This window comes from Malus sylvestris, chromosome 13, assembly GCF_916048215.2.
Source record: "Malus sylvestris chromosome 13, drMalSylv7.2, whole genome shotgun sequence".
NCBI classification, from domain to species: Eukaryota; Viridiplantae; Streptophyta; class Magnoliopsida; order Rosales; family Rosaceae; genus Malus; species Malus sylvestris.
This window is the reverse complement of record NC_062272.1, coordinates 21,103,431-21,245,085: the sequence shown is the minus strand read 5'-3', so window position 1 is coordinate 21,245,085 and position 141,655 is coordinate 21,103,431. Positions and strand designations below refer to the sequence as shown.

The following is a 141,655-nucleotide window of genomic DNA, read 5'->3' as shown; positions in this document are numbered from 1 at the left end:
AAAGCTTTAGGTTTTCATGGGTGATGAGAAAAACTTTAGGTTTTCAAACAAAACATATTTCGAAAACTTCAAGTTTCGAAAAAATTATGAACTTCAAGTTCATATGTTCCTGCAAGCAAATATAAATATATATACATAAATATGCAACAGATATATGCAAAAATAGGTCTTCAGGGCTTATGATTATAATTGAATTGTTTTATTTGGACGTCGGGTCAAAATTTAATGTTTGGGCAAAAAGTTATAAACCCAAAGTGCCTACAAAAATAGGCTTTTAAAACTTAGGGCCCAAAAATAATGGACCAAATCCCATGGGGCCTAGGTTGCACAAAATGTTGGCTACAATCGTAGGCTCAAACACGAAGGCCTGACAGGGGTGTACTTGGGTGCTACGAAAACATGAATTCACCAGCACATAGGATGGGATTCGATGTGATGTGGGGCAGGAATATCGCCTCAACCACGAAGGCTAGGATCCATTGTTACGAGGTGCAGGGGGACACCAAAGCCCTCTTAGGCTGGTGTTGTTCGCGGGCTGGGGAATCAATTCAACCCATAGGGCTACTAAATTGAGTCAAGGCAGTAGAAGCAACCAGCATGCCCAACAAAAAAAGGTGTTATACATTGCAGGCCATAAGGTTCGAGGCCCATTAAGGCTCGGGTCAAGAACCTAGTACACCCTAGCGATGCTAGGTGTGGGTATCGGACCAAAAAATCTTCAGCACCATTTTAGGCAACCTCCTCTCGGTCGGTCATGGCACATCGATGCACAGGGTTCAACTGGAACCCTAATTTTTTGAAGGAAAGCAAGGTTTCAACGTTGGAGGTTTGAGAAACCATAAAAATTCAAAGAATCATTCGAAAAGTCAACGATATTCATCAGATTTTTCAAGAAACCCATTGTCACCGACGATGGTTTGGTCCCAAAACACAATGGCAACTCATGGTTTTCCAGGAAAAACGGTGGTGAGGCCATGGCCGATTGCAAGCGGCGCTGTGTTCGTGGTTTCAACACCAAAAACGGCATCGTCTTCTCAGACGGAGCACTGGGCTGGGCTCCAGTGCATCATGGCTCAAAAACGCGCATGTAGGCTCGACTCTAGTGGCACAAGCTGCTGGGCTCGGCGGCTTGACAGCTACGGCTCGCTAAGGTTTCACGAAAAACCCTAATTTTTCATATTTTTTCGATTTTAATTCAATTCCAAATTATAAATGCATAATCGAGATATAATTCAATGTATGAACATATATTTGACGCAATACATGGCAATATCAATTCACATAATTCAATAATTATGAATATAATGCATACACAATATATGTAGAATCTAAAATTCGTAAAATGTAAAGTTGGGTCATGCATTATGGTGAATGTTCATGCTATCAGGGCTGCAAAAATATCGAGATAAAAACTGTTGTTTTGGAAGAACTTGATTGCTTGATGATGTTGTTGAACCAGTTTGATGCAAAAAATTTCACATCAAATTCCTAAGCGCAGCAATAGAAACGTGTCGATAATGTGTTGTGGCTTATTTTATCTGACAAGGAAGAGAGAGGGGTGCGGCAATAGAGTAAAGAGACAGATATGTGTATGAGGGATGTAAGTAGGGTTGTGTTATTCTCCCTACGCAGTGCCTCTATTTATAGTAATAAGGGAGGGAAGAATCAGTCTCCTTCAAGGAATACAATCCTAATACAAAAGAATAGCTAGTATCAAATTTAATCTAAGATTTACACAATCACACTTTAATATAATATCTATAACACAATCGAAAATATCTCTCTATAAATTTCAAAAAAAATGAACATCAATTGCAATTTTAGAATTCAAAAACTCATGCCAATTAAAGTTTTCAAAATCAAGTGGCCTTTTACCACAGTGGTGGAAATGTGTTGAGCCCTTACATGACGGCGTAGGTTCAAACCTCGTTGGTAACTAATTTAATATCTAATCTAACAAAATCTATCGTTTGACAAAAAAAATATAAAATATAAAAAAATTTCGGAATCAGATTAAATTTGGAACTTTCGAAATTATGTAACAAGATAAAAATATCTCATCTTTGATTCTCTCTCTCTTTTACCCACTTTAAACTTATACTAGTGTTTAATATATTTTGATGGTATATTATTTAATAGAAACGAAAGAATTGTAAGAAATAGGGAATATATTTTTGTATGTATGTATAAGAATAGAGGAAGTAAGAAAAGGAAATTGATAAACTAGTCTACCTGGGTTAGTGTCGCTGGCCCATCATGTATATGTATTTTTTTTAGTTTTATATTTATAAATTCATTGAATTCAAAAACTAAGATCTAAGACTAACTCCAAAGAAGATGTAAAATATGCCAAATAGGATTAAAAGATATTTAGGTGTTCTCCAATGGATATGCTAGATATGATGTGGCATATGAGTCATTTGACTCTTTACTTTTTAGCTGCCTTTTTTTAAAGCAAACAAAGAAGAAGTCAAATATATTTAATTGAATTTTTTAATACATGGGTCTCATTAATAACCAATAGAATAAAAATTACAATTATTTTTTATTATTTTTTAATAGTTAATGTTATTCTAGGTCCAATAAAATAATAAATAAATATTTGACACATTCATTGGAAAAGAAAAGAATTTAGCATTTGTATGCAATTTGTCACATCAGTCATCAAATAAAATTTTGATATATTATATTTGACATTTCCTTTAGAGGTGCTCTAATATGATCAAATCCAAAGGTGAAAAAAATAAAAATATCTAACGGTCTAAATTTAAATCCAACGACTAAAGTAATTAAAAAAAAATTATGTGTTTCATATTCTTTCATAGTGTTCGACGAGTTTCATGGTGTCGGTTTAGTGATTTTTCAATATTTGTCATAATCTAAATATTTTTAGGTTAAAATGTTCATAAAACTAAATTAAGATAGTCTACATAAATTTTTTTTTAAAGTTACTTTAAGAAAAAAAATTATCTTAAATTCATTCTTTAATAATCTGGGTTAAAATTTTAAGTTTTAACCCAAAGATTGGAGATGGTCTTAGTTGGCCTGATTTTGAATTTTAAAATACTAACTTACGGAATTCAAAAGATAGAGATTGAGATGATTCAAATATCCGTATTAGTTAACAAAGGAAACTCAAAAAAATTTAAAAAATCCAATTTTAATTCCCTGCAAGTAAAGATGCCCTAAACTTCACCCATCTTTAATTGGTTTAATTTGGAACTTTTGGATTCCAAATAACTAACATACATTCTAAATTAAAATCTTATAACTAATACTCTATTTCTAAACCAAACCTAACACTTGCAGATTATTACTTACAAATATTAATGAAAGTTTGCGTGATCATGATACTAACAAACACATTAAATAGTTTGAAGAAGTAGAAAACAAACACTATTTAATAACTTTCCTTGGTAAATGCCAAATTCCAAAATTGGGTTGGATTTGACATGAACATGACTATTTTATTGTTCGAGTTTACATGTTGGTTTTTGTGTCAAGTAATGGTCAATCCAAACTCACTTTGTATCAAATTCAATTTGTATTATCGCATTGATCTTTCAAAGTTGTGATCGTTAATCATAAAGCTGCTTAAACCATGCATTAATAAGTTTAGATTTTTTACCAATCTTTAGCTCATTCTCTTATACGTGACTTATATACGACTTTTATACATGTACATATGTGTTATTTCGTTATATGTTTTATAAGAGAGAGAGAGAGAGAGATCTAGAGTATGCTTTGTGAATGTGGGGGTTGCAATTGTTTCTTTATATTGAAATAATGGTCACATGCAACTTGAGAAGAAGAAAAGAAAAGAAAAGACCCAAAATTAAGCCTCCATATAGAGCCATCATTTGCGCAAACACATTCCCATAGAATTTTGTTCTAATAATTTTCTAATTCTCGTATCCCATATACCTTCCCTGATCATTCACTAATTTGATTTGACCATGTTATCTCTCATTTGACTCCCCCATAATTAAGCACTAATATGCTCTCATTATACACCGATAATAATTGATGCAAAGATATAATTTCGAAAATAAATTATTCCGTGTTTCCATCCACTGCCACATATCTTATTTGGTATCTAATAATTCCTTTACCAACAGATATTTTTTTGACACATTTAGTCTTATGAATTGGAGTTTTTTTTTTTTTTTTTTTTTTTGTCAGACGGTAGGAAATTTATTAAATTTGCTGGTTAATGTTTACATCTTTAGCAAGAGGATTAAACGCCTATTCAAAGAAGAGAACAGCCCATCTATGTGTACTTGTATTTTTAGTTGCATACGAGGCTATGGATCAAATATGCAACTTCAGAATAACGCAGAACATAAGAGAAAACAATTGTAATATTTCAAATAACGCAACATTTGACAAAACCAACTTTTTCTTCTACTCTATTTCTTGTGGCTCAAGACCCACTCACGTAAGAAAAAGCTATAACAGGGAAGTACAATTCTGCAGCAGCATAGTTATAACATTTATATACATTCCAATGATCAATAAGTAATATCATACTAGCAGTGACGGAGCATAATTTTTCATTTGGGGGCATACACAAGGATAAATTCCAGTGATCTAAACAATAATCATTGATTACATCTAGGTTAGGTTTGGGTGCGCGATTTCCAAGTCTTTAGGGAGCAATGCCAAGTTAGTTAGAAGAGGAGATTAAAACAATATTCGTCAACATTACAAAGACATGTGAGAGAGATTCAAATTTCTCTACTTGGCAGGAATTATTGCACATCCCTTTCATATGTCTTAGTAATACTCATGAAGAACGTTTCAAATTCTCTCTATCCAAATTTTTAACAATTGAAAGATGGTCGAAGAAAAATTCTTTATTTGACATGGCTTCTTCCTATACATTTGAATTTCATTGGACCCAAAAATAATACAGTGGAAGAATTTTTTAGCTAGAATTACATATCCACAGATAAAATTTTGAAAAGGGTCATAACCCCTATTGGGGTTTAATTAGGTCCACTATTGAGTAATATAACTCCTTGTCCAATGGAATCGAACAGAAACTTCAACAGGACGGTTCTGTTAGCAGCTTATACACGGGGTGAAATTAAACTCTAGATTAGATTGAATCAAAATACTAAAAACATTCTGTATTTTTGTGAAATGTGTCTTACAAATGATGTGACTAAACTATCCACTACTCTAAAGGCTTTTTCAAGAAATTGACTCACAATTGTTATACCATAGGTTGGCCAATTATTGATAATGGTTTTTTTTTTAATATATTAAGTTAATTTTCGTCTTTAAAACCTCCAAGGTCAAGAGAATAAATAATTAAACAAATGTTAAGAGAACCAAAAATAATTTAACGAAATAGAGAAAATATCATATAGAAAGATTCACCACAAAAGACCTACTTACAGAAGAGCCCTGCATGTTACCTAATCAAGATTATGATGAGTCGTCTTAATTACCAATATCTATTTTATGCTCAACAAATCAATACTTTAGCCTTTGTTCATTTGTTTTTCCATTTTCATTAGTTTGTACATGTAATAGCGTCCGGACAAATATCATTTCCATTTTTATTATTTGGTGGAATATTTGAACTCCTCCATTATTATTATTATATTGATTAATTATTTGATGGAGTTTGGTCAACCGAACTTCTCATAATATGAAAAGACTAGAATCTCACCAAGAGAACACACAAAAATTGGTATTATGGGTGGGAATAGAAAATAACATAAATCCAAACCATTTACAAAGTGATATGTATGTGTACGCAAATGGAATTAACAATTTGGGGAAGCTCGATCTCTTCTAAAATTATTTACAACAAACTAATATAACACATTTTTTAAATCAAATTCGCACACCGCTGTATGTAGTGGAGAATGCACAGATCCGCTTACATGTAAAAAAACAAACAATTGTGTGCAACCAAAGACCAGAGGGGGTGTGCCAATCAAAGACTCTCTAATAGTCAATTTAGTAAAGCAATATTATGAGAGTGACAATTACACTACTAGAGATGAACTTTAAAATGATGTATTTATACTAGTCAAGATACAGACCATTTAAGATATGGATCCGTATCAAACCAAAGAATCGCGTAGGATATCTAGGAGTGGATATTACATCTTCTTACAAGTATGATTACTTGTGGCGCATACCAATCCTTAAATTATAAGAACTCCAAGAATATTCTAAACTTATTGATTCCCTTCTGGATTAGGTTTACGTGTCTTACAGAACAAATATGGCCAATCTCAGCGAAGTCGTCGGACTTTGCCCACTGCTTTGCAATGGGATGATGGTGGCATTGCTATCTGTATGTGCAGCTCCGTTGGGGAAGCTGTTAAGTCCATGACCAGATTTCTAAGGTATTCATATTCTAATCCATCTTACTCCGGCTTTGGAAAATAATAGTCCCACAATTGCACTTAACTATGTATCTGAAAAGGACTTGTTCCCCTTAAGGATGGATAGTTACCCAAAGACCATGCCTTTCAGGGTAAATAGGAATACATACCAGATTTGTATGGCATCTTGACTTTGTAACTCGCAAACTTTCAAAATATATACAAACATGTTTGACAGTTGGATCATGCAAACTAGTTTCATAGAATGCGTGCCCTTTTATAAAGCATCGACCCCAAAACACTAGTATTTTTTCTATACTAAAGTGTATCCGCTATTTTAAATATTTTGAATTGATAATTGGGTTCGATCATGTTATCCTTGTAGGGTTGAGGATTGTAAGTTCAAAAAATGAACCAAAATCGGACCTTAAACTACCGTTAACTCGTGAATTGTAGTTTCTAACCGTTAAATGATTTCGTCCCATTACCTAATCTCCAAATGTATTTTTGGGTGATTTTTTGCGAAGGAGATCTCAAAGTATATGCAAACATGCTTGATAGTTAGATCATGCAAACTAGTTTCATAGAATGTGTATCCCCTTGTAAAGCATTGATTCCAAAACACTTAAGTGTTTTTTCTGTACTTCCAATAAAGTACAATGTAAGTTTTTGTTGTATCCCTTATTTGAAATATTTTAAATTGATGAACAGGTTCGTTCATCTTATTCTTGTAAGCTTGAGGATTGTATTTGCAAAAAAAATGAACTAAATCCGACCTAAAACAATAGTTAAATCATGAACTTTAGTTTATAACCGTCGAATGATTTCACTCCGTTACCTATCCTCCGAACTTTTTTTTTTGGTGACTTTTTGTGTAGGAGATCTCGAAGTATATGCAAACATGTTTGACGGTTGGATCATGCAAACCAGTTTTGTAGAATGTGTGTCCCCTTGTAAAGCATCGACCAAAAACCCTTGGTGTTTTTTCTCTACTTTTATGTACAATGTAAGCTTTCGAGAATAAAGGGCTCGGACATAGCGTTTAGAGCTTTAGAACCCATTACAAAAATACTGAGAAAAGAAGAGAAATTTACATGATCTCAGTCAATGCGTGGTACAAGACAAATTTGATTTTGCACTGCCTAATGCATTTGTTGGGGATTATATAACACGTAGAGTTTATTCTTCACTTAATTACAATGAAAAAAGGCTTAGCTATAGGGTTTAGAGCTTTTAAAAAAGGCTCAGCCACAAGGTTCTGAACTTAGAAAAAAGGCACAGCCTTTCGTGAAAAAAGGCTCAACCATAGGGTTTAAAGCTTTGGAACCCACTACGGCAGTATCCTCTCCATGTTCTTCCACATGCAAGACATCCGATTAAATTTTGTCACCACCTTCTTCGACATAACAGTGGTATTCTCACCATGTTCTTCCACATTGCGGTGGTATAATCTCTACTTACTCCCTAGATGTCCATAACTAAAGGTGCACCTACTTCCCCTAACTATCTGTGTGGGCCTAGGCACCATCATATTCTGATTGTGGACTCCGGCCACCATAGCCATGCCTTTATTGCTGGTGCTTTTCATGACATACTTGGGGACCTTGTGCAAACTGGTGAAATGGTTGGGTTTGACTAATGGGAAAATGGGGTATTGAAGCAAAGAAAAGAAGAAAGACGAAGGGAAGGCACAAAGTAGAAAGAGGAAGAGGAAGGTACTAAAGAGAAAAAGGAAGAGGAAGGCACATATTACTTGTAAATTGATGAACAAGGGTTTGCCCAACGAACCACTCAAACGGGTAAGTAATAGGTAAACGTCAAGCAAAGGTTGTGCTGATGGATATTTATTACACGTCATTATTGGGCTTATGACCACCAACAGTACACTTAGCCGACAAACGATGTTGTCAAGCAAACCCTTCCTAGCCAACAAATACTTAATTGTTGGGCAAATCCTCTGTTGTTGCGCGCCTTTATTTGCATCTTTGCGTCAAAATGTTGCCCCGCGACGTATCACTTGCCAGAAACAATTGTTCATCGCGTAAAATGTTTGAGTAAACCCTAAATGTTGACCGTCTTCGCCCTACTAACTAAAATATTCGTCAGATAAAGTCCTTCATCCGACGACGTCACGCAAATGTTTGTAAGAAGAAGCCCTATTTACAAGCCCTATTATGTTAGGACTCACTTTGTACCTTATTTATTTACAACCAATAAAACAAGTGTCATATAATGTGCAACGTCATACGATTATGAACATTTTGCAAAATAACTTACGCACACAAAACACATCGACCCATGAACTTAAATAATGGTTGAGATTATCAGAGTCAACCCATGTGGAACCACAATGAATAAGGTGATTGCAGAATAAAGTGAGGTGATAATGTCTATCTGTCCAGTCTTTACATGATGAAGATAGAGGTTTCAAGATAGATGCTAAAGAGACTTTTTTAAACGTGGTATTTATGGACTCTCTATCATTTCATATTTGTTGCTCAATGTTTTATAATGTTGGCATGAAATTGACGTTAAATTGTGAAGTGACAGATAATCCGATGAAGAGTCCTACTTTAAGAGAGTCTCCTTAATATTTCTCGAGGTACCATATATTCCTTTTAAAACTCTTGACAACTGAATAAAGGTCCCCCCTCCCTCGCGGTCTCAATTCACCCAACACAATCATCGGGGGCGATGGAAAAAAAGAGTTACCCCACCCCGGTCGCAATTCACCCAATACAGTCATCGGGGGCGATGGTAAAAAAAGAGTTGTGGATCAGACACGAGCGAAATTTCCACCATTGGCTGAGATGTTTAGTCGACTCTTTCCCTCTTGACGGAGTCCAAACTCCTACGAACGATTAAACAAGGAGGAAAGAGACCCTAGCAAATGTACTACAAAACGTTCAATGAAATTCGATTGTTGTGCAAGTAAATTTGGGGTTCAGATAAAACTATTCTTCAAAATTTAAGCCAGACATTGTTTTAAATGGGTTGTAAAACAGGTGATGGTAAAATCTTCACTTCGTAAATTTTTTGCAATCCATGCAAACTTGAGGGTCTCTTTTTTTTTTTTTTTTTTGTTTCTTCTAATTTATTATTAAGTTTTTCGTTTGTGAATATATATGAGGAATGCTACCATTTTTTGTATTTAGATATTTTCACTTCTTTACGTTTTTTACAAAGACATGTGCCATTCAAATAAATCAGTCACAAAAAGGTCATAGAGAGCTTTTGGTGTAGAAGATTTGAAATATATATTGGTAGCGTGATTGTTATTGACCGTTTTATGTGGCATTGATGTACTTTCATTTTTCCATTACATGCATGATTCTATATTTTGGATTTATATGCCATGAGATTTTTTATCTTTTCTTTGTTTTTGGTTTTGATTAATTCAGTTTTGCTCTCTCACGGTTTTTATGCCCATCCCTATTAACTAGAAAAGGTATCCCACCACATTGATAAAAGACTAATTCTTCTCCTCATGCAACTCAGTACCATATGATCTACAACGTACTTTTGGCCTCCCTATCAAATAGTACACCATAGTAGAGTTCGAGGCCAAAAAAATTGAGTCATTAGAGTTCAAACTCAGGTTGACCCTTCAACCGTAAAACTAGTATTAATCTCTACATTGTAAATTTGTAATCTAATATTATGTAAATGAAACTTTAGTATCTAACATTGACGGAAGGCTAATTCTTCTCCTCATGAAACTCGGTATCAAATGATGTGCATCGTACTTTTGGCCTCCAGATCAAATAGTACACCGTAGTAGAGTTCGTGACCAAAAAAATTGCAGTCATTCAAGTTCAAACTCAGGTTGACCCTTCAACCCTAAAACTAGTATTAATCTCTCCATAGTAAATTTGTAATCTAATATTATATAAATGAAATTTTAGTTTAACCCAAAAAAAATATTAATGAAATTGTACAAGAATATAATGGTCCAAATCAGATTAGTATCAACATTGATTCCATATGATTCATGTATAAACCAGAAAACGGATCATCATGCATGTTTCATGCCCCTAAGCTAATTTCTTAATTATTTAAGAAAATAATACTATAATATACAGATAAAAAAATGCAACTAATTCCATAACTGTAATAACTGAAATGGTATCAGAATATGTATATTTAATTTGGAGTCAGATTTGCTCCCTCTGTGGGAGAGAATCTGATGTGAGTTGCATGGGGACACATGTGATCACATGAGGTTTGGAGTTAGGGTTCAGAAATTGGTCAACAAATTGCTTTTGTTGAAGAAATTCTACCAAAGCATGTGCTGCCAAGCTAAATAATTAAATAGGTGAACCAACCCATAAGAATAATTAATTCAACTGAAAATAATATATTCATATCCATACTGTTGTGAAATTGAGAATATATGTGCAGTGGAATATAAAATAAATAAGATACAATATTTATGAGGTTTGCCAAGTGTGCTTACATTCTTGGGACAGCAACAGTACTTTCTCTCATTATCTGAAATAATAGGAGTAAAAGATAACCCTCACTATTTTTCTTTACTCTTCCGTTTTCTTTTTGTTGCTAGTGGCCTTGGCCGTCATTATATAGGTAAATGAATAGGTTATTACATCATTGCTTACATAGGCATGATGTCATTACTCACACATGCGTGATGTCATTCACTCAAACCAAATAATGGACATCCATATTTACAACACACACAAATTTGTCTTCTTTTTTAAGAATTACCCAAAACAAGTTGGATGCCAAGCGTGGCTAAACAAACGTGGTTGGAGAAACAAATTGGTATGAACTCGTCATCTACAAAATTTATATTTAAAATCTCTCATTTACAAATGAAGAGAAATAATAATATACCGTAGTACTAAATAGACTTGATTATTTTAAAGTTCGTAATTGTCAAACGCAGCCGTTTACAAAACGTGTCCCGCAAGAAATCCTCTTTACGTGAATTTTGGGACCGTCTATCCTTCAAGGTATTATTGCTCTGCAAGACTAGTGCTTGTTCTAGCCTGACCCGTTGTACACCTCTAGTTATCCATTGTGATCTCAAAATTGGCACATGCAGCAATGATGTCAAAAATTGCAGAACAAAACGTATAGCTAAACAAGTGTGCAACGAAACATTATATGAACAAAACGCTGAAAAATTAGTTTACAATTCAGAACTTCTAGATTCTGTATGAGTTCCGTCCTCTAAAACACTTGATTTCAAATCTAAGGATTCATGGTATCAATCATTGGAATTGATATCAAGCATTCATATTAAAAACACTAAAAGCACATTCATGTGTCTGCAACAGGTTTTGTTCAAAGCAATCAGGCAAATCCACTATATTTACCTTGTACTGTAATACATTCTACCACTTTGTACAAATGAAGATTCGGGGAAGGAGCAGTGGTTTTGAGATCAACTCCTCCCACCAAACTGTTCTTCCCTGCTACCATCCCTATAAAGAATGCTGCCTCGATGTCCCGTTACAAAATGAAAGCAAACTCTGAAACCTATCCTGGCCCTTCACCCATCCCAACCAGCCTAATATAAGTTTACAATTCTAACTGGAAATAAGAAAACCACACCCAGGACAATGGAAGTTACAATGAAAAAGCACCTGAAGTGGAGAAAAATTTGGGGCGGATTTACAGGAGTTGAAAGAATTGAAGCTTCGGTTAAATCCTTGTCAAAAACGTGTACCACAAAGAGGAAGATTGTGGAAGTGATTGCCTTACTCCTGTAAAAATTGGAAGTCTGGATTCTCCGAAAGTTCTGCGGGAGGTTTTACATCTGAATAGCTCTGGTCTTGCATGGAACTAGATATATCTTCAATCGAGAAAGGAATGCTGCATTCACAAAGCATGGTTAGTAGAAGTTTCCAACATCAGCATTCATAAACGGAAATAAAACAAAAAAAAAGAGACTTCTTAACCTGGAATTGTCATCCAGCAAGAAGGAGCTGCTATCATCACTGCTGGAGTCATCTGTCATTAGAAAGTTCATGCTGGAAATGACCTGCAAAAGGAAAGCAGTTTCACTATATCAGACTATTACGGATTAAGCTTTGCAGTTTCCAATCAAATTTTCAGTTTTCTCAACTCACATCAGGGGAAACACTTTGCGTGTTGTAATCATCATCCAAAAATAGTGTGCATACTCTATGAAGTTGTTGAACACTCAAGACCTGAAGAGAGAAGCATAAATGAGCTAGAGACAGTGCAAACAAGAAAATCAAATTTATTTGTAAATGAACCCACGTCTATTAACAAGAATCTGCAGCTTCAACCAGATGCAGACAAAAAATTCATTTCATCTTCCAGTTTCACAGAGAGACTTACAGGGCATAGGTCATTTGTTAGTTCATCATAGGAGATTCTGGACTTTTGGTGTAGAACCTGCAGAGATCAAATAAGTCTTCAGTTCAGAACTAGCTAACAACCAAATGAAAATAGATTAGCAGATGAATTTCCAATTTGAATTCAGTACCGTGCCCATTAATTTAATTAATAACCATCTTTGTACAGGAAAACGTAATCATGAAATAAGGTGACTACATTTCTCCACATTTCAATTTCAAATATATAGAGAAAATTCGACAAAAGCAATCCTTCATTCCTTAAATAAATGAGTGTCAGAAATGTTGCTACTTGCACAATGAAAAATCAAAGTTTGGATACTTTGGAACAATTCAAATGCATACAACCTACAGGTTGACAAGCAATGCAGAACACTTCATACAAATCTGTGATGGGAGATAAGCAAGAAAGGGAAATCCATGCCAATTTCATTATTAATGTCTAACTCTCTAGAGTTAACACAATTGCTTCATCTGCTGTATTTGAGTATAACGATGTTAACAGTTACAAAATTCATAACATTGTCACATTTCTTCCTTATCTGGTCTTATATTCCTCTTGATGAATAAGAAATATTTTTATTTTCATAATCCTTATATTTTTAATAAAAAGAATAAATGGTTATTAATATTTCCAGTCTTTGTATAAATATTAAATACCAGTTGGTGTGAATTGTACAATAACTACCAACAAGAACCATCAGAAGCAACACAACCGAGAAACGTACCAAGAATCCTACAGCCTGCCTAACATATTTGAGTTCATCCCATGATGAGCCAGCATACTGCAATGAGATGAAACGTCAACCAGATATTATCAAAAGAAAGAATGACAGAACAACCAAAACTATTTTCAAGATGGAAGGCAGGGAGGATTGTAGGGACTTTAAAAAATTGAAAATTAACCTTTCACTGCTGATAAGTTTAAAACAATACCTCTTCTTTTGCTAGGCTACACCATAGCTCCAATTCAGCTAGCCCATTCTTCACATATTGGCCATTGCTGAAGGTGCAGCACTCTCGACGAAGAAGAAGGCTGCAGCAGAATCAAGCAATAAATCAGCCACAAGTTAACCCCGTCATATTTAATTTTTGTAATATTTATTGACAAATATAAGAGAGTAACTTACCTATTAAAAATCTGTACATTGATGTATGAGAACATTTGAGTAAATATCTTCTGAACAATAATTGGAGGCACCTGAAAGAAGGTCATTCATTGGATTAAAATGTCGCAAAGGGATACTAACCACCTTGAAAGTGTCATGAATATTGCTTACACAATTTTCTTTAAATGTAGTGAGAAACCCATTAAGATTTGCGATGATGCTATTCCAAGGATTAGCCCGAGGACTGTTCCCAGTTGATCCTTCGGGTGATTTTGAAACACCACCTTTTGCCGTTTTGGGTGCCTGAATCATCAAGGAAACACGTGACCCCGACTTAATTAAATGATACCATAAAATATAATAAACTGAAATGTTTCATGTAAGAGATCTCTAGCATATTTAACCACAATGATTCATCAATCAAAGCTAATTCTTGGCAACCAAATTTTTGACACATCAACCAAGTTACCTAACTTGCATTCTCACCAACAAAATGAATCACAAACCTAACCAAACCGGTATAGAAGCCATCCGTGTTAACATAGCATATGGTAAAAATTTCCTGCCCTTGGCAAAAATTTATGAAAATGACCAAGAGGTAATCTTCACACTAGCATTTAAATCACATGCTTACTTCTAGAAGGTATGAACCCAGGAGTATAGCAAAAGTTAACAGGAGAAATTAAAGCTGAAAGCAATTACTTTTCCATCCTAGGACTTAAAAGAATGTAAGAACTAAGCTAAAAACTCATGCCAAGTTCCAATGGTGTAATGCCAAACTTCATTGTACCTGGATGCAAGAAGAAAGATGAAGTGACAATTCCTTCTTCAAATTGTCTCGGACGATTCCATATATCTTTTCCACATATGCTGTAAGTTGCTGCTTAAAGAGCAAAGCTGGATACTTCGCCTCAACCTGACGTACTAAATCAGAAGCACCAACTGAAAGATTGGCAGAAGAAGATCGGAAGCCCTACAAAGCAAGAACATCATATGACAACAAGCACAAGAAGAAAGAAATCAGATACCCAGAAAAAAAAAAATCAAAATGATACATGAATAAAATAGATTTCATTACTTGGGTCATCCTTCCAAATAAAGATGTGGGGGTAGGAGGCTTTCGTGGAGCAGTTCTTAAGCTCCGCTGGAGCAAGAACAACAATGTAGATGTATTGGAAAGCCAATAAGCCATATGATCAATGTTATCCTGGTCCTGTAAAGAAACATATGTCATCAAACTCAAGTTCTGAAAACAGTGCAGCATAAAGTCCCAAATTGCCCCTGCATTTCTTAAAAAAAACCTAATCTTGTTTTCTCTTGATAGCTTCAAAAGCTTTTATTTTATTGATTTGGTTAACCACTATAAATATGTGGTTAACCACTTAAATAAATAGTGGTCCTTCGTGAATATGTGGACACATCTTTAGAGAGTTTCCTGTGTGCTATACAAAATTCAACAGTTCGTATTCAGATTCAAGTAATTGATAGTAACCCAAAGAAATCACTGAGGGAAAGCACCCCCATCAAATTAGAATTCATGATCAAATACACTCATCAGTTAGCACAGAAGTCTTGTCAAAAAAGTTCAATGCAACAGAGTTGTGAAAGGGTCTAACCCCCTATCTGCTTTGATGACTGGTTCAGTTCTAATATTTTAGCAAAACAAAATTTATAATGGATATTAATTTACCTCAATTGCAGAACCAATTATCTGAATAAGTCGGTCAAATACACTAGTTTTTTCCGCTTCAAATAATCTCCAGTGCAGAAGACATTTGTATGTTGTTATTGCTGCAACTGGCTTTCCTTCACTGAATCCAAGATTACCTGTCACTAATTTCATAAGAGTATCTACACCCTCCTGCACCACATAGATGAATAATACAGAAGCAGAATAAGCTTCAAGAGAAAAAGTAAAGAAACAGATAAGAGTAAAACCAAATAAAAGAAAATTCAAAAATTGGAAAGAATGACTTGCTTCTCAAATACATACATGTTGCCTTTCAATTTGGGATCTCCTGAAAGACTCTGAGCCAAATTTCTTGGACGGTGTAGTTCTCAGTGGTTCCTACATTAAATCAAACCTTAGGATCGTACAAAGAACAACAAATAAACAGCTATGGTAAACAACACTTGATTTAAATTATTCACTTACATGATGACCATTCCCCAAAGGCTGCAATTATAGGGGGAGAAACAAAAATCAATAAAATGTTCTTAGCAGGACAAATGCAAAAAACAAACATTCTTGTGGGAAGCCTACCTGAGCTGGTGCTCCAGCCAAATGCTCTGACATTTTCATAGAAGCTGACATCTTTAATGCTTGCTGACGCAAAATATGGTCCTCGGTTTCTATGTCAGAAAGTTTTTCTTCTAGCCTGAGGAATGATACAGGCAACGAACTATATTAGAATAACAAAGCACAATTAAGCATAAAAATCAACTATTCAATTAATTGACTGAGTAACAATCAGTGATGCATCCTAATCCAATTTGACAGAAGTCAAGAAAGAACCTCTGCATGGCAGTCTTCAAATCAATTATCTTTGATTCTGCCTCCGTAGCCTGCTTGAGCCGCTGTTCACTAAGCCTGCTTGTTTCTTCAAACTTTTTCTCTGTTTCATCAATCTTCTTTTCCAGTGAATCCACCAGGGCCTGCAAAGATCAGAGCTAAAAATCATTAAGAAAAAGAAACAAGGCAAAAAACCTCAGACAATTGTATACTTGAAAGCAATCACAAACTGATTGTTTAGTGCATAAAGTTATACTTTTACGCCCTCTTTTACTTAGGTTTTTGACTTAAAATCTCTATGCATCACAAGGTATTTTGTTGTTTATATTGTATTTCAGGATGAAAGTAAGGGCTTGAAGAAATCATCTTATTTTGAATATTTTAAGAGCCTAGAATGGATAGTTTGAAGCCCAACTCGCCCAAGACCAGACCATAGCCCACAAGTTGCCCAAGATCCGCCAGAAAAGGCCCTCGCAGAACAGCCAACTTGCGAGCTTTCCCCCGAAATGCTCATAACAAATTAGAAAATGGGCCATATACAATTGGAAAGCCCTGGAAGTCTTCTTTCTGATGGTCTTTACAGCTTGTGATTTGGAGGTTTCGACAAGAAATTATGACAAAATAAAGAGTAGCTGTTTAGTTACAAATTCTGATAACAGCTAGTTTTCAGTTACTCCTATACTAAAAGCTGATTGTAATGAGCTATAAATGAGAGTCAATTTAAGGATGTAAATGTGTCAGATGTTAGAAAACTCCTAAGCCTTTTAATAGGAGAAAAATACACAAAATCTGAAAGAGAAAAAGAGGAGATACACAACATCAAAGAGGAGGAGTCCTCCACCTTGAGCTGTTTCTAGGTTCTAGCATTCCTAACTTTTTATGTATTTTGTTATGTTTTTAATTTAGGTTATGGATACTTAGGGCTGCTTTGAAGCCCTAGACATGATTGAATTAATGTTATGATGCAATTTTAGTTTATCAATTTCATTTGCAAGCTAGAATCAGTTTTCTGTCTTCAATTGTTTCAAGCACATATTTTCAAGCTTAGCTACCTTGTTTATGTTTGCTTTCTGTTGAGAATGATAAGGATGACTGCCATATCTTCTTTTATTCCTTAGCAACATGTGATTAGGTTCAGAAATAATCATGTAAGCTGATTCCATGAAAATCTAGGATAAATGCCATGTTCTAGGGTTCATGTGATGTTCATAATCCTCTTTGTTCTTGATGAGTTTCTAGGTGCTAAATCTAAGTATATGCCATGCTAGGTTGCACCTACAAATATAAGTTTGATGTATATGCCATGCATCTCACATGCAAAGAAAGTGAGGATTCATACAATCTAGTTAAATGCCATGCTAGATATGTGAACATCTTAGTTGTGCATTTGAAATGGATAAGTTAAAAGATCATTTCATTGATTCATGAATGTTTAGGGGAAGGACTTAGCTCATTTTAAGTCAGATTTCATGTCTTAGGTTTATTTTTAGATAGTTCTATTTATCAGTCCCTGTGGTTCGACACCCTTACTTGTGCCACTATACTATCCTTATATTTGCACTCGAAGGGAACTTCAACACTAATCACTTTATATACCTGAAATACTAAAACCCAAAAAGCATATGAGAGTTTCAGTGCCTTTACCTTAAGCTGCTCATTTTCGGCAGTAAGCTTATTGACTATTTCCTGATCCACAACTGAAATCTCCTGTACGACTGGCATTTGTTCAGCTACTTTTGCTGCAGCCTCAGCCGCTTTTGCTGCCTCCTCTGATGCTTTTGCTGCAGCCTCACGTTCCTTCATAAGCAGGGATTTAGTTTCTTGAAATTCGAGTTGCATCTCTTTCAAAGCAGACTGCAACTTCGCATTTTCCTTTGTTTTGGCCTCTTCCATATCAGCCTGCATTTAAAGAATCCCTCTCTTGTTATGCATATACCATAATTTTTTTCAGACTTGATATATAGAAGTCAAAATAGATTTATTGCTCTTGTGCCTCTTGTCAAACTAAGAGCCTTAATCAAGAAGGATCCAAATGGATGTATAAATAACAATTCAAACCAAAGGTACATGGTGAAACAATGATATAGGACAGTACACAAGATGGTGAACCTATGATCTTTGGTGGCTTTTGATGGTAGAAATGCGAACAAATATAAGAGGTTTACAGAATAGGAAGATAAAAAAAACTTAATCTGAGAGACGATAAACGATAAAATAGAGAGGAGAAGAGAGTATAAAAATAGATTTGTTATTGATAGACTCTTGCAATATGATTATTATTTGAACCAAGTAGGCTTTGTTGTTAGACTTGGAAAGATGGTTTAGTACAAATCCTTTCGAAGAGTATACTTTTTTTTCTAACTAAAAAGTTGTTACTGCATCAACCAAATTTCATAGAGAACTCCGAGCAGAAAACATTACAAGACAATTCTTCTTCAGCCTACATAAAGAATGCTTTTGCAAGCTTACAACCTTAGATCAAACATTTCAAAGGAACGTACATGAGGAAAACTTTATCAAGTGGAAAAGATTGGAGTATTCACCAGGAAATCATATCACCAAAGTTTTTTTTGTGGGTAACCTCAGCTGATTGGCATATCCTTCAAATATTGATTACATGATTGCAGTCAACGTAGCTATGTAGGATACTATGCATTAACATATTACAGAGAAGATAGGGATTATTACCCTCATTCGCTTCTCCAGTTGCAGGCGCCAGGTTAGCTCTTCAACTTCCTTTTCCAACTTATTTTTGGCTTCTTGGAGAGCACCAGTTTCCTTAGCAGCCTGCAGAAAAGGAAAAGTTAATTAAAAAATATAATGCTCATTTTGCATGTACACTCTGTTTGAAACCACTGTACATTGGTTTGGAACAAAATTTCAAATATGATACCAGAGAGGGAGAGTTCGGGCTGGTTTAATGGAGCAGACTTGACCATGATTTTCATTTATTGATACTATTTTTTAGTATGCGTCTTCTAGATGGTGGAACCCATCACTTACACAAGATAAAGGAAGTCCCTAAAACCAGATCAGACATATTTAGCTTTTTTTCTTCTTGTTAAAGAAATCGCCAGTTTTTTTAGCCTTTTCAATTGAGTTCTAGCACTTTGTTATTTCAAACACAAAATATAAATGTATATATAACAAAGTTGTGGACTCAAACCACCAAATGAACTGAAATATGAATTCCATTGTGTTCCGAACAAGGCCAAAGAAGAACAGAAACTGAGTCAAGATCTTGAGGTGTTTTAGGTTGAGAATTAAACAGTACAAAAATAGAACTTGGCAAAGAAAACATAGGCAAGACAAAAGTTGCTCTCTTAAAGACAAATAACATAGAAATTTATAAAGCACAAGACACCATGAGAAAATACAGGCCAGATTGCAACATATGGAAACGAAATTAACAAGTAGACCCACAAAAGTAAGACAAGGCGTCAAAAGAGTAAGAGGAAATCAAACACTGAAAAATTCAGAAGAAAGAAAGAAGGTATCACCATCTTTAGCCTCCGCAACTCTCTACGAGCAACTACTCGTCTCCAACCACATTGTATGGCAATAGCTGCATTCTTCATCCTCAAATAATGAGCATGTGCTAAGTGTTTCCGGCAATGACTCTGTAATAATATTCTGAATCAATGGGTAAAACAATAAAAGCATAAAAGAGATTACAAAATAAAACCAACAGACAACTACAACGACCGGCCATAAACTAAAGAAAACCTAAAATATAAATTTCCGGATCAGGATCTGGTACGTTTGGTTTTCTCTTTTGATAGCCTCTCTCTCAATAGGGATTTCTCTTCTCTATCACATGAATTTGGGAAACAAAACAAATCAATAAAATTTATTCGTTTTGATAAGCTTAAAGCTTTTTTATAACACATTTCCTTATATTGTACAAGAAAAAGAAATTGTATTCAGATATTCAGCAAATGAAGAAACCCCGAAAATATCAGAAATCATTGCTATACTAAAAAAGAAATGTAATCTTCACCTGTATCACAGTTGCAGCCCTTGTTTTCTTCCTGGAACTAAGCTCCTTACGAGCAGCCAACCCGCGCATACCAATTTGAATAGAAACAGCTGAAGAGCACAAGTTTTTATAACCATTCCTAGAAAGATACGAGCGACCATATTTCTGGATAATCACAGAAGCAGCTTCCCTTCTCATGTTTTCATATCGGTGGCGTGCAACTTGTCCTGCAATCAGTCAGAAAAAAAAAGTTTTAGTAACAGATCTTGGGCTACAAGGCAACAAATCTCCAAGAAGCACAAGGTGAAAATTCTTCCTTACCTCTACATAAGCCTTGGATTTGGATGGCAGACAACCGCAACAAGACAAATTTTTTGCGACATAGGTAGGAGCGAACTTTTCTCTGGATAACACTAGCCGATCTTCCCAATACCTCACTTCTATATGCATCTAGTTCTGCCATCTGACCAGCCCTGAGGAACACTTTTGTTTTCCCAACCTGCAACAGGAACATATCAGAAATATTGGCCTTGTTAACCCTACAAAAGATTATAGGTCAGGATCATGTAATGATCGGTGATACAAAGCAGCTTGACTCCTGAAAAAGTAGATTTTCCAATTGTAGTGCAGTAGCTCGGTCTTATGTGACAAGAAAAACTGCCATCCATTTTAAGCAAATGTATGCAGATAAACAACTACTGGAGTGGAAATATAATGAGTTCCCACTTAATCATTTAACCATTTAAAAAAATATGATAACATCTAACTTTAGCTCCAGATAACGGTGTGAAAGAAACAGAACTGTTTGAAATACCTGATATCCCTTGAGGTTGACCTTTTGTAATAGCTTCTTGCATGCAGTGACCTCATCAACGCTGAAAATAATGAATTAAGAAAGTTAACAGAAGTTTTACATAAAAACAAGAAGAAGAAATCCTGACACTAAAAAAACAACAATGAAAACTAGCCTACAAAACAATAGAATTTTCTCCATAAAACAGGACCTTAAGTCCAAAGATATTAGAGTATCACAGATCAGTTGTTTTCCAACTAGTGAGAGCTTCTAGACAAGATAAACGTTGAAATTCCAAATATATTGAAGCCCAAAGTGATGATTCAAAACTAACTTTCCCTTGCAACTCCTCCTCTATCCCAATATAGTTTTCAAAAAACTTGTTTTCCCGCAGCCATAAAACTGTTATAGTTTGTGCTGCATATGTAGTCCATTACTCTTGTACAACATCAAAACACACCCATAAAAATGAAAAACAGACAACAACATAGATACATAGTTGTAGCAGTGTGTTGCATAAATCTTTGTAGCAAATATATAGAACATTAATCATGTTGAGTTCATTGTGCGGTCAATGCAATCAACTGTTGCAGGACACCCACGAAGTTCTACATGGGTAGTGCGTGATGAAATTGAGGTTCCACCATAAAACCAATTGGCAATATGGAGAGTAACCCAAGACCATATAAGCACATAGCAAACCTTGTCCCTCACTGATGTGGGACAACTCTCAACACGCCCCCACACGTGTGGCGGATTTTCAAGCTTACACGTGGACAACAACTGGGTGACGTGGAGCGCGTGTGGTTGTTTGGCTTCACAAGAGGACAACCCGCTCTGATACCATGATGAAATTGAGGTTCCACCATAGAACCAATTGGCAATATGGAGAGTAGCCCAAGACCATATAAGCACATAGCAAACCTTGTCCCTCACCGATTTGTGACAACTCTCAACAGTGCACATACAGTGCATTCATTTCATTGTGTTAACTACAACACGTAGTCAATGGGATCAATTGGTGGAGACATCAATGATGTTCCAGAAAGATAAATAGATAGATAGATAGATAGATCGATAGTCCATTAATGCAGGTTGGGAATTGTGGGATAAATTCTAGTCACCAATAGACAGCTACATGCATCAAAGCATTACAGAAAAGCCCAGAGTCTAGATTACCTTACAGATGCATGAAAGCGAAGAATATACATATACATATATATAGCCCACTTACAAATGCATGAAATCAAGAATACACACACACACACACACACACACACACATATATATATATATATATATAGAGAGAGAGAGAGAGAGAGATTAATTGATGTTCAGAGAATTTGGTGAAACTACCTTCCATTTAGAACCTCAGGTGCCAGAATTTTAAAACGACTTGTAAATTCTCCAAAGGTCTTTCTAGTTGGATATCCAGCACAACTAATCCGAATGGCCTCCATTACTCCCTGGGATTAGATACATAACAATTCAGGTTGCATTATTGTGCAAGGCGTAACTGGTAAGATTTTTTTCCATTTTGGGACTACACAATATGCTTACCCCACAGCAAAGCTGCTGTAAAACAGCGCTATTTTCAAATATGGCAGGTTTGAGTTGATTATTTGGCTTTACACAGCGTATGTAGTGAGGCTCAATGGCACTTAGCGTTTCAAGCAATGATTGCAGTTGTTGCTGTTCAAGCAGACGACAAAGAATAAAAACAAAAGGAACATAAACAAAATTTAACTGATCAGTGAGCATAAGCTTAATTAGAAATTTGGAACAGAAAGGGACCTTGAATCGAGAACCTATTGATGAGAACTTTGATTGTTTGGCAGATTCTTCGGGTAAAGGAGGGAACAAGCCTGAAACAAAAGGGCATTTGGAGGCACTAAGGAGTGCTTGATGCTCTGCAACAACATAATCTTTGTTCTTATCCAGGAAGAACTCTGTTTGATAAGTAACCTGAAAACCAAATTTTCCAACGACATAAATATCAAGCAAGTTGATAACTTCTCCATGGTAGGATTTGATTAGTCTGATGCAGTTTGTACAAGAGGTTAGGGTTGAATTCAAAACTTACATCACCGGCATAATGGCAAATGGTAAAGTCGGTAGGCGACAATTTTGGCTTGTTAAAACGTTTATGGTCTTTAAAAGTTTGATAAAGCTTCTGTGAAAATGTTTCATGGGTTGATCTCGGGAACATACTACAAAGAATAACATAAGCTTGTCACCAAATCACAAGAAATAGATCAAAATACTTCCTAGTAAATAGTCAACAAGTTGATACTAAGGAGGGGGGAGGGGGTATCGTATTAATTTTTATATTCCAGTGCATACCAAGCCTCATCCAGAAGAGCAATGATGCCACCGGGCTTCTGAAATAATAAAAGCATATATCAGAAAAACAAAACACGATATTGCACGCAAATAAAATAATATGTTTAATTCAAAGAAATGAGCAGACCTTAATTAAAATTATTGAAAACTGGCATACCTTTTCAATGAGATCAAGAACATCCTGATTATCGATGAACTCTATGTAACTCCAATCAATTTCTTCTTTAGTATATTCTTCTTGCTCCATCTTGAACACATGCTGTCAAGCAGAATGTTGACACTTAATTGAGTAAATGAGAGTAGTCTGGAGGATACAAGAATACCAAAGAATACTTATTATGTATCCATTCCCACACCTGGTTGAAATGCTGCTGCAATTTTTCATTTGTCAAATTGATACAAAATTGTTCGAAGCTGCACACCAGTTAACAGTTTAGAAATTAAACACGAGAAGTGAACTCAAGAATATAAAAAAAACAACCAGGCCAACCTAAGAAGTGATAAAGAACAGAGCTGTCACAGAAATGTGTGGGCAGTTAATTTTTGCATGAGTGGATAACGCATAGAAGAAAAGGCCGTGATATTAGTTTAAAGCTTTCTGCACCAGATGTGATAGCACGAATAAAACACTTAGAACATTATTAGAAGCAAAGGCTGTGATATCAGCTGAAAGTTTTCTGAACCAGATGTGACTGTACGAATAAAACACTTCAAACATTGTTCAGGATTTTGGCGTAAAGGAAAAAAAATCTCTGGATTTAAATGGCATCATACAGCCACAAAGGGAGAACTTTCTCGATCAAGATCCCAATCCAAAAAACAGAAGGAATCGATGCAGTCCTCTGCAATAATTTAACCTTTTAAACGATGAAATAAAAGCATACCAGTTAAGCACCTGTTTGTCTTGAAACTCTCGAATCCATAAATATCCAGAACTCCAATCAAATATTTTGAATCAGGATCCTGACCAATAGTGTTGTTTATCTTGTTCACAAGCCTGGGGCAATTAGTTCACCACATTAGGAAAACATTAAGATTATATCAATGCAGAAATTTTTTTGCTGAATGATGAACTAACTAGTATATTCCTAAACCTACCAATCAAATAACCTTGAATAAACAATTTTGGCCAATGCATCTCTACTGATGGCTGCAGAATCTGGATCCAAGCTTTTCTTTATGGTCTCATCACGGGTCACCATCACACGTTTGCACAGAGAATCTTCAAGAGATTGCTCATCACACCTAACATAGATTGTAGACAAAAGCTCAGCCATTTACTTATGAAAACATCAAAAACCACATGTGGATATTTACCAAAAAAAAAAACATATAAAGTAATGGACACAAACATGAAAAGTTCAGCAGCAGTTTTGAGATGGAACCGAGAGTTATCATCCTTGGGTTCAGAAGAATCAGATTCATTCCCCTTTGCAAAGTTAACGTTGCCTAAATGAAGTATTGCAGCTACAACTCGAAATATTCCATCCTAAAAAAAGCAGAACAAAAGTCAAAATATTTGATAGAATATTTAATGTTCATAAGCAATCCAGTGACATACCTGCTCCTCAGAACTGATCCCAACCACATCCATAGCTTTCCTAGTTGTGAGATACTCCTCTGAATCGTCCACCCCATCCAGCTCATAGCAGTTGGACTGATTTAAATAATGAAATGTTCTCGGATTTCCCAATTTGTACTTCTCAACATCCTGAATGTGGGCACAAAAAAACATGCAAATGTTAAATTTATATGAAGAACTAGTTATGTCATTTTGATAATGAACTGTTCTTAGGTTAATTTCGAACTAAACTCCCACTCTAAATGACTCGGAGTGACACTACCAGCAACAAAAAGTTCACATGAACGCACCAAACAGCTAGTAACAAACTAGAAATCCATATCAATTTTGGAATAATGAGCACTGAGCAGTAGGATAACTTAGTTAATACAATTAGGATCTATATTATCCAGTGATTTTCTGGTTTTTTTCTAATTCTAAGTATTTACTTTTTAGCCAAAGAACAATTAATCATGGCTTTCTATTATAGAACCAGACCATATGAAGAATACATTGTATGTGTATAGGAGATCATTTCACCTCTGGAGGTGCAGAACAGAGCATATAAAAGCAATGGTAATTTCTCTCTGGATCAGATACTTGACAAACTCTGGATCGCTCCAATAAATAAGTTCTAATGGCAGCTCCTGAGATTCTCCCTGTTTGATCAAACTGAATCTCCACGAACTTACCAAAACGACTGCAGTTATGTTAAGCTCAATCAGAGCGGAAATTAACCCAATTGACTAGAAGATACAACAGAAAGATATACAAACTGCTCTCATTAATAACCTTCCACTGTAAGATTAGATATCCCATCAGATTAGACATACCATCATACTTATAAAAAATAATTTTTACTAGTAATCCTGGTAGAAGAAAAAGGAAAAAGGTTCCCACCTGGAATTATTGTTTCGGACAGTCTTTGCATTACCAAATGCTTCAAGAACAGGGTTAGACTGCCAATAATAATAACATAAAAAATAAGTGAAGAAATGGATTTTTTTACTAGCGCAAGTCACTTCCCAAAGAAAAGTCATGAATAATAGACATCTCAGACGACAACAAAAATAGAACTGTAATGCTAGTTCCAACTGGATGCGTAAGAACATCATAAACTTGTTACCTCCAAGACTTGCTGTTCCACAGACCGCCCCTCAGATACAGCTCTTCCACCCATATAGGCAAGATAACGCATAAGCATCTTTGTACTCTCTGTTTTCCCGGCTCCACTTTCCCCACTGACCAAAATTGCCTGGCTTATTCCCTCGTTAATCATCTGTCTGCATTAAAAAATAAATAAAAATTTATTTAAGTTGCACCACACAGTCAAAAGGTGAAACCAATGGCAAAGTTCAACGAAGTACCTATAGGCAGCATCAGCAATAGCAAAAGGGTGTGGGCTCAGCTCACCTAAAGCCACACCTTTATACTGTTCCATCATATGATTATCATATAAATGAGGTAGTCTCCGGAAGGGGTTCACAGCTATCAATATACTTCCTGTATAAGTCTGGAAACACAACTACGGAGTTTAGCTCTGTCTGCAATCAAAGTTATAATTTTGAAAATGAAATTGTCAATCACAGTATTGACTGTGCACAAAAAGTTAATCGATTATCCATGTTTAAAAACCATAGCTGAGAGGTGAAGAGAATGCATTTTTTGGCAAATAAATGACATAGATGACCTTAAGGAATTCACATATATTTGAGGTCAAAAGGATTTAAACTAAAATAAATCTACCAATCAGTCAACAAAGCGGGGGTATGTTTGGGTAGTACTCACATATATTTCGTTTACACAGTATCTACTTTTTAAATTCTGCAAAACCCCTGGTTCATGCAGATAAGCCAACTTAGTCATATCATCTACACCACATTGAGGAAATTCAGGATCCTTTGGGTAGACACTGGATGCTTTGGCTGTAACCTACAACAAAAGGGGAAAAAATAGTCGATGAGATGATCATGATATTCAATAATACACAAGGATGATCAGTCACTAGTTTTCATGCGTGTGTGTGTGTGTGTGTGTGTGTGTATGCAATAAATATGATGGCTCTGTCTGTGCCAAAGGAAACGTAAAATGAGGAACAGGAAATACATGCAATCAAATGAAAATTGTGTCATTATTCAATCAACAGAGAACATTATTTGATTTGAAGTGGATATATTATGACCCTAAAACATTCTACCAATCTAGTAAGTACTTTTAACATTATTCGGTATCATTTTTCCTACAAACATGATAGGTCTTTTAAGTCCTCTAAGTGATACTTCTTCATTTACACTTTTTTGGTGTGTTAGCTATCATACAGCTAACAAAAGCAGAAGCAAGGCTCAATAAGATTTGGAAAACAAAAGCAGCACTGACCGTCTTCCCTGATGTACAGTTTATTTCAATCTCTTCATCATTGACTCCTACAACTTCACCATCAATCCAGGCTTTCTCAGAATCGTCGACCCAAACATGAGATCCTACTGCCAAATTGACATTGGCAGCCTGTGTGGACAATGAAATAATCAGCACATCCATAAGAAAGAGCAAGCCAGATCTTTAATTTTAAAATCACCAAGAAATCGATACACATCAGACTTGAATATCAAGGATTAGACAGCAAGATTATGATACAATTATAATTCTGAACTCAAAATAAGATTCTACAACAAAACAGTGACATGTTCCTCATTTAGCATACTTTGCATTTGAGATACTTAAGAATCGCATTCCAATTGAAGGAAGCATCACACGCCTTATCCAGGAAATCTAAATGCTGGATGCACTTCTGGTGTAGCATCGATAGCATCCATGCATATGGATAAAAGGTGGACTTACAGTTTTAGAAGATCTTTTAGAATCATAATCTTTTCAATTGTCAAGGTAAGAATGAGTGAACCACTAAATATGTTGTAAAAAGAGACTCAATATTTTATTTTTCTTATTGATAAATATTCCATCCAAATGAATCAATAAGGCACTGCCTTAGGACACATGAAGCATGCTAGGGAGTAGCATTAGTGTTTCAAGCCAGACATCCATTTAGTGTCATAATGTCACAATTCTGGCTTGCATCAACTTCACTTCATGACTGAGATTTTTGACCGCTTGCATTAACCCTTGCTTCATGGCCGGTAGGTTAATGCAATCCGAACTCCTGCAATGGCAACAATGCAGCTCTCTTTTACGCCAATTATGTCGAGAAAAGCTAGTAGCGTTATCATGGCGAAAAGCCAATCCTTCAGTAAAATATTTCCAGCCCGACTATCTCCTCTCCTAGTTTACACTAAATTACTCAGAAAAACAGCTAATTTCAATACATTTACTAAAAAATATGAACTTGAACAATGTACATATCTTAATTTTGGTTTACCACGATAAAATAACAAACATTTCCGAAATTTTAACTGCCATAAACTATAATCAAACAGTTCCTACCCCACGTTAGCTTACTGAAGCAACAAAATAACGCCCATTTCAGCTTAACTGAGCGAGAATCAAGTCGCATTCAGAAAACATCAATGCATTGACCTAGGATTAAGAAATTAAATTGCAAAAGCAGTAAATTTTTCAAAATTTAAATTATTATAGAGAGAAAATTCAAAAACTTGGTGACCAAGAAAATGGGAGAAAGATACCATTGCGGACGAAAAATCTGATTAGATTCAGATCCGAGGCCGAGCTCCCAAAACCCTAGAATGCCTCAGCAACGGCCACGACCCAATGCCGAAAAAACCATGGATTCTTCTCTTCAGAGGGAACCGTACGAAGAAAATCCACCAATGTGTGCCTAAATTATCGGTTTTTCAAATTTCGGAGCTGCAGCAGCACGCACGTAAGAGGACGACAATGTCGCTCCGACTGTACGGAAATCGCGGTGATAAAACTGTATCTGGTGTATGAGGAGGAAATGGAAGAAGGTGTCTCAAATGGGAAATGTTGTTGCAGAGGGGTAACAATGGCGGACCTTTTATCCTCCCTGAACGAGAAAGAAGAAGATCCTCTGCAACTATTTTCCCTCTGATTTTCTTTCTCGCTCGCGCTTCCCTTCTGCACTCTCTCTTCCTCGCCGTTGGCCCTCTCTCTCCTCGCCTTCTCTCTCTATCTCGCTCGCTCTCGGCCTCTGTTTCGCTTCTGTCTGCCAAATGCCTAACAACATGAACGCGTAACTCAACATTAAATATGAAGTTACCATATTAACCTTGGCTTGGTCATTTAATTCCGATCAGTGCCCCTTTCCCCAACCTTGTGGAACTACTGCTTTTGTATGAAGTATTTATGACCACAAGGCATTGTACGTTAATTACAAATAGTTAGAAATTTTATTTTGTATCCAAATGGTTTCAAGCATGTTTTCTCTAGAGAAAATAATAAATAAATATAGCGTGCGTTTAATAAGAGTGTGTAAGCTCAAGTAAGTTCTAACAAGATGACTTCTTGTCTACATTTCATTTGAGACGTCATTTTTCTTATTCTTTGCTTTCTGAAAATATATACTCACTAAAGTGTGTGTATTTTACGTTTTATTATATGATAGGGATGAAATTGGTGAAAAAATTGAGGTCTAATTGCTATATTTATGACATACTTAATTTCTAACAAAATTACGGTTAGGCATGGGCGGGTTCGAGAGTTTGCCTATATTGTCCAAATTACAAATTTGATCAAATTAGTTATAAATGGTCCTAATCCAAGTTTTGAACAAAGATACATTTACACTAAAAATGTAGGGACTAAATCAGTTGCGAACTTGTTATTTTCAGTATTTAAAATATATGTACCAGTGAAAATATCGATCTGCAAATTTGTGAAAATATTTATGGACGTATAGAAATCGATATTGTTTGTTTGCGATGGAAATTATGGAAAATTGCTCAAAAATGTGAAAATTTAAAATGATGCTTGGGAATGTCATATGTATGAATTAAGAATTAATGATTAAATACTATGTAAAAATAAGTATGTGATATGTGAGAAGAAAATTTTCTTTTTAATGACAAGTAATACAATTAAGCATCTCATTAGAATGGATAAATTATACACAACATAATTAAAACTTTCATCGTGAAAGCAACACAAGTCTTATTGAATTAAACTAATACCATAAAGAAAAAAACTAAACCATAAAGAATGCATCAGCCTAGTACTTCCAACTGCATCAATGCCTAACCCGCTTCTCTACACTAATCTTGGATGACATGAGTAAAGACATCTTCGCCAATAAATGGGCTCAAGTATGTAACTCCATCACATTCTTGCACATTGCCTCCATCATTAAGTCCCTTGTCTTACTCCCCACCACCATCATCATCTCCGTTATAATTTCTTCCACCGGTAGCAGTACACTTTACAAAGAAAGTAATTTATTTCTCATCACAATACATAATGTACATATTACACTTTACAAACAAAGTTATGTAGTCCTAATGATATTCTTCTTCATTTGTAAGTGAGATGTCTTAGATCCGATTATTCCCAAAAGCGAATTTGAACGACATTATACTAGCTCATATTGTTTGTTCAACACAAAAATATAAAATAATATATAAATATTAATTTCCAACAACTAAAGAAAACAAAATTTTGGAATTACGTAAAGTAAAAAGTTGAAAAGTTCATATTTGGTATAACCACCCAATTAAGTAAATGTAACTCATTCAGGTAATCATGTCAAAATTGGTTTCCATTTCGCATCTTTTCCTTTCAAGTGAAAATTCATTTTCATCAACAAACTAATGCCACTGTGGTTATTCTCTCCTAGTCCCAAAGGCAAATTCGTAAACTAAACCACCCTTCTCCTCCTTCCCACCAAACGGGGCACAGCACAACTACTTCCCGCTGGTTTAGTTGATTTTGCGGGCCCCGGGGCGGGGTAGACGGCCCAGATCACTTCCTTTTCCGATCCAGGACCTTTTCTCTTCTAGTGAATGAATGTTCAGTCGCTTTTGAACGTCGTTTTATCGCTTCTGTAACCATGAGGACACGTGTCGTCTCGTCAGCTGTCATTTCTCTGTGGAGATAGGGTGATGGCCGTTGGAGAAAATAACGGTTTGACCACCACCTACGCGGCAATGGTAATGTGATGAGGACTCAAACATGAAAGCGAAGCATAGGAGCGCGTTTACTAATCCTTAATCAAATTAAGAAGAATTGAATTGAGGAGAAATTGGATTGAGGAGGAATTGAAATGAGGTGGAATCAAAATCAGATTCCTGTTAAAGTTGTTTACTAAAACTGTTCGGAATCGGAATACAATTCCATAAAGCTGTTTACTAATTCAGCAGAATCGGAATATAAACTAGTCTGATTACTAAAATACCCTTGTCTCAAATCAATATTTTATATACTTTTTTAATAACATTTGATATAGTATATAATAGTAAGAAAATTTTTAAACATTTTAAACCAATTTCACACTAGTATATATGTTTTAATTTACTTAAAATTCTAACTTCCATATGTTTATTTTCAATAGAACCTTTTTGTTTAATAAAGAGTAAAAGCTAAATAGAAAAAAAGAAAAAAAAAAGGTTAAGCTTCTGGAACCTCCACGGTTCCACAAAACCCAATATTCTCTCCCTCTGCATCCTCCTCAATTTGTTTCTCCGATCATCCCCAAACGCCAACTCTTGCCACTCCCGACGCGTCAACCTCCCTTTGCATCTCTCTCTCTCTCTCCCTCTCTCTCTCTCTCTCTCTCTCTCTTTCGGATTTGGATCTGGGGTTATCGGGGGTCTGTTGGGTAGAATTTTGGGGTGGGTTGGTGATGGGTATTAGCAGTCTGGGAGGTGCTGCGGTGGTGTGCGTTGGTTCAGGAGTGGGGATGGGTGCGCTTTGGGTGGTTGAATCGCAAAAGGCAAATGGAGGAGTGGGGATGGGTGCGCTTTGGGTGCTTGAATCGCAGGAGGCAGATGGAAGGGGTTGAATCTAAAAGGTAGTTTCGGTTGAAAATTCTAATTCCGGATGTTGGCTTTCTTCCGGAATTCAAATACCTCATCGAAGTCGGTAATTCAATTCCGGGAATATCAGGAGTTTGATTCTTGATTTTTGGTGGAGCCCACTAATATTTTGCATTCCCAAAATTTGGTAAACGCCAGAATCACCCACGGAAGAAATTCGATTCCCTTTCTTCTACCTTCGCTCTGGATGCGTAAACACGCCATAGATCAGTTCCAGCGTGGTGGGCCCCCTAGGGCTATCCAGGATGTACCAAGTGAACAGTAATTACCCTTAATAAACAGTAATTGTCTTTTGCATCTTCATCCCTACACTGAATAGCCTTGGTAATTGGCAATAAAATATTAGTATTTTTATTTATTTATAAAATAATACAAAATAATTTTATTTGTAATTTCGGATAAGATTTATAATCGTTATCGTTACGCCATGTGTCATTATCCGAAAAGACAATTATTGGTGATGAATTTCCGATAAGGTTTATAATTGTTCTCGTTGCACTACATGTAATTATCTAAAAAGACAATTATTGGTGATGGATTTCCGATAAGATTTTTAATCGTTCTCGTTGCGTCACGTGTCATTATCCGAAAATACAATTATTCGTGATGGATTTCCGATAAGATTATTAACTAATCACGTTGCGCCACGTGTCATAATCTGTTTACAATCTTTGAGGATAGATTTCCATCAGATTTTTAACGAATGACGGCATGCCACATGGCATTATCTACAACCTAATCCTTTCTGAATCCTCCATATAATTCACCATCCATCCTCATAAATCTCACACTAATTTTCTCAAGATCTCTATCATTATTCATAGTTTCTACTTCCTTCTTCACCAAAATCTCTATCATTATTTTCTACTTCCTTCTTGCAATGTCTTCTTCTTCAAGGATGATGTGGGAAATCGATCAACAAGAGAAAGAATTGTTTAACCAATCAGAAGGAATGTTCAATCTCTAGGTGGCCTAAAATGAGATGGAAGATGATGAGGAGTGTAGAAGGAGAGATGACGAAGCAAGAATGGCTAGAACCTCATATTCTCGTCGAGTCATCCAAGTTGTGGCTCAAATCAGCAGGCCCAGCAGTTCCACAAACCTTGATAGAAGCAGGCAACGATGAGGTACGAATCTCTTGGACGATTATTTTGTCCGTAATAGTGCATTCCCTGATACGTACTTTAGACGTCGTTTTAGAATGATACGACATTTGTTTAACAAAATCATGGGCGATGTTTGCAACCATGATTCTTACTTTATGCAAAAGAAAGATGCTTTTGGTGCTATAGGTCTCCTGCCTAAGCAAAAAATTATTGCTGCCTTACGGATGCTTACATATGGAGCATCTGCAGATCAAGTGGACGAGATAGCGAGGATGGGGAAATCAACCATTCTTGAATCCCTGATGAGGTTTTGCGAAGCAATCAAATCTATCTACACCGTAAAGTGCCTTTGGAAACCTACTGAGATGGACTTGCAAAAGCTTCTTAAGAAGGGCGAGAAGCGAGGTTTTTTTGGGATGATTGGAAGCATCGACTGTATGCACTGAACCTGGAAAAACTGTCCAATTGCATGACAAGACGCTTATGGGGATAGAAAAGGATCAAAAAGTATTATTTTGGAGACAGTGACATCCTTTGATACATGGATTTGGCACGCATTTTCCAGGGTTCCGGAAGCTCAAAATGACCTCAATGTCCTTGCCCAATCCCCAGTGTTCAATGATGTTCTGCAAGGAAAGGCACCAAAAGTCACGTACTAGGTCAACGGACATAAGTACGACGGGCCATACTACCTAGTAGATGGCATTTACCCAAGGTGGTCAACGTTTGTCAAAATAGTGCCATGTCCGTGAAGTGCAAAGGAAAAACACTTTGCAAGCTGTTAAGAGGGGTGCAAGAAGGATGTGAAACACTACAAGAAAACATGGATTAGGTGACGGTATTTTTTGTGGCGCCTAAAAATTCATCACATTTGGCCAAAATGAGTGAGGTTTTTTTAGAAAACGTCACATAAAGATTTTCACAAACACCAAAATATTTTGTGTCACATAAACATTTTGAATTCGTCACAAACTATTGGGCGGGAAATTTTACCGCCGAACGAAATGTTAATATGTGACAAAATTTTTACATTCATCACTTATATAAAGAGTAGGCTACGTAATAGTCAATTCATCACTTATAATATTAAAAGTAAAAATTAAAAATATTGAAATAATAATGTCAAAACTCCCAAATTGTAAAACCTAATAACCTATTTCATTTTCCCTCAAAACAAAAAACCTATTTCGTTCTGTTCTCTCACCCTATCTCTTTCAACTCCCCTTGGTTCTACTCTCTCACCCCGCCTCGTCGACTAGCAACCTGGTGGTTGTCATCAACGGCGACCACGTACCACCTCTCATTCGTCTCCCTCCCTCGGCCTCTCAATTTACAACAAGGTACTTATTTCTTTAATTGTGTTTGGATTTTCTTCTTCAATCAATCTTTGTTTGCCAAGCTTAGACACCCAGTTATCAATTTCCTTTCTCTTTTGAAAATCAATGAATAATGGTTGTTATTTTTCTATTTTCTCTTTGGAATGTCGTTGATGACCATATGTGAACATTATCATTTGTTAAATTGTAATTTTCTTATTTCTAATTTAGTTAGAACACAATTATTGCAACTATTTAAGCTCTTGATTAGTTGCATAGTTAATTCTCTGAGGTAGGATAAAAACTACAGCATCTCGGCTATAGCACAAATCCACTTCTAAAAAAAAAAACTATCATGTCCTGCTACACCATAACAAATAAGAACAAAAGGGGAAAACAGAAGAACTGAACAAAAGGAAAAAAAGAGGAGGAATAGTTTTTGGTAGATGAAAAAGATTATACTAGTCGCAATATTTGGAAAAAAAAAAAAAAAAAAACTGGAACTACTCCCTTTTTCGTGTAACTATTTTTTCAACACGTAAACTACCACAGAGTAAATTTGTGGAAATTTTAAGTTTGTTTGAATTTATTTTTCATAGATTGATTGAATGTACAAGGGGGGATATGTCAATCTTTCTCAAATTAAGGGATTAGACTTAATAGAGAATCCCATGGAAAAAGGAAACATAAAATCTGGCAACATCAATCACCCAGTATGCAACATCAATTATATGCAACATTAGTCACCCAGTATGCAGGATCAATCACCCAGTATGCAACATCAATCATCCCATATCGTCTAATAAAATTCCCAAACAAAATAATATTTTGTTAATTAATTTGAGTTTGATTGAATTGATTAATTTTTGGTGTTTGTTAGTTCAGGTACAAGTACAATTTTAGTATTGTGTACGATTCTAAAATCCAGAGGACCCTTCGCGTTCTTTAGAGTGTTTCATATTCTATTTCTCACTAAAGCACCTTTTGTCATGGTACTCTTCCTCTTTCCCACACATTTATTTACCTATCTATTAAGTGCAATGCTTTTAGCACTTCAAACTAAGTATTTTACAGTTTTTATACACGCAATATATGTAGCGCCAAAAGTTAAACATGAGAGTGCCAACGGCGCTGTGCCTTTGCCCTTCTATAATTGATTTATTATGTGATTTGGTGCATTGTATTGCAGGCTACATAGGGTGTTTTTGAAAATCTCAAGAAACTAGAACAATGAGGGCTGAATTTGGCTTTGCCACTTTCTTGAATGCATTTTATTTTTAGGGCGTTGGACATGCATTATGCAAGCTTAAATTTGGATTTCATGTTCCCCATCTTTTTAACCTGCCAAGTTTGGGATCAGATTGGATTTTACATCCTAGTCGCTTGTTGGAGCAAAATGTAGTTTGACATTGGCATGCTAAGAGATTCAGATATTCTACCCAAAGTACCTTCAAGTGCTTTACAATGGAGGAAGAGAACAAAAGATTTGAATTAATTTGTAATTGATGGGATATAGAAAGCCAAAATCATTTGTTGGCAAGATAGGAAACTAGAACTTGTAAATTGATTGAACATCTACAATTGGTTAGTCAACTTTTAAAATTTCTATATTATGGTCTGATGTAGATTTACTTTTGTATATACATATATGAAATTCTTGTACTTTCTTGATTTTCAGGATTAAAGGTGTTTAAGCTTGAGATTAGTTAAGTACAAGACCAAAGTTTCAAGTTCGTATGTTGTATTTAATACTTGCAATTTAACATGACATAGTTTCATGCTACCTTTAGTCAAAAGTATTATTGCATCTGAATAGTAATGATGAATATGAAGTATTGTGCATGTATATGTTGAAAGCATGCTAGTTTTTCATGTCATATTATATGTCTGTCTAAACAATTTTACATATATTTTATTATGCCAACCTATTGAAATGTGTCAGAATGTGCAGCTCAATAATAGGACTAAAAGTGATCTGACTTCGATTCATGGATAGACAATGGATTTGTAGTTTGGTGAGTTTACAACGATGATGATAAAGTGATTATGATTGATGACTGTGGTGAGATATGTGCATTATAAATTAATTCATATCCTACAATAGTAATCTTTGGCCTATAATTTTACAAATAGTCATTATGCGTATAATGGTTTGTATATATTAACATTTTAGTATGTGTTAGTTACTTTTCCTTTTCATATTTTAGATGGCAGCTTCTACGTAGTGAGGAAAGAGGGTGAAATAGGTGAGGGATCTCTTACCTCCTCCTCCAATTGATGCACTTGCACCTCCTCCGCCACCACCTCCTCCACAAAGACAAGAACGGCCAATGGATCAATGATGTGTTGGAGAACAATTCAGAAATAAACAAAAATAACAGGAATTCTAATATTTTATTAACCAAAATATACTTGCTATGCAAAACGTAAATTACACAGTAATACAAACTTAATATACGAATATTAATGCAACTAACTTGATTACAGAAGGTAGAGGCTAGCGTAAAAGCTATGTCCTTCGAACAGTATTTTCGTCCCACTCATGTGTTTGTGGTTCTACAACGTCTGCTCGATTAGGATTCAACTACCTAATTCTACAACCCGCACTGGATTATAGAATTCTAGCGAATTTGCTTTGTGTGTTTACTCTCTGGAAATTTCGTACAGAAGCAAGGAGGAAGAAAAGAAGATGATTGGAATGGAACTGAGGACTCCAATTATATAGGCTCTTTCATACCTCTTCAAATACTTTTTTGGATGTATCTAAAGCTATACAACTCTTTCCAAAGAGTTGTGTCTTTAATCAAAACGTTTTGAATTAATTTTTAATTAAAAACTTAATTCGAAAATTAAAACTAATTGATCAGATTAATTTTAATTATTAGGCCCCAAGGCCCAAGGCCCTTGTCTTGATTAATTAATATTAATTAATATTAATATTATGGTATAATCATCAAGCCCAATCCACACAAATGGTGGCCCAAGCCTCAATTCTCATTCCAAGTGGTCCAACATCTAACTAATATTGTAGAGGACAAAACATATATAAAGGACATTGAGAATCTTGTTTTATCCAATGTGGGACAAGAGTCTCAAAACCCTAACATGATGTTGCTCTAGACAAATAGATAAGTGTTAGCACCTCAATGTTGATTAGACTTTCCTTTTGTTAGGACCTCAAGTTGTCTATGTATAAGTGTTGGTGCCTTCCATGACGAATTACTACCACTGAGATAGGTCACCCTGAGTTAGATTGATATTGGGATGTTTATGTTATTTTGTGGGATGTACACTTGATGAATGTATTCGACTTATGTGCTTTAATTGTTGATTAATGAAAAATGTGAATTAAGTATACTACCTTATAGTTATGAATTGCAATTCTAGATTACGAAACAGGAACAAGTAATTAATTCATCATATATTATTCCTAAATAGGTATTTGATTTAACATATGCGACATAAGTTGTGTCACATGTCAAAAAAATATGTGACGATTTCAATGTCATTTAGTGTTAATCATATCATTCTGGGATTATATTGGGTGACGATTCATCACTTATAAGTTTGATATAAGATGAAAAACATTGGTCACTGACTTTTTTATTTTGTGATGCTTATTCTGTCACTTACAAACAAAATATGTGACGAAATTAGTGCCACGTAAAAGATAATGACTCTCTATTCACACTCTTCAACTTGCAGGCACTTAATGGCCCACTAGTCACCACCCCCACACTATTTGATATGAATTTTGAATAGAAAACACTATGCAGATGATTAGTTGCAATAGCGTTATAGGGACTCTACTTGTTAAAGGAGTTCTAAATTTCGACTAAGTGATGATTCGATTTCATATTAATTATTATATATATATATATATATATTTTTTTTTTTTTGGTATATTTTGGTGAGATTTTGATACTATGATTTGTACTTACATGTATGACATGTGAATCCATTTTAGGCATAATGTGATTCAACAGTCAGTTTTTAGTAATTTCAATTGGAGTGGGTTTGTAAGTCTGTCAAAAAGACTATATTAGAGTTTCAATATTTTTTTTTGGTAAAAGAGTTTCAGGATTTAATTTCAAAGCATTTGATCATGAGTTTCAACATTTAATTCCAAAGCATTTAATCGAAAAGGATTAAAGGACCAACACACAATGTTGATAGATTGCCTGTTGGGCTTAATTGTAATTTTTTAGCATGAAAATGGCGTTTTTTGGAGTTCGGCCTTTTTACGAAGTTGCAGAGGACGTTCTAAAACAAGACCTTTAGAACTAGTCTTGGAGCTTATTTGGTCCAGAAATGTGGAGATTATTTGACTGGGTAGGTTGGTTAGTTAGATTAGGATTTTGATTTTAAGTTATCACTTTGTTATTTAATTTCCATTTTTAGAAGAACTTATTTAGGTAGGATTCTGAATAAAGGGCTGTTTATAACCACCCAACCAGCCATTGGGGTTTACGACGCGACATTGAGAGACAACCCGACATAGGGTTGCTGATATGCAGATTTCAATTACATGGTGCTTTCCATCCTTTTCTTCTCAATGATATTTTCTTTGATTTTAATTATATGATTATGAGTAACTAATTTTCTTTTGCTTGGGCAGGCAAGACCACGAGCCTTAACATGGATATGTAGTCTTTATTGATTTATTTATATTATTATGCATGCATACCTTGAATTATTAATCACTGCGTTAAAATTATTCATATGTCTTGATGATTGGCCACCATTAGGATATTTAGACATGTAATTTGATGCAATTTATGTTAGAACATCATCTTGAAATTGAGGAGGGCTTCTTGTGATTGCTACTTGTAATTTCACAAAACTTAATGAGTTAGGCATGTTTCTATTTGACCTGAACATCACATACGGACTGTATGTTAGATATATGTTTTCGTTTGAACATCACGAGGAGAATATGCATTAAGAAAACATAACCTTCAAAGCATGTATGTGTAATTCATAAGTAATTGGTAGCAAGTGGCCCTCTACCATAGTGATGGAGAGAAGTGTTGCCTTTGCATCACGATGTGGGTTCAAACCCACATCGGCTCTCTTATCTAACATCATGACCCATTTATACTACAATTGCCTTGTTCTCTTGCAAGTATTTTTAAATATTTTTATCCTTGCTTTTACATGTGGTAAAAATTTTACGAGTGAGAACGATTTATTGCACTCGAATTGGAGTTAGAATAGTTAGAAGGGTAGGCCAAACATAGTGAAGTTGGACTTACAACCGTAGTGCACTCTCATAAATTGCAAACCACCAAACATCTCCCAGTCCCTTTCGGAGTGGGAATCCAAAGAGATAACAATAAATACTGTAGTTCCACATATAGGGTGTAAACATATATAAACAAAATATCCCCATAAACGTTTTGTTTGGTTGTAAATTTATAAACTTTACTATCCATCTACCTATCTATCTATCAAGGGACTTTTGGACACACACCACGGAATTTTACATCTTTTGGTGGTCCCCCAAGCTTCTTCTATAAGTAGCTCTTTCGATAGAATTACCAAGGTAATTAAGCAGAATTATGATTAAGTAAGTGTGTTATTTTGGAATAAATTAAAAATAATAATTTAGGAATGCACATTTTATAATTTGTGTAATCCGTACAGAAAAGGTTACTGTTGAAGAATGTAAATAAATGTTTAATTCTGGGTCGTTATTTAGAATATGCAAAATAATTGAAGGAATATTGAGTTCCATCTGAAGTACAAACTCCTCGGACAGCTAGTGCAATGGCATTGCAAAAGTATTTTTACAATCTATTTGGAAATGGAATATTGGCTAATACTACACAGTTATTAGAAGAATATATGAAAAATATGGCTTGGTATACTGCAAAATTAAAAAAATAAGGTGGAGGTAGAAGGGTTCAGGGTTTTGCCGGGTGTAATGGTCCTTGCCCTTCAAGACAGGGTTGGCGCCTTACATGCAACCATTGCTAAGGTGCTAATCGTTGCCTAATCTTTCTTTGGATTGCTTAAAAAGGTCATTGTGTGAATGAAGTGTGTAGATATAAGATATAAAATTAGTAAATAAAACACGTGTTAAAACTTGCCATATGATACACAAATACTTCTATTTGGTCACGTATTCCATATTCGATACTTGATCGGATACAATACTTGGCCAATACTCTCGGATGCTCGTCGGACCCATATCATGGTTAATGGACACGGCTTTGACTCGATGGATACGCGTATCCAGCTTTTATGATACATTTACACTTTCAAAAAAGATAATGAGGAGGAGAAAATTAACAGGAGACATCACTAATTGAAAGTTGATGAATACAAAGAGCTTCACTCTAATTAAAACCATGAATACAGCTCTCACACCCCTTTTACTGTGTATAAAGAGGATTAGATTTCCAACTTTTATTCTCCAACAACTTAAATGTACTTGAATTTGAATGATGAATTATGTTTTAAAATGTTTATTTTATTGCTATATATATTTCTATTTGCAGTATCCATCGCGTATCGTATCTTAATTTTTAGAGATTTTTCATACAATTGTGTCGTGTCGTATCGTATTGTCATATCCGTATTTGTATCTGTATCCGTATCCGTATCCATGCTTCATATTAAAATACTATATCACGTGGTTGTATGTCAGTAGTTAGTACACACAATAATTACTTAAAGTTTTTTTAACCAAATGGTACTAGTGCGTCTATGACAGTACTAATAGAATGTTAAATATATATCATATCATATTAGTGCAAACTGTAGATAATGTAGACCCATGCACGCTTCTAAATAAGAAAATTAATTGCATGTGACTTTGGGAATAATCCAATTATATTGCACACAGATCATGTGTGTCCCAATATGTGTTAAAATCATCACATAATGTTAGCATACAAGACACTAGCAAGTCTCTTCACGATCCTCATTCATTCTCCTTCCATCAATTATTATTAACATTGTGTGAGAGTGAGTGAGAACCTAACTAGCTTAGCCCTCTTATAAAAATAGACCACAACTCTCCATTAAGTGAAAGAGCAAGAGGAGCCTCTGACAAAACCTCCCCCTTGGATAAAATTTATGTCACAAGGGCTCCTCTGAGAAAAGAGAGCGGGAGTGCGAAAATCACTGACAGATGGGCGGGTTTGCGAGCAAGAAGAGGGGTAATTTAAGTGAGAGAAATGTTGGTGGGTTGAGAGATAAGGTGAGGAGTATTCAAGAGGAGATGAGTGAGATGGCGTGTGAAAGGAAGAAGGAGAGTGCAGCATATGAGAGGGACATGATGGTGTTTGCATTCAAGGAGGCTGAGTGGAAGCAGGAGAAGAAGAAGATGAGGGAGGAGGTGAAGATGCTGAGGAAGGTGGTGGAAGAGAAGGAGGAAAGGATTAGGGGAATGGAGGATTGTGGTGGGGTTGTGGTGGTGGGAGGTGGGAATGATAATAAGAGTGGTGATGGTGGTGGTGGGGAGAATAATAGTAAAGAGTGGGAAGTGTTGTTGGGGAGTGTTTTTCTGGCTGAGCAAATGAGGGAGGAGAGAGCAAGGAGGGATGAGACCGTGGAGAAGTGGAAGCAGCTTTATCTGGCTATTAAGGTGGAGCTTGATGATCTCATTCAGAGGACACATTGTGGTAACTCTCTCTCTCTTCTCTCTCTCTCTCTCTCTCTCTCTCTCTCTCTACAGACACAGTCACACACAAACACAGAAAACACAGATACTCAGTCACTCCCAAGCAATCTCTAATCTGCATAATTCTCATAAACATGTATCAGAATATGAGGCGAACTTTCTGATTGCGATTTGGTCTAGAAGCACTCAGTCTTAATTTTGTTGGAATATGACAATTGTTCAATCTCAGAAAACATGATGGCAATTTTCATAGTTATATTATTGTTAATGATAACCCACATCATAGTTTAAGCAGTTGGTGGGTCTTACTTTTTCCTTAAAAAAAAAATCATAAAAAACCAGAATTTTTCATCATTACAATTACCTGATGAAATTGAGGTTCCACCAAAAAACTAATTAGCAATATGGGGAGTAGCCCAAGATCATATAAGCACATAGCAAACCTTGTCTCTCACCGATGTGGGATAACTCTCAACATTACCTACAAGCGTATTTAATTGTTTTTCCGGTTACACTTGAGGGAATCGAACCTGAACTTATGAATTCTTTACTAATGTGTATACATGTACATTTATATGTACAATATTTATTCATGTATCGATGTGATGGAGATTTGGTATTTACTGCAGGAAATGGGCTGTATTGGAAGGCAGAGGAAGAAGGCATAGTAGAAGAGCTAAGGAGAGAGCTCAAAGCCAAGGAAGAAATGATTACATCTCTAAAATCCAAAATAGCTTCAATGGAGCATGAACATTTCAAGAAGGAAAGAGAGATTGACATATTAAGGCAGAGCTTACGAATCATCAGCTGCAAGAAGACACTGCACACCCCTAAGAATGTTTCTAGAGATTCACAGCTCGTGAAACTGAAACAGGCCAGAAAATTGTAATCATTACATTTAGATGTAAACTCAAAGTTTCATGTTCACTTATGTGTAACGGAACGAAATTATAAATTATGAATAATTTGGCACGATTACATAGTTGTGTTTGTAGCTCTTATGATTGAGAATGTAAATTATACGCAGAGGTGAAAGTTCAAGTCTCCCCTCTTTCTTTGAGCTAATTTGAATTATTAGATAAGAGAGTTCTAATACATGTGATGTATGTGTTATGCTTGTATAAAAGGATTATCAGCCAACAACTAGTCAATATTAACACTGTCCGCAACTTAATCACTTGCACAATCCGACGTTTTATGCAATATATTATTCTATCAGATTTTCAACGTGGGATTTTACATTCTTCAAGAGTACGAAATATGGATCCTAACTTATGCTGAAGCAAATTAAGGATACAAATTGCTTCACAGAACAAGTCACAAGAGCAATCCAGCAAAAGCATAACAGAGGAGAAATATTGGTCTCTCAAGAAGTCAGATGCATAAATGATGGGTCCCAAATGTGAGCCCCACCTGAGGCTCAGGGGTTATTCCTGTCAATAATTTTTCAATAGAGGACCACAACCTCAGTGGTGTCTTATCTTCCTTTTTTTTGGACGGTGGTGGTTATCTTCCTTGGTCTAAAACCATAGCCTATAGCCTATATAGCCTATAGTATTTTTGTTTAGGAATTATGAATTAGGAATCAGGACAAAGGGGGCTTCCTACTAAGGCTCCAAATTTTAGCATTTGCAAATTTGCAATTGCAATTGCAATGCAAGTGAAAGTCTCTTCTGTCCCTATCATTGCTGTCAATTCTGCTTAGTACACATTGTTGGTTCCTTCTTTGATAGGTTAAGCTTCAAGGGTTTAGTGTTGAATACAATCTCACATCGAAAAATTGATAAAATGTATTATTATTTGTTACTTATAAATGGATGGTTCTGCTATTAATGATATTGAGACCTTGTATGATAAAATTCAATGCATGTCGGATTGTGTAGGTTATTATGTTGAGACAATACCGGTGTGATTAGTAGTGGGTTGCATACTTGACTCTGAAATCTTGACGTGGTATAAAAATAGCTTCTCCCCGACCCGACCGTTCCAATTGTGAACAAGATCCTTACCTGACTTTGACATAGTATCAGATAGACTTCTCTAAAATCCTAAAATTTTGTGGCTGTTAAACATATTATCAAAGTCTTCTTTGCAAGTAATGGAGAGTTTGATTCTTGTTTTCAACTTGTTTGTTAGTTATGCCGGGTAGGGTGGGTGCTCCACCCATCTGCTTGTTTATCTTCCCTTATTGGTATGACTCTCCACGTGTAGGAATAGCATGCAAGTGAGGAAGAGAATGTTGTTAAGCTTGACAAGTGTAGGAATAGTATGCCTCTCAATGTGCAAAATTGACGCGAGAAAGAAATTGGTGTAAGTTTGATGTACATTATTGACCCAGTTTATGACAACTTAAGCCTTTGAATGCGTTTCTAACGGTTAACATTTCAGAATTGGAAAACTTTTGATACTTGACCTATTTGTTGGTATTGTTTGACCCAAAACAAAAAGGAGACTCTTGATATTACAAGTAAACTAAAACTTTGAGTTACAAATGGCTGCTGATCTTTATAAACATGTATAGAATGTAAAGCTTCGGATAAATTTATGGTACCTGACTAATGTTGGTATGTTGTATTGTAGGTGCAATACCTCAAAGTATTGGTAATTACAAATTAATACATTCAACGGAAGGCATGCTTAAGCTTCCCGGATGCCTCTTTACTTTGGCATGGTCTAGTCTCGTCTTCAGCTAACTTTCACATTCGCTTGTTCTTCGGACAGCGTCCTTGCTGCGACTTGGTAATTCGATCTCACATTCTGGAAAGAAAGACGAGGTTAACAACTGACATTGAGAGGGAGATATTACAACAAATAGATAGTGACAACTCATGGCAATATGTGTCGCAATTAAAAATAGCCTGCAAACACCAAAAAATACCCCCGAAATATGACTACTGAAGAAATATTATATATATGAACTCAATCAGATGAATGTACCTCTAGTAGTGTGATGTAGTAAAAATCCTCCATGTGCTGCATAAGTGCAGTCCCATCTCTGACTGAACGGAATATGTTTATTTCGGTCTGTAATATTTTCTCGATAAGCTCCTTCTCACCCTTCATCTGTAGGAAAAACAAAAACTTGGTCAAACTTCTGATAAAATTCAGAAAGCCAAGCCTCGTCTGAAGATAAATATACTGTCATTAAAAATGAACTTTGAACAATGGAAAGCTTAAAGATGATAAACAGACTGGAGCACGCTTTATAACGAAATCTTAATAACAAATTCAGTCCCACTTGACCTTGATGCAGCCGCAGCAGCGGTGACACACATTTCATGTACTAAGCACGTTTGCATCAGATACAAAACTCGTGCATCGTCCATATTTCTCATCAATTAAAAACATTACCAATCACTCAACTTGACAGAAGATACTCTCTTTTGAAGAAAATTAAGGAAAACATTAATTCTTGGGGAATGTGGTTTCATAATCCAACGGATTCATTTTTTATATCTCCTTCAATCCAAGCTAATCTTTTGCAAGGATGGTCATTGAAAGGAGACATAAAAATAGATTGTTAGATCATGAGAGCATATTGAGGGATGCATTCCAAGGTACAGTCCTTACTTTAAGAAAAGTAAGGACATCGATATACTCCTGGTGAGATCTAGTGAACTATCAAGACAACAGTTTTTCTGGTTATTTTCATTGGTTTTATCTGCAACACGAAAGTCATTATGAACAGCTCAGTTGTTGCTAACATCATGAACACGCCAAGCCTGATTCATTTTAATTTCTTGAGGAATTTTATCTTATGAATGGTTCTTTTGTTAATTTCTTAAAATATAATTGAAAACAATGATATAAAATTATGAATATGCAGCATATCTGAAGATTGGATTTATGAATGGGCATACGAATCTGATATTAGAAATCCATAAGCAAGCGAACTAGCAAATGAAAAAGATTGAATGACGAGGAACATACGAATTCACCGACTAGTACATCTGGTGTGTACTCCCCAATCACATCAGCTTGGTAACCATCTCCAGAGAGCTCCATATTTCCCTGGATGGAATTATTAGCTCAGATTTAAGTAAAAATGTACTATATTCACACAAGCAAGCACCCCAAAAACATTTCAAACAGCTTTCGAAGTAAACTTTAAATGACGACGAGTCTTAGAACCTAATCAGAGAGAAACAATTCTGCATCCTAAAGCACGAGATTTATAAATCTAATATCACAACAAGTTTCTAGAGGAACATATCATTTAGCTTGGAAATATTTAGCTTGTTACTGCCAACATCATAGTCTCCTAGATATTGCGAGGGCACCATTTACTCTATCCACAAATAATACATCTATGAATTAACTATAAGTGCAGTTGGAGAGTTAATGGAAAACTTTCCTAGATAACAAAATGAATTACCCACCAAGGCATTTTTTAGGTCTCCTGTTGTTAGGTAAACAGGTTGAGCTACATGGCAGTATCCCATCAGGCGGGGGATTGTAGGGATAATGTCTCTGTGGTTTACAACTCTCCAGCTATCTTTGACTTTCTGCAAAGGTAAGTTTTGTATGCTGAATAAATATTCACCAGAAAAATACACATGTAGCATACAAAATGTATATACGCGTGGGTGTGTGTGTTCACACGCTTGATTATTATTTTAATTTCATGAGGGAAATTATTACAACGTGGATCTGACTTCATGATTCCTCTAAATACAAGTCCAAAGTAGTCAAATCGAACTATCATAAAACTCTAATAATAATACATGCACACACATGAGCGCACACGCACGAATATATGTGGTAATTACATCATCCAACATTTAGAACGACAGAGAGTGAGTTGGGAAATTTTCTGCTAATGAATAAATTCCTTATAACAATCCTATATTTTAAAATTATTTTCTGCTTGCCTCTACCAAGACTAGCAGCTACATTTTATACTAGGAATAGAAGATGAGTTGTTCCAAGTTGCAACCAGAGATGGCTGCAGCAAAAATGAAAATGGATCCGTGGAAAAAGAAAGCTGAGGGCATTTACCCAAGTACTTCAATGAAGAATTAAAAGCACATGCTGGAAACAAATAGGAAATCCCAATTCCAATGCTTACCTTGTTATAAATTTCGGCAAATACTTTGTTACCAACTCTAGGAGATCCGAAGTTATACATGGTCACAGAAATCAGTCCACGCCTAATACACAGAAAAAGATAAAAAAAACAAAGGTCTATTACCATAGAATTAAATTAATTGAATTAATGTTAGATAGTGGTGTAATGCATCTTCCAATATAACATAGAGATGCACTATGGCAGTTTGCTTGTGTGAAAGTACGACAACATCAGTCTCTTACAACTCTCATCACATATCTGTATTTCTATTTTGTTTATTTTCATCAAAAAAGTCCCAAGCATGTGCTGGAAATTGATGGATTGCACATTTTAAACTCAGAAATCTTCAAAAGTATAACAAGATGAATAAAACAAACACAACCTACAGTCATAAGAGAAAACTGGGTAAGTACAAGTTATGATCAGAGTCCAACATAATCTATGGTTAAAAGTGATCACGTACAGACATGCTCTTTTGCATACACGAATAGATACTTCCACTTAAAAAATCCAACAAAATGTATAATGAATTCACAGCGTAGAAAATAAGAACTCACTTTGCTAGCTGACTTGAGGAAAGTTCAAGAGCCAGGAGGGTCGACAATGCACCACCTAGACTATGACCCGTTATATAAACATGCCATTTGTCCAGCGGCTCAGCAATATCATCACTGTCAAAACGAAGTGAACTCTCATACTTGCCAATCCACAAATAAAGAAAACTCGTGCTTTGGAAATCTCAAGGAGAAAGTAGAATAAAAATTGATAAATAACTAACATCTAACCCCCCCCCCCCCTTTTTTTTTTTTTTAATGAACAAACGATACCCTAAACTAACATCTAACTTAGTCTAAAGGTTCCAAGGATTTTATCTTCGAAATGACTTCAGTGCTTATTAATAAACAATTAACATCTTACTTAGATTAATCTAACTGAAGCCAACTACTTCTGTGTGATTCTTTTAGATATTGACTGTCCTATACTACCTGACTTGTATGCAATTAGGAAACAAACTAAATTAAATAAGAAAAATAAATCTAAAAAACGTTAGAACTTACAAATAACCAATTGCCAATTTCATGAGAGAGACGATCCTTATCCTGACAGAATCATATGCCCTTAAGAAACCACTATGAACCTGAAATTATCTAGTCACCATCAATATGCATAGAGACTGTTTTGTCAATAATCTGTTCATTTCACCCACGAAAGAATAGATTTTCCTTACTTGAACTTCTTGTTTGAAGTCTCCGCCTATTCTTTCTGGATTTAGCCTATAAAGGTATAAAATCCAACATTTGTAAGAAACATAATACTTAATGGGGCATATCTAAAACTGTGGCATATCTAAAACTGTGGAACATTAAGTGAGACAATATAATAAACAAGTACTCAGAAACTTAGTGCATAAGAGATTGTTTAAACCTGGACCGTTTAGCAACCCAGCTAAAGTGACTGGGTCATGGGTCACCACTCTGACCGTGGTTGGACCATAACAATATAATGGTTAATAAAATATAAGTGATCAGTAGCATCAAGCAAGTTTTGCCATCTAACATACAGACCTGTGGTTTGAATCCAAAATTTAACTTTCAATACATACTTTTCTTTCAAAGAATAACTAGCTGGTTTTCCTCAAGCACAACTAGTTCAAAGGTTGTTCTTATCAATAACTAGCTCAAAGGTTTGTCCACCAAAAAAATTCAAGATTGGTCCAGCTTCCAAGTGGGTGGTTAAGCATAACAAGATTTCCTGTAGGACCTGTACTAATCCGGACGGGATGGTTTTTTCTGCTAATCCGAACAGGAACCCAGACCATTCAAAAAATTGGTTGACCTTGCCTGGTTTTAAAAATCTACTTACATAGTTACATGCATTATGACTCCAAAGAAAATTAGGAAGGATGATCACAAATCACTAATGTCAATTAAATATACAAACCGATTGTAACTTGATAAGTAAATAGATATTACCCAGTAGGAGCTACCATCAGATCTGTTCGCAAGTCCTTCCATCTTGACTGCAACAATTAGAGTACAGGCATTTAGAACCAGAAGATACAAACCAAACTCCATTATAGAACAAAAAATATATATAACCTGCCTGTTCTGTTCCCCTGAAAGCAATAACTAGTCTTTTCCGAGCAGAATCACGCCAAATTGCCACCTGCAGTTTCCTATAATGTAATTATCCACAATATATATCTCACAGTTTATTGACAGCATCTTGCCAGTGCCACATGTAGGTGTCATGATTCTTCAGATTTAGAGAGATCAACTATAATCCTTTCAGCGGGAAAAGTCTTTACCTGTGTGTCTGTTGTTGCATTATCTAAGAAACATAGTTTCTCAAATTCGGACTTTATGAAACTTGGGTGTCCCAAAGAAGTAGCAAGCATTGCCCAAGCCTCCATGGCACTTTCTGCACTAGAAAAGAGTTCTTTCATCTCCTCTGCAGCCCGTGTGCTAGCAATCTCCTCGGTTGTGGGATCAGTCAAGGCATCATCTTCTACATTGCTACTGTCCTCTAATTTAATTTCGCTCGTTCCTACTGCATTTGATTCCGTGTTTGATTCAGATACTGCAGCAGTTAGAACCACAAATGTTCCTAAAACAGAATCAGTTTGCTTTAATAGATCCCTTGTTGCTTTCTTAATATCTGGAAGTGAAGACTGAATCATGCTAATGGAAAGTGGGCTAGTTGTTTTATCCTTATCAACATCTAAGCCTTCTGGAGTTGCAAGCCCTGATTCAATATAAGATGCTTCTGCTATCTCTCGTGACTGCGAACCAAATCTGTTTAATATATCAAACCCATCCCACTTTAATTTCTCTGGAACTGGCAGACCAAATTTCTCAGCAACATTTTGGTTGATTTCATTGGCAAATTTCTTCCAGAAATTCTTATCTGATTGCGTTTCTTCACCAAGTTGTTTCAGTGGTTCAGGGGTATGTCCATGCTCCACACCACCATTATCTATGCTGGCCTCGTCTACATTGCTGCTTGCATTGAAGCCTGCATTATCTAAAAAACCTTCTGCTATAGTATCCATCTGGGAAGTCACATCTGACACACCAGCAGAAATAGATTTCCCAGTGCCTTTCGTGTCATTCACATCACCGCTTGCAATTAAATTCTTCATAAGGTTTGCATTATTGAATGACTTTAGCTGCCCAAAAGCATATTCCACAAATTGACGTGCTTGCACAGTGTCCGAGCCAGCAAACATTTTTTTCATAGCAGGCTCAAAACCATTTTTGCGGAGAAAGTCGGAAACAAAGGGGACCTTACTCCACCACTTTTTTGCCTCATCAATTTCATCAAAAGTTTTATAGTTGACCTGAAAGTTCAACACTAGCAGTTACAACTCAAATAGAACAGTACACCAAAAAAGAATTTCAATGTAAAACTGTAAAGCAGGTCCACTAAGACCATCACAGCAAATACAAATTAGAACAACAGCATTATATGAAAGAATTTTGCAAGAACCAAACACAAACAATTTACAAAAACTTTCATTACAAGCAGAGAAATATTAGGACTTCAATAATGACCGCATAGTACTTAAAACAGAGTATTAAGCGTCAACTTAAGTCACTGAAAGAACTGACAACTACAAGGAGTATGTACCACACAATAGCTGTGGTGATTCTCTTTCTTCTTTTGTTCTTCAAAATTTCATGTTTTTTCTCTTAAAGGAAATGGCTACTCCGGTTGTATTTCCCGAGAATATGGGTATGGAAAAGGAGACCAAAGTAAGGCATTCCAGAAGTAGAACAATCTCATTCCTTCCAGAAATCCTGAGGCACGTCCGGGATTCTTTTTGAACAAGATTTTTGGTGAATGGAACTTTTTCATGGCTTAGACTTGTATTGTATGGTGTGGGCGTGGGCATGGGTGTGGGTGTGGGTGTGTGGGTGTGGGTGTGGGAGAGTGTGTGTGTGTGTGTGTATCCATAAAAGGCAAGCTATAACAGCCTTACACAGAAGTCAGAACATGTGGTCTTTTTTGTTATACATGGTATCCTAAACCAATGTAAGAGGCATTCTCACAACAGGAAACAAGGCAATGCCTCTTTCTCTCTGGAACCATCTACCTATATCACAATTTTATTTCACCAGGGATACTTACCTCTAAAAGTAGTTTTCCACCGCCTCCCATTCCTTCCAATTCCACCACTACTTCATGCAAATTTCCTAGAAAAAAACATATATGATATTTGATCATTTTGACAAGAAAAAAAATATATAGCCTCATCTATAAATATTAACAGTCCTAATGGAATCATGACAAACTAAGATACAATGGCATTTCCCTATTTTTAGTAGCCACCGAATCTTCCTCTAGGGCCTATACTAATAGTACTACAAACATAATACCTTGATTACTGAACGGACTAATAAAACCAACCCAATAATCTGGCAAGATAATGATCCATCGTTTTAAAACACGAACACCATGTAAGTGATGGACTTGAAATTACCATCACAAAGGTCTTCTAGACTGATGCTCGCATTCCCCATTCGTTTATGTGGACTTACAAGGTTTGCATCCCAAGCTGCAACCTAAAAATTGATGCCACATATGAGGAAATTAGAGAAAAGAATATGATCAAGAGCTAACATGCCAAGAATGTTAAGTCCTTAAGAAAAGATCTTCAGCTTCAAGAGTAAATAGTTAAACAACTTTGTATCAACAACTGTGTATCATTAATATTGTAGATAACCGGCCGGAAAAAGGAAATATCCATTCAGCACAAACAGTTAAAATTTCTCTTCAAACAGAGAGATGAAAAGAAATGAAATAATAAGCAAGAGCTTTCTGCACTAAGTAAACAAGTATATATTTTAGTGAGAATACATGTTGACCTGAAGATTTTTGGTAGGAGGCAGCTTGATATTAAAACTGAAGTCCTCGTTCCATGTTGGCTCTTTTGTCCTGCCCCCACATTATTCGTAAAAACAATATAACAAAATCAAACTTATGAGTTGAATTAAAGCAAATGCTCATGAAATTTTATGGATCCTGATGATATGTATATGTTAAGCAAACTCTGTCATTTTAAAATTAAATATTATAGTATCAAACTTACCCCCATTTAACCTTGTTTTTTACGACTTGACCATCTAATGTCATAATTACATATGGATCACTTGTTCCCTAGAAGCATAGGAAAAGGTCAAAATAGATCAGCAAAGGAAAAGGAAAACAGGAAAAAATAGGAAACATGAAGTATACAAGATTATAGAACACTGTCGTATAAATTGATCACTGTAATATTGAATGCAAAAAGGGTTGAAACATAACAAACCCATGGATCCATGGCTGGTAACTCGAGACCTTTTTTCAGTTTAACAGATAATTCGCCATCATAGATCTCACGTATAAATGACCTGCGTTCATTAAAAGCATATTTTGTCATAAAAGTAACCGGTTTATCAGCTAATGTGTTACTTGCACCTAGAAACATGAATCAGTACGACTTAGATATGAATCATTGACATGTAAATATAAATTAACATCATTTTATCGGAGTTGGATACGTCTATATCTACAACAGATCGAAAAATTATATTTCTATGTCTTTAAAAGTGAAGTGAATGCATACTCTGAAAGATACACTGTCTTACAATCTGCAGCATCAACTTCATGCCTTCCAACATTATCCTGAACAAAACAATCCAACAAACCGAATGAATTTGAAACTAAACCGCTCAAGGTAATCCACCATCAGAATCCCAACAAGGCCGATGATACGAAACTTAAACCAATTAATGCAAGACAAATAAAAAAAAATGTGATGCTGTTAACTTACTTTTTTCCAATTTTTAATTTCCTCACACTTAACAGCTAAATTCCTATCCTTTTCCTCAATTTTCTTCAATTTTCTCAGAAAAGAAACCATTTATCATGACCCAAGGAACAAAAAGTGGAAACTGTAATTGAGAAACACTTACAGGAGGGCTCGAGTAGGCCTCGAAAGCAAAACCGGCAAGAACCACTGCCAAATTAATATCAAAAGGAGGCCTTTCACTTCCTTCCTCACCATCAACCTTTTCAATCTCAGCACCAGCTCTGCAAACGCAGCAAAACGAGTAAATTCCATCCTTGCCCCTCCCATTTCCTCTGAGAGTAAAAACCCTAACTTTCCCCGGCAATGAAGCCGGGAAGCGCAGAGAAAGGTTGGGGAATCGAAGGTTGCAGAGTTTGGGGGCAGTGAGAGAGGAGACGCAGCGGCTGTGGAGTTGAAGATGGTAATGGTGGGTTTGCAGAGACGCCATGGCTGAGTTGCAGAGTGGAAGAGAGAGGGTGGTGGCGGCAGATATGTAATTTTGTGGAGAAATGGAGGAGGTTTTTGTAGAGGTTTGGAGATTTTTGCAGATGAATATGTGCTCGGCTCTTCGTGTAGTTAGTGGAGGGGAGAGGAAGCTCTGAGAAGGAGCTAAGCTTTACCGTTACTGTCGTTACCCTTTGACAGTTATGGATGTCTCAATCAAATTTGTTTAATTTTTTACTCAAAAAATCAAATTTATTTTTTATTTATTGAAAATCTTAAAAAAATCTAGTAAGTGAAGGCATTTTGTCAATTTGAATGTCTAATATTTTGTTAAATTGATGACATGCTGGCGTTATATGTGAGGCTTGTTTCTAAGTCGCTGTATAATCACACTTAAACACAGTTTTAGTTTGGATCAAATTGTGCGATTGATTGTCGTTTTATCGTTTTAAACACACAAAAACATCAACTTAGGAGAAGCCAAAGCCACACTATCAATATCAAATTTTCATATCACGTTAGCCCATGAAGAGGCCTCGAACTTTATATGACTAACTGCTTTTTTAATCTACCTCATGATCAAGAGGCCTCTAATTGTACACAACACTATATTGTTTTAGAATTTGAAACATGAGTCGTTTGCATGGTGAGAGAAAGACATTATTCTGAATCCCATTTGTGTGTAAATTGTATGGACATTTTGAACCTTTCAAGGCAAAAATATTACTCAAATACGAAGTGCAAAGAGGCTGTAGTGACATTGAGAAGTTATAGTAATCTCATTTTTTTATTTGGGGTGTGCTATCCACACACCCCTTTTTATTTCTCACACACCCCTTGTTAATTTATGTCCGTTGATCTTCTTCAATTCATCCGATTCGCCGACTAAAAACTAAAAATATGTGAGAGAAGTAAAAAAGGGTGTGTGTATATCACATCCTTTTTATTTATGCGAACAGTCACAACAATAGAATCATCAAGAACCCGAGGTTATACCTGCAACGTTTTCCACGTTGCATGCTTTCCTCTCATGGTTTCACCTCGACCAAATTAACCGTTTGGTTGATATCCTTGTGCCTCTTTTGCCCACTCATGCATACCAGAATTTCACCCTTCAATGTTTCACACAGGTTGTCATCGTAGCACTTACTTCTAATATTGCATCACCACCGGATGGGGTGCGTGTTAAGATGTATAATGCGGTCATCGGGTGGTTACGGAGTACCGGTCCCTTGTACTTGGATCATACAAATCAAGACATCGCGGAAATCGTTAACAATTTGGCACTGTTTCTCACTTGTTTTACAAGACATCACGTTGGGTGCTTGGACCATCCCATGTGATTGGTCTTGAATATCTTATAAAGTTCTCATATGTGGATGACACCCAAGTTTTTTAGGTTTGCTTAGACTTTTGGAGTTTCTTTGTTTCAGAAGCAGATATTGTTACACCGAAGCGCCCGGTCAGTTTTCTTGCTGCTGCTACTGTTGTTGATGATGGCCAGACATCCGGCTTAAAACTTTCTCTAGCGTGGGAAATATATCTCGGTATCATGACGAAGTTGAGGTTGGTCATGGTCTGTCGTATGGCTAAGCCAGGTGAAGAGCTTTGCCGTTGTTGAAGATGGTTGGAACCTTGTTGACCATGAGACCTTGGTGGACAATGATGACGTTGTTCAAGATAATAAGGTCATGAGACACTAGAAAATTTGTTAGAGCTAATTGAACAATCAGTTTAGAGGATTTAAAAGGGATCTACTGGTAGTTTACTTGGAGAAGAAGTATGGACGAATTAGGTATTAGCATTGAGCAGTACTGAATACCGCTGTTGCTAGGATTAAACTATCTTATATACTTATACATGTGTGTGTGTGTGTGTGTGTGTATTACCTATTACACAAAGTGATCAACGGTTATTGGATGTAATACCTAAAAGATATATGATGGAGATTAATTAACAAAGGTAATTAAAGAAACCAACTTTGTTTGCATTGCATGGCAATATTGCACTATTGCAGTAGTATTGAGCTTTTATTACATTGACTGCTGTAATGTGAAAGAAAAATGGAAAATAAACTAAAGAATATATCTGTAGAGTTTATTACAACTGATGGCATGAGCCTTCTTTCAAAGACTTCTCAGTCTGACTCTAACAGACAAATTAACTTGAGTGTCCGGAATGATAAAGAATTAAGAGCAAGGAATGCTCCTAATTAACAAAACCCTAACTCCATCGTAGATGCTAAGTAGTTAATAAAACATCTTCACACATCATAACAGGAAGATGTGGCTGCTGCTGTTATATATCTTCTTCATTTCTTTTCATTCATTCCTAGTGTGTTCTTCACGCTGTCCATAGCACCATGTGCCATGTTCATCACTTGCTCTCCAGTCTGTAACATTTGAGAATAGCTCTATCAGAAAGTTTACAAGATTTATATATTGACTAAATCCAAGCATACATGATGATCATTCATTATTGCATACAAAAATATACCGAAAGGAGATCCCACTAGTTTGTATTATAGTCAGCGTACATTTGAAAATTACTCGAAAATATTAGAGGGATAACATATTTTGACCACATTAGCTGATTACTAGGCAATTTACGCGTTTATTGATGACTAGGTACAGTAATTAATCGATGCAACAAGTGGGACTTTACTCGTTAAATGATATGTGATCCCCTAAACTCAGTTAGTTTAGTCCCTAAAGCATCGCTTAAATTTCTCATGCACGTCAAAAGAGTGAAGGAGTTAACGATTAGTAAAAAGAAATATATAGTTACACCTGCTGAAGAAATCCAGCACTTTGGTCCTTTCCATGCTGGGCAGACTCCTTGGCTGATTGAGCTGCATCAGATGTCGCGTTCCTAGCTTGATGCGCTGTTTCCTGTGTGGACTGCATCCACTCTTCTGCCTTAGCCTGCACCACCAACAACAGTAATGTATGGCATTGTTTCACAAATTACAGGGTAAAATGGCGCATGGTCTGGCCATCATCTAATAAATTATATTCTGATGCTCAAAGAGTGTTACTGCACCCGCACACTTGTTTTATTTTCCCACTCACCTTATATTCATTTGTCTCCGAACATTTTCACAAGTAGATGAGCGGGAAAATATGACAAGTGGGCGGAAATAGCAGTGCCGTCAACCGTGCTTGAATCGGAAACATCAATTTCATACCTGGCCCTGGCCTTGGGATTGGCCTGCGTTGAATGGTTGCTGCATGCTAGACATCTCCTCTCAAGAAAATTATAGGACTATTGAGAATACTTGTGTGTGTAACTTGGGTTTTCTTAATGTAAACGTTTATTGATTGATGTTAAAACTGGGATTGTAAAGGTAATATATACTAAATTATGGCTCCAAATAGGAGCGAGTCTTTCTGCAGCGTGTTTTTCTGCTCTTGAAATGGGCATTGGGTGACAATTTGTATGCCACGGGCAAATTTTGACATGGTCCTTTGAAGGGAGAGGATTATGCACCACCACGCACTTGGCTTGGGAACGAGAAAAACTTGAGTGATGACTTTCATATTGTGACGGGTATGTATAATTAAAGAGTAATACTAGGAACACCAAATTTGTAGACCACATGTGTAAATAAAATAACATAGAAGCTGATAACTGGATTATTACTTAAATGTTGATTGACGAGCTTATTTCTTATTGGTGACACATCGTTTGGTTTATAAATTTAGTTTATAAATTTGGTCTAACTAGCATTACTCATAATTAAAATGTAACATGTGCTACAGAATTTGAAGCATACATATAATTTATAACACATGGTTATGCTTTACTGAACAGTGTTTATTGAAGAAGATTAAATTTTAGGAAATTGTTTTGACACTTCAAAAATCTCATTTTGCACTCCAAACTTTCTATAATTAGAAAGAAAATACACTTGTGAGGGGTGTAGAATGAGATTTTTGAAGTACTAATAACAGTTTTCAAATTTTATCCTAAAATTAATTGATAATATGCAAATGGTCCCGAGTTTAAGAATAAGCAAAAATTTGAGTCATTTGAAGGTGACTTGAGTTGTGTGAAATACTTTGAACATCCGTGATTGTAAAATGGACAAAATTATTATGAAATAAAACCTTGTAATTTGGACCATACACCTCATATTATTAGTAGACAAAGTGATATATTTAGTAAGGTGAGGAGGATTCCAGAATTTGAATCATAAATAAAAACATGTTTCTAAAGTTGACATGAACAGTTTGCTGAGCTATGAGAATTCACACTTGTGTCAAAATTTTCATCATTCGATGTAAGATACTTTCCACATGAGTCCCAATTAGTGCTCTCAATAATATGACTTCAAAACTATGATAAATTGGATCGGATTGGACTCGAATTCAAAACTTCCTAATTTTAAGGTGGGTGAGAAATGATAATTTATGTTTGATTAAATGATTAAAGATTACTCGTGAACAAAATTTATCAATTTCAATACTTAAAATGGTAGGATTAGAAATGATGAATATATATATCATGCCTAATCTATTTCTAATCATCTCCAACTGAAAATCATCCACTTCCACTTTCCAAATACCTTGAAATTTAGTAGTTATCCATTCCCATCCAATCCAGGATACCAACTAGGGTTTCTTCACAGACAAGTTAAAGGAAAAACTTAATCGCGTGAGCAACTACAGTAAATTAAAGATAATCAAGTTTGAACAGTTATAATATTTGATGAGGATGCAAGTAATCTGGTAAACAAGAGGCATACGAAAAGCACAGTTCCATAGCCATAGATGGAAGAGTGTAACATCTTATTTGACCAATGGCATTGTACGTTTCAACACTTGTACAGGAAAGAGGAAACCATACATGATTCGTGTAAGATCATGTTGAATCAAGAGGATAGATATACTTCTTTGGGGGTATTGATACAACAATCCCTACATTTACCCCCCAAAATCTTATGGTACACACACGCCACACCCCTACTCATTTTCCATAGCCACAACTTGAATTGATCAGCTACGGAGAAATTAACCAGGGAATGGAGCAGCAACTGTTCTTGCCGTTATGTTTGTACCTTGTAAACCACCGTGCGTTTTAGGACTTATCGCTAGTTTTGACTGCGGTAGAAGCAACAACCTAGCTAATAGCCTTATCCTGAATTTCTTAGTGCATCAGAGCAACAGCAGCCTCCTGCACCAAAGGTGTTGAAACGTGCACGAAATGCTCCGCTTCCCTCTCCACCTCTTCCCTGCACTTGTGGCTACCCTTTTCCTTCATTTTCTTCACAAACGCCACAAAACGCCTCCAGTTGTCGGGCTGGAACAGGTGCGGGTTCATCCTCAAGTATGTGAACGCGCACATCTGGTTGCCTTGGGCGTTGCCCTCAACGTTCAAAGATGATGCTTCCAAGATCTGCTCGTGTGCGTAATCGTCGTACCTTGGCAGAGCATTTTCACCGGCAAGTGGTACGTTTACTTTCTGTGTGGCCATAGCCACTTGCCTAACAAGCTTCTCTGGTAAACATTGAGCTTCCTGTGGCTGCTCGTGGTCGCGCATCTCAACGCAAGTGAAATTGAAGATGGCACCATGGCGTGCTAGCATTTGCGCAATAGGAATGTAACCATCTCTGAATCGTGTGTTGTAGTACCCTGCTGTGAGCTCGGGGGCATGGGACCGGGTCCCGTAGTGCCAGTGGATACCTGCAACCTTTACTGAGATCTTCACACCGGCCTCCTCGAAGATGGACTTAGCTGAGGTAAGAATCCTCTCACCATGGTCCAAGAGCATCTGAGAGTACCAGCCGAGGAAGAATTCACCATAAGTAGTGTTCCAGCCTCCACCTTCTTTTCTGAAAAATGGGGTATCTTCCGGCCAGTTGTTATAGTGACCTGCATCAGTGGGGCCTGTGCTACCCCATTCTGGCTTACCCGCAGCTTCAGCAGCAGCTTTCAAGCTGCTGAGCATATACTGCATCATGTTACATCAAATATTAGTTGCGCTTTACAAAACTAAAAGCTACTGGCAGAGAGCAGAAAGAGATAAAGTAGATACCTTGTCAAAACATTGGAAGGCGCCAATTCCTGGAAATTGCCATGTCCCATTCGATTCTGGATACGAAGGGTAACGCAGCTCACCTGCTGGACCCATTCCGACTTGGATTTCCTGAGGAGAATTTTGAAACAATTTAGCTTAACAAGCAAGGCATGTATCAGCAGGTTCTAACTAAGGATTCAACACTATTGCAGACCCATGTATTTGTCATAAAAAAAATAGAAAAGAAAAAGAGAACACATTCATTATCTATTTGGTTTCACTTAATTTCCTTTTTTGGCATTCCTTTTTAGTTGGATTTATAGCGACTATATGTATCATCCTCGTACACATGAGAGTCAACTTCAAGATTCAAATTGCGGCAAAAATAATAGAGACGCCCAGAGACACATCAAATCTCACACATGGGGTTCATTTTAGTCCGTTACTGTCCTAAACTCTTCATAAGCAAGTAGCGGTCACAATCGCAGCCAACTCAGAAAACAAAATTCAACTATTAAGAGTAAAAGAGCCTCAAGTGTTACCACAATGGTGTCACCAAGAAGGTGCTTGAAGTTGTCTCTGAAGGCACGCATGAAATCCGCGTAGCACTGGACCGGCGTGCGGCCCTTGAGGACCGGGAGGGTATCAGCGCCCAGCGATAAATACTCGCAATTCCTCTTTCCCCACTGATCAGTGTATGCAAGGTCTGGATCTTTATCGACCTCCTCCACAACCCATTTGGGTAAAGGAATGCTGTATACAAGAAAACCAGACTATTCAGCCATGAATTTTCAGAATTCCATGTAACAATGTCATTTCAAGTTCAATGTCAATAAAAATGGAAAACAGGACATAGTTTTCGAGCTAGTCAAATTTCAGGAAGAGTAAAACAATTCTTGTAACGCATCCAATCCAACCAGTGTACAAATAAGTCATTAAAACCACAAAACACGAGCCAGCGGAGTCAGCACATCAAGTATAAATTAAAGCGAACTTTAGCGAAAAACCATATTTTTACACTAAAAAGTCAATCATGTTACTATTCATTTTACCTTTTATTTTGTCCTTATCATTAAAATTCAAAGTTTTCAAGTCCTTTTCATTAATTTTCTTTAAATTAAATTGATTAAAAACTTGGAAAAATAAATTTTACAACTAATTAAATTATGACACTGCACCGAAATTTACTTTCTGTTCACACAAGGGGCGTGCACCAACGCTCCACTATCGCACGTGAAAGTGAAAATAAAAAACCAAGCGAGAAAAACGTGAAAAAATCAAAGATGGAAATGAAGTAAGAGAGACAAGGAGACTCACGTGACGGAGTCACCGACGTTCCCGCCACATTGATGAAACGACATCACAGCCTGTACTTTGAGACCGTGCTTCCTCGCCATCTCGAGAAGCTCAGCGTACCCGCCCCAATTGTACGCGCCGGGCGCGTCCCTCTCCACCAACCCCCACCATACGTCCATCATCACACCCTCCACCCCAGCGCTCTTAAGCGCCTGCAGACTCGCGTTCATCGCCTTCTTCCGATTCACCGAGTTGTGCATCGTCACGCTGTCCAACGGCATCATCACGTAAACCGGCACTCCCGTCCCCTTATCGTGCGCACCCCTCACCTGGTGCTCCAGAACCGGCGATTCCGCCTCCGTCGCGAACGCCCTGCACGCCATGGACAGATCCGGCCGGCTCGACCCGAGAACCGGCGATCTGCACGGACTCAACGGCGGCGACAGCCCGTCAACCCTTTCCGGCTTCTGAATTTTGCAAGTCAGACCCGCCGCCGGAGACTTCCACATTGGCGACGCGCTGACCGATTCCACGGATGATGAGCTGGCGTCGGTCGTCCTAATCGGAGTCCCGGAGAGCGCGCTGATCTGGTGCGTCATGCTCAACGCCATTTTCTTTGTAGCCAAACAGAAATTAAGCCCAAAGGTGAGAAAAAAATAAAATTGAATTCAAAAGTTCAAATTTTTTACAAAAAGTTTATGAATTTTTCGCCTCTGCCTTTTCCTTTTGGAGATTCAGTTTCTCTTTCCAGTCGGTGAGCTTTTCTGAATTTTGAATATTCGGATCGTTGTTTTTGGGATTTGAAAATTTTGTGTGGGAAAAAGGAGGCCCGTGAAGCTCCTGCATTTATAGAACGAAAGAGCTTGCTTCGTAACTCCCTCTGGATAAGATTAAATAATCTTTTTGGGGCCGATACTTCCACGACACGTGTCCCCATCTCCAAGTGGCAGCGGCCGAGCATGCTACGGCTACGATCGCTCGATGGACGCACGTGTTAGCGTGGAAGGTTCCAGGGTTCCCGGGAACTCGCTGACACGTGGCGGGGAGCGAGCTGGGGAGGCTCCTGTGCTTTAGGCTTACGACATGTAGTTGGGGGACGGAGCTGGCTTGCCCCTTTCGGTTGTCGTTTTGTGTTCTGAGGCTGGTTTGACGTCCACGGTAGACGTGGCCCAGTCGAGACGTGGCCAAGGATGAGTGGCGGTGAGAGTGAGTGACGCGTCGAGGTTTTGGTGAGGGTGAGATTAGCAGGTTGATTGGGTGGGTGGGGCCACCACTGTATTAAGAACCTAACATTTGGTGTCCACATATAAGTTGATGTTTGCTACAATTAACTTACAGCTATAGTTTTTATCAAAAAAAAAAAAACAAAAAAAAAACAAAAAGAAACCTTATTGCTCTAGTTTATACTTTCAAGGGCCGTTTGTTTGACTTTACTAAGAGAGTGTATTCAATTGAGATTTTGAGGAATTTTAATTCTTTTAATGAATCTAGACGTATTCAATCAGGATTTTAAGTGATTCTCTGAAATTCAATTAGGATTTTAAGATAATTTATTAAAATCCTTAGAAATCCGAGTGTATTCAATTAGAATTTTAAAGAAATTTATAACATTTCAGGTGTATTCAATTAGAATTAGAATTTAAAGAATTTGAAAAAATTGACGAATTAGAGGGAATTGGAGAGATTTTGTAGTGTATTTTAAGTATCCACAAATCTCACCTCTCCCTATGAGATTTATGAGATTTCGAGGGAATTGAATTAAAATTTTACATGAAATCTCTACAAATCAATAAAACTCCATAAAAATCCATGAATTTATAAATCCATTAAAATCTCTCAAATTCCCAATTGAATAAACCCTCACATACTAGGCTAGATTACATCTTGGCTTAGTCCCGTGTTTATTTCATGCCGTGATTGCTAAGGGATCAAATTGGACACGGCCCAGTCGAGTCTCGAGTCCTAGTTGAATTGAAATTATTAAGGATGAGGACAGGCTTGATAAGATTCAACTTAAATGAACCAAAAGTGGTGGTTGATCAGACAAGAATGAATGAAGTGTATGAAAAAAACACTAGGTTCATAGTCCGAGTTCAAGGCACAGAAAGAGTTTCGATTAAAGAGAGGATTGAAGAGATAATTCAAAAAATATCCAGGTGGGTGCCAAGAAGGCATAGTCCTATTAGGAGCCGGATTTTCTAAATTAAGAATAGAGCTTGGTTTTAGCTCGAATTTCTCAACCAAACTTCACAAAAACACCTAAACTACTTACCCAAACACAGTTTAGGACAGTGTGGGTTGAAATCCGCCTCGAACTTGATAGAAACTAGCCATAGTTCCCCGCCGGATTCTAGAAAAATACACAGGCGATGAATAGACTCTAAAACCTTGATTGTCAGCTCAATTTCAACATGCACATATTGAAAATGATACCTTGAATCAATTTAGAACTAACTTGAGCTCAATCGACAGCTAGTTCGTCGATTTTCACCACGAAGTTCGTCGAAAAACGTTAGTGGTTTCCAAGTCTCTTGTTCTCCGCTCTCCCATCACCAGATCGCACATGTAAGACCTCCAATGTGGTCCTTAGGACACTCTGATTCTTAAATTGCCGGTTTTGAAGTTGGAATTTGGGTGAGATTGATAACGGTGTGGGTGGTTGCCTTCGGTGAGGGAGACATTAGAGAGAGTTGCAGAGAGAGCTGGGGAGAGAATGAGGGAGAAGAAGAGAGATGGCAGACCGAGTTGGGTCTTCAACCACTCAAATTTTCCCATGATAAAATTACAATTTTGGTCCTCACATACTAAAAATCCTAACTTATTTGCCATAAGTTCATTGTCGAATCCATCTTCGCTCATGCAATTGTGATAATGAATACTAATTCAACATAATGAGAAAACACAAGAATTGCACACCAAACTCAGTGATCCAAATTATTCAATATAAACCTCGCCAGGGGCATTTTCGTCATTTTCACACTTTTCGGGAATAAAATAAATTTATTTAAGGTACGAGTCATAACAATCTAACCCCGTAAGAAAATTTCGTCCTGGAATTTCTACAACTCAACTAGTAAAAAAGATATGGATATTGAGCTCTCATGTTTTCTTCCCTCTCCCAAGTAGCTTCTTCTATCTTGTGGTTTCTCCACATAACTTTTACCAGAATTACCTTGTTTCAAAGAGTTTTATCTCTCCAATAAAGAATAACAACTAGTTCTTCTTCATGACTCAAATCTTTCTATAATTCCAGTGGTGTTGGTTCCAAAACATGTGAACCATTTGGCAAATAACCACAGAGCATCGACACGTGAAAAACATAATAAGCACAATGATGGATCTGGAAAGTTGGTACCCAATGATGTTTTAATGATGGATCTGGTGCAAATGATGCACATGATGGATTGCTTAACCTGTTTTATGATGGAGAAAGAGTGAAACAAGTTGATAATGTTGATGACTGCCAAATTGTGAACATTAAGAAAAAATGAAGATAAGTTTGAAAAAAGCAAGAACGATCATCCGTTTTGCAATGCTTAAAACTTATTTGGAAGGTAGTGATTGGTTTATGAACATCCACGTTTTAGTATTGACGAGTCTCATTTGAGAAGTTATAAACTTGATATAAGAGAGATGAAGAAAAACGTGAGAAACATGATTAATGTTGGATTTGAGTTAGCAAATTTCTCATGGAAGGCTTATGGGACACTTCTTGAATTCTTTGTGAGAAAAAGTCACATTGTTGTATGACTTGATAATAATCAAATTTAGTAATAAATGAAAGTAAGATTTGGTGTTGTAGGTTTTGGTTTTGGTAATAGGATTTTAGCAGTAGGATTTGAAAGAATAACCTAGAATAGATGTGGTTAAACACATTAATTATTTTCAATTATTTATCAGACGTCAACATCATATGTTCTGCCCTTTCATTTATCATTTCACATGTTCATATAAACTTTAACTCCTAATGATGTCTTCTTCTTCAAGCCTTTTTTCTCTTTTGTTCCTTCATATTCTCCAAGTTCTTTCGTTTTCCTCGCACCACATTTTCTTCCTCGTTAATCCTCTCTCAATCATTCAGATCCAAACACCCTCAATTTACTCATTTTAAAAACCGCCGTCTCAACCGACTCAGTCTTTGATGATCTTAAACTTAAAAGTTCATAAGAACCCATCGATTCATGGTTTATTGTGTGTTGAATGTGTAGCAAGGAACAATTTGTTGAGCATTTAAAGTTAGAGGCAGTAAAGAGTGCATCAATTGAAACACTTGTTGTGTGTCCAACTTTATTTGTAAACTGATATGATGGTAAGTTTCCGTTTACAACTTACATATGCTACATGGAAAGTCAAGTGTAAGTGAATATGTTTTCTATATCTTTACTAATTAATAAAACCCTCTTACATATGATGTGCATGCATATGTGTGTGCTGGCATGTTTGTATGTGTGTTGTGTGGGTTTGGGCTCAAGCCCAAACCACCCCTTTGTTCCTAAACTATCCAAACCCAAAACCCAATAGGTCATAACCCTATTTAACCTAAACCTAATCCCTAATTTGGATCCAAACCCAAGACCCGTTTCCATTTCTTGAAATTCTATAGTTGGGTAGTTTGATAAATTGTACATTTTTGTGTTTAGGTGAAGTTGCTAGTGGGAATTTCCTTAATCTTTTTTCCGCACAACTCTGCTGCTACGGAATATCTGTAAGTGGACCCCTTCTAAAATTACATGATTTCATAGTTTAATTGCATAAATTAATAGCATCCCTTACGAGTTTATGAACTGATTTTATGTTAAGCATGTTTATGGAATATGTTGTTTATCGTCTCATTTTTTGTGAGGAATTAATTATTAGCCTATATTGAGCTATAGTTTGATATATCGTATTTTCTATAAAAACCATGAACTGGTAGACTATCTGATGGATGACGATAGGATGCTAGAACATGTTTTAGAAACCCCTTTTTATAGTATAGACGATGGATGACTTTATACTATGAAGTGGTTATTTATGAGAGGCGTAACTATTTGTGCGTACCTAGTGGACACTATGCCGTCTGGGGCGAGGATCTAGTGTTGGCAGTTAGGTCGAGAGAAATAATCCCTAACTACAGGCTGAGGGACAAAGAGCAGGCATTGGGCCGGGAGCTGGTAATCTCTGGCTACGGGCGCATAGACCATGGTGCTGGCATAGGGCCGGGAGTTATATTTATTCAGTGATCTTACTAGCAGCGTACCACGCTTGCGAGACGATATGTGAGACGATTGATATTTTGATTTCCGCGATATGTCTTTTGAGATGTTTTTGGCATACTAGGATTTTCAATAAACCTATCACTTATTATGCTAGTAGTTTTCTTTATATAAACTGTGGGGGTTAGTATCTTGATAACTGTTTTATTATTATTGTATATATGAACTTGGTTCACTCACCTTTGTTTTGCGCCCTCATTCAGGTTTTAGAAACGAGGACTACGACACTACGTATGAGGCACTCCCCTACCAATAGCAGTCTATCACTCACTTGTGTGATATCTTGTAATGATCTTTCCTTTTGTGATCTTGAATTAGAACGTATTCTGTGCACTCTAGACATTTCCTTAAACTTTGTCTATTACTTTTAGATCCTAATGATTATTCACGTAGATTTCCTCCTAATCATTACTCTTGTATTCAATAAATGGCTTTTGTCACCCTTGGGTGTCGGTCAGCACGTGCCTATCCGAGCATTCAGGAAATATCGGGGTCGGGACGTGTCAATCTTTGAATGCAAGCATGAAGAAGAATGTAAAGAAGATTTCAATTGTGATTGTCTAATAGGTCACATAAGACACGGTTCTCGAAAGTTGGTAAATGGTGTTTTTAATGATGGATCTGGTGCAAAAGATGCACACGATGAATTATTTAACGTGTTTTATGATGAATGGAGAGGTAAACAAGTTGATAATGCCGATTAATATCAAATTGTGAACGTTAAAAAAAATTGAGGATAAGTTTGACACAAGCAAGAAGAACCACCCGTTTAGAATGCTTAAAGCTTGTTTGGAGGATAGTAATTGTGGCATGTCGCTAAAAGGTAACTAAGATATGACAAAATTGTATTTATTTATTTTTAGTGTGTAAGGAGAGGGACATCATGTGACTTTGCTTAAAGGAAACTTTTTTCTACACCGCTTACCTTCAGACAAGCAAAAAAGGTCAATGTATTTTTTTAGGAGAAATTAGGTTCACATCCTTCTTTTTGCTATTCCATTGATTAAAATCCTATTTATTTTCAATTTTTTTTATCAAGGTCCTTGGGTATTAATAACATTATTAATTATTTGAATAATAAAATATTTTTATTTTTAAATATATTTCTTTAGTGTTAAAAATGTTACAATTAGTATATTTATATTTATAACTAAATTTTTATCATATATTTTTATTTTTAGTTTGTACCAATTTTTTTTTTTCATTTTTAATTTGTACCCATATATTAGTTTCTTTTTGTGCCCATATTTTTTAAAAGTTTTATTTGTGTTTTGTACCCATGTGTATTGTCACATCCCAGCCCGGGCCCCCACCACATCCTGGGCTCGACTCCACCGTAACACGATATTGTCCGTTTTGGGCCCCAACCATGCCATCACGGTTTTGTTTCTGGGAACTTACATGAGAACTTCCCAGTGGGTCACCCATCATAGGATTGCTCTCGCGCAGACTCGCTTAACTTTGGAGTTCCGACGGAACCCAAAGCCAGTGAGCTCCCAAAAGGCCTCATGCTAGGTAGAGATGGGAATATACATATAAGATTTACAGGATCCACTCCCCTAGGTGATGTGGGATGGTACAATCCACCCCCCCTTAGGGGCCCGATGTCCTCGTCGGCACACTTCTGGCCAAAGATTGACTCTAATACCAAATTGTCACATCCCGGGCTCGACTCCACCGTAACACGATATTGTCCTCTTTGGGCCCCGACCATGCCCTCATAGTTTTGTTTCTAGGAACTCACACGAGAACTTCCCAATGAGTCACCCATCATGGGATTGCTCTCGCGCGAACTAGCTTAACTTCGGAGTTCCGACGGAACCCGAAGCCAGTGAGCTCCCAAAATGCCTCATGCTAGGTAGAGATGGGAATATACATATAAGGCTTACAAGATCCACTCCCCTGGGCAATGTGGGGTGTTACATGTATACCGTCACGTGACATTGTATATTTAATCAATGATAGAAAAATTACATATGGTATATTTATGTTTTATGCCTAAACTTTGTATCATATATTTATATTTTTAGTTTGTACCCACTTTTAATTTGCAACATTTTTTTAAATTTGTAGTATTTTCTTCGTCGATATGCATCCGGTATGCCATGGTAGACTCAAAGAGGTTAAGGTGTTCAATCGGATCCTCCTTCCCGATATATAGTTGTAAGCCAAGCTTCTGCTTGGTCTTTGCTTGGAGGGGGTGTCAAGGATCCTCCTTGTAAGAAGGCCAGGCTTGGGCTGGTTTTAGTCAGGTATCTCGGCTTGACGTTCGGCTTTCAACTTGTTTACTTCCTCGAGGAGTTGTAGGACAAGAGGGTCCTGAATGAAGTCATGTACCGCAAAGTTTGATCGAGGGCATGTGGTTTTTCCTTGGACTTACCGTATTGGCTTCTAGGGCGTGCTTGTCGGAACACCTTTGAGTCCTCTATCCCCTCATGTTCATCTGGGACCTATCGTTCATTCCCTAGATTGGTAGCTGGCCTAGGCCGTGGTAGGGGACTGAGTCTTTTAGAAACCTTTGGGTCATTAATCTTTGAGCTTATGTGGATGGGGTTCTCTCGACGTTGCCCCAAGAAGTCCCAACAGTGGTGATAAACAGTTTTTGATCCTTCCACTCCCTTTACAAGGAGGTGCCTTCATCCACTTCTCTTGCTTCGAGTCGAAGCAGCTAGGTTGAGAGAGGTCTTATGTTGATCACCACATTGATAAGTAGCTCGCTCCTCATCAGGAATATCCATGTTGAAGACCGGTGACCCTCCGTGTTGGGGAGCACCCAGATGACAGTTCACTTCCACAGGGGCGATGAGCTCGTGTGTTTGAGTATGCCTAGCCTCGTGGAACATCTCAAAGAGCTTCTCATACTGTTTCTGAAGGACTTCGTTCTTCATTGCTATCTTATTGTTCTGAGCCTCTAGCTCTTCGACTTTAGCTTGAAGAGAACATTTCTTTTGTTCATTCTTTCGCTGCCTCGCACTAGGCGCGATGAGGGGTGTTGTTCTGTGTATTGTGGCTTCCTTCGCTCCCCATGTTGGAGAAGGATGCATGGCCAAAAGATAGCGTACGAATGGTGGAAACTAGCTTGACAAAGATGAAGAGAGTAGGAATAAGTATGTTTCCCACCAACGGCGCCAAATGTTGATGCACAAAATCAGCAAGGACTTTGGTACAACAGAAAGTGTCAAGTTTATGACCTTCGCTCGATTACTCTGGTCACTAATGATGATAAGTATGTAAAGAGATAGAGACAAGGAAGCAAACACAAATACATAGGTTCAAGCTCTCCTTTAGAGGAGTTCTAGTGAATAGTTTAGTACAAATGACATTAGGAATTATTGTAGGAGAATGATCTCTTTTTATACAAGAGAGTTTCTAGCTTTATTCTGACATTGACATGTGTCGTGCTGTGATTGGCCTCTGATGTTGACATGTGTCACGTTGTGATTGGCCTCCTAATGCAAAAATTAACTTAACACACAAATTAAACCATCTTTTGACAATTGTAGTATATGTATAAGTAGGGATCGTTCTAGGCCGAGGATTATGAGGGATTGCTAATTGATTCTAAACTGACTCAAAGACACAAAACAAACTTAAAAACGATAGGATAGATCAAAAAACTCAAAACTAGTTCATAAGACTCAAAATAAGCTAAAAACACTCAAAACTGCCAAAAAACACCAACTAGGCAGTTTCTGACACTAAACACAAATTTGGATGAAAATAAGGTTTGGGCTTGACTTAAAACACTTAAAAACACAAACAAAACAAGTTTAAAACAATTTGAAACAAGAAAGTAAAGGGGGGGGGTTTGTTTTGGACGAATTTAAAATAACAAAACAAATTGTAACTTAAAAACAGGTTTGAAGACAATTTTAGGAAATTAGATGGGCTAGCTAAAGGCTTTTCCTCCACACATGAGATGTATGCAAACAACTAGATTTCCAGTTACTACTTCATTGAATTATGAACGACAATGCCCCAAATTAACCGTGACATCACTAGTTAACCCTCAGATTTTTCTTGGATTGGATGACATCATTCGACAACCTAAAGTATTCTTCAAAAGTTCCCTACATGACATCATAATAGAGATACAATCAAAGATCATTACGTTCAATGAAAATCATAAGCATTGACAAAGCACTTATAACTATGACATCATATCACTTATGCTAGGAATTAAACTTAATGCGATCGTGACCAACGACCTTCACTACATATGAATATAAGTTTGTAACGATTATGTGAAACTTCCTTATACTCTAGCATCAGATTTATGCATGCCAATTAAGTGTCGACCCTTAATCAACAAATACAAATAAGTTATCAATCAAACTGTTAAGCCAATTGCATTCACGATTCAAGAATTCATAACTGGAATTTATCAACTCATATTACACACATAATCATGGCTTTGAAATCACCCCTAGCCAAGAGGGGTTTAGCCACTCATGTTCACAGCAAAACGAAAGAAAAAGAATTTAAACATTGTAAATATAGAACGAATTACACCTAGAATGCTTCAACAATCAAGCTTAAACATCCAAGAGTGCTCCCTTCTTTCTTTACTCACGGCACAAGGTTTGGTGTAAGGTTTGGGTGGTGATTTGTATGGAAGAATGGGTAAGAAGATGAATGGATGTGTAAGGATGAAGGTTGGCTGCGGCAAGGAGTGTTTGGATGTGTTTTTGGATGTATTGAATGGTGGTGGAGGATGGATCAAAATCTGCCCTTATGGCTGTTACACACACTTCCTTTTATAGAATGAGTGCACAACTAGGGAAAGAAAAAGGGAATGGTATGGTGCATCAATGATTCAATGAAGGGGACATGAATGAGTGCAAGGTATGGAATGTGAAAGGTGAGGGATGGTACAACAATGATACAAAGAAGGGGACAAGGAATATTATGCACAGCTAGGGAAGGAAAGTGAGTGGAATGGTGCAGAAATGAATGCAAGCAGGGAACATGGATGAGTGTGCACGGCATGGGAAAGGAAAGGTGAGGGATGGTGCAGTAATGATTCAATGGAGTGGACAAGAATGAGTGCATGACATGGAATGGAAAATGAGTGCAATGGTGCATGAAATCTGGATCAATGGAGGGGACAATGATGATGGCACGACATGGAAGGGAAAGGTGGGGGATGGTGCAACAATAAGTGCATGGAGTGGACAAGAATATTATGCACATGGTAGAGAAAGGAAAATGAGGTGAAATGGTGCAGAAAATAGGAAATGGATTGGCTCCCTTGCACGGCAAGGAAGAAAGAAAGGGAAATGAGAGGTGCGGCTCCCCCTTGGACTAAGATTAAAGTGTCCCAAATTGACTAGGAACCATAATTATGGCTAAAACCTTTGTAGATTAGGATTAGGAAACTTTGATTTGGTCAATCCTTCTTCTTATTGGATACCTTTTCCTTCCTTGACTTGAATTAATTTTTCTTCCTCTCTTTAGTTGATTCCTAGCATGCTTTGGTCTTCAATTTCGTTCATCCCTCTTGCTCCATCCATGTGGTATTCATTCCAAGCCCAAAACTGCTCCAAAATGCACCTTATTGCTTTATAAGGCCTATGGACCTACAAACACACGAAAATAGCTTAAAATACATAATTAACTAAGAAATAACAACATAAATGCACAAGAACAAGCTAATTATGTCGCATAAATATGCTCCTATCACCTTCTGGTATGAGGGAAATTCTTGTGGGTCATTGACGGTATAATACTGATCAGTGCTTAGTAGTTTCGGGATTGATCAAGTATGGTACAAACAATGTTCATTTGTTGATCTCATCAAACTCAATTATCTCCATCTTGTGTTTTTAGCATGTGAATGTTGACATTGAACTTGTTTTCGGATAATTAAGGAATTGGGGGTGAGGTCGTCGGATAAAAGAGGAATGGTGGTAAGAGATAGTGATTAGGATGAGAAATGCACGTAGACAATAAAGAGAAGAAGAAAATGGATGTCTAGTTTTGAAAATGGCAAGTGAATTTTACTTGACACATGTAATAATCTTATTAGGTCACATAAGCAATTGGTACATGTTAATTATTATCCAAAGTTTTTGGTTTCTCGTGTGGGAGACAAAGTGTGAACTAAAGACACGTATCAATCATTTTAATGTATCGAGTATTTTGAATAAACAAATCATAGTCATCGGTTATTAGTTTTAGCGTAACGTCTGACATATGAACAACGTCAATACTTTTAGGTCTCAGCCGAACAATAAACTTCACATGGTATATAAAGTTTCTCCAACTCAAAACAAGTGCAATTGAGGCCAGATAAGAGCAACTCCAGTGTAGGAGCCCTCATCCCAGGCTATTCACTATTTAATCCATCCAGTGAACAGTAACTGCCCTTAATGAACAGTAATTGTCGTGGCAATTGCCTTTTGCATCTCCACCTTTGCACTGAATAGTCCTGGCAATTGGTAATAAAATATTATTATTTATTTATTTATAAAATAATACATAATAATTTTATTTGTAATTTTGGATAAGATTTTTAATCGTTCTCATTGCGCCACGTGTCATTATCCGAAAAGCCAATAGCAATAAAATATTTGTATTTTTTTATTTATAAAATAATTCAAAATAATTTTATTTGTAATTTCGGATAAGATTTTTAATCGTTGTCGTTGCGCCACGTGTCATTATCCGCAAAAACAATTATTGGTGATGGATTTCCGATAAGATTTTTAATTGTTGTCGTTGCGCTACGTGTCATTATCTGAAAAGACAATTATTGGTGATGGATTTCCAGTAAGATTTTTAACCAATCACATCGTGCAACGTGTCATAATCCGAGTACAATCTTTTAGGCTAGATTTCCACCAGAGTTTTAACGAATGACAGCATGCCACGTGGCATTATCTACAACCTAATCCTTTCTGAATCCTCCATATAATCCACCATCCATTCTCAGAAATCTCACACCAATTTTCTCAAGATCTCTATCATTATTCATAGTTTATGCTTCCTTTTTCACCAAAATCCCTATCATTATTCATAGTTTCTGCTTCATTCTTCACCAAAATCTCTATCATTATTCATAGTTTTTGCTTCCTTCTTACAATGTCTTTTTCTTCTTCTTCAAAGATGATGTGGGAAATCGATCAAGAAGAGGAAGAATTGTTTAACCAATCAGAAGGAATGTTCAATGCTGGTGATTGGGCCAAAAATGAGATGGAAGAGGATAACGAGCGTAGACGAAGAGATGACGAATCAAGAATGGCAGGAGTCTCAAACTCCCGTCGAGTCATCCAAGTTGTGACTCAGATCTGCAGGCCCAACCGTGTTGTAAACATTGATAGAAACAGGCAACGACGAGGTGAAGAGCTCTTGGATGATTATTTTGTCCGTAACAGTGCATTCCCTGATACGTACTTTCGACGTCGTTTTGGAATGGAATGACATTTGTTCAACAAAATCATGGGCGCTATTTGCAACCATGATTCTTACTTTATGCAAAAGCCTAATGCTTTTGGTGCTATGGGTCTCCTGCTTGAGCAAAAAATTACTGCTGCCTTGAGGATGCTTGCATATGGAGCAGCTGCAGACTAAGTGGACGAGATAACGATGATGGGAAAATCAACCATTCTTGAGTCCCTAATGAGGTTTTGCTCGGCAATCGAATCTGTCTACACCGCAGAGTACCTTCGGAGACCTACTCATATGGACTTGGAAACGCTTCTAAAGAAGGGCGAGATGCGAAGTTTTCCAGGGATGATTGGAAGCATTGATTGTATGCACTGGACTTGGAAAAACTGTCCAAGTGCATGGCAGGGCGCCTATGGAGACAAAAAAAGGATTAAAAAGTATCATTTTGGAGGCGATGACATCTTTTGATACATGGATTTGGCACGCCTTTTTCGGGGTTCCGGGAGCTCAAAATGATCTCAATGTCCTTGCCCAATCTCCAGTGTTCAACGAAGTCCTGCAAGGAAATGCACCAAAAGTCACATACTAGGTCAACGGACGTAAGTACGATGGGCCATACTACCTAGTAGACGGCATTTACCCAAGGTGGGAATCGTTTGTCAAAACAGTGCCATGTCCACGAAGTGCAAAGGAAAAATACTTTGCAAGCTGTCTGGAAGGATGCATGAAAGATGTGGAGCGTTGTTTTGGTATACTCCAAGCTCGCTAGGCTATTGTTAGAGGTGCTGCCAGAATGTTTGATGTAGAGTCGCTTCGATCCATCATAATGACATGCATCAATCTTCACAACATGATTGTGGAAGATGAGTACGATTATGATGTCGTTGATGAATATGAGCTAGAAACGATGAACAATTCCAGAACACAAATATATTGTGCTCATGATGCCACCAAAGAACCCGTGCAACACGAGCCATTACAAAGGGATGGACGTTACAATGATAGGGTCATTCAACGATATACTGCACTTCAAAGGCCATATATGCACAATGCCCACCAAATTGACTTGACAGAGCACCAGTGGGAATTAAGGGGTGCTGAAGATACTTAAGTTCATTAGTGTTTGTTTTTATTTGTTGTGTTTATTTTATTTTATGTGGTGTGTTTTTTTAGTTCATTTAGTGAGTTGAAAAGTAATTTTGGTATGTTGATGTAATTTTATTTGGTGTGTTGATGTTATTTTATTTGGTGTGTTTAAATGTGTTTTGAATAAAGTACTAAATTAAATAAATTGGAAACAACATAAAGTACTAAATTCAATAAATAACCAAATTAAATAAATATACTCTTAGTTTAAATAAAGTACTAAATTCAATAAATTGGAAACAACATAAAGTACTCTATTCAATGAATAAGAAATTACAACCCGAATTGATTGGAAAATTATGAGTTCGTGAACGGATAATCATCACCTAACCAATTTGTCGTGCTAGGATGATCTTATCTTGTTGTGCTAGGATGATCTTCTGTTGTCGTGCTAGGACCATCTCCTCTTACTCTCGCTTCTCTTGCACGCCTCCTTCGCATCACGTCCGCTTTCTCTGACTTCCAAAAATATTTAGGGTTTAGAGACGTCCCTTCTAAAGGCTCCTTCATAATGTTACGATCTTGTTTAGCCATTCTTTCTTCTCTTCTATGTTCCCTTTCTTGCCGAAGTAGTTCTCTTTCTCTCTCATTAGCTTCAAATTTTTTCTCAAAAGCTGCAACTTTTGCATCCTCTCTGGCCTTATCAGCCTCACATTTAGCCATTTCCCGGGCCACAGTCAATTCACCTTGGTGGGCAAGGTCTTCCATATACTTTGCATAAGCATTCTTGACAGTATTACCTTTTCTCTTTGAAGCCTGCTTACCTTGAGGCCTAATTGGAAAACAGGTCAACCCCGACGTTTGTTCAACGGGGGGTGTTTCAGGCACTTCTTCTGCATCATCTTCACCATGATCATGCGAGGCATGATCGGGTGTAGAGTGTAGATGAGTGCTGTTCATGAAAACTTCTGGACTGACAGGCACAATTCTGAATTTAGGACAATCTTTGACAATATTCCAACATTCAAACCGGATGAATGTTTTGTTTTTGCTTTTGGTTTTGGCACCATACCAAGCTTGTGCTTGAAGTTCCTACACAATGCGGGAGAATAAATAATTATAATGAGAATAGGTAACAAATAATTATAATGAAAGTAGGTAACAAATAAATAATACAAACAAATAATTATAATGAAAATAGGTAACAAATAAATAATACAAACAAATAATTATAATGAAAGTAGGTAACAAATAAATAATACAAACAAATAATTATAATGAAAATAGGTAACAAATAAATAATACAAATAAATAATTATAATGAAAGTAGGTAACAAATAAATAATACAAACAAATAATTATAATGAAAGTAGCTAACAAATAAATAATACAAACAAATAATTATAATGAAAGTAGCTAACAAATAATTATAATGAAAGTAGCTAACAAATAATTATAATGAAAGTAGCTAACAATTAAATAATACAAACAAATAAATAATATATTGTTACCTGATCCGCTAAATTTTCCCCACTTCGAAGATTACCACTAGCTTGTGCCAAGGCGTCTCTCCACGTACTAAACGCTTGGCTAAGTAATTTCTAACAATTGGACATCGATTCTTTAGTTCTTTGCCCACCCATTTTCTCAAGATAATTAGTATGAATAAGACTCCACATTTCTCGCAACTGCATCTCATTACCCATAAGCGAATCATGAGTAACTTGAACTCAGCTAGTACACAACGCAACATCTTGAAGAAGCGTCTAATTCGTACCTGCTTGAGTAGTCATTTTGTTGGAAAAAAATTGGATTCAAACATTGAGAGAAAGATAGGAATGTGGTTGAAAGTAGTTGAGAAAATATGAAATTGTGGTGTAAGGTAAAAGATAATGAGAATGTATTTATAGAAAAGGAAAATCAATTTTTTTTTTATAATTTTTCAGATTTTAAAGAATTTTTTACATTCTTTTAAAAAAAATTATTCACCTAATTAATCTCTGCCATTGGATTTTAAAAAAAAATTGAATTCCAACATTCCAGATTGTGCCACGTGGCACAACGGTAACATTTCAGAATTTTTAATTGTTTTTTCTTTCTTCTTTTTAATTTACAAAGCCTAATAACGTGGACTGCTAATCTTAGATCAAACGGATGAAATTAAATGAGATTTTTGAATGTTTTTTACCGTTGGAAATCCAATGGTCCATAAAATAAGGCCATTTCAATCGAACAAACATGGGGAAGCCACGTGGCTTCCCCAACGGTAACATTTCAAAACAGGCGTCGCGGGCCCCATCCCTGTTTTTTTGTCGAAAGACGCCCTCCCATGCGCGCGTGATACGCACGCGCCTGACGCAGCCCTCGAGCTGGCAATCAACGATGGGCCTGCTCCTCGGGCCTCGCCTGTCACTCGGGCTACCCAACGCTGGACCCTATCCCCCCTAACAATTTGGTCCTGTTTGAATGCTTGGCCCCCGAGCAACCTCCCCTACTGAAGTTGCTCTAAGAAAGCGTACATCTAAATTGGGGCAAATGATTTACAGAGTCTTTAGGGTGCGTTTGGTATGTGGGATGGGATGGAACAGAATGGGACAGACGCGTTCCGTCCCATGTTTGGTGCACTAAAATTATGTGGAACGCGTGTCCCACATAATGAAAATGGGTTAAATTTTGGTTCTCCCTCCCCACCTGAACAGGTTTTTCCATCCCGTGGAACACAAAAATCATAACATTTAAGACAAAAATACCCCTTAGCTTTTTCAATATTTACACCTAAATCATACAACAAACCCTATTCTTCCTCTTCCTCTTCTCTGCCGCAAGTTCTATCATCTTCCTCTTCTCTGCCGTTGAAGTTCTTCATCCCTACATCTCCCCTTCGCAACCTTCCTCCTCATCCTCTTCTGTGTGCCTCTCCGTGAACTTCTCTGCATCTCCGTTCCAAGTTCGATCTGCATTCAGAGGTATCTCTCTATCTGGATTCATTTTTTTCAGTGTTCAAGTTTCAATTTTTATGTGCTGAAATCTACAAATCTGATGTCTTTGGGTTTTGTTGGATTGGATTATGTTTTGGATTTTCCTCTGTTGGATTGGGTTCTGTTGGATTTTTTTCAATGTTCAAGTTTCGATTTTTATGTGCTGAAATCTACAAATCTTATGTCTTTGGGTTCTGTTAGATTGGATTCTGTTGGATCGATCATGAGTAGCTGAATAAGTGTGTATAGATATAAATGCTTAAGGAGGAAATAGAAGGAAAAATAAAAATGTTTATGGATGGCATCTGAGCATTAGGGGGTTTAGTATGATATGAACTATATCAAGGTATGAATCTCTGGCTCATTTCATTTCTGTTCATATTTATTTATTTATTTGAATCATTACATTTATGTGGGGATTTCAGCTCTAATGTATTAGAAATTTTCTGTTTTAGATATGAATTTTCAATGGGCTATTTGAGTGGGATTAATAAATTCATAACCTATTAAGTTATGGGTAAATTGGGGTTAATTCACTTAATTATGAGATCTGCTAGTTAATGGTGTGAAGTACTAGTTACTACAGTTGTATTTGTTTATAGTGATTTGGGTCCAATAAAGTTGACATTTAAACTTAAATCTTGAATAGGAGGTGTCAAACTGTTTTTATAGTGTCGGTTCAGTATCATTTTAATGATGTTGGGCATAGCAATGGTCAAGTGCTCTTCACAATCTTGAATCATGTGATGTGTTCATTGCAGTTGCTTGAAGTTGGAATGATTCATAGTTTTGTTTACAGTTTGAGATTTGTATATCTCAATGGCTGAAAATTGAATTAGAATGTGAGAAAGATCGAAAATGACTTGTAGAGAGGCGATGAATTCATTGTGCATCTTTTCCTGATCAACAATGAATTTATTAATGTTCTCTGTTTAGGGTAGATAGTGTTGCCTGTTAAGCATCCATGATTCTACCCTTGTCTCTGTGTATCCTGTATAGTCAATGCATGTAGGGTGATCATGTGGTTCAATGTCTTATTTCTGAGATATATTGTTTTTCTTTCATTTGTGACCTGATTAAGTAACTTGGGGATGCATATTTCTTTGTGCATCTCCGCTTCCTGGAGCCTTAACATTAAGTTGTTCTGTTTTAATGCATGTTTGCTTATGGCAGGAAAGCTAGAGAAGGCCCAAAGGTATTGATTCATGTGTCAGGCGAAAGTTCAAGGGATGTGCATTGATACCCAACATTGGCTATGCGTCAGAATTTTGGGAGAAATTTTATTCAGGATGCTACTTTTGTTTTCGATTTGGTACTGTTGAATTTTATTCAGAATTTTACTAATCTAGTCATCTTAGACGACATGAAGTTCTACCAATTTGTTTGATTTTGCCATTTTACTGCAGTTCCTCGAGTAAATTTTCAGTTTTTGTTACCTGTTTTCACTTTTACTATCTAGTGTCGCTTTTGAAGCAGCATATTTTGCCAAACAAAATGAATCCAATCGAATTATCTATGTTTTCCATTGCTGTATCCGTGATTTATGCTATAATTTGGTTTAACTTGGTTGTTCACCTCTCTTGGGATTGCCTTTCTGGGAAGCAATTATGTGCATGCTTGCTTCTACTAGAACTGTAGAAATGCTTATCTCAATATAAGGTTAGTTCATGGGAGAAAAACAAATAATGAATAAGTACATATGTGTTCAAATATGAAAAAGTTAAAAAAATAAAAAAATAAAAAATAATTGTCCCGTCCCGTACCACACATAAATGTTGTACCAAACAACAGATAGAACATGAATTATTTAGTCATTTACCTTTTGATTCTGTTCCGTCCATGCGCTTACCAAACGCAGAATGGAACAACAATTCCGTTCCGTCCTGCGCATACCAAACATAACATGGAACATCTATTTTGTCCCGTCCCGTCCCATCCTGTCCGGTTCGATTCCGTCTCGTACCAAACATACCTTACAACCTCGTTTGACAAAATTCAAAACGCGTGCCGTTGACACTCCATGACACCACAGCTGAGGTCACAAGGCCAAGGGCATTGTCGTCCAACAAACAACTTCCCCTAGGTTCCTAGCCGCCTAGCAACCCCCTCCTCTCCCTCCTCTGTCCAATGCCCATCAGAGAAACCCAAGACGGAATTTTCCAAATCCAAATTCCACGGCCACACGCACAGAGGCTCGGACACTCTCCCCTCCCAATTTCCCCTCCCCGCCGACCGGAGATCTCGCCGCCTCGCTCCCCCACCGCCCTACGTCGCGCTCGCCGAAACCGAATCCACCCCCCCAGCTCAGTTCAATTCAGTTCGATTCTAACGCCCCTGCTATTCAATTTACACTTTCCACGGCGTCATGATCTGCATGTGAAAATTCGACTGGATTTTTAAGCTATCAATTTGAATTTACCCGTAGAATGCCGGAAAAGCTGAGATTATGACATTTTCCCGGGAAAATTATGAGGGCAGGTTCTTTGTGGGCCGACGAGCCCAATTCTCCGTTCACCTCTGTCCCGCGCGTACCTCAGCCCAATCCGTGCAAGCACAGGTGAATCTTGGACTTTGTTGTTGAATATTGGTGGGAGTTCGATGAGTTTTTGTGTAATTCAGTTACCAAATTGGTGCCTTGTGGTTTAATGCTTTTGCAAATTATATGTGTTCATGCTTTGACGTTCTGGTTTTTGCATGGTGATCATAATTGAATTAGTTCCAATCCGAATTGGGTTTTCAATTGATTTGCTATTCTCGAAATTGGTTCGAATTTAGGAAGAATTTTTTTTTAGATTGAGGAGGTACCGAGGTATTGTTTTTGGTTGATGTTATTTTAATTACTCTTCGTGATTTGGGAAATGGTTTCGGTGTTGATTTTGTAAATTCGGATTGGAATATTTATTGGGACTGATTTTGGATTTGAAACTGATTTGCACGCATCTGATGTTAACTGGCAGTGGTAGCAATGTTCTTAGACTGTTAGCACAGAGAGAGGTTTCTCCGCAGACGAAACATTGGTCAAAGAAGCTATGGGGGGAACCTTCTAAGTCTAATTCTGATTCCGTTGGCCCAAAGTTTGAAGCAGCTAGAGATGCTAGACACAGCCTTATCTCATGGTAACCTGCCAATTCATTTAGTCGTTCTCTCTTTATTTTCTTGCAACAAAACAGAAGCAAACTGTTTTTTTCCTAGTTGTTTGAATTATTTTGCATTCGGTTAGATCTTCCTATTCATGGTTTGTCTTGATATTGAATTGCCTTCAGGGTGGAGGCAGAGTCACTCCAGCATTTGTCTGCCAAATATTGTCCGCTTGTGCCTCCTCCACGGTCAACTATTGCCGCAGCCTTCAGCCCTGATGGAAGGACACTGGCCTCAACTCAGTAAGTCCTGCTATGTATATATATCTTGGCCTGGTGTAGGGTTTGGCTAAAGCTTAGTGTTGAGTTATATTTATTCTAAGATTGTATCATTTATTAAATTTCAATTGCAACTGTAACTGCAGCGGAGACCATACGGTTAAGATTATTGATTGCCAAACTGGGATTTGCTTAAAGGTCTTGAGTGGTCACCGTAGGACACCGTGGGTGGTAAGTCTACAACACTCGATATTTTGACTCTTGAAATTTTTTGTTTTGTTAGAATACTTGACTTTGATTGTTAGCTTCTTGCTTCAGCTTGCTGCAAGATGCCGTGAACAATTTTGTAAACAGAACCTCAAGAGATTTAGTGAAACATTGAAGCTTATTTTTCATCCATATTCTTAGAATACAATCTATGCTTAGGATGCTAAAATTCTCTCTGCAAGAAGTTTTATGCTTTCATCAAAAGTCTTTGGGTTGCGTTATCCTAAACTTTTTGTTGATGTTGCCGCTTTAATCTAGTTGTTTTATTCATAAACAAACTTGCTGGTTACCAGATCTGACACTTAAGCATAGCTACTGGATACATTTCATTAGCTTGCTGTGCTTTTCTCACCAGCTGGTTGTGCTTTTGCAGGTTAGGTTTCATCCCTTGTATCCAGACATATTGGCTAGTGGAAGTTTGGATCACGAAGTTCGCTTGTGGGATGCAAAAACGGCAGAGTGTTTAGGATCTCGTGATTTCTGTAAGTTTTAATGTGGATTATCAATCATTAAAACAAACACTTTATTCTTTTTTTATTAAGTTTGTGTCATGGATATGATTTTTAGTGCTTTTTTCTCCACACAGTGCGTCCTATTGCTTCCATAGCTTTCCATGCCCAAGGTGAGCTGCTTGCAGTTGCGTCAGGTCACAAGGTAAGTTTTTTTATTTGGAAATTTTAACTACCGATGCACAATTCTTATTAATGGCCTTAACCATTAAATCTTGCATTAGTTGTACATATGGCACTACAATAGGAGAGGGGAAACATCCTCCCCAACCATAGTACTGAAGACACGGCGTTCGCTCCGGGCTGTGCATTTTCACCCTCATGGAGCTCCTTTCCTTTTAACTGCTGAGGTAAGTTTTTGGGTAGTCATTTTTCTGTTTCTTTATTTGTTACAAATATTAATCGTTTCTTTGATTAAATATATTTTAATCATGTCTTTTTCTTATTTGTAGGTGAATGACCTTGACTCCTCAGATTCCTCGATGACACTTGCAACTTCTCTGGGTTATTTGCGCTATCCTCCACCTACTGTATATTTGGCAGATGGTCAATCTAGTGATCGTTCTGGTTTGGTAGATGGACTACCTCTTATGTCTTTACCATTTCTGATATGGCCTTCATTTGATAGAGATAATGGGAGAATATCTATGCAGCGTAGTGACGTGGACATTGGTTCAAGTAGTGCGCTACAGCGAGTTGATCCTTCTGCTTCAGTGCGCTTGCTAACATATTCAACTCCTTCAGGGCAGTATGAACTTCTGCTGTCCCCAATTGAACCTAGTAGCTCTTCTCCAGCACCAGAAGAGACAGAAACTAATACTTTCTTGAATGAAATGGAAACTGAAGTTTCTCAACCTGCAGTGGACAGTTTAGAGGCTATGGAAGTGCAGCCTGAAGGGAGGAGCAATCATATTTTCCCATTTGGTGACTCAACATATTGGGAACTTCCTTTCTTGCAAGGGTGGTTAATTGGTCAGACCCAAGCTAGCCAACGGAATATGCGGCCGGTAAGTGATGCTACCCAAGATAATCCATCTGCACATGGTGAGATGGATAATCCAGCCATAACTTCTTCAGTAATACCAACCGGTGTGAACCAATCCAGGGTTACTGGAAGATCTAGTACCCGGCATCGTACTTCAAGAACTCATATGGTGTCGACAATTGGATCTAATGAAGGTGCTGGATTCAATAGTATTCCGCATGCTGAAAGTGAGCCTCAACCTGTTGTGAGCAGAATCCAATCTGAACTTGCCAACTCACTCGCTGCAGCAGCAGCTGCAGAGTTGCCTTGCACTGTGAAGCTCAGAATTTGGCCACATGATTTGAAAAATCCTTGTTCTCCCCTTGATGCAGAAAGATGTCGCTTAACCATTCCACATGCTGTGCTTTGTAGGTAGTTTTCTTTCTGTTCTAAACTTTCATGGTACTTTATTGCTTTATTTACTTTTACATTGCTTTTAGCTTATTCGTAAGTCTTGCAAAACCAGTACATTCATAAAGGATGCAACATCAGTTGGTAGTTTGTGTATACTTTTTTTTTTGTCAAAGGCAGTTTGTTTTCACTGGATCTACACCTTTTTCAAACAAATATTTGATTAGTAGATGATCATGAAATGTTTGGCTATTTTTTCTTTTTTTTCTCTCCTTCAGCATTGCATGGTTGTTTGGACTTTAATAGTATTACTGGCCATATCTTTTTGGATTTTTACTTTGATAATTTGTTTCAGTGAGATGGGTGCCCATTTTTCCCCTTGTGGAAGGTTTTTAGCTGCATGTGTTGCATGTATGTTACCCCATATGGAAGCTGATCTTGGATTGCAGAGCCAGGTCAACCATGACGTGACAGGGGCATCAACTTCCCCAACTCGACATCCAATATCAGCTCACCATGTCGTGTATGAGCTCCGGATATATTCCCTTGAGGAAGCAACGTAAACCTTTAACTCCCTATAATATGTGTTATCTTTTCTTACCTCTCTTTTAGCTTTCCATATGCATTTTCCTTCTTTCTACAGCCTGATTTTCTTTTATTTATCTAGATTTGGAACGGTTCTTGCATCCCGGGCAATAAGAGCTGCCCACTGCCTAACATCTATTCAGGTCAGCTACATTTTGAAGATGTTTGACTTATTGGTTCATCTTAATCATTAGTTTCTCATTGATTTTCCAACCATTCTTTACTTGTTTAACTGTTTTCCCTAAGACTAAAGAAAATCTATAGCGGAAACTTAAATGTTTCATTTTAACTGAAAACTAAGGTTAGTAGCCCCGTATGGAGTGCATCCCTTGAAATCTCAGCATAAGAGCTCAATAATTCATGCCAATGCTCAGCTTAGCTTTAGTTGAGTTAGAGACTCAGGAGTTATGATAAGATATCTGTTATGTGCTTAGAATGTAATAAATTGCATTTGCGGATAGAATGTAGTAAGTTGCATTTGCATATATTTTTGAAAAGGCATATGCCACCAGAAAATCTAAAGTTGAAGCATGGTGTTGTTATGTAGCGGTATATAAACACATACATACATAGGTATGTTATATGTATGGGGAATCTGTTATAGTTTGCCTTGTATTGTTGATGTGTGATCATGTTGTTTCAATATTCAATCCAACAGCTGATGGTATATGACTTAGATTTCCAATGCACTGCCATTATGATTAGAACAAATAAGCAATAAATTGATAATTTTTTTTATATGCAAAAGATTCATGACCTAATCATTTGAAGTTTTTTTTTTCCTTTATATTTCTTTTTGATCAAGCAAAGAATTTGTATTTTCATTGTACACTTATTCCATTTTGTTATTCCTTGATTTTTGTGGCAGTTCTCTCCTACGTCAGAGCATATATTACTTGCCTATGGTCGTCGTCACAGTTCACTTCTTAAGAGTGTTGTCATTGATGGAGAGACTACAGTGCCTATTTACACCATTCTGGAGGTAAGGTTTTTTAGTTGTCTTCCGCCCCTCCCTCTTCATTTTAGTTTTAACTTTTAAATATTAAAGTTAACTCTTTTTTTTTTTTCCTTCAAGTGTGTCTCATTTCAGAATGGGTGTTTCAATCAAATTTTAAAGTAACATACAGAAACTTATGTCAAATTTAATCTGCTTCTAATAAATAAATGGCAAGGATATGAAATTCTTATGAATTGTGGTTGAGACTAATGTATGCAACCTAAGTTAGATTGCACTAGTCTTAGAGTGGAAAAAGTGTGCAAGTGGCCTTATACTACAGTGGTGGAAAGGTGTTGAGCCCTTGCATGACGGTGTGTGGGTTCAAACCCCTCTGGTGGCTAATCTAACATCTAATCTAACAAAATCTATCGTTTGACAAAAAAAAAAAAAAAAAAGAGTGGAAAAAATGAATTTGGTGCAAACTAAAAGTCATTTACAGCTGAACTCGTGTATGCAATAGATTTTATGTCAACTTTCTTATAAATTTGACGGTAGTTGTGCCTTGTGGTTCTACTGTGAGTCTGTGTGATATAAACTTTTATGTGTTACAGTTGTTTTTGGTTGTCCTCTATTATGAGTGTTCATGTAACATTCTTAGTTGTTATTCAGGTCTACAGAATTTCTGATATGGAACTTGTGAGAGTTCTTCCTAGTGCAGAGGATGAGGTCAATGTAGCTTGCTTTCATCCTTCAGTTGGAGGTGGCCTCGTCTATGGAACCAAGGTAAGCAATTCAGTTTTTGTAAGCTTGTTTTAATTGTTTGGCCCCTCCGCCAATTTCCACAACTCACAATGTTTTCATGTTGTGAAATGCAGGAAGGGAAGTTAAGGATCCTCCAATATGATAGTTTTCATGGGACGAATCAGACAACATCCGCTTTTCTTGATGAAAACATGCTTGAGGTACAACATGACCCCAGTGGACAGTTTATTTGTTTATTGTTCTTTGTTTTTGTATGCAGTTATGCCTTCATGTTTTGGTTTTTAAGTTGCTGCAAAATCAAATCCTCCATCTTTACATGTTTACTTACTTTTCGTAGCTGTTCATTCTCCTGATGTTACCAATCTATTTTTCTAGGTTCCGACATATGCCTTGGAATGCTAGGAACTAGCCATCATTTTCCACTTGTGAGACGAACCACTCAGCTTAGCCGGTCTGTTTCTCTTTTTGAAGATCTATTGCATTAAGATTTTGTTAAATTAATTTTACTTCCAGCATCAACGTGTAGGATGGATAATGTTTGGAGTATTATGCCTTTAATATTACACTTATTGTCTAGAGGTTTTGGTGATGTGTTGAGGTTTTTCTTGAGTATGGATTCCTCCTTTTTCTTTGTACATAGAAATTATAGGAGTGGCATGGATTGAATACGCTTGGTAGGTTTATAAGCTACGTCCTTAAGAAATAAGGTCTAATATTAGTTTACTTTCGGCTGGCTCCAGTTTCTTGGGGGAAGAAACTGACGATGGCCCTATGTTTTGCTTTCAGGATGAAATCACGGTGTATCCGTGAACCTGAAGATTGTGCCTGAATTACACAGAATTTGTATACGGATAACAGTTAACCCTGTACCTGACTGTTGCTTCTCCAGTCGAAATGCCTGTGAAACGCTCCATTAAGAATTTAAAAAAAAAAAATACAGCTTTGTAATATTTCTTTAATGTATGTTTAGAGTATATGTTGTTTAAATGACTAGGGAATGTAATTTAACAAGGGAACTGATGTTATTGTATATGTTAGGAATGTAATTGATTTTCTTTTGTCTGTCTTGAACAAAGGCATTGTGTGTGTTTAGGGGCCCTTGTATTGTATGTTGGCCTTCACTGTAAAAAGAAAGCAAGATTTCGAATCAATTTCGCTTTTTATCCATGTACCATCTTCCGTCGAATACTCTTATTCGAGCTTATAAACACGGAAATCCTTGAAACAAGGAATTGATCTTCCCTTGTTTTGATCATGTAAGCTCTGTGGATGTCATACATATCACGCACGAACGATGATGCATCAGGTTAGGTTGGAACAGTTGTTCGTTTAGTCCCGTACCTCAACAGTGCAATCTTGACGCAAGAAGCGATTATCGTTGCTGATCAAGTTTCGTCCACTTGGAGTTTGGTCTGCGGTTTTACAGGAGGCGAGACAATTCATCCATTAAATCAACTTACAAATCATTTCAAACGCTGAAAAACCCTAAATTTGATCGAATGTAGAAAAGGTTTGGGACACCTGAACCCCTGGGACGCATGATCTTCAGCTTTTTCTTAGTAGCACTTGCTTCACAAAATTGTCCAAGTTTGTGGACGATGAACCATGTGGAGCAGTGGCTTCTTCTGCCAGTTGCTTCCACTCCATGACCTTATTTTTCATTTGCTTACCTTTCTCTCCCTCCATTAACTCTATAACGAGCTTCTCTACTTCATCTCTCTTCACATCGTAACTAATCTCCATGCCGATACCCCATTTTTTACAAACACAATAACAGTTCGTTTGCTGGTCAGAGAAGCATGGCAAACATAGCATAGGCACGCCTGCGCATAGGCTCTCGATCGTTGAATTCCATCCGCTATGGGTTAAAAATCCTCCGACTGATGAGTGCTCCAGGACTTGCTCTTGTGGACACCAACTCGCTATTAGACCTCTTTCCTTCGTCTCCGCGACAAACTCAGGTTGAAAAATGGCCCATTCACGAACGACAAGATCAGGTCTAATCACCCAAAAGAAGGGCACCTTGCTATTTGCCAGTCCCCACCCAAACTCAACAAGATGTTCCGGTGTTACGAATGCTAAGCTGCCAAAATTCACATAAACAACTGAGTTTGGTGCCTTAGAATTTAGCCATTGGAGGCACTCAGTTTCCTCTTTCCATAGACTATATCCCATAGCCTTCAAGGGGGGCTCTGGTATCCTGTTGAGGAGCAACTGGTGAGGGCCAATGGCGTAAACACGCGGAAACATGGACGAGAGAGAATCCAAAACTTGGTGCTCCAATGCATCAAAAGTGTGAATGACAATTGCCGAACCCCTCTTGAATTTTTGAATTGATTCCAAGCAGAAGACCCAGCCTACGTCATTGGGATCTGTAGTAATGAAGTTGTTTGGAAGGTCCCTTAACCTGATATCTTTCATTCCTGGAACCCAATCTAAAACCTTGTCCAGAAAGCCATTTGTTAACCAACTCTCCTCTGCAAAAAAACCCAAGTGAAGAAAAATAAGTTTTATTCACTACTGGTTCAAAAAATGAGCTTTTATGTGTCTTAATTAATGCCCCCTTTGATAACTACGTCCTTTTTAGTTTTCATTTATTTGAAAACTACAATTTGTTGAGTTGTTCTCTTGGTTTAAAACAAGGGAAACAATATGAAACTGAAACCGTTAATTAAGTGCTTCAACAGTATCTCTTTCACCTTTGAGTGGGGCAAGTCCTTTTTCCTCCAAAGTTGGATATTGATTGAAGCCCATGAAGCTGCTTGCGGAAATAGTGAAGAAGAGTACGACAGGGATTCCAACTTCTTCAGCTGCTGTGACAGTGAAAGCCATCCAACCATCCGAAACAATGTGACTCACTGGAGGAATATCGTTGCAAGTTGCTGAACGCTCGAGCTTCACGAGGATGTCACGAAATGGAGCTGTGAAGTTTTTCCCGACTGACTCAACAAGCGAAATCAAATCTTGAGTGGTATCTTCATCTGAACTTTGAAGGCCATCTGGCATGGTTTCAAACCGAAAATCAGGCAAGCCGTCGAGGGAGTCGGGACCTAGAGATTTTAGATAGAGTTTGTGATTGAACTCAGTGTTGACAAAGGTGATATGAAAACCTCCATGATGGAGGAGTTTTGCAAATTTGAGCATTGCCTTTATGTGGCTTTGAGCTGGAAAAGGGATGCAAAGAAGATGAGGCTTTTTATTGCCTGCTTCTTTGGAACCCATTTTAGATTTGTTTTTGTGTTATGTGTAATTGCATCCTCACAAGTGCAGTGTTTTATAGAGTTGGACAGCATTTCTGCGTGAGTCTATCATAATAACTAGAAACGCTTTTGATGAAAATGTTTTTAAAATTAATCCCTAATAAAAATACAAGTGAATCCTGTAAAAACATTTGACGTGCTTCCTACAAGAATCACATAACTAGTGTTTCTTCCAAAAAGAACTTCAAGTGCTTTTGGAACCCAAAAGCACTTTCATTCATTTTAAAACCAACAGTAAAACAATATAAACAACGATTATACTTTTGCAATAACAATAATCTTCATCATCATCTGTGTGTTTCTTCCTAGCTAAAGAATAAAGTGTCACGATATGCTACTCAAAAGTTGGGAAAATTTAGTAAAGAAAAAATTATGGTGCCGGCGATGTATAGTTTTTGGAAACTAGGAACCTCCAAAAACAAGATACGAAAAAGAAAAAGACAATCTATATATTAAAGGGTTTTTATTACAAATGGTCCTTAAAATTGACCTATCTCATCATTTAGGTCCTTTAATTTGAAAATCAATTAATGTCGTTCCTGAAATTATCTACTGTAAATCAATTTGGTCTCTGCCATTTAATTCCATTAAGTTTTCCGTTTGTTTGCTGATGTACCACACTTGTGGCCAATGCAACCAAAGATTTAGTGTCATGTAAGGCCATTTCCAACCGATCCGATCAGAGGGTCAAAAATAATCAAGAATGACACGAAAATCGTCTTCAAGAAATAGACTAAAGACTCATGGACTCCACCGTGCCAAAAAAAAAAAAGGAATCAGGCCAACCGGCTGGCCTTGGATTTATGCCTAACTATATGTGATGCAAGAAATCTAAGCAAGGTCTCTCATCCGTTGGACTACCCATCTATTTTTTGATGCAAAACGATAGCGATTTATTAATAATCAAATAATAAATTTTTTATAAGAACGTCACAAAATGTGATATAGAGGTTCAAATAAAAAGAAATAACACGATCGGTGCAAAACCATGTTGCATTGTATGAACTGTGAGCCAACTTATAATAAAAGTTTGAAATTCATTGTTTATAGAGTTAGACAGCATTTCTGCGTGAGTCTATTATAATGACTAGAAACGTTTTTGATGAAAATGTTTTTAAAATTAATCCCTAATAAAAATACAAGTGAATCCTGTAAAGACACTTGAAGTGTTTCCTACAAGAATCACATAACTAGTGTTTCCTACAAGAATCACATAACTAGTGTTTCTTCCAAAAAGAACTTCAAGTGCTTTTGGAACCCAAAAGCACTTTCATCAAAAGCACTTTCATTCATTTTAAAACCAACAGTAAAACAATATAAACAACGATTATACTTTTGCAATAACAATAATCTTCATCATCATATGTGTGTTTCTTCCTAGCTAAAGAATAAAGTGTCACGATATGCACTCAAAAGTTGGGTAAATTTAGTAAAGCAAAAATTATGGCGCCGGCGATGTATAGTTTTTGGAAACTAGGAACCTCCAAAAACAAGATACAAAAAAGAAAAAGACAATCTATATATTAAAGGGTTTTTATTACAAATGGTCCTTAAAATTGACCTATCTCATCATTTAGGTCCCGTAATTTGAAAATCAATCAATGTCGTTCCTGAAATTATCTACTGTAAATCAATTTGGTCTCTGCCATTTAATTCCATTAAGTTTTCCGTTTGTTTGCTGATGTACCACACTTGTGACCAATGCAACCAATGATTTAGTGCCATGTAAGGCCATTTCCAACCGATCCGATCAGAGGGTAAAAAATAATTCAGAATGACACGAAAACCGTCTTCAAGAAATAGACTAAAGACTCGTGGACTCCACTGTGCCAAAAAAAGAGGAATCGGGCCAACCGGCTGGCCTTGGATTTATGCCTAACTATATGTGATGCAAGAAATCTAAGCAAGGTCTCTCATCTGTTGGACTACCCATCTATTTTTTGATGCAAAATGATAGCGATTTATTAATAATCAAATAATAATTTTTTTATAAGAACGTCACAAAATGTGATCTAGAGGTTCAAATAAAAAGAAATAACACGATCGATGCAAAACCATGTTGCATTGTATGATCTGTGAGCCAACTTATAATAAAAGTTTGAAATTCATTGTTTACCATAATCCAAATATTCTGACATACATTATTTATAAGCTTAAATTCGTATTTTAAATTTAAATGCATATGGTTGCATTGTGTCGTTTGGCAGCTCAGACTGTAATGCCTATTTTTATCGGATAGGATAAATAACCAATAGATAGTACTGACTAAATTAACCAATGGATAATACTGACTAAATTAGTTTGGTGCAGTATCAAACTAATGACCGTATTATTCATACGGTATCGAATAAGAATTCAATGTAACTATCTAAAAACCCAAATACTTTCCAAATCCTAAACTTCAAAATAAAAAGCAAATTAAAAAGCCCCAAATTAAGCAAAATCTAATTTAAAAATAAAAAATTGCCCGGATAAAATTTGTCCAAATTTCCAAGTTCTATCATCATTCTCAACCAAGATTCCAGAATAATCCTAGATCACCTTTAACTCTACTAGGTGTGGCACTAACTTGACCAATAATCTCAGCTAAAATACTGTTACTGCGCAGGTTTTCCAACACCAAATCTAAGTTATTCCGGCTTACCTCAATAACCAGACCAAGTTCTTCAGCAAAAAGCGTTTGGAATAGGCTCTTCCCATGTGAAGTCAAGTCCAAAGTAATGCCACAATTCCCAGAAAATGCCATTTCAAGGGCATAGACCAGTAGCCCACCATCACTAACATCATGACCAGCAGAGATCAATTCGTCAGAAAGAAGGTCCAGCAAAATTATCCAATTCAAATTCGATGGGGAGAACCCAATTCAAATTCTCAGCCAAGATTCCAAAATAAACCCAGACCAGATCAGAAAAACCCAATTTGAATTCGACTTTTGTGAATGAGAATGAACCTCTCTTTGTACGGTGCTTGGCGCAACAAGGAAAGCAGCGACGGCGAGATAAGGCGACGGGCAGATCAATGTCGGCGAGAGGAGGCGACAGGAAGAACGACGATGGCTATAAGAGACGACGGGGAGAATGACGACGGCAAGAGGGATGACGGCGAGAAGGACGACGGCGTGAGGAGGTATCGTGGAGAACGAAGTGAGAAAGAGAGGAATGGGAACCAGACTAAGGCCTTGTTTGGCATGTCGTATAAGGAATCGAATAGGACTAATAATATGAACCCAGCTGTTTGGTGTATTAAATAGTCATCGGATTAATTTAAGGCAGCCGGATATGATAGTCGGGTATACACCTTCTTATTAAACCTTTCCAAAAGGATTGGATTATTAGTCGGGTATAAACCTTTCCTCTCTCTCGCACTTGGTTCTCCATGACACCTCCTCTCGCCGTCGTCCCTCTCGTCGTCGTCGTTCTCCCGCTCGCTACTCTCCTCGTCGCTGCTCTCCCGCTCGCTACTCTCCTCGTCGCTGCTCTCCCGCTCGCTACTCTCCTCGTCGCTGCTCTCCTGGTACTGTCGCACTGCTGCTCTCCTAGTACTGTCGCTCTTCGTGAAATCCATAAGTAGCAAGTACTGTCGCACTGCTGCTCTCCTAGTACTGTCGCTCTTCGTGAAATCCGTAAGTAGCATAAGAGTATTGAGCTCTTGATCAGGATTCCAGAGGCTTGTTCGTGAAATTGCCCAGGATTTCAAGACTGGTCTACGTTTCCAGAGCCACGCGGTATTGGCACTGCAGGAGGCTGTTTAGGCCTACCTTGTGGGTCTGTTTAAGGACACCAACCTATGCGCCATCCATGCCAAGCGGGTTACCATCATGCTTGTTGAACAATATTTCATCTGGGCAATTTTTTGGTATTTTTATGTATTTTTGTTCAACATTTAATTTGTATATTTTTGTTCATTTGGTTGTCTGCAGCCTGACTGTTGAACAATATTTCATTTGGGCAATTTTTTATTTTTATTTTTTAAAATTAGATTTTGCTTAATTTGGAGCTTTTAATTTGATTTTTATTTTGAAGTTTAGGATTTGAAAAGTATTTGGGTTTTTAGATAATTACATTAAATTTATATTCGATACAGTATAAATAATACGATCATTAGTCCGATACTGCACCAAACGCCCGACTAATTTAGTCAGTACTATCCGGTGACTATTTATCCTATCCGACAGAAATAGTCAGTACAGTCCGAACTACCAATCGAGGCCTAATAATCCACTCCTTTTGGAAGGGTTTATTAAGGTGTATCCCCGACTAAACAAACAGACTGATTAAATTAATCCGGCGACTATTTAATATGAGAGGACATTAAACGGTTAGGTATGTATTATTAATCATATATGATCCCTTATACAACTTGCCAAACGATGCCTTAGTAAGTTCTCGAAGCAATTTATGAATTAAATTTGGGTTTGTTTTTGCTGGCAGTGGTAGGAGAAATTTTTACACACAAGTGGTATACCACATATTATTATATAAATGGTGGAAATTTTTATTTTTTCTGTTATTAATTTTTTAATACAAGAATCCCACCACTTGTCTAGAGACACGTGGTGTACCATCCCGTGTTCTAATCAATTGAAAAATATGTCCAGTAGTAGGGCGTTGTTTAAGACGTATCACATGTGTATTTTTTTTTCCCTCTCTTTTTACAATAACCGATACAAAGATTTTCATTATTAAGTGCATGATCGCTTTAATATATCTATTTTTAATGTCCAATTTATTAATCGGGAAAGAAATTTGCACAATGAACAATAATGGTAAAATCTTTAAACGATCACGAAAAATGAAAGATGTTAGTGCGGATTTGCTACAAAGACTACAAATGTGACAACCTTGAAACCAAAGCCAATCATTAAGACAAAGAGGCCACATCAACTCACCGACACAAGACATGCCCACTAAGTGAGACATTACAAAAACTTAAACTACACTATTTAATTATTCTCTATCTTTAAATCAAATTCAAAAGTGAATGACTAGACATCTTTAATTACTCGATAACTAAGAGAACATTTATTTTTGAAATAGCTAGACAAAAATAGTAATGTTGAAGTTTATATGAATCTCAAGCATGGAAGAAAATGCCGATAATATCGGCGAAATATCGCCGATATTATCGGTTTTTCGCATAATGGATATTTAAATAGGTATCCGAATGGTTTTCGTCCAAATATCGCGATATTTTTTGAACGGTGCAATCAGAGAAGAACGCCGGAGATGGTGTGCCTATTCCCGAGCCGATTTCGTCCCAAAAACCTTGCAAAAACACGATTTTGAACTTCAATTTCACATATAAGGTTCAAATTTCACGCATGCAAGAGGTAATCAACATAGGGTTTAGTTGGTTAGAGTGCTGAATTTCAATGGAATCTCACCTGAAAACTTGTTATCTTCGAGTCGAAGACGAACCAGAGAGTGACGAAGAACCCGAACACGTGGAACAGAGGCAGCGTGAACAGAAACACGCCTTGGCCGTTGGGTAGGGTCGGGTCAGGTTTGCGCCGAAGGGCGTGGAGGGATTCGAGATTGTCGGACTGAGGAGCAGAAGGATCGAGAGAGTGGGAGATCTGTGTGTGTGTGGGAGAATGGAGAAGGGGGAGAAGACTGAGGGAAGGATCCAGATCGAGATCGAGATTCGAGAGAGACTGAGGACCGAGGGAGAGAAGGAGACGGAGAGACCGAGGGAGAGACGGAGACGGAAGGCTTTGTGTTCTCTGCTTGTTGCGTGTGCGTGTGAAGGAGACGGAGAGACCGAGGGAGAGAAGGAGACGGAGAGACCGAGGGAGAGAGAGAAGGATCCAGAAAGGTATGCGTGTGTGCGTGTGCGTGTGTGCTTGTTGCGTGTGCGTGTGCGTGTGCGTGTGCGTGTGCGTGTGTGCGTGTTGCGTATGCGTGTGTGCGTGTTGCATCGTGTGTGTGTGTGTGTGTTGCAGAGTGTTGCAGAGGTGAAAATAATTTTGCACCCAGAGGTGAAAAGATGTGAAAATAATGTGCATGTGACTGTGAAAATAATGTGTTTAGACTTCTTTCATTAATTACTACATATTTTTTACACTCACAATGTTTGTCAGCTCGCTAAATAATCAACTTGATAATGTTAAATCCATCATGCAATGCATTTCCTTCCAATTTTTTGTGATAAACTAATAGATAATTGACTAAATAAACATCATGCAAAGTTTCAATAAAAATTTCCAAGCTTTTCTTACAATTTCCGTGGTTTCCATGTAATTTTCATCGATATCGATATTATCCCGATATTTTCATCGATATTTCCATGTTTTTGAACTACCGATATTTCTGATATTACCGATATTTAATACCTCTCAAGTCAAGAGGTAATCAGTTTTTGAAACAAAATGTTTCCACGTGGCCCTCTTGGAATGTGACAAATGTTGATTTATATATCCATCAATCACGTGAAGATAAGATATGTAGCAACTGAAAATTACCACCACAAAGTTTCATGAGGTTCTCAAAGTTTTAAGAGGGTGTATTTAATTGAGAATTTAAGAAATTTTAATAAATTTATAAATCTAACAAATTTTGTGGAATTTAATTGATTTGTAGAGATTTCGTGTAAAATTTTGATTCAATTCCCTCTAAATTATCTAAATTATCTAAGTTTTTCTTGATAGCAATTGATTCACAAAATTGTCTAAGTTTGCAGATGAAGAACCATGTGGACTAGCGGCGGCTTCTGCGAGTTTCTTCCACTCCATGACCTTATTTTTCATCTTCTTACCTTTCTCTCCTTCCATTAACTCTTTAACAAGCTTCTCTACTTCATCTCTCTTCACATCATTACTAATCTCCATGCCAACCCCCCATTCCTTGCACGCATAGCAACAGTTTGTTGGCTGGTCACTAGAGCATGGCCAACACAGCATAGGCACACCTGCGCATAGACTCTCAACGGTCGAATTCCAACCGCTGTGTGTTAAAAAACCTCCAACTGATGGGTGCTCAAGGACTTGTTCTTGAGGGCACCAACTTGCTATTAGACCTCTTTCCTTAGTCTCCGCGACCAACTCCGGTGGCAAAATCACAGACTCACCAACAACAAGATCAGGTCTGATTACCCAAATGAAGGGAAGCTTGCTGTTTGCTAGTCCCCAACCAAACTCGACAAGCTGTTCCGGTGTTACGAACGCTAAACTGCCAAAATTCACATAAACAACCGAATTTGGGGACTTGGAATTTAGCCATTTGAAGCACTCAGTTTCTTCTTTCCATAGACTGTATCCGGTAGTATTCAGAGGATGCTCCGGCATCTGGTTGAGAAGCAATTGGAGAGGACCAATCGCATAAACAACTGGAAGCAAGGACAAAAGAGCATCCAACACATCTTTCTCTAATGCACCAAAACTATGAACAACAACTGCTGAACCTTTGACAAATCTTTGAATTGCTTCCAAACAGTATTTCCAATATTTATCGTTGGGATTTGTGACTCTCATGTCTTTTGGGAGATCCCTTAAGCGAATACCTTTCATTCCTGGAATCCAATCAATCACCTTGTCCAGAAAGCCATTTGTTAAGCAACTCGCATCTACAAATATCAAAGTTTAAAAAACGTCGTCTGTTTGGAAACAGTACGGAATTAATCCAAGTATTGAAAGAAAAAAAAAATCATATATACTTCTTATGCGTTTGGTATCTTTATTTGCTCTAATTTTTTGCTTTTGAAACTAAAGAGTATTAAGTAATTTAGACATTCATCAATTTTGAAAACAAAATTTGAATCCAAGAAGGATATTGAACAACCCTTTAAGTTTTTAAGAAACGTTAAACTTGTTGGGAGAAATTCGAGTCAGTTTATTATAAATATGATGTTTTGTTATTTAATTGAAAATAAGTCAATCAAGATGTAGCCCTAAATTTGTAGCACTTTCGGCAATCTAGTTTATTTGTTTTCCGTTAATAAAATAATGTTCACAATCATTTTTTTTTTCCGTCTCTATTTATTTTCAACTAAACTGAATTTCAGTGATTCAAATAAATTGTTGGGATAGCTTAGAGAACACTTATACACATATGTGTTTTTGGAGAGGTTCTTATTACATGTATAATTTTTTTTTTTTTTAAAGTCCAAGTACTTTCTGTGCTTCTCTACAAAACGCTTTTAAGTATTTTTGTCAAACATAATTATAACCTCTTAAATACTTTTGATTGTCAAAAAGAACCTTTATCCATTTCGAAAGCACTCCAAATAGGCCATAAATACATCAATTAGAAATCATTGACATTCGTAGGAGTGTTAAGTAGTAATATTCACCTTTGAGTGGGACAAGTCCTTTTTCAACCAAAGCTGGAAACTGTATATAGCCCATTAAGCTGCATGCAGAAATAGTAAAAAAGAGTACTACGGGGATACCAATTTCTTCTGCTGCCTCCATGGGGAACGCCGACATCCAACCGTCTGCAACGATGTGAGTCACAGGAGCATCGCCAGCCGTGTGGTTAAGTTTAGCGAGGAGGTCGCGAAAAGGAGCCAAGAAATTCTTTCGGATGGCCTCAGCAAGCAACATGATGTCTTGTTGGGTGTCTTCATCTGAGCTTTGGAGCCCATCCGGTATGGTTTCGAATCGGAAACCAGGCACGCCGTCGAGGGAGTTGGGTCCTAAAGATTTGAGAAAACGTTTGTGATTGAACTCCGTGTTGACAAAGGTTACGTGAACACCTCTATGGTGGAGGAGTTGTGCTAATTGACGCATTCCCTTTATGTGGCTTTGAACTGGAAAAGGAATGCAAACAGCATGAGGGACGTTGTTCCTGGAAGTCATTTTACTAACTCAGATTGTGTGAATCAGTGCATGCTTTGTCTTTGCACTTGCACAAATTCATTGTTTTATAGGCTAATATCTTGATGCTAGCGGTTATGCTATGATAATCTCGAATTATGGTTTATTTTTATAAATAAAAGGGCCCCTATGGTTAACTTATGATCATCTCGAAGAATTTAATAGTTCAATTTGAAAATTTTATGGTTGTCCAATTTTTTCTTCATTAATTAAATTTTCCAGCTGTTCCGCGTGCGCATTTTATATATTTTCTACTTTGGAAGCCGGCAAATACTTGTTAAATGATGCCAAATTTAATAACAAAAGATTCGAATGATGTTGCAAAGGTTAGTTACATCGTAAGTTTTAATCGTGTAAAAATTCCCTTTAAACTTGTATAGCGTAATTAAAACTCTAACCTTGGTTGATTTAGGGGTGTGGTCAATTTGGATTTCACGGGATTTTAATAGATTCTTTTTAAGTAATAGATTTTAAAGGATTTTAAAATATTCTCAATTCTATATGAATTTCGACAGATTTATATAGATTTCTATTATAAATTTGTATGGATTTTTTTTCGTGGATTTCTTAGTTGAATCTTATAACATAAATGTTTTGAATCAAAGGAGATCCATTAACAATAAATTTGAAGTGTTAGCAAGTACAATCATGAACTCAAATACACAGAATAATAATGTAATCGTAGTAGCTAAGCAATCAGATGAAATTCCAAATTCCAAGTTTCAAACACATCCACAAAACTTTATATTAATCAGAAATTCATCATTACAAGTAATGTTTTCTTCTTTCATTTTTGCTTTCTCGAACGCAACCACAAAACCTAACATTACAAGAACATCATCAGAAATTCACCGTTACCACACTAGAATTATTTGTGACTCATTATCCTCCATTCACATTGTTATCATTATGGGCATCTCTCCACATGTCCAAAGCTATATTATATCTCCATTCATTAGCAATATTCCGTTGTTCTTGTGTTTGAAAATATTGATCAAGATCCCCTTTAGAAACTAACAATGGTGGAGATGAAGAAAGTTCATCATCTAGTTTAACAGAAAACTCATCTGATCTACACTCCTTGCGAAGAAAATTGTGCACTGCTGCACAAGCTAATACTACCTCCGCTTGTGTTGCATATGAAAATGGAGGTGCAATCCTTAAAATCGAGAATCGTGATTTTAAAATACCAAATATCCTCTCAATGACATTTCTTAAAGAAGAATGACAAAGATTGAACAACTCTTTTTCGTTTCTAGGCTCATGACCCGAACCACTATACTCTTGGAGATGATATCGGATTCCTCGATAAGGAGCTAAGAACTGACATCTATTTGGAAATCCAGAATCTACTATGAAAAATTTACTTGATAATATATATTTTAATATGCAACTCAATGGGTTAATGAGAAATTAAATAATAATAAAAATGATAAATCTATACACACACCACAATTAATCTATACACAAACACACCATAATTAAACCATGACCAGCAAATGATTAACCTATATACACACAACACCATTTATCAATTCATAATTTCATAGCTAACTAATCAGTGACAATAAAAAATATATCATAGAAACTCAAGCACGCTAAATTCCAATTGGTTTACTTGTTATTGTTGAAATTTATTATCCAGAAAAAGAAAATCAAAAGAGGACGTCAAATTGCACTTAAACAATTCAGAGACAGTAATCTCAAATACTTATAACTTGGTAAAACATAAAAATAGAAGCTTGACATTCAATGACACAACTAGCCATTAGAAGCCTGACATTCTTATTCTTATGTTGAAGCAAGCTATGCACAATAGCTTATCTCAAGGGCTCCAACTTCTTAGATGCTTCAGCCAAAGAAGCCAATTCTAACTACGACAAAGCACTCGTAGTTTTCTGCGGATGGAAGCATACAAATAACAAAATCCACAAAAAGCTACGAGTGTTTTGTCGTTGTTAGAATTGGCTTCTTTGACTGAAGCATCTAAGAAGTTGAAGCCCCTGAGATAAGCTATTGTGCATAGCTTGCTTTAGCATAGGAATAAGAATGTCAGGCTTCTAATGGCCAGTTGTGTCACTGAAATGTTTTAACTTCTAATGGCCCCTTGTGCATAGCTTGACCATGTCTGATTTCACTGTGTGCTCATGATTTGAAAGACACTTACACTCCTAGTTTGTTTCATAACATTTTTAAACTCATTATTAGCACTTTCGTGGAGCTAGCTGAACATGCTCTATTTTTATGTTTTACCAAGTTAGAAGTATCTAAGATTACTATCTCTGAATTGTTTAAGTGCAATTTCACGTTGTCTTTTGATCTTCTTTTTCTGGATAATAAATTTCAACAATAACAAGTAAACCAATTGGATGTGCTTGAGTTTCTGTGATATATATTTTTATTGTCACTGATTAGTTAGCTATGAAATTATGATTTGATAATTGGTATTGTGTGTATATAGGTTAATCATTTGTTGGTCATGGTTTAATTATGGTGTGTGTTTGTAGATTAATTGTGGTATGTGTATAGATTTATCATTTTTATTATTATTTAATTTCTCATTAATTCATTGAGTTGCATATCAAAATATATATTATCAGGTAAATTTTTCATAGTAGATTGTAGATTTCCAAATAGACGTCAATTCTTAGCTCCTTATCGAGGAATCTGATATCATCTCCAAGAGTATAGTGGTTCAGGTCGTAAGCCTAGAAACGAAAAAGAGTTGTTCAATCTTTGTCATGCTTCTTTAAGAAATGTCGTCAAGAGGATATTTGATATTTTAAAATCACAATTCCCGATTTTAAGGATTGCACCTCCATTTTTATATGCAACACAAGCAGAGGTAGTATTAGCTTGTGTAGCAGTGCACAATTTTCTTCACAAGGAGTGTATATCGAATGAGTTTTCTATTAAACCAGATGATGAATTTTCTTAACTCCACCATTGTCAGTTTCTGAAGGGGATCTTGACCTAGATTTTCAAACACAAAAACAATAACGGAATATTGCCAATGAATGAAGATATAATATAGCTTTGGACATGTGGCGAGATACCCATAATGACAACAATGTGAATGGAGAATAATGAGTCACAAATAATTCTAGTGTGGTAATGATGAATTTCTAATGATATTCTTGTAATGTTAGGTTTTGTGGCTATGTTCGAGAAAGAAAAAAAGAAACAAGAAAATATTACTTTGTAATGATGAATTTCTATTAATATAAGGTTTTGTGGCTGTGTTTTAAACTTGGAATTTGGAATTTCATCTGATTGCTTAGCTACTATGATTACATTATTATTCTATGTATTTGAGTTCATGATTGTGCTTGCTAACACTTCAAATTTATTGTCAATGGATCTCCTTTGATTCAAAACATTTATGTTTCTTGTGCATTATTTCATTATATGTTATAAGATTCAACTAATAAATCCTAACAAATCCATATAAATCTGTCGAAACCCAAATCTTTTAAAATCTATCACTTACAAAAAGTCTATTAAAATCCAATGAAATTCAAATTGACTACACCCCTAAAATCCTAATAAATCTTTGACATTCTCACTATACCTAGATTTGAATGTATTCTTTAAACTCTTAATCGACTACCCCTGGATTTGAGTGTATTCTTCAAAATCCTCTTAAATCCTAATTTGATTACATCATGACTTCAGAATCTTTTAAAATCCTCCTTTAAAACTCTAATCGACTACACACATATTTTAAAGTCTATTAAAATCCTATAAAATCCTAATTTGACTACACCCTCCTTAATTATAATTTTTTTTAGTCTGACAACATATTTACACTAAAGCGTGTGCTGTTTAGTTAGCCATAATAATTTGATAGCAAACTCTTCATCCACGTAAGGCAAAACATAAATCTTTTCCATAAATCGTAATTATACACATAAACTTTCGACCAAAAAAAATTGTGTAAAACAAGTGGCATTCAATTATAAATTGTTTTCATAAAACATAATGCATGGATTTTTTTCTTTTTTTCATTCAAAACTCACATACAAGATTAGACTTCAATCAACACATGATGGATAAATACAAATAAAAATCAGAAAGTATTACATTAGGGACTCTAGCAAAAATTATATGCATGGATTAACTATAGTTAGTTTCGAAATCACGTGGTTCATTCGTAGCGGGAGGTAAGGCTACACTAGGCTAGTATTCCACATGGCACGTCTTGGGTTCGATTCTTGCCGGTTATAACAGAGACCACCCTAACTCAAGCACCTACACTATACTCCAAACCACCACCCTAACTCAAGCACCTACACCATATTCCAAACCACCGTAATTCAAGCCCCTCCACTCTACGGTCTTTACCCAGACCACACCGTAACTCAAGCACCACCACTCTACGGTCTTTGACCCCAGAACACACCATAACGCAAGCACCTACATTGTATGGTCTCTACCCCAGACCACACCGTAACTCAAGCACCTGCAGTCTAACTCCTCATCTCAAGGTTCCAGCTAGATACGCTTCAAAAATGAAAAAAATGATAACCAAGATGCTAACTGGTTTCAACCTCAAATCATAAGCACCTAGAGTTTGACATGGAGCAATAACCTAGAAAAAGAGCACGAGGAGTGGCAATTAGACAACGGCAGAGCCCCATGAATATAGCGAAACAGACCCACCCGGATCAAATGCATATATGCAAGAGATTGAACGGATGGCACCCAGTCACCATAGACAAAACGTACATTTAACACGGCTGCAAAGTAAAACCATAATTCCACATGACTTGTTCATACAAAGCAAGAATTAACACGGAAACATAACATTCCTAAGTGCTACGTATCACTGAATCGTTCCCATCAAATCAACGGAAACCTACACAACTACTACTCTTTTCCTATTCCTCACAATTCCAAACAACCAAAAAAATGGCACCATACGCAAAAGCCCCAATAACGGAAAGAAAACTAACAAACTCTAAACAGATAATTCATATCAACAGACATAATCAACCGATTACTTTCGGGTATGGACTGATTTATCAGCAAATCACACAGAGATTAACCCATCAATCATTCCACAGAACAATCACAGACTGCAAAAACACATACTAAAATTCCAAACCCTAAATCCTCAAATAGAAAACAGAGCAAATCAGATCAAACCATTCCATGCCTACGACGGAGAAGACGATCTGGCTTGCTGGTTCAGTTGATGTCGGTGTCATCGAAATCGTCCTGGAAGGAGTTGAAGAAATCGGAGTCGGCCAGCTTGCTCTCGCTCATGACGCCCTCGCCGAACGCCTCGAGTGTGTCGACGTCGTCGACGTCCATGGCCATGGTGGAGCCCTGATCGTCCATGTCGCTGAAGAAGTCCATCGCCGTCGGCCTCATCACACGGAATTGTCTCCGTCTCGCGGAAGCTATTGAGCGCCTCACGTTTTGGCTCTCTGCAGGAGTGCTCGCCTTTTGGTTTTATCGACGAAATGTCGTTTTTTATTTCTGCTTTCGTAGCCTCTTTTTGGGTCATCATCGAACTGGGCCTAAATATCAACTTGGGCCCAAAAACTTCTGTAAAGTGTCATAAAGTCGGAGAATAGATAACGAGAACGTGGCAGATGGAAGCTCGCACTGCACATGGAGGGCGGTGTCCTCCCTCTCGCTGCACAGCCTCATCCATGGCGGCCCAGATATTCCTTTCACTTCATCTTCCAAAACCCACTTCCTTCGACCCACTTGAGTCGCTCCTACGCTCCTAGCTACCGTCGCTGGGACTCCAATGCCGAAACCATTCGTTCCCAAAGATTCGGTTTTAATTTCAGAGACAAAGGCAACAGAGAAGAATATGCCGGCGATGACGAAGAAGAAGAAGAAGAAGAAGAAGAAGATTACGAGTACAGTAGAAGTAAAGGGACGAATAAAAGAAGGTGGTGGTCGGACGAGTCGTCGGAGATGGAGGAGGAAAGCTCCGGTGGAATCTTGGAGGATGCCATTGATAGTTTCTGGATATTGAAGGTACAAACTTTCACTTCATTTTTGGTTATTGTTATCAAGTTTGGATTTGGGAATGCTTCAATTTTGGAGAGCTTACATTTTATTCGAGCGATATTCTAATTAGTCTAATCTAAACTGTGGATAAGGGATTTGAACTTGAATTCATAAGGGGGAGCATCTAGCCAACTTATCGATGCACAGCTCTGTTTTTTTTTTTTTTTTTTTCGGAGAGCTTACTTTAGTTGTTCTTACCCGTACCTAAGTATTAGAATGCATCGATATTTTAGCTAGGTTTTGTTTTGATAGACGGCTTCGCTTGCATTCGAAACCAGTGTGAAGTCAATGAAATAGATATTGAGTGTCTGTTGTTTTGCTATCTTTCGGTACAATTGGCGTCTTTGATTGTGTTGTATCAAGAGTTTACAAGTTAGCCGATGCCATTTAATAACGTAATTTGCTTTGAGATCAAGTTATCGTCTTAATCTTATAGAGGTAATGAATCAAGAATTGGAAAGTCTTACAAAACTTATAGTGATGAAGTCCGTTATCATCACTTGTGCGCTTTCACCGTCAAGAGTTTACTGTTATGTTAGTTAAGCTATCCTGTTTTCGCTGCCTTTTATTATTTGCAAAGTTCCGCAACTGACTTTTTGACAACTTACATAGCATTATGCAGTAACAAAATTACTGACCAAATTTAAACATAGGTCGGAACTTCTATTTGAAACAACTTCATAGAGTATTCCTTCCCTTCGTTCTTTCTTTCTTTTTTCTGTTATCAAAAATCTCTCCCCGTTTATTCTGTTAGCTTACTGATTAAGCTCATGTGGTATATTTCTGTAAATATGTAAGCCTCCTTTGCAGTTTTAAGGTCGGTGTGTTTCATGAGTTTAATAAACAAAACTGGAAGAGAGCTGATGCTAAACACAATGTGGTTGAAGATACTCCCCTGGTAACCTGATTGCGAATCAAGAATGAGCAAACTACTTGAATAACTTGTGCCTGGTGCATATTTTTAAGACGTATTATTGTTAGAATTCGTGCAATTCGTGCTCTGAAGACGAATATTTTCTGTCGTCTGATTGAGGGACATCCCAAGCTTAGGTTTATAAATATACGTGTTCTGCCTCATTCCTTACTTCACATCTGTTTATCACATGATGTATTTGTTGAATCAGATATCTGATATCATCAGATACCTGAATACATAAGCATTTTGACAAAGTGATTACCGAAAAAATAAAAAACAAGGATTAAATTTGAACATCGTAATGCCAAGCATCAAGATACAAAAGTTGGATCTAATTTTTCGTATTATGGTTGTGCTGGTTGGTTTCTATTGCAGAATTTTTCATAGGTGTATTTTCTTTTGTTGATGCAGGTGTTTAAATCCTATGGATGGGCATTTCCAGCTATTATTGCTTCTTTGCTGCTGTCTACGGGTCCAAAAGCTTTCCTCATGGCGTTAGCACTCCCCCTTGGTCAGTCGGCATTTTCACTGTTATTTGAGAAGTTGTGGGGACGGACACGGAGTAGGCCGAAACACAAGTCCAGGACAAGGAGGAGAAGGAAACCTTTTGCCAGCAGTTTTGGTAATGCTAAAACAGATGACAAAGAAAGATATGTTGAGGACCAGGAAACTAGTGACAGAAGCATGGGTTATCAATCTTGGGTAGTCGGAAATGATACTTCAGCTGATGATAGTGGTCGGGAGGCATCGAGTTTAGGTGGATGGGATGATCTTGAAAGAATGGAATCTGCACGGAGGCAATCTCGAAGAAAGCCGATGGGGAAGGGTAAGTTGAGTCGGAGAGAAAGAAATAGCGACACGCCGCTGCTGTTAAGATTGTTGATTGCTGTTTTCCCATTTTTGGGTACATGGACAAAGATGTTTTGGTGAATAGAGAATGGAAACCAAAAGTCTCAAACCTGGAGCAAGACCTTGATTAGTTTTCCTGCAACTTAGATCAGGCACTACGACATTCTTTGCACCGGCTCTTGCGCGGCCTTCGGATCCAGAATAATATCGGTTGAGGGTAAGTAAGATCAAGGATCAAATTTCAGCCAGAGCCAATTTTGTATACGCCTGACTTGGATGCCGGTAAGTTTTATTTCATACGCCATTGTACATAGCAGCAGATATTCCAAATATAGTTTCACAGTACATTTGACATTTCATTGCATACAGTGGAATCTGGTATTTATCTTTTAAGGAATTTGGTTGAATACAGAAATATTCTTATGGTAGACAATGGCACAAATAATTCTCGTTCACATCGTAAACTTCTGTAATCAAATACCATTAATCAAACGTTGCTATTTGTTTACAAAATCAAATGAAACCTTGAAAGAATGTGAAACCCCGCCTGTAAAAAATCGTCGCTTTCCTGTATTGTAAACAATGCTAACGTACACGATAACTACCGTCATGTTGCAAATAGCTCGACCTTGTTGCAAGCAGATGCAGGGTCCTGGAGGCAGTTACAAAAGGCCTCCTCATCTTTGGGGAATGAAGTTGGCAGGGGATGGTCTGGAATCACACCTACCTATAAGAAACCGGAATCAAGTTAATCGAGAGCAACGTGAATAAAGTAAATGGGGTGAAAGAGAGAACGCATCAGACCTTATCAATGTCTGTGTGAGCAGGTGTCTCATAACGAGCGACTGTAACAACCAAGCCAGAGCCATCGGACAGCTCAAAAACTGACTGAATCTTGCTGCATAGAGGGATATGGATGGCTTATGTCAGGAATATAAAATTTTATTCATGGGAATTGAGTAGAAGCAAAAGAGATTACCCCTTCCCAAATGTGGGTTCTCCAAACAACACAGCACGCTTATTGTCTTTCAATGCCCCAGCTAAGATTTCACTTGCGCTAGCAGTTCCCTTGTTCACCTGAAGAAACCTCAGACGATACACATACCAATTCTTACCAAGCAATTCTTCAAAGGTAATGTTTCATAGTATGCACATGAACACACGCGCAATAAAATACTGATTCCAACCATAGAAAGGTTCCTTTTTAATAAGACAAAATATCAAAAACGAAAAACTGATTCCACTATCAAACAGCATAGAGATTAGAGACACAGGCGACAACCCTGCACTATTAATAATACCATATGCAAATGTTTGCATAAGCATCGAGGAATATCATTGACCAAATCTACTTAATCATATTATAAATGAACATGTACCAGCACAACCAGGGGTTCTGAAGTCGCCACTGCTTGGCTTCCATCGGTGTCATATATATCTCGAACACCACGACCATCACAAATATATACAATCACACCTTTGTCCAACCTGGAAGAAAAGCATCTAATCATAATTTGGATCTGATATAAGGAAGTGCAAATTAATATTTGCAAGACAAACAATAAAAGGTCGTACCCAGTGCACAATGATTTCTAAATTTGTTACAAAGTTGAATTGTAAGAATTTGTGCTGCATAAATTGGATCAAACATAATGGTTTCAAACATGAATCGTGAAAGACCATTCAAGGCTTCAAGCAGCATGATTGCAATCTAGTAATCCAGTAGCTTTCAGTGGATTGTCTTTCTAAACCTTGTTGGGTTGAAGGAGAAACTGGAAAGAAGCATCCTCTTTTTCATAGGAATAAGTTCACAAAGTATCAAAATATTTATTGCATGGCTATGACTAAGTGCAAACATTAGTTATCTCCGTTCCATAAAAAGTTGTTCAGAAAACCCGAACAAGTAAGTCCACCTGGGCTTTTTCTTTTTTTTTTGAACAAACAATATTATCTACACTAAGGGGAGGGGTTTGGGCTTAGCCTCACAATAGGCTAGCAATAATGTGGTTCAAATTCGCCTTTGGCGACCTCTCACTTACAAGTGAAGAAGAATACGACTAGACCGTATTACTAAGTGGCCACCTAGGCTAAGTTAAATATGCACCAAAAACTTTCTTTATTCCACCGTCTCAAAAATAATATCAAATTGACTCATTAAGTAAAAAACAACAATTATAAAAAGTTAAGTTTTCCACAGCTCTCCAGGGCAACTTACCAAATCTTAGCAATCTCAATTCCTTCTGGGAAAAGACCACCACTGCACCAAATTTAAGCAAATATTAAGCTTTCAGAAAGCCTTCCAAAAGGGCAAATTTTACAAGAGCCTTGTTGAAAGATAATGTTAAACTAGACCCACGTTGATATATAATGATTACCTATTGTCTCGAAGATCCAACACAAAGGCATTAACATTATTACTCCTTAAGGTATTAATTGCTTCCTTGACAGCACCTGCATGGGATGCAAAGTTCTTTAGACCAAATTGCAGAGATTGACAAGCTCGCTCCAGACAAGGTCAAACAAATGAAGTACTGAACAAGATTATGAAGCATTGAGTAAATAAAGTTTTAAATAGAATGAGCAAGGTTTTCTTCAAAATCAAGCACAAGTGAACTGATTTGTTTCTCGGTGAGAGTGGACTTCAGAAGATCAAAACACCATACCATCCTACATAAACTTATATCAGTTCGGTAACTACTAGATCTCCTTACCAGATGCATTTTGATTGAACGTTGATAGTTTGATATAGCCAATTCTAGGGGAATCCTTTCCGGAAGCAGGGACCGCACATAGTCTTGACTTTACAGGATTCAGTGAAACTTTCTCCCGCCTAGAATACAGCAAGAAGGCATTTAAATAAATTTAAAAATGGAAAAAAAAGGCTCTAGATTGAGTAAAAATACAATCACAATTTACCCCACTCCTAAGTGCTAATCCCCCACTTTAAGAGTAGCTCAAGGGTCCAAGCAAAATGGGATGACTTCTGGTTAAACACTGAGCTCAATTGCTAGCCATCAAATACATGAGAACTTAAACCAAAAGCATTCTTATATTTTTAAGTTTCACTAATTGTCAAATGCATTCCATGACGAAGTTAAAACCAACATATTATCAAATCAATAATCTCCAAACACTTTTGGGCATACAACATTATTATCCCCAACAAAAAAAAAAATGAACAAATAATTCCTTAGACCATGATATTACAATATTTCAGCACGGATTAATGAAGAATTGAACCTACATTAAATCCAGGTGCTTTATTTCAGGTCCACTACAAACTGTTAGTTTAACTGTACTTCCTTCCGGTCCCCTGTAACAATTAGGAAAAACAAGATATAAATGAAAATAAATAAAAATTTAGTCGGGAAAAACAAGTCATGATTCTTAAAGCACTTGTTTCAATTACAAGTAACCAGACCCACACACAAATTCAAAGGACCCAAGGTAAAGAGCTTCTCCAGATTTTTAAATGATATGACTTCCATCTACAAATTTTGTGAGTTATCCCCATTAAATCCTAGTACTTGATGGATAGTTACTATAATGACAGGTTAAGTGGTAGGAAGTGTAAGAAACTCACTGTAGTCGCTCTGCAGCATCATATATGCCCATTGTTTCTGTACTTGTATCATCAATAGCCAGAATAACATCCCCAGACAAGATGCCAGCTCTGTTTGCTGGACCTCCTGGGGAAGCTGAAATAACAACAAGACCAGCAGCTGATCCATCAAGTTTTGTAGGGTAGCCAATTGACAGCCCTACGCCTGTAAGAGCACCTTGAGTTCCAGACTGCCTTTGAAGAAGATATTAACAGATTTCAGGAACAACAACTATATTCAAATCCAAATGAAGAAATGTATCTTAAGATAATGAGTCATTGTAGAGTGAGTTTGATGTAGTTTCTAATGGTGCATCGTATTCTTATTCAGGCTAAAATGAACTACAATAATACACTAATGTATAAGAAGAAATATCATTGTACCCGTAGACTATTGAACTTTTCAGGCTCCAGAAACCGAGTGAAAGGATCCTCCAATGTGGCAAGCATCTTCTTAATTGCCATATCTGATTGCAAATAGAACATTAGGGTTTAAAGAGGTAGAAACTGGAAACTGGAAAGATAAGTATAGTATTTTCAGTTAAATGAAGTGATCCAGCTGGCACGAAGCTTTGCTCATTTTTATACAAAACCCAACTACAGCTTAGTAAAATAATGGTTTGTCAAGTGAATGGAGCCATTGGCATGGTAGGATCAGTAAACCTTGAAAAATGTCAAGCTGGAAAATGAAACGATAAGTAGTAAACACAAGTAAGAGCGGACTTTAGGTGATTCAAAGTCTCAAACAGTTTCTGCAACTACGGGCAGGAAAACCAATTATCAAGTCAAACAAGGTATTATCATATACAAAAGTGTATTGTATAAAACTATTCGTTATGTCCAATGAACCATTGTCGAGGTGTACTTCAAAAGGACAGTCTTGGTATTTCAAGCTGCTTTTACGATAGTAAATTTTCCCAACAATATAATACGACTGACTGTAGGAAGGATATCATACATGTCTCTTCTCTTGTGTTCATTGGTTCATTGCGCAATGCATTTTCTCTGTACCGAAACCAACTTTGTCCATTAAAACTTTTGTCAACATATGCACGGTCAATCATCTTCCATGCCTCTAAGAAGATACGATTCTCTTCTGTAAGAGCCCCTGGGCAAGTCAATAAAACAACAGATTAAAGTAAATCTCTTAACATTGCACGACTTTGAGTTGTCATTACTCCATTACCGTATTATGTAAACTTACAGGATGGAGTAATGCTAACAGAAAGAGAAGCTGACATGACAACCATCAGTCCAGCAACGAAAACAAAAACATGCCGTCTAATTTTTTCTGAACATTTTAGCACTTCATGGAGACTGCCAGCATATTTCTTCAGTCGAAGTTTTTTCCTGACCTTACTATAGTTTGCTGAAAACAAACCACCCTGACAAACAAAATTCCGACTGAGCCTCAACACCAGTGGAATCAAGAAACTGTGCTTAAGGTCCCCATCAGTATTACCATAATTTATCGGCCTCTCAAGCGACGTAGTCATTATACACATTAAAGGAGACTTTGCTCGAGCTTCTACAATCCTTACCGGAAGATACTTCCATTGCAGCACCTGCAAAGAGTCCAGTTAAAAAGTGTAATTATGGGAGTCCCCATTACAACTAGATAACGCCCGGCATACATTATAGAGCGGTATCTTTCAGGAGCCACAAGGCCTCTTTAGTATCAATTTCCAACATTAAAACTCTAGGAAAGTTGCAATATATTACTAAACTACCTGAATGGATATAATAAGCACCAACATGTCCTAAGAAAAATAATTAGAAACGATCAGCTACTTGTATATTTTCCTTCGTAAAATGATTTAAAGACTTAGGACAACTATAATTAGGTGTTTACACAAAACAAGTTGCAATAGAAAAGCAAGACATCTTCTTGGAGCACCTACCAAGTAATTTCAACTCATCTAACGGCAATCAATACATTGATTAGAACGTAATTTCGCAAAAGATGAAACCCGAAAAGCTTTAGAATCTTATGATTAAAACGTAATTCCGCAACTATATTGTTCTCTAATTCCATAATTGCGGATTATGCCCAGAGAAAGAGAGCTTAAATGAGGCATGAATTAGATAGAAATCGATGAGAGAGAGGGGAAGGGGTACCTTAGGCGGAGGAGTGGCGGCCATGGAGACGGTGCTACGGTGGTTCTTGTAGAAGCTGGAGAGTAGGAAATGAGGGGATGAAGATGCAGTTGCAGAGCTAGCGAGGACCTCCATGAATGGAGAGTCCGCTCTTCCTTCTGCGTTGAGAACGTTATCTAATGGGAAGTTTCATTCGAACCAAACGAAATCATTCCACAGACAACTTAAAAAATTATCCCACAAACTTCCCATTTTACCCTCATATTAAAGTTGTGCATCAAGCACTATGTGGAATTGTCACTTAGTATTACAATTTAGTGATATTTCTCTTTACTTGTAAGTAAGAGATTTTAAATTCAATTCTTGTCAAAAGGGAAATTTGAACTACATTATTGCTGATCCATTGTAAAGGTTATCCCACCTCCATCTCCGTTAGTGTAGATAATATAGTCAAAGGGCACCATCATCATCGTGATGTAAGTCAAGCACACAACTATCATCGTTATGGTCATTTTGTCTTTCCAACGCGAGTTTTTAGAGATGCATACTTGATGATTCATTATTAATAAATCATAACATATTTAATCTTAAGCGTATCTAAGAGGATGAATTGAGCCTAAGGAGGATAGATGATATTCCATTAGTGGCATGGAATCGTTGTAGGTTTCGTAGGAGAGAGTGAGAGATTAATTGATTGGGATGAACATACCAGATGTTATTTAAATCAGCATATATAATGGAGCGAGAGCTGAGATGAAACTCACATCCCTGTAACCGTTTCCACGGAAGAACCACCTTTTTTTTTTTTTGGTCAAACAATAAATTTTGTTAAATTAGATATGAGATTAGCCAAACCCACGCCGTTATGCAAATACTCAACTCCTTTCTACTACTGTGATCAAAGGCCACTTGCGAGGAATCACCTCAATATCGACACCAAAGGACAGATGTCGTAGCTACTCTTAGACTCGACATTGAATTTGAAATTACCTATTTTGAAACCCGTCCCCCTTCGACTTTTGGTGTTGTGCTCATCTTGCTGGTTATTTTTGCTTTCAACCCAACCCTAAATCCTAGACCGAAAGAATTTTCCAGTAACCTGAACCGGTTATGGCAATGTATGGCTTCATCCCAAGCAAGGGAGAGGCATCTGTATTATACAAAACCAAATTTTAAGGCAAATCCTTCAAGACATGAACCTACAGATTCGTCCTTAAAAAACCACCTGCTCCAATTCTCCCACACTAAACAAACAGACTAGATATCTCAAATTCTGAATTTCCAACATTACAATCAGAATATTCCGTGAGACAACACTTCAGGGAAAGAAAGAAAATTAAAAGTAGAGATGACGGCTTACAACAACTCGTCGAGGTTAGCTACTAAATCAGCTTCTTCGGAACAGTCCCCGCTTAGTCAAGCAATCAGTTCTAAGACGAGTCTTCAGTTCCCGGCCCATTGCTGAAACCTAGGCACATACACCTCTCTAGTAAAGGATGGTGAAGCAGCAACAGCTGCAGTCTCAGTTGATCTTCTCATCCTCGAAAGAGCCTCTGCACGCAGCCTTTCTAATTCTTCCAGTTCCCTCTCTCTTTGCCTCTGCCTTTCAGTAATCTCGCCTAATTTTGCCCTCCATTCAGCTGCTTCTCTCCTTAGTCTCTCCTCTTCTGCATGGTTCACAACGGCAATATACGAAGCACGTCAAAAGATGACAACAAATAGTAAATCAAGTACAAAGGGTCGAGAAACAAAATCAACTTGATCAACGACACAAATTCATCGTCCAACAACAGAACCAATTATGATGGCAAGCTACATTGAATTTTCCCTTAACTAAAGTACTAAAGTTTCAAGGATCAGAAACTACCGTCTGAATGAAAACAAAGCTGATTCCATAATCCTCCCAAACAAGATGGTCCAAAACTGAGAAGAAGCTTGACATACTAAAACTGTTTGTAACGAAACATACCTTCTTCACGCAGCCGGGTTTCGAGCTTTCTCTTCCTCATGCAGATTTCTGACCAAAAATCGCAGCATTCATCATTATTGTTAAGAAATAATTTTTAGTTACATTCATCGTTTTTTAAAACTATATATTAGTTTCCAATTAAATACCAATCAACCCCTAAACTTTCTGGAACAACTAATTATCCAAAGCAATTTCAACGAACAAAACCATAATTCTTTGAACCAAAAAAAAAATCTTCAGATTTGCAAATTAATTTGGCCCATTGTAGCAAGATCATGTTTTCTACACAATTTTAGCTAAACATCAACCAAATATCCTAAACGTCGAACAAGCCCTACTTAATTACTGATTTTTTTTCTAATTGTAAAATATTTAAAATTGAAGTGCAAAATTACATCAGAGGGAAGATTAAGAGACTGAAATCTTCAAAATTAGAGATAAAAACTTCTAAATATAAATAATTAGATATTAAAACCTAGATAACAAGGCAAAAATTAACAATGCACTTACCTTCCACTCGCTCCAACCCAGCTTCCGAATCTGCAAAATCTGCCATGTCTGAGTCAAAGATTGAACCACTACGAAGCTCCGGTGAAGCGATAATTGCAGCTACCTGATCGCGCAGGCCACTGCGCAAAATCCGCACAAATCAATTTCAAATTTCGCGGCAGATGGTGGCGCGCGGAGAGAAAGAAGATTTAGGGTTTTAACTTCTTTACGCGCGAAAAAAATAAAATAAAGAAAGCTAGCGGCAGATTTAGGAAAGCTAGTCAACGGAAAGGACCAAAAAAGATTATTAAAAAAAAAAAAAAAAAAAAAAAAGAAGGGAAAGGTAGTATTGGGCTGGGCTTTCGTGTGAACGGCTCAAATTTATTACGCATTTAGAACCCATGAATTACATGGCAACGCCCAGGTACTAATTAATATTTCAATTTTAGATTTTTGTTTTTAGATTTCATATTTTAAAAAATAAACTCTTTTGATAACTTCTTTCAGTTTTTTTTTTTAAACCAATTTAAATTTAAAAAAAAAAACCTTTTAGTTTAAAAAAAATGAAAATGATAACACTCATCAAACAAGTTTTCTGTTTTCTGAAAAAGTAAAAACAAAACTAAAATATATTTTTTTTAATTATTATTAAGATGAGGTAAGGATTCAAAATTATTACAATAAGTAGGTACCCAACACCCTATTCGTTAAGATATTTAACCACATACAAACTAAAATCTAAAAACAATATACTTATCAAACGACCCCCTTTTTCATTTTTTTTGTTGATCAAAAGACCCCTTAATAAAAATAAAAAAAACCTTTCAACAAAACTTCTATTTGAGTTTAATTTGAAGAGTCATAAATCTACAAAAACTATACCGCATTTGTTGCTCATGTGGTTGTAAGTATCCATGCATGCATTGACCAAAAAAAATATTCCATGCATGCATTGACCGATAAAAAAAAATATCGGTGCATAAAAACATGACAAAATTAGAGGGCAGTTAAGTCTTTCAAGGCAAGCCTGTTGGGAAGTTGACAATTGTGGTATGGAATATTCATCAGTACTAGCAGATAAGATTTGACAACTTGAAATTACCACCACGGAATTTTCAAGAGGCTTGAGAGGGAGCATATTTGGGAGTTCGAAAGCTCTGTGTGTGGATTTAGAATATCCTGTAATTGTATTTGTTTATTGTAAATTCTGTGATTAATGTTCGTGAGGTATTATTTGTATTTAATTTTAAATAAAATAATTAAAATAATTTCTGATTACACAATGTATGAATCGAGACCATTAGAGTATTTTCACAAAGTAGGTTCCGTTAAGGATTCTCATTCTAAAATAAAGTAAGAAGTAGAAGAAAAAGGGTTGTAATCTTCCAATTTAACTTTTAAAGTTATTTTCTTTTTTTAAGTGCATCCATATATATAAAGGGAGCATCTTAAAAAGGTGAAAATGAAACTTTTTTATGATTTCATGCACATTATTGAAATAAGATTATCTTCCTTGTAAGTTGTAACCGCCAAAGAAAAAGTAAAAATAGGATTCCCAAAAAAAAAAAGAGTAAAAATAAGCAGTTTTAATATAAAGAAAGGAGAGATTATGTTAGCTCACACAATGGACCAACTACTAATTAGGAATCGAAACCCACACAATTATATCACGTTATCGTCATTCATGTGTGTTGGACTTAAGGTCTATTATTTACAAATGAAGAGAAATACCGTTATATCGTAGTATTGTCTATACTACCTAGGGTTAGACAAGATTTATAATGATTTTCTATTCTTTGAGAGAAATATTGTCAAAGAGAATAAATAAGATCTGAGGTGGAGTTATTATTATTTTTTTAACAAACGATAATATCTACACTAAGGGAGAGGGGTGGGCTTAGCCTCACAATGGACTAGCAGTAATGTAGTTCAAATTCGTCTTTGGCGATAATTGAATCTAAGACCTCTCACTTATAAGTGAAGAAGAATATCATTAGATCATAGTACTAGGTGGCATCTCATATGGAGTTATTGAAGTGCCACAACAAATTAGGCAAATTGGAGAAAGATGATCATATGATTTTGAGAAATGAACACTCAAGAATGCAAATGGAAGGCAGAAATGTAAATGAAGAACAAGAAAGCCATGAGGTAGTAAAAGCTTCACATATATATATATTTTTTTTGGACATGGTTGTGTTTGAGAATATCTCTACATCTAAATTTCCACTTTTTCTTGGATTTTCTACAAGTTCGTAATTTTATTTGTTACTTGATTATAAGAACGTAAATTTTGTGAGTACATTTATATGACGTTCTAGTATCTATGCACGCGCTTATGCGTAAACAAAAGACCTTTTACCAATCACTTGCACTAGACGCGATTTACAAATTTGTATTTGATTTCAGACGTTTTTATTTGATTGATACTTTAAATAGGGGAAACTTGATATAAGTTCAATTTTTTAGCCAATAATAGGAATAGTCCAATTCTTTAAATTTAATTATTTAATTATCAATAATTATCTATTCAATAATAAGATTTATTATAAAAATCAAATTTCTTCCTAATTATCTCTTTGATTATTTCTTTTTATTTATTTATTTTTTTTGTTCTTTCTCCCGCTTTAAACCTCATTTATAGATTTTATTTTTAATTTTTATAATCAACCTTTATCACTAATTAATTATTTTTATGTATCTATATGACAGATTTTGTAACATCCTACATTGCCCCAGGGGAGTGGATCATGTAAGCCTTATATGTATATTTTCATCTCTACCTAGCTCGAGGCCTTTTTGGGAGCTCACTGACTTCGGGTTTCATCAAAACTCTGAAGTTAAGCGAGTTCGCGCGAGAGCAATCCCATGATGGGTGACCCACTTGGAAGTTCTCGTGTGAGTTCTCAGAAACAAAACCGTGAGGGCGTAATCGGGGCCCAAAGGGGACAATATCGTGCTACGGCGGAGTCGAGCCCGGGATGTGGTGGGGGTCCGGGCCAAGATGTGACAATTTGGTATCAAAGCCAATTCCTAACCGGAAGTGTGCCGACGAGGACGTCGGGCCCCTAAATGGGGTGGATTATAACATCTCACATTGCCTAGGGAAGTGGATCATGTAAGTCTTATATGTATATTATCATCTCTACTTAGCACGAGGCCTTTTGGAAGCTCACTAGCTTCGGGTTCCATCGGAACTCTGAAGTTAAGCGAAAGCAATCCCATGATGGGTGACCCACTAGGAAGTTCTTGTATGAGTTCCCAAAAACAAAACTGTGAGGGCGTGATCGAGACTCAAAGCAGACAATATCATGCTACGACGGAGTCAAACCCGGGATGTGGTGGGGGTCCGAGCGGGGATGTGACAGATTCTGTTTTATAATCAACCTGTCACATATTAATATGTCTTGCTTGTAGATATATTATGTTTTTTTTCTACTTTTTAGTTAGGTTTCATATCTCGCTTACAAGTATAATATGCATTCATATATTTGTTGCTTAAGTTAAGGTAGAATGTTTTGTAGATAATTTATGTTAGTATATTAGTTTTTTTTTTGTTATACGATATTAATTAGATTTTTTTGGAGTTGAAAAATGCTTAATATTAGAAGATTTTAATTGATTTTTAATATTTATAAAAAATATAAAATAAGTATAAAAGAAATAAAAACATGTAATTAGATAACTGAACTCACTCCTAAAAATCATCTATATTTTTTAACCTAAATCTAAAAACCCCTTAATTATTTCACTTAAGCTGAAGCTCATGTGGCTTTACATTTTCTACTGAGAAAGTACGATTATAGCATGTGGAAAAGCGATAGAATCAAAACACAAGTCTCAATTATTCCACTCCATTCCGCTCCCCTCCACTCTCCTCCACTCTCCTCCCATGTCCCATGTCCCATGTCCCATGGATCTTGATAATTAATTGTGATGCTAAACTAACTTTTTTTTTAATGTAAATTAGCATTTATTTACACACTTTGTGTGTATGAATAATTTTTTTTAGAAAATGAGAAAGCGAGAGTGTGGGGGAGTGGGAGGTTTTTGTTTTTTTGTTTTTTAATATTAAAGATATTTTAACATCACTTGTAGGTGAGGTTTCAATAAAAAAAAGGTAAATTTTGGACCTGTGAAATTACATTATTGTCCATCATTTTTTTGTGTGATAGAAGACTAATTTGTTTTTTCACCATCTTTTGGTTGACAAAGAGGATTTCATTAATTAGTAGAGATAATATAGTTTATTAAAAAAAATCGCAGCATGTGCCACAATTAAGAATTTGTTTATTTTTAGGAGTGTGTTATCCACACTTTTTTTTTACTTTTCACTCTTTTTCAATTTTCGCCAGTTGAATCGAATGAATTAAAAAATATTAAAAAATATAAATTAACAAGAGATGTAAGATAAGTAAAAAGAAATGTAGAGATAGCACACTCCTATTTTTAAAAGGGTAATAAAATTTTGAAAACTAAAAAAGAGTTGATGATTAGTCAATTACTTAAACGTTGATAAACGTACTTATTTTTATTAATAACATATCATTTAGTTTATAAATTTTGTTTACAAATTATTTGAAACACCTCAGCCCCACTTTTATTTAAAAATTATTTTAAGGTCTTAATTGGTGAACCCGTAGGGCCCACCTTATAATTTTTTTTGTTTTTCCCCCGGTCTCTCTCTCTTCTCTGCTCTCCCCGTAACCTCCTCCTTCTTCTTCGTTTTATCCCTGCACTCACTCATCTCTCTCCCTCTCTATCTCCGTGAGCACCCACCACCATAACCACCTAGCTACGATACCACCATCACCTCTGGAACCTTCTTCTCTCTCTCCCTCGTCTTGACGAAGCTTCGGGACACCCTGAGAACACCCAAGTCTCCCCCGACGACTCCGAAGACTTTCGAGGCCATTTCCGGCAAAACCACGGCGGGTTGGCCGGCGTGTAAGGTATCAATCTCTTCGTCTCGTCGAGTACTACAACTTTCCTTTTTGTTTCACTCAATTTCGTTGAGTATTGAAGAAGTTATACTCATTTGAATCTTACCCAGTTTCCGGCAACCTCCGAGGCTTTCGAGGCATTTTCCGGCCAAACCATGGCGCGTTAGACGTCGTGTGAGGTACCATTCTCTTCGTCTCTTCAAGGGATACAACTTTTGTTTTTGTCTCGCTTGATTTCGTTGAGTAGTGATAAAGTTATGGCCGTTTAAAGATTGTGCATTTTCCGGCCGAATCTCCGGCCTTCTTCTTCCTCAGCAACCAGGCCTTTCAGGCCATTAGAACCCCTCGGGCCTTAGCCAATTGGGCTAGCCCAGTAACCCAGCCCGCACCCTTTTATCTTTTAGTTATAGTTTTAAAATGGCCTTGGGCCGATTTCTGTCAAAGGGCTTAAAGCCCTGCCCTTTGTGAGGCCTTAGGGCCTTTGTGGGTATTGTGAGGGCCTGCCTTTGTGCAGCCCGTGTGTGTGTGTGTGTGTGTGTTTTAGGGTTTGTGTAGTGTGTGAGTGTGTGTGTGTTGTGTGTGAGTTTGGGCTTAAGCCCAAACCACCCCTTTTCACCCTAAACCCTTTTAACCCAAAACCTTAGAATTCCAAAACCCAATAGATCATAATCCTATTTAACCTAAACCCTAATTCGGATTTCAAGCCTAAAACCCGTTTGACCTAGTTTGACCGTTGACCCCCGGTCAACGTTGACTTTAGGGTTGACATTTCGGGTTTTCGTCTGGGCTCTTCTTAGGGTAATTCGACGTTCTAAATCCGTTTCCAATGTTCGTTTTCCCAAATTCAATTTCTATTATATAGTTTTATTTATTGGACTCTTTATGTGCTTAGGGGCAATTATTGTGACGTTTCCGTCTTCGCTAGTGGCGCAGCTTTTGGCAACTAAGTACTGTGAGTGGACCCCTTCTAAAATTACATGATTTGATAATTTAATTGCATAAATGATTAGCATGCCTACGGATTTATGATTTGATTTATGTGAAGCTTGTTGATTTAATATATTGATTATCGTCTCGTGTTTTGGTGAGAAATTAATTGTTAGCCTATATTGAGCTATATTTTAATATATCGTATTTTCTATTAAAACCATGAACTGGTAGACTATCTGATAGATGACGATAGGATGCTAGAACATGTTTTTGAACCCCTCTTTATAGTGTAGACGATGACCTATGCTATGAAGTGGTTATTTAAGAGAGATGTAACTATTTGTGCGTACCTAGTGGACACTATGCCGCCTGGGGCGAGGATCTGGTGTTGGCATTTAGGCCGGGAGAAATAATCCCTAGCGAAAGACTGAGGGACACGGTGACAGGCATTGGGCCGGGAGAGAGTTATCTCTGGCTACGGGCATAGAGACTTAGGTGCAGGCATTGGGCCGGGAGTTATGTTTATTTGGTGATGTTACTAGCAACACACTGCGTTTACGAGACGATCTGTGAGACAATCTGTGAGACGATTCATGCTTTGGTTTTACGCGATGATATTCCGCGATATGGCTTTTGAGATATTTTTGGCATGCTAGGATTTTTATTAAATCCATCATTTATTATGCTAGTAGTTTTCATTATATAAACTGTGGGGGTTAGTATCTTGATAACTATTTTATTATTATTATGTATATGAACTTGGTCCACTCACCTTTGTTTTGCGCCCCCATTCAAGACTTAGAATCAAGGCACATAATCCCGGCGTGAAGGCACTTCCGCGGCAGCATCTTCGGATCCTCTCGATGTAGGACCCACTCCTTTATTCATTAAATTTTATCTAAATTCTTTTTAGTGATTAGGTTTAATTGTATGCTCTGAGCACGTTCCTAAAACTTTTAACTCATTGTATTTCAAATTTCTATCCCTTATCTATTTCTTATTCTTAGCTTTTGTATCAATTAATGGCTTTCGTCACCCCCGGATGTGGGTCAGCACGTGTCGGTCCTGGTATTCGGGGAATATCAGGGTCGGGGCGTGTCATTATTCTTCCCTTTTAACATGTTTAGATCTAATTTGCAACCACTCTTTTCTACTAATTCATTTAAGTAACAGGTTAATTACACAAACCCATGTTTAAGGTAAAAACGGAGAGAGATATTCATGGATGATGGATCTGAATCCTGACCGTATATTCCCACCTTTTCCAAAACCAAATCAGCTGCAGATGATCAGACTCCAAAAAGTCATCAAATCACGTATGAACACCCCATGAGGTGGACCCCACACCGCTCAAAAAAAGTCAAGCCACCAAGTCAAAAACTCTCCCACTCCCCCCTATATGTACCGTACAGGTACCCCATACGTAGCCAACTAGACTGCTAGAGAGAGCAGACGACTACAACTTCACCTCTCTTCTTTCTCTCTCTAACTGCTCCAATGGCGACGTGGGCAACACTAGACTGCTCGGCTACCCAGTTGGCCGACCTCCTTGGGGGGCCCAACTCCACCGGCGCAGCCAACTTCATCTGCAACCAAATCGCCGGCGTCTCCTCCAAGCTCTCCGACACCGCCTACGCCGTCGACACCACCTTCCTCCTCTTCTCCGCCTACCTCGTCTTCTCAATGCAGCTCGGCTTCGCCATGCTCTGCGCCGGCTCCGTCCGCGCCAAGAACACCATGAACATCATGCTCACCAACGTCCTCGACGCCGCCGCTGGCGGCCTCTTCTACTACCTCTTCGGCTTCGCCTTCGCCTTTGGTGGCCCCTCCAACGGATTCATCGGCAAACACTTCTTCGGCCTCAAAGAGGTCCCGTCCAACACCGGTTTCGACTACAGCCACTTCCTCTACCAGTGGGCCTTCGCCATCGCCGCCGCCGGAATCACCAGCGGATCCATTGCCGAGAGGACTCAGTTCGTCGCCTACCTCATTTACTCCTCCTTCCTCACCGGATTCGTCTACCCGGTCGTCGCCCACTGGTTCTGGTCAGTCGATGGCTGGGCTAGCGCCTTAAATACCGGAAACCTCTTATTTGGAACCGGTGTCATCGATTTCGCCGGGTCGGGTGTGGTCCATATGGTCGGAGGCATCGCCGGTCTCTGGGGAGCTTTCATCGAAGGCCCCCGAATCGGGCGGTTCGACCACTCCGGCCGGGCCGTCGCTCTCCGCGGACACAGCGCTTCTCTCGTCGTTCTGGGCACATTTTTACTCTGGTTCGGGTGGTACGGGTTTAACCCCGGTTCGTTTACCAAGATCCTGAGTCCGTACGGGTCATCCGGATCCTATTACGGGATGTGGTCAGCTGTGGGTCGGACCGCTGTCACCACAACTCTCGCCGGATGCACCGCCGCTCTCACCACTCTCTTCGGAAAAAGAATTCTGTCGGGTCACTGGAACGTAACGGACGTCTGTAACGGCCTTCTCGGCGGATTCGCGGCGATAACTGCAGGATGTTCTGTCGTCGAACCGTGGGCGGCGATCGTATGCGGGTTCGTGGCCGCTATCGTTTTGATCTCGTGCAACAAACTGGCCGAGAAGTTGAAATTCGACGACCCGCTGGAGGCGGCGCAGCTTCACGGAGGGTGCGGCGCGTGGGGGATAATTTTCACGGCGCTGTTTGCGAGGGAGAAGTACGTGAACGAGGTGTACCCGGGAAAAGAGGGGCGGCCATACGGGCTGTTTATGGGCGGCGGAGGGAAGCTGCTGGGGGCCCACTTGATACAGATAGTGGTAATTATAGGGTGGGTGAGCGCGACGATGGGGCCGTTGTTCTTTGTGCTGCACAAGCTGAAGCTGCTGAGGATATCGGCGGAGGACGAAATGGCGGGTATGGATCTGACCCGGCACGGGGGGTTTGCTTACGTGTACCATGACGACGAAGACGCGCAGAAGCCGAGCGTGATTCAGCTTAGAAAAGTAGAACCGAACGCTTCCACGCCGCCGACTTCTGTGTAGAATCTAATAAATTTCCGTATTAAAATTAAATTTGAAATGTTAAAAAATGTGTGCTTTGAATTTGATTAGGATGGTTTTCCAAGTGTTATTATCTGTAAGATTTGGTGTGAAATAATCTTGTCATTAAAAAAAATTGTGTGTAGTGTGTTAGTGGTTGATGTATAATTTCTGTATATGCATGTTGGCGACAAGGAAGTTGTGGAGGAACAAGACTGAGTATTTTTTGTGTTAAATTAAAGAGATCCATAAGAAATGTGTGGCTGTGGCTGCCTTTGTTTTGATATGGTTTGTAAATGAAATGGGAAATGGGAAATGGGAAATGGGAAATGGGAACCGGGAAGAGACGAAAACGTAGCGATAAGATGAAATGAAATCAAGGAATGAATGGATGAATGAATGAATCTTGCATTTGTTGCGAGTGTGATTGAGTATGGATGCGGTAATGTTGGAGCAATTTTGTCCATACCCAAACAGACAAAATTAATTATTTTTCGTAGTGCCAATTGTCTTGCCTTGCCCTCCTTCAAAAAGGTGGAATTGCTTTTAGAACCCGTATGCCTTTTCAACTTACAATTGTCGGATTGGTTCTTTTTATTTTTTTGAACGATAATACATTTGTCATCATACGGTTAGATATACATGTATTGCAATGTACCTTGAACACAAACTGGTATATCAAATATCATAATACAAATAAAAAGCTAACAAAGAAATTTCTCTATACATTTCTCGATGTGAAATTCACGCGTGATGGATTTAAGAGATGTTCCATGGAATGAGTGATGAATGATGGTGTTGGCATGACATAATGCAGGTGGGAAGAGTGGTGTATGGTGGTGGGATATATCATTGTATGGCTTTTTCCAAGTTCAAATCTTAATCTTCCGTAGAAAATTGACTTTGGATGATTGCCTTTTTTTTGTTTTTGACACAAAGAATAATTCAAAGAACTAAAATAAGATTATACGCACACGTTTGGAAAACAAAAGGACAATTAGGAGAAAGGGGCGGCTAATTTTGACATATAAACAGAAATTTCTAGCTATATAATTCAACATATTTTTTTGGTTTTCACGTGAACAAAAAAACAAATAAAAGACCATTCATGTCAAAATTTTAGAATAATTGATCAATAGTTTAACACTGATATTGTTCTTAACTTAACTAATTGTAATTACTTAGTACTACAATTTAGTGATATTCTTCTTCATCTGTAAGTGAAAAGTAAGGCTTTACTCACCGTCATTTCTTAATGTAGATAATATCGTTTGTTCAAAAAAAAAAAAAAACACCATCAGCCCAACAAAAGTGAAGTTTGGATTGGAAATCAATTAGAGTTGTAACAGTGAAGGATGCAATGGAAAAGAACGTTTGGCACCATAAGAGAAGAAAGGTGGCCAGTCAAAAATGCAAGTGTGAAAAGTATTAAACCAAAAAAGCAAAGCAACTACGGGTGGTGGTTCGGTCAATGACGACTTTGAACGTTGCCCTGTGGAACATTGGAAAAGTCCAACAATTCAGAATATTTCTGGGCAAATCTGTACCCTTTATCATAAGACATTTTATTTCGCAAATATATTGTTATGGCATGTTCAAAAACAAGAGATGAATCATGAAAGAAATGCAAAGTAACAAATAAGTAGGAAGTTGTAATGTCGAACTAAAATATTCTTTTTATTACATGAAATTTAGCATACTCACCGTAATTTAAATAAATTGGTGTAATTATTTTTATCGTTTGAAAGAAAAAACTAACAAAATCTAGTGATAATCTTTGTTTTTATTAACTCAAGAATTCAATGACTATGAATCAATCATATTTATTTATTATGGTGTGGGTCGATCTCATTGGTTTTTCTTCACTCTAACACTTAACCATTTAACTTCTTAACATTATTGTTGTACATCCCTTTATACTTTTCAGGCTACAGTAAAACTTTTCCTTTAACCACAAAGCAAAAATATTTCAACTTTTCCCTTAACCACAAAGCAAAAGGTTTCAACTTTTCCTTTAAGCTTAATTTTCCACGGATCTTAATTTCTACGACTTTGACAACCTCATGAAACTTTGTGGTGGTAATTTTCAGTTGCTACATATTTTATCTTCACGTGATCAATGGATATAAATCAACATTTGTCACATTCCAAGAGGGCCACGTGAAAACATTTTGTTTTAGAAACTGATTACCTCAACTTGAGATTCGTATAAACTTCAATGTTACTATTTTTGTATATTTAAAAAATAAATGTTCTCTTAGTTACTGAGTAATTAAAAAGGCCTAATGATTCACTTTTGAATTTGATTTAAAGATAAAGAATAATTAAATAGTGTAGTTTAAGTTTTCTGGAGATGGATTGTCTGCCCTCCCATTTCCATACCCTCCTCATGCCCTCCTGTTTTGTGCGGTCACGGTTAAGCCACGTCAATATTTTATATTAATTTTTTGTATAAAAATAATAAGACAAAAAGAAAATGTTGACGTAGTTTAACCGTGACCGCACAAAACAGAAGGGCATGAAGAGAGTATGGAGAGAGGAGGGCAGACAATCCATCTCCGTTTTTGTGATGTCTTGCTTAGTGGGCATGTCTTGGCTCGGTGAGTTGATGTGGCCTCCTTGTCTTAACGATTGGCTTTGGTTTCAAGGTTGTCACAATTGTAGTCTGCGTAGCAAATTCGTACCATCATCTTTAATTTCTTGTGATCGTTTAAAGATTTTACCATTATTGTTCATTGTACAGATTTCTTTCCTGATCAATAAATTGGTCATTAAAATAGATATATTAACATGATCATGCGCTTAATAATGAAAATATTTATATCGGTTATTGGAAAAAGAGAAAACACATGTGATACGTCTTAAACAACGCCCTACCATTGGACAGATTTTTCAATGTGATCGGAATACGGAGTGGTACACTACGTGTTTCTATACAAGTAGTGAGATTCTTGTATTAAAAAATTAATAACAGAAAAAATAAAAATTTCTACCACTTATATAATATCATGTGGTATACCACTTGTGTGTAAAAATTTCTCCTACCACTGCCAGCAAAAACAAACCCAAATGTAATTCATAAATTGCTTCGAGAACTTACTAAATGTATGCAACCATATGCATTTAAATTTAAAATACGAATATAAGCTTATAAAAAATGTATGTCAGAGATTCAGAATATTTGGATTATGGTAAACAATGAATTTCAAACTTTTATTATAAGTTGGCTCACAGATCATACAATACAACATGATTTTGCACCGATCGTGATATTTCTTTTTTATTTGAAAAACCTCTAAATCAAATCATGTGCTATCATTTTGCATCGAAAAATGAATGGGCAGTCCAACAACAGATGCTTAAACAATAATAATAACAGGCCATTTTATATATTTTTTTATTTTATAGTTTTATGATAAGGTCATGCAACGACTGTTGCCATAAACAAAAATAAAAATGCAACTTGAAAAAAGAAAAAACTGCAACTCAGGCCATTATATAATTATATTTAACATTAATGATTTGATTGTCAACTTAGCAAAACCCCAATTACTCTTTAGAATCAGCTAACCGCGTTTGCGGCTGCTCGATCGTCATGGCTAGTTCATAATAATGGCGAATGTTAATTTTTTTACAAGACGCTTGTATTTAAAGTTCTGAGTTCGATTCTTTATTTATTTTGATATCTATGTACTTAATGTATATATAAATAAATTAGATGTCAATCGCTCATAAACTAAACCGTATTAAACTAATTGAAAAATGAAAACCACTATAAAATCTGTTTGCCGGGTATACAATTTGTAGGTATTGATGAATATTTGTGACAACAACAAATATATATAATCAAAGGTCAATAACACATACACAATTAATTTTGTTGCTTGAGTTTTTGCCTTTGTACGGAATCTGTGCACTGCACACAGTTTGGTCTCATAAAAAATTGGTTGACTCTCACCAAAAGAAAAGAAAAACTAGTTGACTTTTATGTTTTGTGGCGGAGTAGTGCAAGGGACACAAATTTGTTCACCAAATAATTTTACAGTCTTAGTTACGTCATGTTATTAACTTAACTAGTTGATTACTCACAACAATTTTATAAAAATAATTTTACCAACACAATTTAATGGTTTACTCAAATGTTTTACCACGTAACTGATTATTTTCACAATACAACAAAAAAAACTATATTATAAAAATACATCGAAATCAAACAAGCTAACCATAAAAATTGGGAGTTACCTCAATGAAGAAGAAGGATTGAAGTCTTGACAATATGTCATACATACCAACTAGTCCTTATTGTTGTAGTTTTTCTAGGTTACATAGGGCTCAAGGCCCAAAAAATAACAATGAAGTAATACGGGTATGGCTACACCAGCCCAGTCCTCTTGTAAATAAGGCCCAACATGATTACAAGGTACAGAAGCCCAAAAATTCTTTAGACCCATCTTGACAAGCCAATAGTTGAGACTTGGGTAGTCGGAGTTAATTGTTCGATCCACTCGCGAAGAAACGAGGCCTTCTTTCTTTATGTAGGGATTGTGTTTGTTCACAAGACTGGTAAATATTTTTTGGGACATTTTTTCTTTCGAAAAGTTTTCTCAAATTTAAAATCTGCGAAAATATAACTCAAACTTAGCCACCCGAGTATAGTATTTTCATTAAACTTCGCAATAATCAAGTTTCTTTTTCTCTTCTATAGATTCATTTTCCAACATTGATGCTAATGTTTAATACATTGAAAGAAAAAAAAAACAACAGAATTTTCAGAAGCAATGCCAAAATCGACTCTCATTCTCCAAATACAGAAGAAAAACAAATGCAAACTTCAAACATGCATAAATATCTCATACCCTTTTTATATTATGTCCATCAACAATGGTGTGAAGGATAATCAAATTCATCGGTAACAAACCAACTCATGAAGGTTATGCTTTCCCTTTCAATCCTTTAAAACGGCCTAATCAAGTAATCACGAGAGGGCCTTGGGGGAGAATTGGAATAATGAGAGGAAGAAGCCCCCTGAATCATGGTAGTACGCCCCAAGATTGGAATGGGGGGAAGGAATGGAAAGATAAATGGATGGGGAATCCCCCTATGTGCTAGGAGCCAACAAACGGAAAAATACCCGTGGGAAAGCATGGGAGCCCCAAGCCTATGTAATAGTATCAACCCTTAGAAGATAGTTTAGCATCACCCCACCGATGAGTCCAAAAGATAGACTGGTGAATCAGGCAACCCCTCTACCTATCGGTGAGTCCGTGATCAAATCCCCATTTCCCATGCCATCAATCAACGAATCTGAGTAATTGATCTCAACATACCTTTTTTCTCCACATGCAGATTCAATGTTTATTTCTAATCGGTAGATTCAATTAAGTAAAGAAAATCAACGAATAAAAACAAACGGGTGAGTAAAAAGAGAAAGAAGGGTATTCTACAGATTCATTTTCCAACAATGATGCTAACGTTTACTGCATTGAAATAAAAAAAAAACAACAGAATTTTCAGAAGTGATGCCATCAATCAACGAATCTGAGTAATTGATCTCAACATACCTTTTTTCTCCACATGCAGATTCAATGTTTATTTCTAATCTGTAGATTCAATTAAGTAAAGAAAATCAACGAATAAAAACAAACGGGTGAGTAAAAAGAGAAAGAGGGGTATTCTACAGATTCATTTTCCAACAATGATGCTAACGTTTACTACATTGAAATAAAAAAAAAACAACAGAATTTTCAGAAGTGATGCCAAAATCGACTCACATTCTCCAAATACAGAAGAAAAAAAAAACGCAAACTTCAAACATGTATAAATATTTCATACCCTTTTTATATTATGTCCATCAAGGTGTGAAAGATATTCAAATCCATCGGTAACAAACCAACTCATGAAGGTTATGATTTCCCTTTCAATCATTTAAATTGGCCTAATCAAGTAATCACGAGAGGGCCCTGGAGGAGAATTGGAATAATGAGAGGAAGAAGCCCCCTGAATCATGGTAGTACGCCCCAAGATTGGAATGGGGGAAAGGGGTAGAAAGATAAATGGATGGGGAATCCCCCTATCTGCTTGGGGCCAACAAATGCAAAAATACCCGTGGGAAAGTATCGAAGCCCAGAGCCTATGCAATAGTATCAACCTTTAGAAGATAGTTTAGCATCACCCCACCGATGAGTCCAGAAGATAGACTGGTGAATCAGGCAACCCTTCTACCTATCGATGAGTCCGTGATCAAATGCCCATTTCCATGGCATCAACGAATCTGAGTAATTGATCTCAACATACCTTTTTTCTCTGCATGCACATTCAATATGCACATTCAATGTTTATTTTTAATTGTTAGATTCAATTAAGTAAAGAAAATCAATGTACAAAAAATAAATAGGTGAGTAAAAAGAGAAAGAGGGGTATTCGACAAATTCATTTTCCAACATTGATGCGTGATCAAATGCCCCTTTCCCATGCCATCAATCAACGAATCTGAGTAATTGATCTCAACATTGAACAAAAACAAATGGGTGAGTAAAAAGAGAAAGAGTAACGTTTAATACATTGAGGAAAAAAAAACAAAACAACAGATCGCCCACCGTGGGGCTCGAACCCACGACCACAAGGTTAAGAGCCTTGCGCTCTACCAACTGAGCTAGACGGGCTTGTTGCTAAAACTCTTCCATTTGCGTAATTATTCTATAAATGAAATGGTCTTGTTGCCAGTACCCTGGGTTCTTAGGCCCCGTTTGGGATTGAGGTGATTTTAAAAAAAACCACTGTGAAAAAAAGCTGAGGGTTATTTTTGTGTTTGGTAAACTGAAAAAAAATGGCTTATTTTGGAAGCTGCTGTGAGAATAAGCTGAAAATCAAAGGAAAAGCTGAAGCTGCTATTTGCTGCTTTGAAAAAAAGCCAGTTTTTTCAAAGCACACAGAGCTACAGTGCTCCTTTAATGAAAAGACACACTATCATCCTGATTTTTTTTCCAAAAGCACTTTCACAAAAAAGTTTACCAAACACTCTACTGGCTTTATTTCACAGCCGCTTATTTTCACAGCACAGCCGCTTATTCTCACAACAGCTTTTTTTCAAAGCACAGCAGTACCAAACCATCCCTTAATCTGGCGCCAAAACGTAACGGCTTTACGTGACTGATCTGATTGACTCTCAAATCTCGATCAGTGTTGTCCAACAGGACTCCTCCCTACTCTTCTGACCGTCACCACTTTCCCAACACTCCGTCCCATTCCCCGGCACCGGTCCTGCCTCCTTCCTCTACCGCACACTCTCTGCCGCTCCGTCTCGGATCCCAACCACTCTCCGGCCAAGACCTCGTCCCGCTCCTCCACATCCTCCCAAAACTTCCACTTCTCCACCGACTTGGACACCCCCGATTCCATGGTACTAATACCAAATAATTTAATTAATTTATGCTCTAATTTTTTGAAAAACTCATTTCTTTCCCTCGTTTTGGATTGCTGATGAAAGGGGTTGTTGATTTTATGCTTTAATCTGCGAAAGGTGAATTATTTATCTGTTTTTGGATTGTATGAAATGGGGTTTTGGGGAAATTGTTAATTTACGTAAAGTTTGAATCGTTCCCCTTGTTTCGATTGTTTTTTAAATTGGTTTTTAGTGAAAATGATTGCAGAGGCTGAGGAGGATGAAGGACCGCTAGAGAGAGATGAGCCTGTGGTGCCAGCAACTGATGCGTGAAGAGGACTTGATGGAAGAAGACGAAGATCGTGAGGAACAAGCGGTGGAAGAAGAACAAGTGCAAATTGTTGATGACACTGATCAAGATTTTCATGACAACGCTACTGCTACTGCTGAGGTATTGGGTCTGAAATTTATACGATTTTCTCATGTTTTTTAACCAATCAATCATAGTAAGATTTGGTATTTTGATTTCTTTCGAACAAACAAGATCAGAAAGAAAATATGGCCATTTTGTTGTCTTGGGTTTGAATGATCTAACACTAAAAGCTAAAAAGGTTTATTTCATTTCCATGTTTCATGTTTTTGCTAATTAACCGGTCAAAGCAAGTATGATTTGGCATTTTCTTATTACAATGTCAGCTAATTTTGATGCGTAAAGAATTTGCACGATGACGGGGGAAAAGACGGCTCCAAATTAATCGTTATGAAAAAAGCAATGGAGATATCTCCCTATAGAAATTAGTCATTTGTCACATACATATTTTGGTAGCTTTTATGCTCGTTCTATTAATGTGGTGGAAAAGACGGCTCCAAATTAATCGTTATGAAAAAAGCAATGGAGATATCTCCCTATAGAAATTAGTCCTTTGTCACATACATATTTTGGGGGAAGGATTTGTGGTGCCCTATGGTTGAGTGTCCTGTAGAATTTGAGTGCTTGCTATTGTGATTTATGGTGCCATATGCCTCTGCTAACTCATGAGTCATAACTGTGCAGCTACCTTAGCGACTTAGACGTTACTAATTGTGCAATGATAGGGAGAAAACTGGAAAACTAATATAGTATTTTTACCTCTCTCTGGATTCATATATGATGGTATGAATTTCAGTCTCAGCAATCTCATTCTTAGGTTGTTTCCTTCCTCGTCTGAAGTCAAATGAAATCGCGAGAAAAACACGTCGTCTAGGGGATGGGATTTTAGTGGAGATTTAAACAAGTATATGGTAATGCCTGCAGAATTGACAAGGATAGCCAAAAGGTTTGCAAAAATAAGTCGAGCAGAGCAGGCAATGTAGAAAGTTTCCAAGTTGCCGATCAAATTTGTTTTTGTGTTCTTGCAAATGTTTGTGCTAGTAACAAATTTGGCAATTCAAATCTCTCTTTACAGTTTGGTATTTTGCAGAAGATTAGGATACAGTCCCTTCATATGCATTTTTGATCGGAGATCTAGCAGTTAAAAAAACCGAAATATCGGATACTCTGGAGCATTGTAGACAACTATTTGAAAAACAATGATGGATTGGGAAAATTGGGAAGCTTAGGGCATGTTTGGTACTCTACTTGAATTCAACTTTTTAAACTCAAAAACACTTTTCAAATTGTAGGCATTAAGAGATGGAAAAGAGGAAAAAAGAGATGGAGAGCTTCGAACCCGTATGAAAAGGGCCACATGGGTGCTTGATTATATTGAAATTTTGTCAATAGTTGGGTGGATTTCTGTGTCACCAGCCGTCCTAACACAAATGCGCCAGCACCCAGTGCATTTATCCACTTAGTGAACAGTGATAGACCTCAATGAACAGTAATAGGCCAAATGCATCTCCACCCCTAAGAAAATGCGCTGGCACAAATGCTTTCCATTGCTACAAAATGCGTTGGCACCCAGCCCATTTAAATTTTTTTAAATTTTTTTATAAAAGAATAAATAAATAAAATAGTTTTAATTTCGGATAATATTTTTAACCAATCTCGTCACATCACGTGTCATTATCCGAAAGTGCTATTTCGTGAATAGATTTCCGCTAAACTTGTCCCACTATGCAGATTACCGGAAGCATGAGAGATGGCGTTTTTCCAACAAGCAAAGGATGCATTGAGTATTTTCCAACGACCTTGAAGACCTTGACTACTTCTGGCGTCTTTTCCATGTACATCGCAAAATGCTTTCGTAATTTTACTCCACATTTCTCGCTTATCCATCTCATTACCCGTAATCGGGTCATGAGTTGTGTGAACCCAACATTCACACAACATAACATCTTCAATGAGCTTCCACGAAGTCATTTTTTTCTCTCAAAGTGTAGAAAATTTTGAAATGTAGAAAGTGTAGAAAATATTGAAATGTGGTGTAAGGTGGAAGATGAGGGTTAGGTATTTATAGAATTTTTTTTTAAATTTTATGTATTTTTTCATAATTTTTAATAAATTTTAATTTAGTTAATTAATCTGGACAGTTGGATTTGAAAAATATTCAAATCCAACAACCTATAAGGTGTCATGTGGCCAACGGTCATAATTCTGACCATTGGGCCTTTTTTTTATTTATTTTAATGGTTGGGGGGAAAAAAGTGGACCGTTGATATGTGATCGGACGGTCCAGATCAAAACTAAAATTCAAATTTTTTTTACCGTTGGAAATCCAACGGCGCATGTGACAGCCCATCCCGAAGATATGTATGATTTTATTATCGAGGATGTGAATTTACTATTTTACCCTTGGTTATGAGCGTTGTGGTGTGTTAGGTATGTATGTAAGTGTTGTTCCAAACTTGTATTTCCCTAACTTTTGGAACAAAAATTAAATTGGAAATTTGGTTTGTGGTTTTGGTTGGTGACCATGTGGACCACTCACACACACACAACCTCTTCCTTTCTCTTCCTCCCCGTGCTCTATCTCTCTCTCTCAGACTCACTCACTCTCTCTCTTTTCTTCTCTCTTGTACAGACTACACCCAAAATCCATTGAAACGTGATAGATCGAGGGTGTGAAGCACACCATTGTGTTCGTGAGGACCATACGAGTTCAAATGTACCATTTTCAGGTAAGGAAACCCTCGAAAACTCGTGAAATCCGAAGCCCGTTTTGAGGTACTGTTCATGCAAATGTTAAATCTTGTGTTTTTGGAAATTTCAAGTTCACAGGGAGCTTAAGGAGATCCTTACAAGGCTCGAAGTACTTCGTTGGAGGTTTTTGGACGTCGGGATATCGAGATATGCAAGTTTAAAGTTTTGGCAGGAAGTTCGGGGATTCTCAGGCGAGATCCAGTGGTTTTGGGAGCTTAAAATTGGTATGATTTTATTCTAAATGTTGTAAGCTTCGTTTGGGTACAAATTTCATTAAATTTAGTTGAGAAACGACGAAGATATAAGGATTAGAAGTTTTCCCGATTTTCCGGTGACCGGTGACTCGCCGGAGTCCAGGGGTTGAAGACGAGGGAATATTCCGTCAAGTCTGACGGAATATTCTGACGCCGTCATTTATTTTTAACAGTTACCGTTGGGATTTGACGGAATATTCCCCAGAATATTCCTGACGGCGTTAACTAACGCCGTCAGTATGCCTGTCAGGTGGCCGCGCGTGGGGGCGCGTATTGCTGTGCCTTGGCCGGCGCGTGTCGGCACGTGGGTGGTTGGAAAAATATTCTAAAAATTTGGGGATGATCCTGAGGTTGTGTAGGTCACTATGGTATATTTATATACCCAATTTGAGCTATGTATAAGAAGTTATTAGCTATAGTTTAGTATATGTGCTTTAAAATAACGTTATTTCAGTACTTCTCCTATAGGCGAGACCTATCTAGAGGATGAGCGTAGCCAGGCTAGGCATGGGGGTTACGACCCAGCTGCATATCTGTGAGTGGGCAATTATTTTCAATATATATATATATATATACACATGACGTTTTTCCCAGAAAACGTATTTAAAGGAAATGTGATTTAAATGCCATGTCATATATGCCTCATATTTTAGTATATGCATTATCATAATTATGCATATTGTTGCATGGTGTTGTGGAAGCCCAGGTAAGCTACATGTGAGTACATTATGCTGATAATGGTTATGAGATATGATGATGATGATGTTGAGATGTATATTAGAGCTTATAATCTGCACCCCGGTGTTAGTGCTCCCGCCCAAAGTTAGGGGCACAGTCCTTCACGTGATGTTCACCTTCCGCACCACACGCTCATCTTGGATCCAAGTTAGGTGCACAGTCCTGTTGTATAGACCACTTTGAGTGGGTCCGACTCGTAGGTGACCCGCGATTATTCGCATAGTCTTCACGTGATTGTAGCACTAGAGCGTATTATTATTTTACACCCAGTCTTGTCGATCAGACCACGCGAGGTGGTTCCGACTCGTGTGCAGATATGTATATACATGATGATTTATATGATGAGATATGATGAGATATGTGACGTATATACATGATGATTTATATGATGAGATATATGATTGAGATGAGCTCTAGATTCCGCCGTATAGATCACGTTAGGTGACTTCGGCTAGCAGAGGGTTATTGTGAATTGCATCACCTGGCTTACTTTTGGTATTTTTATGTTATTGGGCATGACATACGCATGGCATATATATATACAAATATGAATCTTGATTATTTGAGCATGATTTGAGATATATACATATTTATGTATTCTATTTTTTGGGAAAGTATCTATATACTTGTTTTACGGCGAGGGGTTAGTATATTCAAAGGAAAATAAGGTTTTCGTGTAAATGTGTTTTATTGACCCACTCAACTTTATTTTTCGCCCCTCCAGGTCTTAGGTAGCAGAGTTTGGTGGCCACGAGGAATCCAACGGTGTTCTGACAGAATCCAAAAAAGTAGGATTCACCTTCGGGTGTTGTATTTTAGTAATTATCCTACTTGACTGCAACCGGACTTTCTTATTGCTCTGAAAGTGTATTTATACACTTAAACTCTCACTAGCATCCTTTCTTAATTGGGATTGTTAGTTGCTTGGTTTTAAATTGTTTGTATTCCCTTACTCTTTATTGCTTCCGCTTTGCGCACATGGCTACGTCACTCTCACGTGACGACCGGCACATCTCGACTTCGGTCGGGGTGTGTCAGGGCAGGCCGGGCCACGTGGCCTCAGTGACTGAGGTTTGAGTGCGTTGCGCATGTTGGCCCCCATCTGAAAACTTGTCGGCCACTCGTGCCCATGCGCGTTTGTATTGCACGCGCCTGGCGCAAAAAAAAAAAAATTGAATTGCCCTTCGACGCCACGCTGGCGTCAGAGGGGCCGGTCCCAAGGTCTGTCAATTTTGGGTTGGCCTAGAGACCAGCTTGGGCTGGGTGCCAGGCAATCTGCTAGGTTAGAGAGTCTTCCCTAGGTGTTGGGCCATTTTTTTGGCTGTGTGCCGGCCTATCCCACCCCCGGTGGAAGTGCTCTTAGGATGGCACGAATTTTAAGGGATTTTGTATTGAAATTTTCATCGTTAAATTATTAGTCAATAATTAAATGATTAATATTTTACGAACAAAAATTCAATACGCGATATATAGAAGTATAATAGAATTTCAAAGTTTCAGTTACAAAACCCATATTGGAAAAATTATAAAATAAAAAAGAGTTGTAATTTCTTACCACATTGATTAGAAGAGAATTAATTGGCAAACTTAGAAAATCAATAATGGTCTTGCTACACTTGCTCATTCTTGAGTAAAGGGTACTTAAAAATTGTTTTATGTTTACCAGTAACAATGTTAAATTTAGTATTTATTGGGTAACCTAAGTTAGTTTTTATTGGTGAGTCAAATAGCGAAGTAACAATCACCGCAAAAAAATAAAGTTATGAACAATGTGAAGTATGTCTGGTAAAAGTTCAAAATACATAAGAAATACAAATGCAAACTTCAAACATGTATAAATATCTTATACCTTTTTATATTATGTCCATCAACAATGGTGTGAAGGATATTCAAATCCATCGGTAACAAACCAACTCATGAAGGGTTATGCTTTCCCTTTCAATCCTTTAAATTGGCCTAATCAAGTAATCACGAGAGGGCCTTGGAGGAGAATCGGAATAATGTGAAGAAGAATCCCCTGAATCATGGTATAGTACGCCCTAAGATTGGAAAGGGGGAAAAGAGTAGAAAGATAAATGGATGGAGAATCCCCCTATGTGCTTGGGGCCAACGAATGCAAAAATACCCGTGTGAAAGTATGGAAGCCCGAGCCTATGCAATAGTATCAACCTTTAGAAGATAGTTTAGTATCACCCTACCGATGAGTCCATAAGATAAACTGGTGAATCAGGTGACCCCCCACCTATCGATGAGTTCGTGATCGAATACCCTTTTTCCCATGCCATAAATCAATGAATCTGAGTAATTGATCTCAACATACCTTTTTTTCTCTGCATGCACATTCAATGTTTATTTCTATTCGGTAGATTCAATTACGTAAAGAAAATCAAGGAACAAAAACAAACGGGTGAGTAAAAAGAGAAAGAGGGGTATTCTACATATTCATTTTCCAACACTGATGCTAACGTTTAATACATTGAAAGAAAAAGAAAAAAAGAACAATAGAATTTTCAGAAGCGATCCCAAAATCGACTCTTATTCTCCAAATACAAAAGAAAGACAAATGCAAACTTCAAACATGTATAAATATCTCATACCCTTTTTATATTATGTCCATCAACAATGGTGTGAAGGATATTCAAATCCATTGGTAACAAACTAGCTCATGAAGGGTTATGCTTTCCCTTTCAATCCTTTAAATTGGCATAATCAAGTAATCACAAGAGGGCTATGGAGGAGAATTAGAATAATGAGAGGAAGAATCCCCTGAATCATGGTATAATACGCCCCAAGATTGGAAATGGGCAAAGGAGTAGAAAGATAAATGGATGGGGAATCCCCCTATGTGATTGGGGCCAACAAATGCAAAAATACCCGTGGGAAAGTATGGAAGCCCCGAGTCTATGCAATAGTATCAACCTTTAAAAGATAGTTTAACATCACCCCACCGATGAGTCCAGAAGATAGACTGGTGAATCAGGCAACCCCTCTACCTATCGATGAGTCTGTGATCAACCCACGCCATTAATCAACGAATCCGAGTAATTGATCTCAACATACCTTTTTTTCTCCGCATGCACATTCAATGTTTATTTATAATCGGTAGATTCAATTAAGTAAAGAAAATCAAGGAACAAAAACAAACGTGTGAGTAAAAAGAGAAGGAGGGTATTCTACAAATTCATTTTTCAACACTGATGCTAATGTTTAATACATTGAAAGAAAAAAAAAGCAATAGAATTTTCAAAAGCGATCCCAAAATCAACTCTCATTCTCCAAATACAGAAGAAAAAAAAAGTGCAAGCTTCAAACATGTATAAATATCTCATACCCTTTTTATATTATGTCCATCAACAATGGTGTGAAGGATATTCAAATCCATCGGTGACAAACCAACTCATAAAGGTTATGCTTTCCCTTTCAATCATTTAAATTGGCCTAATCAAGTAATCACGAGAGGGCCTTGGAGGAGAATTGGAATAATGAGGGGAAGAATCCCCCGGAATCATGGTATAGTACGCCCCAAGATTGGAAAGGGGGAAAGGGGTAGAAAGGGATGGAGAATCCCCCCATGTGCTTGGGGCCAACAAATGCAAAAATACCCGTGGGAAGGTATAGAAGCCCCTAGCATATGCAATAGTATCAACCTTTAGAAGATAGTTTAGCATCACCTCATCGATGAGTCCAGAAGATAGACTGGTGAATCAGGCAACCCCTCTAACTATCGATGAGTCCGTGATCAAATGCCCATTTCCCATGCCATCAATCAATAAATCTGAGTAATTGATCTCAACATACCTTTTTTTTCTCCACATGCACATTCAATGTTTATTTCTAATTGTTAGATTCAATTAAGTAAAGAAAATCAACGAACAAAAAACAAACGGGTGAGTAAAAAAAGAAAGAGGGTATTCTACAGATTCATTTTCCAACATTGATGCGTGATCAAATGCTCATTTCCCATGTCATCAATCAACGAATCTGAGTAATTAATCTCAACATAGATTTTTTCTCTGCATGCACATTCAATGTTTATTTCTAATTGGTAGCTTTTATGCTCGTTCTATTAATATGTGGTGGCAAAGACGGCTCCAAATTAATCGTTATGAAAAAAGCAATGTAGATATCTCCCTATAGAAATTAGTCCTTTGTCACATTCATATTTTGGGGGAAGGATTTGTGGTGCCTTATGGTTGAGTGTCCTGTAGAATTTGAGTGCTTGCTATTGTGATATGTGGTGCCATATGTCTCTGCTAACTCATGAGTCATAACTGCACAATTACCTTAGCGACTTAGACGTTACTGATTGTGCAATGATAGGGAGAAAACTGGAAAACTAATTTAGTATTTTCACTTCTCTCTGGATTCGGAAAGGATGGTATGAATTTCAGTTATAATAACGAATTTCAGTCTCAGCGATCTCATTCTTAGGTTGTTTTATTCCTTGTCTTACATCGTACCCTTTTTGACAGAAAACTTACAATTCATGTTCTCTCTGAAGTCAAATGAAATCGTGAGAAAAACACGTCGTCTAGGGGATGGGATTTTAGTGCAGATTTAAACAAGTATATGGTAATGCCTGCAGAATTGACAAGGATAGCCAAAAGGTTTGCAGAAATAAGTCAAGCAGAGCAGGCAATGTAGAAAGTTTCCAAGTTGCCGATCAAATTTGTTTTTGTGTTCTTACAAATGTTTGTGCTAGTAACAAATTTGGCGATTCAAATCTCTCTTTACAGTTTGGTATTTTGCAGAAGATTAGGATACAATCTCTTGTGGCATATGCATTTTTGATCGAAGATCTAGCAGTTAAAAAAAATCAAAATATCGGATACTCTGGAGCATTGTAGAAAACTATTTGAAAAACAATGATGGATTGGGAAAATTGGGAAGCTTAGGGCATGTTTGGTAATATACTTGAATTCAACTTTTTAAACTCAAAGAACACTTTTCAAGTTGTGGGCATTAAGAGATGGAAAAAAGGAAAAAAGAAAAAAAAAGATGGAGAGCTTCAAACTCGTATGAAAAGGGCCACTAGGGTGCTTGATGATATTGAAATTTTGTCAATAGTTGGGTGGGTTTCTGTGTCACCAGCCGTCCTTCACTTCCTCTCCTGCTCTCCACAATAGGATGGCACGAATTTTAAGGGATTTTGTATTGAAATTTCCGTCGTTAAATTATTAGTCAATAATTAAAAGGAAAACTAATGGAAAATGCTTGAAAACTTTGAGTTTTAATGATAATGACAAAATAAATGGTAAAGTGAATAGTATATGGATTGACTTTTTAGTGTAAAAATATGGTTTTTCGTTAAAGTGAACAATACCAGGAGCTTTTCGTTAAAGTTCCCATAATTAAATGATTAATATTTTACGAACAAAAATTCAATATACAATACATCGAAGTATAATAGAATTTCAAAGTTTTAGTTACAAAACCCATATTGGAAAAATTATAAAATAAAAAAGAGTAGTAATTTCTTACCAAATTGATTAGAAGAGAATTAATTGGGCAGTGTATCAGATGCACATGCCTTTTTGTGTTATGCATTTGGATTTGATTTGTCCAGTGAAAACCCAATAAAGTCAGATAGAGGCAAACTTCGAAAATCAATAATGGTCTTGCTACACTTGCTCATTCTTGAGTAAAGGGTACTTAAAAATTGTTTTATGTTTACCGGTAACGATGTTAAATTTAGTATTTATTAGGTAACCTAAGTTAGTTTTTATTGGTGAGTCAAATAGCGAAGTAACAATCACCGCTAAAAAATAAAGTTATAAAAAAATGTGAAGTATGTCTGGTAAAAGTTCCACCCGAAGTTCCACCCGTTTCAATGAAATGTAAATGTCCCATTTTTGTTTTCTCACTTTGCTTCCCATGATCATTATCCAGTCAACTAGGGGTGGGCGTTGTTCGGTTTGTTGCGGTTTTAAGTGAAACCAAAACCAAAACCGCAAGTTTTTGCGGTTTGGTTTGGTGCGGTTTTGAGGCTAAAACCGAAATGAAACCAAACCATTTGGTTCGGTTCGGTTTGGTTTTAAACGGTTTTGGTTTGATTTCATTGTTTGAAAAAGCTATTATGGTTACCTAGTTGTATCTCATTTCATCCAATTCAATAAAAAAGTTTTGGTGTTTAAACTTTTGACATTAAAAGCAAATCCTTCGATAGCCCAAATGCAGCAGTATTTATTGTAGTCAACAACCAAGCATGCAATACACATTCAATCTTAAGTTCAAGAGAGTTCACATCATGATGCAGGGATTGAAATCAACATGCAGCCCTAAGTAATGTGAACATCTCCTTAATCAAGGGGGCGGTTTCAATTTGTGTAGGTGTAACTAGGTGGAAACCTATCTAGTATCTACCCATTATTCGCATTTTATATAAAAATTGAAAGAAAATGAAATTTCAAGGCATGGCCATTCCAGTAAACAACAAGCCTAATCAATACTTAATTTGATAAATTTAATACTTAAATCTAATAAGAAGTGGATTATATCGACTAATCTAGGAACATATATGACATTTTGTCTTTTGTTTTTGCAGAACCCGTGAACTTGAATCATATTCAATTTTACTCTGATTTATCAGGTTTATACGTATGAATAATTTATTTACCAATTAACAACATTCTGACATTCTGATGTTCATGAACGAAGAAAATTCGAAGAGTAACCAATGAAAAACCAAATCCCCTTTTGATTCAAAACCCAACCCTGAACTCTAGAGGCTAGGAGTTGGAATGAAAGGGAGGCCGAGAGAGAGAGTTAGAAGCTTAGATGAATAAAGTTGAGCAGTACAGACTAGAAGAAATAAAAGATAGAGATTACGTGGAAATATTATGATGAGGTTGAGTCCATAGTAAATGTATGGACTCAATGAAATAACCAATTAGAATTTAACATTTAATAAAGTTATGCGGTTTCGGTTTCGGTGCAGTTTTCAAAAGCCAAAACCGAAACCAAACCGTTTCCTACTTTGCGGTTCGGTTTCAAAACCGAAACCGTTTCAAAACTGCAAAACCAAACCATTCGGTGCGTTTCAATTTGGTTCGTGTTTCGGTTTCGATTTTCGGTTCCAAGTGCCCACCCCTACAGTCAACTACAATCCAAAAATGAATGAACGAACATGACATTGAAGCCTTTGATGAGAATAAATTAATTTTAAATTAGTCATTTACGATATTAAAATATAAAACTATTCATTTTTTATTTTGAAAGAATATCATTAAAGAAAGGAAAACTTTTACACATCCCATATTGCATATGCTGCCAAACAAAATGCACCTGATTAGGAACCCCACGCGCTTGTTCCTCTAGTCGACCATACACACGGATGTTGCCGACGTCGTGAAGTACAACCGCGCGTGTGAAACTCCCAACAGTTGCGCATAAACGAACGGTCATATACGGATCCAACACCTCATATGCAGTCCCAAATTTCCAATCAATGCTTTTTACTCAGATCCGCTGTGTTTGGAACAGAAATTGACTCCAAACCCACCCTCACCAATCCTGTATTCGTCCCTGTTTCCTCGGACTCACATGCGTCGTTTATAGGCGCGTGTGCACTTGAATCTGGACGCTATATTAATGACGTTTTAATCCTGTTATGCTTTGTTATGAGTTTTAACTTTTTTATATAAGCTCCTAAGATTGTTACGAGGTATTGTCACTTAGCGTCTTATTTTCACGTAAGTCATTCTCTTTAAGAGCAATTCCACCCATGGAGCCCTTCCCCTGTCAATCCACTATTCAATCCATCCTATTAAACAGTAACTGCCTTAAATGAATAGCAACTACCATTAATGAACAGTAATTGCCATTTACATCTCCACCCTTGGAACCCTTCCCCTGGCAATAAGCAATTAAAATAATAGTTTTTTTTGTTTATTTAAATAATAAAAAACCCCCCCTCTCTCTCTCTGACACAAAAAAAATAAAAAATTGCAAAGCCTTCGGGCCACAGGCCCGTCGACTCCCCACCCCCCCCTTCGCTCGGGCTCCCACCCTCACTCGGGCCCTTCCCCGCTGGAGCTGCGCCCACCGGCCCTCAGGCCCTTTCTCCTCCCCTGTCGCCCGAGCAACCAGCATCC

General features: G+C 37.1%; 13 protein-coding genes, 1 non-coding gene and 1 pseudogene across 25 annotated transcripts; 5 read left to right on the top strand and 10 right to left on the bottom strand.

Annotated features, from left to right (window-relative positions):
- Positions 1-11,553: 11,553 nt before the first annotated feature.
- On the bottom strand, positions 11,554-29,129 carry LOC126596159 (myosin-6-like). 5 transcript variants are annotated; one of them, XR_007613884.1, is made up of 39 exons: positions 28,630-29,129; positions 27,368-27,496; positions 26,780-26,923; positions 26,359-26,504; positions 26,118-26,274; positions 25,892-25,950; positions 25,532-25,691; positions 24,992-25,141; positions 24,783-24,919; positions 24,529-24,675; positions 24,326-24,427; positions 23,787-23,844; positions 23,588-23,689; positions 23,431-23,468; positions 23,171-23,297; positions 22,648-23,052; positions 22,444-22,553; positions 21,109-21,169; positions 20,616-20,793; positions 20,316-20,521; positions 19,816-19,935; positions 19,004-19,102; positions 17,960-18,214; positions 16,319-16,458; positions 16,067-16,181; positions 15,959-15,979; positions 15,797-15,871; positions 15,494-15,664; positions 14,882-15,016; positions 14,594-14,776; positions 13,975-14,106; positions 13,825-13,895; positions 13,631-13,730; positions 13,423-13,479; positions 12,678-12,734; positions 12,443-12,523; positions 12,272-12,354; positions 11,957-12,185; positions 11,554-11,860 (listed from the first exon to the last, which is right to left on the bottom strand). XR_007613884.1 is itself a non-coding variant. In XM_050262652.1 (39 exons), the coding sequence occupies exons 1-39, from the start codon at positions 28,630-28,632 to the stop codon at positions 12,071-12,073; spliced, it is 4,527 nt and encodes a 1,508-aa protein (XP_050118609.1). In that variant the 5' UTR covers positions 28,633-29,129; the 3' UTR covers positions 11,554-12,070. The 5 variants fall into 5 exon arrangements, 4 of the variants coding, with proteins under 4 accessions (XP_050118609.1, XP_050118608.1, XP_050118610.1 ...); XM_050262652.1 differs by having other exon boundaries at positions 11,554-12,185; positions 22,648-22,779; positions 22,882-23,052; XM_050262651.1 differs by having other exon boundaries at positions 11,554-12,185.
- Positions 29,130-41,314: 12,185 nt separating this feature from the next.
- Positions 41,315-42,980, top strand: LOC126595151 (uncharacterized). Its single transcript, XM_050261534.1, has 2 exons — positions 41,315-42,003; positions 42,632-42,980. Exons 1-2 carry the CDS (start codon positions 41,511-41,513, stop codon positions 42,889-42,891), a joined length of 753 nt encoding a protein of 250 aa, XP_050117491.1. The 5' UTR covers positions 41,315-41,510; the 3' UTR covers positions 42,892-42,980.
- A 1,501-nt stretch (positions 42,981-44,481) lies between these two features.
- LOC126596994 (uncharacterized) lies at positions 44,482-53,532 on the bottom strand. 5 transcript variants are annotated; one of them, XM_050263731.1, is made up of 18 exons: positions 53,028-53,528; positions 52,679-52,737; positions 52,382-52,463; positions 52,163-52,230; positions 51,939-52,008; positions 51,554-51,635; positions 51,202-51,266; positions 49,379-50,410; positions 49,174-49,236; positions 49,044-49,090; positions 48,299-48,344; positions 48,129-48,208; positions 47,628-47,741; positions 47,071-47,152; positions 46,382-46,507; positions 45,933-46,013; positions 44,940-45,065; positions 44,482-44,759 (listed from the first exon to the last, which is right to left on the bottom strand). In XM_050263731.1, the coding sequence occupies exons 1-18, from the start codon at positions 53,349-53,351 to the stop codon at positions 44,688-44,690; spliced, it is 2,619 nt and encodes an 872-aa protein (XP_050119688.1). In that variant the 5' UTR covers positions 53,352-53,528; the 3' UTR covers positions 44,482-44,687. The 5 variants fall into 5 exon arrangements, with proteins under 5 accessions (XP_050119688.1, XP_050119690.1, XP_050119689.1 ...); XM_050263733.1 differs by lacking the exon at positions 46,382-46,507 and having other exon boundaries at positions 53,028-53,530; XM_050263732.1 differs by lacking the exon at positions 47,628-47,741 and having other exon boundaries at positions 53,028-53,529.
- A 1,781-nt stretch (positions 53,533-55,313) lies between these two features.
- On the bottom strand, positions 55,314-56,688 carry LOC126596416 (late embryogenesis abundant protein 1-like). Its single transcript, XM_050262997.1, has 3 exons — positions 56,535-56,688; positions 56,137-56,271; positions 55,314-55,739 (listed from the first exon to the last, which is right to left on the bottom strand). Exons 1-3 carry the CDS (start codon positions 56,586-56,588, stop codon positions 55,659-55,661), a joined length of 270 nt encoding a protein of 89 aa, XP_050118954.1. The 5' UTR covers positions 56,589-56,688; the 3' UTR covers positions 55,314-55,658.
- A 1,403-nt stretch (positions 56,689-58,091) lies between these two features.
- LOC126596415 (beta-amylase 1, chloroplastic-like) lies at positions 58,092-61,526 on the bottom strand. Its single transcript, XM_050262996.1, has 4 exons — positions 60,683-61,526; positions 59,908-60,118; positions 59,384-59,494; positions 58,092-59,299 (listed from the first exon to the last, which is right to left on the bottom strand). Exons 1-4 carry the CDS (start codon positions 61,270-61,272, stop codon positions 58,496-58,498), a joined length of 1,716 nt encoding a protein of 571 aa, XP_050118953.1. The 5' UTR covers positions 61,273-61,526; the 3' UTR covers positions 58,092-58,495.
- A 17,924-nt stretch (positions 61,527-79,450) lies between these two features.
- Positions 79,451-86,327, top strand: LOC126595638 (uncharacterized). 2 transcript variants are annotated; one of them, XM_050261932.1, is made up of 16 exons: positions 79,451-79,926; positions 80,327-80,485; positions 80,633-80,749; positions 80,872-80,956; positions 81,366-81,474; positions 81,579-81,646; positions 81,726-81,851; positions 81,954-82,073; positions 82,155-82,897; positions 83,232-83,435; positions 83,544-83,604; positions 84,330-84,443; positions 85,068-85,181; positions 85,274-85,360; positions 85,536-85,611; positions 85,947-86,327. In XM_050261932.1, the coding sequence occupies exons 1-15, from the start codon at positions 79,838-79,840 to the stop codon at positions 85,560-85,562; spliced, it is 2,223 nt and encodes a 740-aa protein (XP_050117889.1). In that variant the 5' UTR covers positions 79,451-79,837; the 3' UTR covers positions 85,563-85,611; positions 85,947-86,327. The 2 variants fall into 2 exon arrangements, with proteins under 2 accessions (XP_050117889.1, XP_050117888.1); XM_050261931.1 differs by having other exon boundaries at positions 81,954-82,897.
- A 251-nt stretch (positions 86,328-86,578) lies between these two features.
- Positions 86,579-92,310, bottom strand: LOC126595640 (7-deoxyloganetin glucosyltransferase-like). Of its 2 annotated transcripts, XM_050261937.1 has the most exons (3): positions 91,065-92,310; positions 87,860-88,210; positions 86,579-87,637 (listed from the first exon to the last, which is right to left on the bottom strand). In XM_050261937.1, exons 2-3 carry the CDS (start codon positions 88,164-88,166, stop codon positions 86,706-86,708), a joined length of 1,239 nt encoding a protein of 412 aa, XP_050117894.1. In that variant the 5' UTR covers positions 88,167-88,210; positions 91,065-92,310; the 3' UTR covers positions 86,579-86,705. The 2 variants fall into 2 exon arrangements, with proteins under 2 accessions (XP_050117894.1, XP_050117893.1); XM_050261936.1 differs by lacking the exon at positions 91,065-92,310 and having other exon boundaries at positions 87,860-89,366.
- Positions 92,311-94,924: 2,614 nt separating this feature from the next.
- LOC126595641 (7-deoxyloganetin glucosyltransferase-like) lies at positions 94,925-97,894 on the bottom strand. The gene is made up of 2 exons (XM_050261938.1): positions 96,707-97,894; positions 94,925-95,980 (listed from the first exon to the last, which is right to left on the bottom strand). The coding sequence occupies exons 1-2, from the start codon at positions 97,212-97,214 to the stop codon at positions 95,049-95,051; spliced, it is 1,440 nt and encodes a 479-aa protein (XP_050117895.1). The 5' UTR covers positions 97,215-97,894; the 3' UTR covers positions 94,925-95,048.
- A 4,294-nt stretch (positions 97,895-102,188) lies between these two features.
- Positions 102,189-102,698, bottom strand: LOC126595644 (small acidic protein 1-like). Its single transcript, XM_050261941.1, has one exon. The coding sequence runs from the start codon at positions 102,606-102,608 to the stop codon at positions 102,423-102,425; it is 186 nt and encodes a 61-aa protein (XP_050117898.1). The 5' UTR covers positions 102,609-102,698; the 3' UTR covers positions 102,189-102,422.
- A 126-nt stretch (positions 102,699-102,824) lies between these two features.
- On the top strand, positions 102,825-105,460 carry LOC126595642 (uncharacterized). The gene is made up of 2 exons (XM_050261939.1): positions 102,825-103,229; positions 104,590-105,460. Exons 1-2 carry the CDS (start codon positions 102,852-102,854, stop codon positions 105,106-105,108), a joined length of 897 nt encoding a protein of 298 aa, XP_050117896.1. The 5' UTR covers positions 102,825-102,851; the 3' UTR covers positions 105,109-105,460.
- Positions 105,382-110,934, bottom strand: LOC126595639 (carboxyl-terminal-processing peptidase 2, chloroplastic-like). 2 transcript variants are annotated; one of them, XM_050261935.1, is made up of 13 exons: positions 110,747-110,934; positions 110,091-110,193; positions 109,587-109,736; positions 109,013-109,095; positions 108,611-108,819; positions 108,272-108,340; positions 107,739-107,857; positions 107,403-107,478; positions 107,243-107,284; positions 106,407-106,515; positions 106,007-106,104; positions 105,832-105,925; positions 105,382-105,754 (listed from the first exon to the last, which is right to left on the bottom strand). In XM_050261935.1, exons 1-13 carry the CDS (start codon positions 110,858-110,860, stop codon positions 105,635-105,637), a joined length of 1,386 nt encoding a protein of 461 aa, XP_050117892.1. In that variant the 5' UTR covers positions 110,861-110,934; the 3' UTR covers positions 105,382-105,634. The 2 variants fall into 2 exon arrangements, with proteins under 2 accessions (XP_050117892.1, XP_050117891.1); XM_050261934.1 differs by having other exon boundaries at positions 109,833-110,193; positions 110,747-110,933.
- An 899-nt stretch (positions 110,935-111,833) lies between these two features.
- LOC126595643 (eukaryotic translation initiation factor 3 subunit A-like) lies at positions 111,834-113,455 on the bottom strand. Its single transcript, XM_050261940.1, has 3 exons — positions 113,205-113,455; positions 112,695-112,742; positions 111,834-112,392 (listed from the first exon to the last, which is right to left on the bottom strand). Exons 1-3 carry the CDS (start codon positions 113,248-113,250, stop codon positions 112,169-112,171), a joined length of 318 nt encoding a protein of 105 aa, XP_050117897.1. The 5' UTR covers positions 113,251-113,455; the 3' UTR covers positions 111,834-112,168.
- A 7,014-nt stretch (positions 113,456-120,469) lies between these two features.
- Positions 120,470-122,644, top strand: LOC126596565 (ammonium transporter 1 member 1). The gene has a single exon (XM_050263195.1). It carries the CDS (start codon positions 120,554-120,556, stop codon positions 122,069-122,071), a length of 1,518 nt encoding a protein of 505 aa, XP_050119152.1. The 5' UTR covers positions 120,470-120,553; the 3' UTR covers positions 122,072-122,644.
- A 6,013-nt stretch (positions 122,645-128,657) lies between these two features.
- On the bottom strand, positions 128,658-128,730 carry TRNAK-CUU (transfer RNA lysine (anticodon CUU)). Its single transcript has one exon. It is a non-coding gene; the product is annotated as a tRNA-Lys (tRNA).
- Positions 128,731-129,226: 496 nt separating this feature from the next.
- On the top strand, positions 129,227-130,751 carry LOC126595352 (uncharacterized; annotated as a pseudogene).
- The last annotated feature ends 10,904 nt before the right edge of the window (positions 130,752-141,655 follow it).

Bases quoted from the DNA above. Each gene is read 5' to 3' on its own strand.
- LOC126595151 (XM_050261534.1), top strand. From the start codon at position 41,511: ATGGGCGGGTTTGCGAGCAAGAAGAGGGGTAATTTAAGTGAGAGAAAT. The intron at 42,004-42,631 runs GTAACTCTCTCT...TATTTACTGCAG, and splicing joins CATTCAGAGGACACATTGTG to GAAATGGGCTGTATTGGAAG.
- LOC126596565 (XM_050263195.1), top strand. From the start codon at position 120,554: ATGGCGACGTGGGCAACACTAGACTGCTCGGCTACCCAGTTGGCCGAC.
- LOC126595643 (XM_050261940.1), bottom strand. From the start codon at position 113,250: ATGGCAGATTTTGCAGATTCGGAAGCTGGGTTGGAGCGAGTGGAAG. The intron at 112,743-113,204 runs GTAAGTGCATTG...ATTTTTGGTCAG, and splicing joins TGGGTTGGAGCGAGTGGAAG to AAATCTGCATGAGGAAGAGA. The intron at 112,393-112,694 runs GTATGTTTCGTT...TGAACCATGCAG, and splicing joins AACCCGGCTGCGTGAAGAAG to AAGAGGAGAGACTAAGGAGA.
- LOC126596159 (XM_050262651.1), bottom strand. The intron at 23,053-23,170 runs GTAAGTTTTGAA...TTTGGTTTTCAG, and splicing joins TTTGCCATTATGCCGGTGAT to GTTACTTATCAAACAGAGTT. The intron at 12,355-12,442 runs GTGAGTTGAGAA...TTCCTTTTGCAG, and splicing joins CGCAAAGTGTTTCCCCTGAT to GTCATTTCCAGCATGAACTT.
- LOC126595641 (XM_050261938.1), bottom strand. From the start codon at position 97,214: ATGACTTCCAGGAACAACGTCCCTCATGCTGTTTGCATTCCTTTTCCA. The intron at 95,981-96,706 runs GTGAATATTACT...TGATATTTGTAG, and splicing joins AGGACTTGTCCCACTCAAAG to ATGCGAGTTGCTTAACAAAT.
- LOC126596415 (XM_050262996.1), bottom strand. From the start codon at position 61,272: ATGGCGTTGAGCATGACGCACCAGATCAGCGCGCTCTCCGGGACTCCG. The intron at 60,119-60,682 runs GTGAGTCTCCTT...TCTTGTATACAG, and splicing joins AACGTCGGTGACTCCGTCAC to CATTCCTTTACCCAAATGGG. The intron at 59,300-59,383 runs GTATCTACTTTA...AACATGATGCAG, and splicing joins CCTTCCAATGTTTTGACAAG to TATATGCTCAGCAGCTTGAA.
- LOC126596416 (XM_050262997.1), bottom strand. From the start codon at position 56,588: ATGTCTAGCATGCAGCAACCATTCAACGCAGGCCAATCCCAAGGCCAG. The intron at 56,272-56,534 runs GTATGAAATTGA...TTGGTGGTGCAG, and splicing joins AATCCCAAGGCCAGGGCCAG to GCTAAGGCAGAAGAGTGGAT. The intron at 55,740-56,136 runs GTGTAACTATAT...CAAATGTTACAG, and splicing joins GTGCTGGATTTCTTCAGCAG to ACTGGAGAGCAAGTGATGAA.
- LOC126595644 (XM_050261941.1), bottom strand. From the start codon at position 102,608: ATGAGGCCGACGGCGATGGACTTCTTCAGCGACATGGACGATCAGGGC.
- LOC126595639 (XM_050261934.1), bottom strand. From the start codon at position 110,860: ATGGAGGTCCTCGCTAGCTCTGCAACTGCATCTTCATCCCCTCATTTC. The intron at 109,737-109,832 runs GTAAGTTTACAT...TGACTTGCCCAG, and splicing joins TGTTAGCATTACTCCATCCT to GGGCTCTTACAGAAGAGAAT. The intron at 109,096-109,586 runs GTATGATATCCT...ATTTGCAATCAG, and splicing joins GAACACAAGAGAAGAGACAT to ATATGGCAATTAAGAAGATG.
- LOC126595642 (XM_050261939.1), top strand. From the start codon at position 102,852: ATGGAGGGCGGTGTCCTCCCTCTCGCTGCACAGCCTCATCCATGGCGG. The intron at 103,230-104,589 runs GTACAAACTTTC...TTGTTGATGCAG, and splicing joins ATAGTTTCTGGATATTGAAG to GTGTTTAAATCCTATGGATG.
- LOC126595638 (XM_050261931.1), top strand. From the start codon at position 79,838: ATGAGGGCAGGTTCTTTGTGGGCCGACGAGCCCAATTCTCCGTTCACC. The intron at 81,475-81,578 runs GTAAGTTTTAAT...TTCTCCACACAG, and splicing joins TTTAGGATCTCGTGATTTCT to TGCGTCCTATTGCTTCCATA. The intron at 85,361-85,535 runs GTACAACATGAC...CTATTTTTCTAG, and splicing joins TTGATGAAAACATGCTTGAG to GTTCCGACATATGCCTTGGA.
- LOC126595640 (XM_050261936.1), bottom strand. From the start codon at position 88,382: ATGGGTTCCAAAGAAGCAGGCAATAAAAAGCCTCATCTTCTTTGCATC. The intron at 87,638-87,859 runs GTGAAAGAGATA...GTTTTTTTGCAG, and splicing joins AGGACTTGCCCCACTCAAAG to AGGAGAGTTGGTTAACAAAT.
- LOC126596994 (XM_050263731.1), bottom strand. From the start codon at position 53,351: ATGGCGTCTCTGCAAACCCACCATTACCATCTTCAACTCCACAGCCGC. The intron at 46,014-46,381 runs GTGGGTAATTCA...AATTCCATCCAG, and splicing joins GAGACCTAAAAAATGCCTTG to GGAAATATGGAGCTCTCTGG. The intron at 45,066-45,932 runs GTATGTTCCTCG...TTTTTCCTACAG, and splicing joins ATGTACTAGTCGGTGAATTC to ATGAAGGGTGAGAAGGAGCT.